The sequence below is a fragment of the Falco cherrug genome, chromosome 9, assembly GCF_023634085.1.
Source record: "Falco cherrug isolate bFalChe1 chromosome 9, bFalChe1.pri, whole genome shotgun sequence".
Lineage (NCBI taxonomy): Eukaryota > Metazoa > Chordata > Aves > Falconiformes > Falconidae > Falco > Falco cherrug.
In genome coordinates this window covers 24,450,387-24,593,291 of record NC_073705.1, presented here as the reverse complement: position 1 = coordinate 24,593,291, position 142,905 = coordinate 24,450,387, and the positions used below count along the sequence as shown (strand labels likewise).

The 142,905-nt window shown below is 44.1% G+C and overlaps 2 protein-coding genes and 3 long non-coding RNA genes across 19 annotated transcripts in view; 4 read left to right on the top strand and 1 right to left on the bottom strand.

Moving 5' to 3' along the window:
- MXI1 (MAX interactor 1, dimerization protein) overlaps positions 1–38,386 on the top strand; it is a 57,377-nt gene extending 18,991 nt beyond the window's left edge. For both annotated transcript variants that reach the window (XM_055719725.1, XM_005443887.3), the window contains exons 3-6: positions 8,678–8,707; positions 33,680–33,794; positions 34,984–35,155; positions 36,498–38,386. In XM_055719725.1, coding sequence (XP_055575700.1) covers positions 8,678–8,707; positions 33,680–33,794; positions 34,984–35,155; positions 36,498–36,661 — 481 coding nt within the window. In that variant the 3' untranslated portion in view covers positions 36,662–38,386. The remainder of the gene's footprint in view (positions 1–8,677; positions 8,708–33,679; positions 33,795–34,983; positions 35,156–36,497) is intronic.
- Positions 575–5,092, top strand: LOC129736757 (uncharacterized). The gene is made up of 2 exons (XR_008733775.1): positions 575–3,893; positions 4,713–5,092. It is a non-coding gene; the product is annotated as an uncharacterized LOC129736757 (long non-coding RNA).
- A 7,287-nt stretch (positions 38,387–45,673) lies between the features above and the next one.
- Positions 45,674–56,406, bottom strand: SMNDC1 (survival motor neuron domain containing 1). Of its 2 annotated transcripts, none has more exons than XM_055719726.1 (6): positions 56,269–56,406; positions 55,491–55,610; positions 51,445–51,587; positions 49,471–49,632; positions 48,206–48,359; positions 45,674–47,472 (listed from the first exon to the last, which is right to left on the bottom strand). In XM_055719726.1, the coding sequence occupies exons 2-6, from the start codon at positions 55,608–55,610 to the stop codon at positions 47,335–47,337; spliced, it is 717 nt and encodes a 238-aa protein (XP_055575701.1). In that variant the 5' UTR covers positions 56,269–56,406; the 3' UTR covers positions 45,674–47,334. The 2 variants fall into 2 exon arrangements, with proteins under 2 accessions (XP_055575701.1, XP_005443943.1); XM_005443886.4 differs by lacking the exon at positions 56,269–56,406 and adding an exon at positions 55,789–55,994.
- LOC106631476 (uncharacterized) lies at positions 49,569–50,487 on the top strand. The gene is made up of 2 exons (XR_001335183.3): positions 49,569–49,659; positions 50,317–50,487. It is a non-coding gene; the product is annotated as an uncharacterized LOC106631476 (long non-coding RNA).
- Positions 56,407–81,747: 25,341 nt separating the features above from the next.
- On the top strand, positions 81,748–132,148 carry LOC114017175 (uncharacterized). Of its 13 annotated transcripts, none has more exons than XR_008733973.1 (7): positions 81,748–82,012; positions 96,208–96,320; positions 115,295–115,398; positions 116,356–116,451; positions 123,503–123,677; positions 127,901–128,255; positions 131,437–132,148. It is a non-coding gene; the product is annotated as an uncharacterized LOC114017175 (long non-coding RNA). The 13 variants fall into 13 exon arrangements; XR_008733972.1 differs by having other exon boundaries at positions 116,353–116,451; XR_008733975.1 differs by lacking the exon at positions 96,208–96,320 and having other exon boundaries at positions 81,751–82,012.
- Positions 132,149–142,905: the final 10,757 nt, after the last annotated feature.

The window sequence follows — 142,905 nt, the reverse complement described above, 5'->3', positions numbered from 1 at the left end:
TTAGTTGCTACTGCTTGTGAGCCAGAAATGTACGAACAGAAGAAATCGGAGTTCTTCCATTTTTCACAGATCTCCCAGGTGCTAGATGAGTGTGTCCCTGTTCACAAAATAAAACCCAAGACAATTGGACATCTGGGTTCTTTTCCTGATGTTCTTTCAGCCCGTGTAAGTCTTTGTGCCTCAGTTTCCCTAATACAGTGTGTTGCTAACAGTAGTGTTAATGTATTTTCCTGCTTTCAAGTATATTTCCCCTCCCTTTATCTCCAGGCACAGTATTGCAGCAATATAGTTGTAACATGAGAGATAACTAACAAGTCTAAATAGAAGTGAAGAAAGTCTGGGCTGGCCCACAGCCATACAAATGCCATCAGTTTCTTTTTAAACAAAGTGGGTTTCAGTCAGGTGGTGTTTACTCAAAAAGCCTCATTTTCTCCAGTGCATATGAAGGCAGTTTCTTCAGGTCAGAAGATGTGTGTTGCAGAGAAGTACGTGTTCCCCAAGCAGACTGCTGCTCTGCAGATGACATTGCTAAGGCTATTTCTGGATATGACCATCTTCCTTGAAAGGGTAATGTTATGTGTGGGAAGAAGCATGGTATAGGGCAAAGGGCTGGCATGCTGAGCCCTTGGATCATTTCTTGAGTCTGCTGCCGAAAGGCTGCAAGATCTGGGCATGTCAGATGACCTACATGGGTCCTACCATCTGTACATTACATGGTTCTCACCATCTGTACATTGGGGTAATGTGCATGCTTTTCTAATCCTGTTTTCAGGAAGCAGAATCGGTGTTTTGGAGCTTGTGGCAGTTTTAAAGATGATGAGACTTAGGATCCTACGTTTTCTAGGCAGATTTGAAAATTGCCTTCTCTGTCTTTATTGTCTTCCTGTGAGTCACTGCAGTCTCTCTGCTGTGCAGGTACCAGCAACTATGATACTGGTTATTGGTGTGGCCTTGGAAGAGACTGAGTCCCTGACCATGCAGTGAGACTCATGGAGCATGCTGGAAGTCAGTGGGGCAGGGACTGCACAGAGCTTTCTGCAGTGTCAGGCGTTACCCTGCTCTGTCATATGCCTGAATATTCTACAGTGAAAATTCCATTAGCGGAGATATTAAGGTGATAGCAGGGGATGAATGAAGTTTGTGCCTCATTTTACTTAATTCATTTTGCTTCGAATGATCTGCTTATGATGCTCATGTAGGCAGGTTGTCCTTCCCAAGTAGCACTTGGGAGAGACCTGGGGAATATTGCATACCTGACATTAGTGTGAGGAAGTGTCTGTATTTTGCTGTCCTCATTCTGTGCCATGCTCTTCTCTGTTCATGGGGGAGCTTGGAGGGTGCCATGGTGAAGCTACCTGACATTTCTCCTCACCAGGTCATGGAAAACATGGTTTTGTCAATGCATTAAAAAAAAAAAAAAAAAGTGTCAAGAATCTATCTACGAGAAGCTCAAACTCCCTTGCGTCACAGATCATAGACAGGAATCTTGCCTTGGTTGAGGCAAATAATATACTCTTTCCTGACATGTGAGAATCTGCCTGAATTCAGCCAAATTCTAAATAATTATAGAAGATAGCAGCTGCTGCATGTCCGAGGGAGGTGGGCTAGGGTTTCTCTATTGAAGTGGCTAAGATACCTCCCAAAATGTACATACGTTGGCCTTTGTGTTTGATCTGTGTGGACGAGCACCTTCTGATGTGGTTAACTGTGGGCTGTGAAGGGAAGGAGGTGGTTTCTGAGGGACCTTTGCTCACTTGTCACAGAAGTAGAAGGCAGACGAATGGAGCAGTGAGTAGCATATTGGAGAACTCACTTCACTCCTAGCCCCTGTCAGCAGCCCTGTGTACATTCAGCAAGTCGCTTTCAGCCTGGCTTGTCATAGGAGATCCCCAAATATCTATTCCTCATATTGTGATTATTTTTTTTTCCAAGAGATGAGCCTGGGATCTGAGCTGCAGAAGTGCTGATGATGCACAGGGTGCCAGTGGGAGTTGTGCTTTGAACATGTAAAGTGGCCCAGAAAACCAGGCCCTTGGGGGTCCTAACAGAGGCACTCAGAGGTACAAGAAGCTGCAACTCTTGATTTCCATGTTTCTTAGCTTCCAGTTTGGAAAGCAAGGATGCTTGACAATAAATGTGCTTGTGAACTGCCTAGCCACTGCTCTCTGTGAGCCTGTCGAAGAGCCTGTATGGAAACCACCAGCTCTGTATTCCGAGCAGGGCTTGGCTTGAGGCCACACGTTGAACAATGAGGAGAAAACAAAATATTGAATAGCTGCTTGTTCAGCAAACCCAGTTCCTCTTGGCCGTGCAGGGCCCTGCGTGAGGGAGTATATGAGGTGGGGCAGTTTTCCCTTAGCGCTGGGGTCTAGGACCAGCCTCTATACGTAGGGTCTCAGGTGGTACAGGGGGAAGCCCACACCAGCACACTTGCTCTCAGCCTGTACGGTGGAGAGCAGAGCCAGCTGGGGACTTCTTTGCTATCCCCAGGTTGCAGTTCCTTCCCCACCTGAGGGGTATACCAGCTGCATCTATCAGATGAGTTTTATCAGTAAATTAATACTACTTTGCTCTTGGCTGCTGTTTTAGATTCTTCTCTGGCACCTCATACAGTGGTGTCTGAGAGTAGGGTTGGCCCACTTGGCAGACAGTGGGCAAGATATGAGGACTGGTTTAGGTTTGGGCTGTTGTTGGTTGGTTGTCTTTTTCCACTTTCCCACTTGCAGCTTACAATGATTATGTCATTTTTTCTGTCTTTCACCCAAGAATCATGTGGCACAAATGTCCTTGTTAGATGTCTTTCTGGGATGTCTGAGAAGAGCAACCCACTGAGACAAGCCTTATTCCTGGTGTTCAGGGAACCCAAGTTAAGTACCCTGCTCTGGCACAGGCTTTTTGTGTGATCTTGCGAAAATAACTTAGAATTTCTCTGTGTTGGTGTTGCCCCCTGCCCTGCATAAAAAGTCTTAGGGAAGAGTTAATTCCTAAAGTGTTGCAAACAGAAATAATGATTATGAGGAGCAGGTACGAAACTGAAAGGGGCTGTGTAAATGCTGTAGGTGGCTTTGAAGACGTCTACTTCTTCAGTGGATGTGTGCAGTGTATCTTTTAAAGTTGTTTTTGACTGAGTTTTGCAGGAGGCTTTCAGGATGCTGTGTAGAAACCCCCCAGGGGTAGGTAACTTTCTGCAGCTGTGAACTGCATGAAGGAGCTCTGTTCCCCTCATTAAAAAAAAAAAAAACCAACCAAAAAAACCCCAGACTACGGCCATTTCGTCTTTCCCAAAGATGAAACACAAACAGATGCCAGTATGGCTGTGTCCACTTCTCTGTTGAAGGTGGAGAATGTGAACTTTGGAAAAGGTCTGGATTATCCTGGGAAACCAGCTTTGGCCAGAGCCTTGGGAGGAATTGATACCATGTCCATCTAAGAACAACAGAAAAACTAGCCAGAGCTTGGGGCCAGGTTAATCTGTTGCATCTCTGTTGACATCAATGAGAAGGTAGAACAGTCTGTTCTGTCTCCCCACTTCAGTTCCTCATGGAGAAGCATTTATTCTGGATCTTGGGGCCAGACAGTGTAGGGGAGATCATGGAATAGTAATGACTACGATAACTTTTGTGTCTAGTATCACTTGGAAGGAAACCTTTTGTTAGATCAGCTGATATGCAAGGCTGAGGTGAGGCTCTTGTTAGACTTGAGGCTGGTACTTGCAAAGGGCATAGGAACGGCAGCAGAAGAACTTCTGCTCCAGCTATGCAATCTCCTTTTCAGCTGCATCCTGCTCCTCACTGCAGGAGCTCTTGGCAATGTTGAGTACCATAAGCTGCTGTACTGCTATGGCCTCTGTGCAGCCCTCTGAAAGCCAGGCTCCTAGGCCTCCCAGAGACCAGGTGGGTTCACAACTCCTTTAGAAACTCAGCCCTTGAGCATCTCCATCTGGGCAGAAAGATTTGACTCTTGCATAGCTATCATTTGTCTTGCCATTGGGCTGAAAGCCTCATACGGTGCTACTGGTAGAGCTTCTCCATAGGCTTCCCAGACTATGGCTTGTGCAGTTGGTTTCATAGACTACTTAGGGTGTTGATCTACTGCTACTTGAAAACCTGGCAGAACACTGGGGCTCTTCAGCCAGTAAGTTTTGTTTTGTGGACAAAGGTGGATTTAAAATTGAAAAAAGCTTCCTTTTCATTTGTTTTGTTTTGTGGGTCGTCTCTTTCCAATGGGAGTGATTTCTGAGGAAGAACTTGCATAAAAGAGCAAGCAGTAATGTAGTTCACTGGTTCCAGGAGGGTTGATTGATCTTGGCTTGGGGAATGGAAGAAGGCGTTTCCTGCAGGGGAATTTGGTGGCCAAGTGAATGGGTGTCAACAGAGCCGGAAGGTGGGAATGGTCTGTAAAATGAAGAAGAATGAGATTGTATGTGGTATCATAATGCTTAAGCAGCAGAGGGGGCTGAACCTGAGTCAAGTAAGACAGAAAGCAGTTGACTTGGGTCTGTGGCTGGATGTTCTCGCTGTTTTGCTATACTTGATACAGGTAACTGCGCATTAGTTTGCACAAGCTAATGGAATATTTCTTTTTTGAGTAATCTCTTGTTAAAGCAGAGTGGGGTGAGTGAATTTGGAGGAGAAATACTGGCTCTGTGTTTGCATCTAAGACATATATTGGAAGAAGTAATTTTTATTTCCCCTGTCCCCTTTACCTGGCAGTTTATGGCCAGCAGCATCACCTGACCCACCAGTATTTCTGTTGTGATGGAGATGGAGCTCTTGGCGTCCTGGGCTCCTCTGGAGTCAGGAACTGGTGCCAGATACAGACAGGAGGGTGACCAGCTACAAGGAGATGAGAGGCTCACTGGATCTAAATGCCATCTTGTATCACACAGGACAAGGACTCCGATTGCTGTGTTTTCCCAATAGAAAATAGTTACCTCACTAAACAGTCAAACCAAAATGCAGATATGCTGCAAATGCATTTGTTTGACTATTTATCAATATTAAATGTGTAAACCAGAAAGGTCAGTAGTGTTTAATGTCATGTGGCAACTTTGTGATTTTTAATTACAATAAAAAACCCAATGACAAATGAATTCAGTGCTCTTTAGAGCTTGTTCCTTCCTGATGCAGTTTGTTTTGTTGGCTTACCTGTGCTCAAGCAAAGTTTGGCTGCCTCTGCCATGGTAGGAGAGATTTTATTTAAATAAATGGGATGAAGTGACAAATTAGTTACAATGTCTCAGTCTCTGGGGGAATTTGGTGTAGCTTAATGCTTCAGCAACATCTTGTTACAGTGTTGGATGGCAAGGTTGCAGGGAGAAAAACAGTAACTGGCACAAAAAGGTTGTTGCATCTGACCTTAAAGCGACTGACAATTGCTACTTCCCTGTTCCTTCCTATTTTGTATGCAGTTTCAGGTATCTGGGGTAAAGAGTGATAAACTTCAGTTTCTTCTTTTTCAGTTTTTTGTTGTTTAAAATCTTGATGGGGACTGCTCTGCTGTTTTTGTTGTTTGCTTGGCTCTTTTATGTTAAGCTTCTAAAAATTTCTTGATCTTTTCCCAAGCTGTTCTCAAAATGTAGTCAGCAGGCTCCTCCTCCTAAAATCTAAAAACCCAGATTTTAGGAGTAGTTATCAGTTTGGGTGTGTTACATTTATTGTTAAAGAACTGACTGCTATAGAAACCTTATTTTTTAAATGAGAACCCTGCAGATGGCTTGTGCTTGAGCTCCTTTTAAATTGAAGCTGAGGTTTTGAGCAGTGCTTGGGTTTTTGTTTTCTTTTCTGAACATGTCTATACCTGTGTGGCTGTCATTTCAGCTTTACAGACGGGGACAAGGTCCTGCTTGCCCTGTCTGCCTGACAGTGGGGATGTGAGTTCCTCTGGTTTGTGGTCCGTGCTCAGCAGTAGCGTCCTGATTTCACTGGTCGACACAGGCTGTGACTATCAACAGCAGCAAAGCAACATCACACTGAATGCACCGATCCTTACTGTTGTAAAAGCAGAGTATTACAAGTAACCCTGAAATGTTCCCTTACTGCTGCAATAGTTACAGCTGTGGTGTTCATCCTGTACCCATAAAAAGCTGGTGATGGCGTACAAGGATGGAGCTTTGATTTCAGTCTGGTGATTCTCTCTAGGTTTTCACTTGATGATAAGACCAGCTCAGTTAAAGAGGTCCAGTTACATTTGTTTCTGTACCTGTTTAAAAGATTGTATTTTTTTTCCTGAATGTAGTATCAATAGAGGTTCCTGTACTTTTTTCCACTTCACTGACAGCATTGTCCTTGTTTAACTCCAAATAAATCTTAGTAACGTGTGCAACACAAAGACAAGGGGAGAAAATTAATCTCTAGATCAGGAGCTACAGAAAATGAAATGAATTATGAACAGAAGAGGGAGGGGATTTTTTCTGTATCTGTTGTCCAAGCAAAGGGAAACTGGCACAGAAAATGAGTTTGTGAATGGTGGTAGTGGTGCTCAGGTTTTGTTCCTATATTTAGATGAAAGCAAAAATAAAAACTTTTCCAAATATCCCCAGTAAGATTAAGAAAAGCATAGGTGGTAGGTAAGAGAAATAACATCCCCACAGGATTCATTCAGCATTTCTGAGATTCTTTCCTTTGCCTTCAGCTTCGGGGGGGGAGGGGGGGCAGCAGCATTGGGGTTTGTTTTTTTCCTTCCCACAGATATAGTTAAAAGTCACAGCGTAAATTTCCTGACTTGGTGAAAAGCCTGTGACCCCTCTCAGTTGTCTTGTTCATCAGAAGGCAGATAGGTAATAAAGAGTCTCCTGTGTGAGAGGAGTAGGGAGAACCTGCTGTTTTAATTTTGTGCACAGCAGTGGGCCAAACTTTGTTCTTTCATTGCTGGCCTTTATAATTGGCTCGATATAATACAGCAATTCAAGCCATTGCATATGTCTGGCTTTATAACTGCTAATGTCATAGCCAAGAAGAGTGCAAAGTCTCCTGCAGAAACATACAGTAAATAAGAACAATAAGTATGTTCCAAAGAACATACGGGCAGTAGCTTTAAAGGGCCTCAGCTCAGCCCTGTTGGGTTAATTTGCATCCAGGTTGCCTGGACAAATGGATTTTGTTGATTTAGACTCCATGGGGAACGTGGGTTTGATTTGGAGATTTTTCTGGACTACATGTTATGTTCATGTGTCTGATTCCTGGGAACCAGAATTAAGACATCCTCGCTTATCAGGAGGGAAGGATTTACTTTGGGAGTTTGCTCAGCTTTAGGAGTTTGGCCATAGTGTGCTTTGGCTGTAGAGTATCCCATATCCTCCTGCACAGGGTACCTTGCACAGACGTACGGTAACATTTTGTTTTTCCTCTGGCCACCCACAGCTCTCAGCCATGGCTAGCTAAGACTCATTTACCTTGTTTTTTGCAGACATCTGTGGTTTATTCGTCATCTTCAATGAGGTTCTAACACCTGTTAAGCGCTCCTCCTCCCTTTTTTTGGAGAAGCGTTTAATTATGACAGGGTTTCCCTTGGAGCACATCCTCCATTCAGTTCCCTAATTGTAGAATTCTCTGTGGGATTCTCCAGATGGGGGATAGAGGATAATCTTCTCAGAGCTCCGGAAGAAATGTGATGCCAAATTACAGAAAATAGATCCTTTTTATTAAGCTCTTGGGCTCCTTTTACTCTTATTTTAAGGTGACCTTCTGTTAAAGAGAAATGTTGGATAAATAGCTATCCTTTTTAAATAATCCTCAACAACCTTACCTGGGTTACTAATAACATCGTTAGACTAGAAATTCTGAAAGGATTTAAGCTTTTTTTGCCACTTGTGCTGTCATCACAGAGGCAAGGAGAATGAACTTGCCTGTTTCCCTTTTGTTTCTAGTTAGTCTCATTTTCAAGCTGCGAGCTCTGAATGAGGGAGTGCTGGCAGTGTGCTCGGTGTGGTGGGCAGGTATAAAGACAAAGCTCCATCCTTTGTCAAGTGGTCACAGTGCCACTTTATGGGTCACTTGCTTTGCTGCAAGCTGGTGCTGTGGTGATGCTGTTTCAGTCCCTGAGGGTTTTCTGGCATCCTGGAAGTGCCACCAATGTTTGCAAACATGGCAGTACTGGCCATCCTGTTTTGTGCCCAAGTGCTAGGCATATCTGGTTCTACTAAGTCTGTTAAATCTAGCACATGACCGCTGAAAGGCTTCAGGGGTTGTCCTTACAGAGCCAGTTCTTCTGGAAGGTTCCTGTGGATTTGAGGTGCATAAATTAATACTCCATGAGCTCCTGTGTTAGCAGATGATACCAATATTTTTACAGGGTGAACGGAGAAACCAAAGCACAAAGAAACCTAACTGCAGTCCTGTAATGGGTTGGTAGCAGGGCCAGAAGTAGTCTGGAAATGGCTGACTCTGGTCTCTTGTAGTCATTGCCTCTCCTCGGGATTTTTTGTGTGTTGAAGTTTCTAGGAAACTTTTTCTGTAGCACTAGTAAGCGTACCAGCTTTGCACATAGCAGGTAAATAACGGAGGGGAGGAATTGCTATTCAGCAGGGAGGCTGAAGTTATAGCTATAGAGTTTAATGTATGTTGTTGGTCGTCTTTATGCTGTGATACACAGCTGGAGCTGTGTACAGCTTGCAGCAATTGAACTTTGGTGCTGAAAGGTCAAAGGTGGCTAATCCAAATTTTTGTTTATCTTCCAGGTCTACGCACAATGAACTAGAAAAGAACCGGTAAGTAGCTAATGAGCTGAATTCTAAGAAATGCAAGCCTAGTGAGTGTAATGTGCTTTAACCTTACACATGCAGGTGCCGTTTGATCAGCTTAGAGAGCTGTGAAAGACCACACTGCATCACGTAGTTCTATAAGTTCGGGGGGGGGCGGGGGGGGGGGGGGGGGGAAGACACAAAAAGATCTGGAAAAGAAGCTTTGTTTTTGGTTGGGTTTTTTTCTCTCTCTGAAAAGGCAAGAAGTGACCCAGTTTTGGACTAATCTGTATGCGGAGTAAATACTGTTCTTCTCCTGACACAGTGAAATCTGATTGGGGCACTTTCCATACATGAGGTTGCTACGGGATCAGGTTTCTTGGGCCCTGGGTAATACGTGTTACCATGATCCAAAGGGCAGAGCCCTGTGCTGTACACCCTCTCCCTCCCACCCCGCTGCTGGGCTCTGATAGTCTGCAGCACAGAAGAAAATGCCATTGTCTAGAGGCTCAGAGGTCTGGCTAGCAGCGCTCCTGTGGAGACTGTCTTCTAACCTGTTTTAGGATTGTGCCTGTTTATCCTTGAATCTGAAGTTTTAGCAAGCCTTGCAGTTTTGTTGCTTGGCTAGCTCTTCTATATGACTCAACCCTTTTGTAACAGGAGTTAAAGTAAGATAAATACCATTGAGACAGGGGAGCTAGTTCACACACAGATCAGATTATCACCTTCCATTCAGGATGCTGTAGTTAAGTTTATAATGAAAACCCTGACACAACCTTATCTTGGCTCTTCTGTGGGATTTTAGGGGGGCTGGGGTTGGTGGTGTCTGTGTATTTTGTAGCTGATGGAACAAAGGCAGTGCTCTGGCCAGCTACTCCTATGAAGAAACCCCCAGGATGGGAAAACTGAGTTTTCAAATCAAATAGTTTGATCACCTCCTCTTAGCAGCCATCATTTAACAAGGAAGGACTACAAGGATGGCCAAAGATACAAGGAGGCTTCAAGCCAAGTGTGTATTACCATTCAGGCAAGATCTTCCCATGTAGCTTCAAGGGAATCAGAGCAGAGTACCTCATGCATCACGTTGCCCCCAAGTTTCCCCCATACCTGCCTCCCCCTGGCAGCAGCAGTGCTGGGAAGCAGCTTTGCCTTTGCATGGTGTGGGTGTTTTCTTCGAGGCTGTGCTTTTACCTCCTGGTAGCTTTGAGGATCTACAGAGTTGTCATGGTTGTGTCTTTCTGGGGTGATGCAGGGACATTTTTTTTATTTGGGTTATGTTGCTCCCTGAGTCTCAACCTTTCCAGTCCCAGGTTGAGCTGTGTTGAAAAGTTTTGGCTCCTGGGTTTTCCAGTGCGCTCTACAGTTTTATTTACTAATGAGGGAAAGAAAATGCAGTGCTTGGGACTGATCCAGAACGGATGGTGCTTTTTTCTCCATGACAACAGTAAACCATCACTAATTTTCAATGTGCTTGTTTGCATATCTAATTGTTACTGCAAACACTGCTTGCCCTCAGTACAGCCTTAAAGCAGAGCTGTCTCCATCTTTCCCTGTACCAACTGGTCTTCTCACGTTGGCCAGGTTTGCATGGATATGTGACCATCTTTTTCTACCCTCAGGCTTGTGGAGCAGGCAGTAAAGTTTCAAACTCTCTGTGGGTGAGATCTCAGCAGCTAGCGTTACATACTTATTGTCCAGCTAAGGACTGGCAAGTATTGATGGGTTTAGGATATGCCTGATACTGGCTATTTGTGTGAGTCGAGGAAGCTTCTGCCCTGATTCCCTGTCTTTAACTGAGGGCAGTAATGCTACCTTGGGTGGGGATATCGTGAGGATTGACTAGCCCTTTGAGATATGTACACATTACTAGTGAGAGGAGCATTGCTACCTGTGCTTCCCCTTACGCCACCTTCTTCTGAATGTTGACAAGCCGTTTGCTTGCTACAGAATTTGTCTTTGCATTCCCAGTTGATGTGATAGCTCACTCATCCTCTCCTTCCATCTCATTTATTCTCCCTAGTCCCTACCTGCTCCAGATTGGAGACTCCTAACCATCAGCCTTCTCAGCAAGGTCTTTCCTCCAGGGCTTCCCATTCTGAGGCACTGTATTCCAGGTCTGAGTCTCAGACATGGTTTTACAAGCCCTTGGTTTTCATCCTTCTGGGAAGGGCACACACTGGATGACATTGGGTGGTCTGTACAGAAAAAAATGCTTTATCTGGGATCTTTGATAGGGAGCCTGCTGCTTCTGGTTTGGGATTGTTTGTGTCTTAATGCAGGTACTATGGCCTGATCAGCTATGCACATCTGCAGACCCAGCTAGACCCTGTAGTGACTATGCTAGGTTTGCAGTGTTTGTTACCGACGATTTGGACAGTGAGTTTCATACCAGAAGCATTTATTTTCAAACTCCACAGCAGTGTTTTCTGAGTGAAGGGGATTGCTTCCCAGTTAGATTTTCACCATGTTTTATTTGCTGTGTCGTTAAGGTTGTCAGTGTCTCCAGACTTAACTGTTGCAAAGATAAAAGCCGTGATACTAATAGCTTTGTGGCTGGCAGGTGCTCATTTTCCCTATTATTTGAGATTATTCCTTTTGCATCTCACTGTTATCTCCATTATTGACATACAGTATAATTTTCAAAATTGTCCACTATTAGGTCTCTGACTCTGGGTTTTCCGTTCTCGTCTGTGAACAGCAGCCGCCTTATGTTCAGTTAAATTTTGTTTTAACCCATTCAACAATTACACAGTTTCTTTCAAGCAGTAGCAAGAGAATACTTGAAAACCAAAATGTTCTTCTCCTCCTTTTTGAATATGCAATTTAACTTGAACTAAATATTGCGGAGCTGATGATGTTTCAAAGTATCAAGATTAAGAATCTTGTACCCCTTTGATGTAAAAAAGTAACTAAAAATACATTGAAAAAAATTAAAACAATGTTTTAAGCTCCACTCCTTTATTTAGTCTTGAAATATTTCATGAACACTCCAGTGGTTCTGCTAAGGAGCAGTTTGATTTGGTACCAAATATTAGCTGTAATATTTAAGTGACTTTCTGCTTTGATTTGTTTGGGGTTTTTTAATCTGAAAAGATTGCAGTGACATTTATATAAGGGGCTTTGTTTGATTTATAAAAGATTAAAGTTAATTTATAGTTATTATCTGTCACTAATCCTCATGTTGGAAAATTGTTTGTGTTTTTTATTTAATGGGTATGTGTTTCAGTTTATCTCTGCCCAGAATGAGTCATAGCTTGCATTTAAACAAGAAACCAGTATTCTGCTTCTCATCTGCTGCAAGGTGTAACTAAACCAGAACTTTTTAGTCTTTTAACACACCTACCAAAAAACTTAAGCAACACCCCATCATTTTTTAAAAGAAAACATGATAAAGTGACTGAAAAGTGGCTGAAAGATGAACTTTGCTAGCGTAATATTTTCCTCAAAAAAGGATAATAAATAAAATTCAGGCTGAAGTTAAGAGATGTGTGATATACGGATATCAGAATTAACTGTTGTCTGTGAACGTTTTGGACACATACCAGTTTTGGAAGGATGTCGTCAGTGTGGTATTAAGAGAAGGTACACAGCACTGAGATAACTTTCCTGCTGCTCTGTGAAGTGGCAGTTCTGTTAGGCCAATATGGTGGTGGTGTCTGTCAGAAAAGTTGTATCTCCTGATAGAACACGATAGATGTTTGTAAAGCTGTTGATGAGGTTAAAAAATATATGGTTTTCTGTATATCCTAGATTGATCCATTTGGTTTTGGTGATGATTGCATTGTAATACAGCAGAAGGAAGACAAAGCTGAATAAATGGGTAAAGAATGAGTTATTAGGGCAGATTTTTCTTATGGTAACAATAATTTAGTTCAAAGAATAGATAGACTCAAGGAGGGAAAGAGACCGTGGGAGGATCACTGAAATTAGAATTTTCTGAAGATCTGAAGATCTCACAGAATTTGTGGCTCTGCAAAAAAAAAAAATTGAAATGAAAATGGACGAAATCTAAAGGATACAAAACTCCTTCTAAACCAAGTTGCTAAAGAGTTGTGTTTAGTGTAAAAGCACAGAGTGGTGTAAGATCCTTTTTCTCTGATAACTTTTGAGATGATCAGAAGCAAAATGAAGAACAGATAGCAATGGTCAAGTACTGTGTTTTTCAGCCTTTCTGACTGTTACCAGGAATCCCCGTCTATCTCCTGTGATTCCCCACCCATTCTCTCTTTAACATGACTTTATTGCAATAGTGTTTCTCCAAAACAGTTTCTCACGAAGAGCTGTTATGCTAGGTTGCATATTTGAGGTAGCAGGTGAGATAAAGGAAAAACTCTACTGAACATTTAGGAGAAAACCATGACCTGGGTCAGCTTGCACTAAAACATGGGGCCTTTTGAGGCTCTGCAGCAATTGTACAGTTTGGTTCTGTTTCTTTAGAACAGAACTTTCTTTTGCAAAATGCAAGAGAAGAGGGAGGGGAAAGCAGTTAACAAAGGGCATTTAAATAGTGCAGACATGCTGTCTAGGCTGAGAAAGGTAGCGGGAAGGGAAATGAAGGTGTAGTGAATCCTTGCTACTCTGAATAGATCTGGATGATTGTGCTTTTTGTAGCGCTATGTGTACTTGCCAAGGCAATCTGGTCAGTGTTTGTCTTGAACCAACTAATCAATGTGGTGTTGAGTTCAGTGCTATTCATCAGGAGAGCTGGAACAAGAAACTATTCCAGTAAATTTCATTTGGTCTTTGGAGTAGGCTTTGTTTTCATGTTAACTTCATGTAGCAAACATTGACAGTACATATTGTTTTCCTCATTAATAAAACTTGGAACCTGTGATGTTCCCTGCAGCAGTCAGTGTCCATGTATCTTTCTTTGACACATCCAAAGGTCAGAGCATGCACTGATCCAACTTGCTCCTTGTGGGAATTGTAGCTAAACACTCCTTGTCTCCATGGCCAGTACAGAAAAAGAGCTGGAGGTAGCTAGCTGTCTTCAACTGTTGCTTGTATGACAGATGTCTCCATTTTCTGCTGGGTCTAACGATTTTCAGCAGGGCTGAAGCATGTTCCTCTGGTTTAGATCTGGATAACTTACTATGCTGCTGTGCCTGTTTTTGCTTAACGTGGAGAGAGTAAAGCCTGTAGTTTGTGCAGTAAAGCTCTCGGAGAGGTGTTCTTTCCGGATATGTTCAGGCTCAGTCATTGTCATTTAGTGTAAGTCTGCCTTTTGCTATATTGCACTTATTTCTTTGCATTGCTCTGGGAACTTGCCAGTCAGATGCCATAAAACTGGGATTGGTCTCTGGCTGACACCACCACACTTGTTCATGCGAAGTGCCTCCTCGTGCAGAAGTAGCGTTTCGATTCACTTACAACTGAAAGTCTACAAAGGCTTTGTTTCACGTTGGCTGGGCAGCAGAACATTTTGAACTCTGAGTAAAGCTGCTGAAAAGGGACAGTTAGTCTCCATGCCAAAATTCAAAGGAAACAAAATGATCCTCACTTTGTTGGGAGTTCTTTAGTACTGCTTGTATTGGAATTGATAGTTTCAATATGATAGTTGGTTTTTTATTCAAACTGATACAGTGAAGAATGAATGCCTGCCTGCCTTCTTTTCTGCTCCCAGATCTCTGCACCTCCCTTATGAATCCAATAGCAGTTGGAGAAAGAAGAAGAAAAAGAACAATACTACTGTTTTGGATAAACTGTCACAAAGCAAAATGTTTTTGTCTCAACAATGTTGCACAATAAAATCACTGTTATAAGGCAGTTTTCAGAAACAGATACTTATCACAAAGCCCTTCTCAACTTAAGATGTGTTTTAGGGACGCTGTCTGATGTGTTTTTCTCCCATAGTGTAGAAAACTGTCAGTGCAGGCCCTGACATAATGATCTGATGCTAAGAATCCTTTCATCGTCTTGCCTCCCAGAAGGAAAACTTTAGAGGAAACCCCCATCTTGGAAAGAAACACTCTGCAGTCAGGCCTCCCCACTTACTGGCTGAGTTCCTTTATTCAGCATCCTGTACTTAAGATTTCCAGAGCTATGAATAGAAGAGGTATCAAATGGTGTGTTACTGGTTATTTACTGCTTTCAGGGAGCCAGGAGGGGGTCTGGTAGCTGCTGTGGATGTGTAATGAAAGCAGTCCTATGTACTTAGATGGTATCTGATTTGGAGTGCATCAGTTGCCAGCTTTGGTTCTTGAATCTCTTCCTTGCATCCTCAGATTTCTACTTAGGTGTGTTACTGCAGTTTACTTTGAGGCTCAACCCTCTCAGGTTCTGTATATTTATGGCTGTCCTGAAAAAAAATAAAAGAATGGATAAATTCCCTCTGTAATCAGTGAGCTTGGACGAGGGAAGAATCTGGCCCCAAGTAGGAAGTCAAGCATTCAGCATTCCTGGCTCAGTTTTCAGTCATGTCAGGGCTCTGCCCTTGTCATATCTCTCCCAAATTCATTTCTGGAGACTTTGCGGGGGGTGAGGGGTTTGGCCCTTTCCCCCCCCCCCCCCTTTCCTGGGGTGCTGTTTGAAGTGCCGAGAGCCAGAAATTCTAATGCAATAACTTTTCTTGATCAAGTGATTTAACGTTGCTCATGGGCCTGAAAGCATTACTAGCTGAAAGCCACTTGGGGAGTTTCTGTCTTAGAGAAGATGAGGTAATGGGAATATAATTTTTGAGACAGATTACCTGTTAACTACAAGTTTCAAGACTTTTTACTCTTGGGGCAGAAGCTGGAGTTATATGTGCTGATCTAGATCTGGCGCATGCATTGGGGGTGCTATAGCAACATAGCCCATGCAGACCTGTGATAACCAGAGGAAATACAGCGTAGGATAGGAAATACAGGCAAGAAACTTCCTCCTTCTCCTTTCTGTATGTGGCCCATTTTTACTAGAGTATCACAACTTTGAGAACCTGGAACCTTATGATATGCCAAGGAGGGAGAATGGGAAGAGTGAAACACCCCTATTTAACAGCTGTGGAGCAGAAACATACATGGATCCAGTGCCTGGACTAATAGGCATGCGGAAACAAGTTTGCGTTGACCCACTCCTTTGCTTCATTGATCCACATCTCCAGCCAGTTGCTTGCTTTTTCTCTCCATCACAAAAGTTTTTCCCTGTCCCACCTGGGATTCCTTCAGAACTTGATGCTTACTCCTTGTGTCCCCTTTGACATCCTCCCTGTCAGTGTTGCCCAGGGCCAGGCTGTGCTGCATGACACTGTCTTGGCACTGTTGTACCTTTTCCCATTGGAGAAGAGAAAAAGGGCACAAAGTGAAGGTACCTTTGCTGCTGTGGGTGGCTGGTGGGGCTAGGCAGTGTGGCCTAGCCCCTTGTTTTGGGTGCTGTGGTGGGTAATGCAGGCATTCATAGCCTTGTCTGGAAAATGAAAGCAAAGGGCTTCATCTCACAGTTGCTGTGGTTGTTCCCTGACTGCAAATGGTGCTGATCACCCCAAGCAGTTTGCAAAGCTGTGGGCAAACAGACCAGGCAGGCTTCCTCCCAAGCAGTGCATGTGATAACCATAAAACAATTAAATGGGCAATGTGCAACCAAGGGGCAGGAATTCTCCACCCGTGAAACCAGGTAACGTGGACAGGGCTAAGTCAGGGCCATGGCAGAACATAGCAGTAGATGGTATCATATACCTGCTTCCCTTTCTGTGTGCCTTAGGAGTTTGAATTTGTGTAGAAATACAGATAATTTCTACCTAGCACTCTTGGTGTTTGCTCTTTGGTAAATCCTTACAGTGCCTCTGCAAAACTGGAGTATCCCCTTTTTTCAGAAGTGGCACTTGTGTCTATCAGAGGCAGGTTGAATCTCCTATAAAGGTTTTGAATTTGTTCAAGTCTGGAGGAATGCAGATGAATCCCTGGATCCCAGAGCAATGGGATGAGTCAGGTCTTCTGCCCGATGTTCCATTAAAAAAAAATAAGGGCTGTCTTTTGAAGGTATGTGTACACTGCTGCCTGAGCATCACTTTCCATTAGCTCTGTAATAAGATTTTCTGTCCCTCTTGCCTGTTAATTATTTATCTTTGAGAGTGCATTCATAAAGAAACATGACTTATTTAGGGGAAAAATGAAAAGCTTTTGCAAAGGATGGATGCTTTTTGCTCTGAATTTTTGCCCAGGAGTTTACTAAGTAGAGTACCTTAAGGCTCACGATGAAGAAGGGATTGCCATGCATGGCAAATGAGCATGTTCAGCCCACAGAAGGTGGGGCAGGAAAGGGGATGTAGCAGTTACACAGTGATCTTGTAACCGCCTGTGCAAGGGTTTCTGCCCAGAAAGGGCTGACGGAAAAAAGAAGGCATAACAAACTAATGCAAAAATGCTTACGCACTTGAAACCTCCAGTGAAAACAGGACATGAGCTTGAAATGCTGCGTTACTTTCATAGAAATAGACTTTTAATGGCATCAGTGGATTCACGCATGGTCCAGGCTGATAACAGTTTGTATGATAAGGGTGTGGTCTTTATCGTGGTAGGTAGTAAACAGCTGCACAAAACTTAGTCATGCTTATAAAGTCAAGTGCAGGCTGCTGTCTCAAGTTGACTGGTTGCTGAGCTAGAGTGGAATATCCAAAAGCATTTGAATGATTTAGAAGCACAGCTCCTAGTAACTCTCAGATGAATACTTGCTACTTGCTCTTTCACTTGGGCCGTTGTTGCTCCTCCCTGTGCTGTAGTTATGCCTAGGCATTTGGAGAGCGGTGCCAAGGGTTCCTGTACCAGACGACTTACTGTCCAGGACAGTGAACAACAAAAGGAGGACATTTGATAGACACCGCTCTTCATGCGAGTGAGTGTATTTGTTTGTAGAGAAAGGGCAAAGGCTGGCAAAGCCACACACCCATCAGAGGGCATATGTGGAAAGGAAAAGGAAAGTTGATGCCAGACTCAATTTTGCTGCTTATTTGTGTATGAGTAGATCTCCCTGTGAGCAGCCCAAGAGAGAAAAGGAACAGAAGAGGAGGGTTCAGAGGTGAGATCAGTCCTGAGGAGCTCACTGCTGCTGTCCCTAGCCTTGAAGAAGAGCCTGGTCAGCCGAGAGTGTCTCAGGACCCGAGAACAGGCCACAACCAGCATTTCCATCTGCTACTGCAGTGTGTTCCTCTTCTCTTTCCACTCAGAGCTGGATTGTGCAGGAGGGATCGCTCTGGCTCTCCCTGAAAGTGCTGAGTGATGTGTCCTCCAGTTGTCCTCTCAGGAGGGAGTTTCCAATGCTACTTAAAGGCACAACCTGTTGAACACTTGGGGTAATTCACTGTAATTCCACATGGGCAAAGTCCAGTCCTTAGATGGGAAGTGTTCTGCTCCTTCTGGAAACTCAGTGAAATTCTTCAAATGAGTTATTCTGAAAGGGGAGTTGTTGTAGCAAGTTTATTGTAGAAATCAGAAGCTGAAAAGAGGTTGCTTTGGATCTCTCATGTCTTTCATTCCCACCTATTTGGCCTTGTTCCCTGGGCTGGATTGAGTTGTGGGTTGCTCAGTCAGAATTTGCCCAGCTGTATGGGAATCTTCCATACAGCTTGGAAAATACCAGTCATTAGCTACACTTTGGTAACATCAAGGGGCCAAAGTGAGGTGAGTGCTCACGTTTGCTCAGATGCACAGAGTTATATGCAAGCACACACAAAGAGCTTGCAGTTAAAATCGACATGCCCCTCTCTTTTTTAACACGGGAAGACAGTCCCAGCTGTGTATACAGTTTGGTGCTTCCCTTTGATCTGTGTTTGTTTCCAGTGTTTCTCATCGACTGGATCCTGGTGCTTCTCAGAGCTGGCTGCTCTTTTCCATGTTTGCAGCTGCATAACTGCATACAGAGAAGCTTGCTGGGGTGATTGGGTTGTAACTGGTTTCAGCAGCTTGGGGTGGCAGTTACTCTTCCCTGCAAACCCCTCCTGTTGTTTGCTTTGCTCCTGTCCTTTTCTTGCCAACCCGCACAGCAGGGGATTGTCTCATTCTGCAAGTGGAAACTGTCTTGCAGATGCCTTAGGATCCTCCCTTTTACCTTGCCTACCTGCTCCCACATGTGTGTCATTAATTCCCCTTTCCACTGCATGCAGCAGCTACAGCTGCCACTCTGGAACAGATCTTTTGTTCTGTCACCAAGGCTGAAGCTCAGAGGGGCAAAATTCCCCCTTGCTTTCCAGAGGCTTGGCACTCTACCCCTGCAGCTGGCTCGGGCCCTGTGCCCTAAAGGTGGGCAAGAAACTGCACTCTCCAGACTGATGTGGAGTTCTGTGAAGCTGCTGAAGATGGGGCTGAGAGGGGCCTGCAGCACTCGTTTGGTCTGTCCCCTCGCCCCAAGGCAGGATAAGCAGTGCAACCTATTGCCCTGATTAGTTGTTGTTAACACTAGGAAGTTTTTCCTAATGTCTAACTAAGAAGAAAATTATGTCAGCATTGTTCTAGGGGAGGGAAAAAAAAGCTGTCCAAAGTCGAGTGCCTCTGTGTTTGTGAAGGGGAGAGTCCCAAATGCCGAATATAGTAATTGGCTTTCATAGCAAGAATCAGTCTGTTAGACCCTAGAAGTATGCTGAGAAATTCTGGCTGAGATAAGCAAATAAGGGGAAAAAAAATAAATTCATCTTTCTTTTTCCCAATGCATGTGTTTGCCACTTCACCTACCCACCAAAGCAACTTTGATGCCAAAAGAAGTGGGAAACCGGATGGGAACACTTCATCTCCAGTGGATATTCTACGTAATATGACCCTCTTAGGAAATGCGCAGAGCCTGTTCTCTGTGGCCTGACCTCTTTTAAACATTTCTTGGCTTGGAAAAGCAGCTTACAGGCTTGGTGTTCACTGGAAAAAGCACATATGGGGATGTGTTTCAGTGAAGGGATTGCAAAGGGGGAGAAGAAGAGGAATCTTACATCTGGTGTCGTATACTTTAGGAAAACATGCAAAGGCCCCCTGGAGTCATGAGTGTCTCTTGAGTTTCTTTGCATTGTGGTTTAGGGTTTTTTTTTAGTGATCTCTGAGAAAAATACACTTGATGGGGAAAGAGCAGAGTGGGAAGGGGGTTATAGTGTGGGTTGGGCACATTGTAAATGGGTAGCAGTAGTCAGAGTGGAAGGCTGTTATACAGAAGTAGGGGACTCCCATAAGCCCTCCAAGCTGGCTCTCAGGTCTGTGCAGACAATGCTGCCTTGTACTTCCCCTCAGCCATCCAGGGAAAGCAAATTGCGTTAGTTTCTTAAAGGCTTTTTTTTTTTTTAAGGAGCATTTGTTAAATAAATTTGATATTTAAAGTGAAAAATATTATTAATCTTGCCAGCTTTTGTAATCTCCACTGCAATTCTTGTGATTTTCTGTGATTCTCAAATCCCAGCACCTGGAGTTAAGCATTTTCTATCCCCCCTGTAAAACCAGTGTATGAGCCAGTGTAACGTATGTATTTAAAAAACAGAAAGAAGGGGAAGAATCCTATACAGGTGTTTATGTTTGCTTTTTAAAATCATGTGATGTCTGAGCGACTATGTGTATTTTTTTTTTAATGGCACCAAAATCACCATCTTTTGGATGCATGGGATTAAGAGTAGGACATCAGAAACTGAAGGTTTTAAAGAAATAAAAAGCTTTATGACTGCCTGGTTGCAAAGTCAACAATACAGCCTTCATCTTGGTTCTGACTAAACTCCTTTGAACTTTGCTGAGATTCCATCTTGGGAATTTCTTGGGACAGAGGTAAAAGGAGACCTCAGGTAGGTTTTGCTGCATATATGGGGGAGCAGTGAGGGGTTATTGATCCATTTTGAGAAATATGGTCATCTTGTACTCTGGGCATTGTTAACTAGCAGAGAAAGCTGAATGAATTAGCTTCCCAAAGTGTCCTGCTCTTTAGGCACTTAACATACCAGTGTCATTGCTGAGCTACATGAGCACCTGAAAACCAAGAGTGGATTTAGCTGTGCAGTACTCTGTGAAGGAATTAGGATTAGCTCCATTTTGTGGATAAGCGGTGCATGCTTCAGTTCCTCAAGGGATTTACCTGAGGTCATGCAAGCTGTCTGCAGACAGGTCTCCTGACTCTCACTTAAAGGTCTTGCCTGCTGCATAACCCTTTCTTGCTTGTGGCGTGAGTTGAAATGTCAGCTCCATTTGGTTGCTGCTTCGTCCTTCCTGAAAGCACATGCAAACTCTGCGAGCTCTTGGCTAGCACAACACTAGGAAAGTCAAGAGAACTGTGCTTCTGGTTTGCCATTTGTCTCTCATGATGAGCAAACCCACTGCAGCCTCTCCCCAGGTGAATGGTTTGCAGTGAAAGCTATCCTTTTTGTTGTTGTTTTTCTTGGGGTTTATTTATTGTTCTTTTTAACATCAGTGACTTTTGAAACCGACCAGGAGTGATCCTGCGATGGGATGCTGTATAGAAAATGCCTGGTAATGAAGCAGTAATTTATCTTGCCTAAATTAGTGAGGCCCTGTGAGTGACATGAGCACCACAAAATAACAGGGAAGGATGGGTGTGATTGTGTTTATAATGCAGTGCCACTGTAGGTACTTCTGTAAGCTTGTGTGATTATTTTCTTAATATTGTCCTGATAGTTCAGCCAATAGAAACCAAAAAAATGGAAACACCAAACCAGAGGACTAGGTGTTCCAGCTCCTCTCACTTTTTTTTTTTTTTAAATATTATTTTTCTTTCCAAAACAAACCATGAACCTTTCAGTGTCTGGTTTGTTCCCGGTGGGATCCTAACCCTTTTCCTGCTGGGAGAATACGGAGCTAGCGTAAGGCAGCTAATCCTTCCACAAATGCTAGTTTACTCAACTACAGCTGTTCTTGATTTGGGGAAATTAAAGTCATATCCGTTCCTGGCATTGCTGACCCAGGCAGGGGTTATAATGATCATCTCCAGCTGATCACAAGTTGACTAGGTAGAATGTCCTGTGCTTAATAGAATGGCTTTTTGAGCCCTGTTGGAAGCACTAGGAGTTTTGTAGTTGAGCCTAGAAAAGTCCAGCAATTTTCATATCTTATGGATACATTTTGTCTTGCTTCCTGCCCAAGGAAATGGTTTCCAAGCTTTTTCCTTGTTTGAGGTTTGAGCTGTCTTACATCTCTTGGCCTTCACACATGCCTGGAGAAGAGAAAGAAAATGCAAGGAAGGTGTCAAGGGTAGATAAAGGAGGGCAAGACAGGGAATTTGTTTTGGTGGTGGTGGTTTTTTTCTGCTGAAGTTTACATTGTTTTAATTTTCTAGGTGATAAACCCTGCTCCTTCTTGGGAGAACTGTATTGACAATGAGTTTGTATTAGCACATCACACCAGTTAAGCAGACGCAAGGTGTGTTTTCACATTCTGTGGTACTTCCTTTCAAAAAATCGTTTCTTTCCTGGTACCTCCCTATGTATGAAAACAGGTGACTCATCTGCTGTCAGTGCTGGGAGGTACGCTTCTCTGTTCAGGTTCCCCTGCTGAGTAACATGTATAGTTAACTTGAGTTAAAACTGTTTGTCACTTAAAGTTAGCTAACACCTAGACTTTGAAATACAGTATTACTGTTCTTTGTGTGCAAAAATCCGTATCCCATAGGAAAAATAGTGCTAGGATCTCTTAAGTTCTCCTTCCTAGTGCTTTTATCCAAAATTACATCTGATAGCGACCTTGGCTGACAAGTCCTTTTTCCTGGGAAGTTTGAGGTTAAATTTAAAATAATTTTACAAGGTGAAATTACATGCACTGCTTCCTCTGTTCCAGATGCATGCCCTCTATACCTGAAAGGTACAGTAGATATTTGATGACTCCTTAAATATTTCTGACAGTATGAAGAGGTATTAGATGAAGAGCACGTGCTTTCCTTCTGGCATAAAAGATTTTGTGTAAACAAGTATTCCAGATGGTCACATACTTAGAATATTTTTTCATTAGAAATTATGATTCTCTTCCATGAGGTGAGGAAACTGGAATATAGCTTTGGAAAAGAAATATATGGGGTGGAAAACTCTGTCCTAACTTAGTGAACAGTAAAAATATGTTTTAGTAGCTATAGCTTATCTGTATAATTTAAAAAATCATGTTAATGGCAAAAGTAACATGGTGCCAAATCAGAATGTATTCTTGGTATCGGCATATTCCCTGCTCATTATTTTGAAAACAGGAAATAAGTTTTCCCAAATAACAAGTTGGTAGCGTCCTTTACTCTTTTGCTGATGGACGAATGTTTAACGAAGCATGTGCTTGCTTCTTTTCACTGGTTAAGTGACATGACTAGTTTAAAACATGACTGTATTTAGTAGGCACGAAAGTCCAGGGTCTCTTTCAGTAGTATTATGAAGAAAGAGAGGCTCTGATTTGAGGTACTGCCTGTGCCTTCACTGCTATGACATGCTGTGGACCATGGGTAGCTTTTCTGCTGTAGCCAGGAGACCAGTCCAGGGGCACTCTCCAGATGCCTGGTGGGAAGTTGCCTGATACCTTGGGTTCTTCCAGTCTCAGTGCAGACAGGTGGCCTTCCAGGGCCTCTGCAGATCCGTGCTAATTCATCTGTTTCCTGGTGCGCACCACCTTTGATTTCTCCTGGAGAGACTGCAAGGACTCGGTGGTAGTAGATCTGAACTGGAGAGTTCTTCTCATTGCCTGGCAGTTTAGAGGCAGTTAAGGGTCATGGGGTGAGAGCATCCCTGCTTCTCAGTGTGTGACTGCAGAAGCCTTGCAGGAGCCTGAAATAGCTCCTCATTTCTTTTCAAAGGCATGGTGCTTAGCCAGGAAACCTCTGAACAGAATAATCAAGAATAGCTGGCGAGTTTGGAAAATCTTGGCTATCTTTGCCAGTGACCTAATTCTAACAGTAAAGCTGAAAATCCATAGGTCACAGCAAAGCAGGTTACTGCCTTTTCAGTGAGGCAGGTTTCTGATGAATGGCACAGCTGCTTTGCTGGTATGTTGGTGGTGTGGAGGAGGATGCTGCGCTGGTTGGAGCAGCGTCACCAGACTTTGCGGCTGTGAGCACACTGCACATCCCTAGAAGGATAATTATAATGGTATTAGTGAGAATGAGGGCACAGGACACCATTGGCTATTTAAAGAGCAGGTCTATTTTTAACCACCTTTTAACAAAGATGGAGTTTTTATTAGACTAGGCTAGTCGGGACTTTATAATTAACTGGCCTGGGTTGCACGTTGATGTTTACAACTTGCTTTACATGCTTCCTGATAGTCAAATGCAGGATTGTAACCCTATCTTACTGCCAGGGTAGCAAAACTGTGATACCTGAATGGTCAACAGTGAGCATGATTGAGAAGTTGGTGCCACATGATCTTGAGCAAGAGGCACCTGGATGTGACCATATTGGTGGCAACTAGGCTGTGTTTTAAAGTCAGAAGGAGAATGTGACGTACAGCATTTATGGCCTGTGATGGCTATAGGGTTTAGCATGCTGTTGTAAGCACAGCTCAGCCTAAAAGGAGTTTAGCTGGTAATATCGTGTACTGTGCTGCAGTAAAGTTCAGTTAATTACATTCACCAGGGATTAAAATGCTTCATGACTAATGGCCAAGATCAATAACAGTAGATCCTCAATATATAATTTTAGGGAGGATTAACTTTGATAAATAATATTAGACTCTGCTCCAGAGCATCTGTTGCTATTTGACATCTCTTAACAACTGTCCAAATTGCTTTCAAAGAAAGGCATAGAGGGGCTGGGAGAAGGGAAAAGAAACTGATGAGTGGGCACTGAGAGCTCAGTGCTAGATCTGGATGAAAATGAAGGGGTGAGAGAAAATGCCAGGCATTGATTGACTCCATTCCTCTGCTGGGCAGATGACCACCTATACTGCTCTCATCACCTTTTCATTGTGAAGTACAGGCTGTTATATTTGATCTTTTTCTACTGAGTTGAAGTAGTCTGTCTCATTGGTGCCTCTGAAGATCAAAGAGGTTAGGAAAGGATGCGCAGTGATGTTACCAAACAGCTGCAAGTTCATTCTGGAGGAGGCACCTTCCAAAATGGTATCATTTTTATTACTATGAGCATTAGTATTCAGATTTTTTTGCCATCCCTTTAAGCATCCTAGGTTTGGAAGTCATGGGATTACAAATGGTCTCTTTTTTTATTGTTATTATTTTATGCCTTTATATGAAGCTTCTGTATTCTAGCCCTCTAGTTCAAAGAGGAAAAACTTCAAGATATGCAACGAATAGGACCCAAAGGCCCAGAAGTTATTGTGTGAGTAAAAATAGCCCCAGATAGATCACTTCAGCTTCAGAATCATAATGTTGCTGTAGTCTATTCGTTTGGGATCTGCTTGATTTAGGATTTCTGAGTGCAGACACGGGATTCTGTTTAAACATCCGTGTGTTTGGCAACTGTATTCTTGTTCCAAGTTTCCAATCCAGTAGACTGTCAGAGAAGAGGACAGAAACAAAAACCTGGGCAGGCTGAAGGGTGACAGCTGGTGATAGCAAAGTTGAGCAAACAGTCCAGCCTTTGCAGTGCTGGTCAGAGAACAGAGTGAAAAGAAAGCTAATAGAGGCTCAGCGTGAGGTGAGAGCAATCCTACTGCCTGAAGTGCCTTCTGAGATGAGAGTAGGACCCTGAGTTCCAGAAGTGTCCTGTTTATAGCCATGTCTACAGTGCTGTGGCCTTGAATCCTAAAAGTAGAAGCTCTCTCATGTGTCCATATAACTCGAGGTGTTTGTAGGCCAACCCCTTCACCCTCTGAACAACATGGTTTACACTGAAGGTCTGCACAGTGTGAACAGACTGATCAGCCTTTGGGAGTTGCAGCTAGAAGTGTCTATTATCCCTCCATATTGCAGCCCAGGAGACTCCTGTGCTGCAGGAAAGCCAATCAGTCAGATCCCCCATATTACACTAAGGGATTTGAGGCTGGCCTGATTTCCCTTCCCTCCATCCTTCTCTTAGCCTTTTTTGATTTTGGAAATCCTTGAAGTAATTCATTTGCCTTCAAAATCTTAACAAAATAGGGAGAGCCCTCTCAATAATGTTCAGGTTTATACCTAGGAGGATCTCAGGAAAGGGAGAGACCTTGACAGTTGTGTGACATGGAGAGAGGTGGGGAGAGCATGTCTCTCCCCAGACTGCAGTAGTAGCCTAGAAAGACTCATGCTGGAATGGACCAGGGGTGGCAACAGACCACTTGGTGCAGGCTTTGTTGGTCTTGCAGCCTCTGTTTGCTAAGGGCCTGAAGCTCTTCCAGAGTTTAAATCAGTGACAAGTCTTCCTGTCTAGAAGAGTTGGAGGTAGAAATAATTTCTGTGTGCCTACAGGGGTTCATTTGGCCACGTGCTAGCTCTGTGGTAGAAGGCCATGCAGGGCTCAGGGACAGTCAGGGCAGGGTTTGTAGGGCAGCCTCTTTCAAAGTTTACGATGCAGATAGCGGGCAGTGTATTTTAACTTAAAAATCCTTGCTTTATGCTTACCTTAAGACTTGCAGCTTCTTTTGCAGTTGTGAAGGGGTTTTCCCACATATTTCAGTTGTTTGGTAAGACGCTTCCTTTCCCAGTGTACCTTGTCTTGGTTTTGTGACTGTGGTGGCCTTTGGACAAAACGCTGCTGTTACAGAGTGCATTGATACATTGCTGTTTGTATTTCCTGTCTGCTTATAGGCTTGAATCAGGATGCTGCTGTCCTGAGCACTGTGCTACCCGTTATCTCCCTGTTACGCAGCTTGTCACCAGGCAGGTGCATTGATATGTGACTTGGAAAAGCTGCATTGCCTTGGGTTTTTGCTCTTGTTACTATTATTGTTCTTACTATTGTTTAGTCATAGGTCTCTTAATTTGTGGTTTGTTTTCCATCTGCCCATGATTTGAGAATACAGTTGGGTGCATGTTCATTTTTAACTTTTACAGACAGATCTGATACAGTTAAGATCAGGCTGGAAATGTTGCCTATAGAACTCTTGTTCATTTAAATTCCTATTTATAATACATTGTCACATCTTTGTCTTGTTTGTCCTAAATTTTTGTTCGTTTATTTTAAACAGTAGAAAGGCTTAAAAAAATGTGATCTAAAGGCCTTTTTATCAATTACTTTTTCATGGTACGTTTTATTAGCATTTGGAATACAAATACTGCTACATGCCAGGGAGCCATCGGTAGAAATCAACTGGAAACAAAGAAGCAAATGAGCAAGTATCCCCTTCAACTGGGAGCAAATGCAGGAAAACAAACAATCGTGAGAAGAGACCTGATTTAAAATCAGAAAGCAAGGCTTGTTCTGAATGATTTCACAGCTCAGGTGGAGAATATTAACTTTTAACTGCGTATTTCTGAGCCAGATTTCCTTCTAAAACATGTGTCTCATCTCTGGTGTCCTGTGGAATTGGGGTGAGCAGGTGTGAGTGTGTTTATTGCAGGCTGGATAGATGCCACCGCAACTTTATTGTGCGTGGCTGGAGGGCTTGCAGCAATTGCATAACGCTCTGCAGCAAGGAAAGCACGGCTCGGCCCCCAGTCCCCAGCTGCCTCCCCATTCCTGATCCAGGTGCTTGGCAAAACCTCTTCCTTCACTGAAGGCGAGTGTTCAGCAAAGCGGGGGGCAGATACTGTTGCAGAGAGGACTGGGCTGGGGGTTAGAGATGAGAGCAAGGAAAAAACATCAAGTCTTACAATGGCTGTTAGAGATCAGCATGCCTCTGACCTGTGAATTGCTTTTAGAAGGAAACCATGTTGTCCCCCATTTTCCCTGCCCTGTGGCTTTTGCATGTGTTTCTCATTACTTTTATCTCAGAATCATTCTCGTCCAGTGAATTATTGATGTGGGGTCACTTGCGTTTCTCCAGGAATTGCTTTCTTTAACCAGTGATCCCTCCTGAATTTTTTAAGCAATCTATTAGCTCTGAAATCCAAACAAAAGTTGGCGGTTTCTGATTTCAGGGTTAAATTAGATTCAACTTTGAAAAGGTGTAGAGGGAAGAGGAGGAGGGCAGAGGGGAAGGATGATAATGTCATTTTCCATGTTAGGATCTTCCTTCTCCTGGTTCTTTTGATGCTTCATTTGGTTTGGTTCTGGTTTTTTAACATCTTCTGGAGATGAAGTGTTTGATTTGGCCTCAGTGGGGCTTAAGCATATTCCTAATGTTGAGCACATGCTTAAATCCACTGTTGAATTCAAGCCCTATAGACCTGCAGGCATCCTACAAAAATATCCAGGAAATGCTTTTCTTTTCCCTCAGATGCTCCCTGCTTTCAACATACAAAAATCAGAATTTGGCATTTTGAAATGCTGCTGGAGGCGAGTTGGTCATTTCCTGCTGGGAGGGAGGCTTGATCTTTTAAAGATGGGAAGAAAGTGTGTGTGTGTCTGTGTGTGTGTGTCTGTGGCATGTGTGTATTTTGCAGATGTTTGGGCCTTGATCGGCAGTGTCTGACTAGGGGGTAGTGCTGAATCTGTTAAACCTGCTGCTTCAGAGCTGAGCGTGCACGTATGTGTGACTGACTCCTCAGCAAAGTTTGTTTCTCAGTTTCCATTGCTTCTGCCCATGGAAAAAAACCCACAAGCCCAAAGGCTGTCCTAGCGACGAAGCTCTGCAGTCTCTCCAGGGATGTTTACATTCAGGGATGGCTCCTTGAGGGCTGTGCCCGCAGCCATTGCTGCAGCAGTCACAAGAGGAGGATGGACCCGAGCGGGGGGGGGAGTCGCCCACTCAGCACAGGTGCACACGGGTTTGGCTGAAGCCACCAGGGCCCAGGGAGGGAAACTGCTGGTGGCCTTGCAGCCCTGGGCTGGCCCTCGCAGGGGGCTCCACAGGTGCTGGAGGTAGGTTGGTTTCTGGCTGCTTTGTGACCAGCAGACACAAGGCTTGGAGCTGCCACCACAGGTCCCTCGGCTCTCTGGGGACTTCCCAGGCAGGGAGGAGGCTGGTGACTTTGTGCCCAGCTTGCTGTGGTGCAGAGTAGTGGGGTAGGTTGATTCCTACCCAAACCCCTCAAAAATGTCCTCAGAGGAGTGAGGGATGGAAATGGGGAAATTTTTTTTTGCACGCACACCTTTTTCTGCACTGCAGTTTTGATCTAGGCAAAACAGAGCCCAGTTCCTGCAGTGGGATTTCGGTGTGTGCTGTACAGTGAGACAGCTGAAGCTGTGAGCAAAAAGCACGCATAAATAAAGGCTTCCTCCCCATGCTTTATATAATCAGAGTGGATGATGTCATTGGGAGCTGGAGAGGAGAGCAGGCTGTGAAAGTACAGCCCTCTGCAGCCAGGCAGAGCCAAGTGCAAGGAGGGGCTGCACAGAGCAGGGGCCAGGCTCCTCTCTGATAGAGGCTCAGGACCAGAGGGCCAGGAGGCAGCTCGGAGGGCAAAAGTAGACAATCCAAATACAGTTAGAAGCTCTCGCACAGGCACAAAGGGAAAGGGGGTAGAACAGCATGTGCCTGGTGGGCAGCAGTGGGGCTGCCATTTTAGGGGCCAGCACCCCATTCTTCCACATGTAGCTACCTATAGCTTGTTGTGGATCATCTGGGAGGGCTATGGGGCTGCTGAGCTTACTCATCCCTCTTCTGCTTCACTCTGTGGCCCATCTGTGTAGGATCTGATGTACCTTTTCCCACAGTAGTTCCTGACAGAGTAGAGAGGGCATCCTTGCTCAGCTTGCCCCCCACATCCCAGAGGAATTTGCTTTCTAGGCTCCTCCTGGCCCTGCACAGGGGAGGAAGCAGAAGTGGCAGAGGGGCTCTGTCCTAGCCAGAATTGCCAAGTGGAACAAGATAAAAAGGTTGTCCTCAGCTCTTTGTGGTGCATCTCGGGTGCTTTGCTCCTTTTCTGGCCACCCTGATGCCCCTCATGGGGATCTCAAACATGAGTCGTCTTCCCCCCCATCAGGCTGAGCAGAAATGGGGCACCGGGCTGATCTCTTGGGGAAGAGCAGAGCCCTTTCCTTTCAAATCCTCCATGAATTCCTTCTTCAGCACGTCCAGCACCTACAGTGTGCTCAGGATGCTGCTGTGAGAGCCTGATTTTTTCCGGTGCCACAGGAAGGAGAAAGGGCTCCAGCTTCTCCCGTCTCCCTCGCAGCTAGTGTACGAAGGCTTTGGCCTTGGCTGAAACAGGAATTCTCCTTCTGTCATCCTCTGTCTTCCCCAGGATCAAGGCAGCGAGAGGCAGCAGCCCTTAGCGCCAAGCCCAAGTTGTTTCTCTGTTATATAACAATATGGGCATTTAGACTTGTTTTTCCAGATATTGGCAGATGCGTCAAATATTGGCATAATCCAGTGGTTTACATGGAAAGCCGTCTGGCTCTGTCTGGAGCCTGCACAATACTGGTATTTTCGTTGAATACAAGAGCCTGCAGCATTGTCGAAGCCACATTGCAACGGAGTCCAGGTAAACAAGCGGAAAAGACATTCGTTGCACGGCCTGACCTGTGGGATTACAGCTCCAGGACTTGATAAGGAAGATTAATATGTCTGTGATTGCTTTCTCTCTGGGATGGTCTGTCAGCTAAGTTTGCTGTGATACTTTTGAGCTCTGGAGTTTAATTGCTGGGTTTCAGACCTGCCTGCATGGTCTGTGGTTTAAGAACCCAGCGTGGTCTGCTCGGGCTCTTGGAAGTTGAGAGAGGTCAGGGTCTCTGACCGGGTTAGATTTTGAAGATAAAGAGGCAATGTACTGAACACTGCAGAGGGGAGAGAGAGCTGGGGAAACTGTATGTTTTTGTCTCTCTGAAGAAAAGCAACATGCTTATGTGCCAGGACAGTTTGCAGCCTTGGTTGCTCTTTGCTATCCCAGCTGTACTGGGCCAGGGAGCTCCCGAGTGGCTCCAGCAGTGTCATCCCCAGCAGCAGGAGGTGACTGCTGGGGCTGAAGGGCCTGGCTGTCACCCATCTGCACCAACGTGCACACCGAGGCTTGCCCGCTGCTGTATGCTAAGTAAAGCTCTGTGCATTTCCCTCAGTTAGGCTGTGGTTGGAGGTGCAAATGCATTTACGTTTGCAGTGGCGTCAAAACTCAGCGTAGCTCAGCTCTGACTGCAAAATAAGGGGAAAATCCAACGGCAGCAGGAAGTGATAGCTTTGGCCAAACCTCTTCCAAACCTGCCTCAGCTCAGCCACCACCACCTGCCCTTGCAGCATGCTCATTGCCTGAGCTGTGCTATGTGCCGTTGTGAGCTTATCAGCTCATGCTCACACCCTCTGTTACAGGCAGGTGTCCCCTCCTGATGCCTGGTGTGCTGGCAGAGGCCATCACCCCTACTGTGGGCCACAGCCTTTGGCCACTGTCCAGCAGAGCCACCGCTGGGAGTGGCTTCTCTGAAAACTGTCTGTGTGAGCCTGGGCTAATCTTCTGGGCTTCGAGAGCCAATGTGGGGGTCCAGAACAGGGTAATGTCCCCTTTGGGGCCACACGTGCTAAGAAACTGGAACTGCCAGCTTTTCCAGTGTCCTTATGAGAGCAGACCCTCTGACTGCTTTGTCCTCTCCCTGCCCTTGTCAGGGCCTGCAGAGCGCAGTAACCTTCTTCAGTCCACCGTGGTCCTGGGGCACAACAGGATGTGTTTCAGTGTCCAGAGTTTTACTACATGGCTGGATCTTTGCGTATAGCTTTCAGGTGCTTAACACAGTTGATCTCATTGAGTCTGCATGTAACCTAGCTTTTGATGTAGCAGATCAGTGCCGTTTTTTTAACCACTGTCTCAGCAGTCCAGCCAGTGCTCCGTGCTGCCCAAAGCTGATCGCTGGTTCCAGGAATTGCAGTTCCTGGTGCAGCACCTTCCCTGGTTCCTGGTAAAACCTCCAGTGCTAAGACTCAGCCCAAAGCTCAGGCAGTAGATGTGTTGTGCATTTTGCTGGGCGCTCAGGAGTGACCTGTGATATGTTTGACAGTGATTGGATGTTTATTCCCCAAACTTTTTGTTTTCTGTTGCACAAATAATTCTGTTTCCACCATGAGCTGGGAGCTGTGCTTGCCCAGCAGGGCAGAGAGGAGCCTGCAGTCCTTACCTGTAGCAGGTGCAATGAAGCAAGTCCCCTGTCAGGTGGAACTGGCCAGGCTCCTCAGCCCCCTGATCTGTGCATGCATCTTTAGCTCTGCTTGAGCTGCATTTTTAACATGGACTGATCCTGTGGGTGAAGCGTACGGCTGGTGCTCGTCCTCGTGCTGTAAAGAGACACATTCTGCTCTGTGCTGCAGCATGACGGCTGTGCTCTTGACAGCTCTGACTTGCTGAATTGCCCCTGTGGCCATTCAGGAAATGTGTGGTATGGCCAAAAATGGGCTCAAACCCCAGAATGTCTTAAACCACAAGGTCTTCCTCCTCCTCTTCCTTTCTCTAGCTGCAAGAAGTCAGTGTCCAGTCTGCTGTGGGATGGCATGAACTACAGTGCCAGCATGAACCAGCGATGCTTTTTCATTGCTAGCCCTACAGGTCATCATGGGATGTTGAGTAAACCCCTGTAGTGGGTGCACAGAACTCCTGTTGATCAATCTCTGTGTTGAAAACGGGCTTCCAGGCAGAAAAAGCCCCCATGTCAGCCATGTGGGTTTAATGGCAGCATGGTTTGCCCTAGAGCAAGCTGAGAAGTAAATGACGACATTGATGTGATTATTATTTGGATTATGATTTCCCTTTCCCCACCCCTCCAGTTGTTAATATTTAATGAAAAACATGTGTTTTTCAAGGGCCTTGCTGGTCATATGTGGTCCTGTGGCTGTTCTTGAGACAGAATGATGGACCCTTCATAAAGAGATTTATAATAGAAACAGTGAGGAGCTCACAGCTACAGCACTGCTAGTGAACATTCCCCTGTGCTGACAGTTCATCAGCAAAACCCCTGACCCTTCCACCCTTAATCATCCTTGCTTGTCACTGACATAATTGCCTGATTACAGACTCCTCTCCCCCACCCCTTTCAAACTGGGTGCAATAGTGAATTTGAAAAACAAATGGAAATGAACTGTCCGTGCTCTTTTTTTTTTTTCTTTTTTTTTCTCTTCACCCTCTTCCCCTGCATTGAGATGGATCAGGCTAAGATTCAGTTTCTTTATGCGTGAGCAGGGGCTGGGATAGGCTTTCAGGACTCTTTTGCACCACTGTTTCTTGCATGTGAATGGTGGAGCTGATGTCATTGTGTTATTGATTGGGATGACAAGTTTGGACATAAATCATTAATGTCTGGGAAAGAGAGAGGGAGGGGAAAAGGCAACCCACACTTGATAGTTTTCCATAAATCTGCTGTTCATTGCTGCATACGTGATACAGAGGAGGAGACAGTGGGAACAGTTTTCCTGTGCAGCCTGAGGTTGACATGCTTTTCCGCTGCTGCCTGAACCATTTTCCCCAGAACGTGTTTCCATATTCTGCAGAAAGTGGCTCATAATCATCACCAATACTGTTGTGCTTGAGCATGTCTTTGTAGATGTGAGCCAAGGTCAGAAGCCTGCCCAGGGAAGGTCTTGGGTTCTCTTGTTCCCGCAGACCTTGCACCCCCAGCAGCATTTCAGACCTGGGCCCAGGAAGGAGTAAAAGTGCAATGCTTGGTAACTACCATCCCTCTAGCTCCTTTAACTGCCAGCAGCGATTGTTTGGATGTTTTGGGCTGACTGCTTTTCTCACTGGTCATCTTAATTTTGTGCAAAAAGGCGGTGCTTAGATCAGTTCATAGCAAATGTCCCCAAGCCAGCAACACACAAGTGTGCAGGGGGTAGCAGTCATACAAAACTCAGCAAAACCGACAGTAAATAGCTGAGAGAGAGAGGAGACCCACGAGATACTTGTACCGTTTGCCTGTGTGCCTTGCCTCTGCACAAAGTTCATCCTGATGAGTCAGATTATCAGTTCAGACAGCAAGAAAATAAACAGTGTCTGTCAGAGGTTAGCAATAATGCAAGTATTGGTGAGCAGCTGTTTGCAATGTAAATAGTTTAGTGCCAGTCTGTTCTGGTACCTGTGGGGAATTTTGTGATGTGTGGAAAGAGGGAAACATGAAAGCTGCCTTGTAGGGGGGAAGTAGAGAAGGAAATGACATTCCCTTTCTGAAAGATTAGCTCTGATCCTCCTTTTCTCCTCTTGCAGCCGAGCTCACCTCCGCCTGTGTCTAGAACGCTTAAAAGTTCTGATACCTCTAGGACCAGACTGCACCAGGCACACAACGCTTGGGCTGCTCAACAAAGCCAAAGCACATATCAAGGTAAGATGCTTTTCCCTGCTGCTTTCAGTCTGGGCTGTTGGGAAGTCGGTCGCTCACTCTTGCTGCCTAGAGGTAACTCTGTTGAAGGAGACTAACACCCTTTTTTTTATTTAAAAAAAAAAAAAAAAAAAAAAGGCGAGCAAGCCTTGCCCCCTTGGTTAATCATTTATCATCGCTATAAGGCACATTGTTAGAAGAGTCCATAATGAAGTCTGTTAACTACGGAAATGATTGATCTAGGGAGCAGGGGTCTTGTTCTCTGTTGTGGTAGTTTGTTGACAGCTGCGTCTCTCTAAAGAAAAACATACCTACTATTGAATGACTGCATTTTGATGGGAAATGCAGCTTTTTTTTCTGGTGTGCTAGTTAGTTTCCACTGCTGAAGCATTAGCACAAACCACAAAAGTGTGAGACGGAGTTTGTTTGCTGGGGTTTCATGTATGAACCTGCCAGCGCTCTTCTAGATTAACTTTTGGCAAAGTGAAGCATGAAAAGAAAATGCAGCATTGTCCCTATCTGGAAGAGGCTGAAATACTTTGTTGCAGGTCAGGATAGCGGGAGGGAGGATGGGTGGTGAAGGAGAAAAAGCACTGCCAAAGGGACAGAGTTAGCCTGAAATGACTCCTTATGCAATGTGCTTGTCGTAGGAAACAAAGAACAGTGCCCTGGTAGATTTCCCAGCTGTGATCAAAGAAATCTGTAGTAGGTTATGTAAATTGCTTGCTGAATAGAAAACTGTTTCTGAGAAATCCTACTAAACCATGCAGCAAGGAACACAGAACTCCCAGGGCACGTTTTTATGTTACAGTGGATCATAACAAACCCTGAAATGGTTTGGTTAAGGGAATTGAGGCCCCTTCGTGGACTGATTCGGTAATGCAAGTGGCCGAACCCGCGTGGAATGACCCACAAAATGCTACAATACAAATCATTTCCCCAGGAGATGCTCTGTCCTCAGAGACTTTTTATACTAATGTGTATGATTTATCAGGACTTTAGAGATGGAAAAGACATGAGGACATGACATTGTTCTTGGAGACTGCAAGGCAGCTTGGTTCAGGGCTCTTTTGCAGCTTAAATTGTTCTGGGACTTGGGAAGGTCTGCACAAAGCAGGTGGATGGGCAGTGGAAGTGGGACGGAAGGAGAAAAGGATGAAACTAATTCTTGAGTCATATTTGACCATGTCAGAAACTTGAAGAGGCTGACAGGAGAAGCCAACACCAGCTTGAGAACCTGGAACGAGAACAAAGATTCCTAAAGAGAAGACTGGAACAGCTACAGGGTCCTCAGGAGATAGAGCGAATACGAATGGACAGCATTGGATCTACCATTTCCTCGGATCACTCAGACTCGGAGCGAGGTGAGTGTCACTGAACTAGCACTGAATCCCCAGGACTATTCATCCATTTTTTGTCCCTCAGTTACCCCCTTCTTATGGCCTTTGGTATTTAGGCTACAGATTTTTGCTCACACACAGGCATATATATGCACGCACACAGACACAGATATTTATATACAAAGAGTTTTGTATTTTGCATGAGTTCTCATTAAGTCTGGAAGGAGTGTTGTTATTGTCAACTTGAGCTGATTTCTGTGGCATTTAAAGTGACCTGTTTCTCTGAAAAGTTCTCTAAAATGCCAGAGCATTAGTTAATAAAGATAATGTGATGACAAGATGATAGCTAAATACCTGACGGTAAAGTTGAGATACCCATTGTGCTCTTTGGTCTACTGAATCTCTCAGCAACACAGAGGAAAATCTAAGAAGACATTAGTGGTACTGGAATGGATATTGCAAAGCAGCATCCAGCTTCTGATTCTGTATTTGGGCCACAGTATAACCAAGGTACCAAGCAAACTGCCTCTTAAAATGCCCAGAGTCATTCTATGCGTACCCACCTTTTTTTTTTTTTCTCTCCAATCTTTCCATAAAGTTCATCTCCTCTGGATAGAGATGATCTGAATGGTTAACTGAATTCAGATAACTTTCTTTTTTTAAGTACCTGTGCTGTGGAGAGATGTTTAGGCACAGTAGATGGTTTGATATTTACTGACAGACCCCAAAATGCTGTACAGTTTGGGTGTGTGTCTGTAGTTTAGGAATTTTCCAGGATATTTTTTTTTTTTTAAATTCTATGGGAACGAAGATATCTGGTTAACTAGATCTCTGCTTTCTAGGTCTTTCTTAAAAATAAGATTTATCTTCGGAAGTCCACGGAGCATCTTTGAGAGTAATCGAGTAATCCAGATTCCCATGGTAATGCATATGTAATGCATACCTATATAAGTGATCCGGTTTCATCAATGTAATATCAAGCAAGTAGCATGTTTCAGGGTAACTTATGCTCAGTTTTCTCTGTTGCCCTCTGTTTTATCTGTTCGGTTTTGTTTTCAAAACTGGGGTAGTAGAGCTCCAAAGAAGGATGCAGTGGAACAAGTTCAGTGTGTGGGCTGGCCAACCTATGCTGTTAGTGTGGCCTGCATGCTGGAGGAGTCAGACCCTTTTGCCAAGTCCCTAAGCAACACTCCAAGCTGGCATCTAGTCTTTATAGCCCATCCTGTTCCAGGAGAACACTGAAAGCCTTCCTGCCAGACTGCTGCTTCATCTGTGACTGGGGGAGTCCCAGCAGCTCACTGGCTTGAAGGGAACAGCTGGGTCTGTGGTGCTAACCTGTGTGCATTTCTGTCATTTTCCTTTTTAGAAGAGATTGAAGTGGACGTTGAAAGCACAGAGTTCTCCCATGGAGAAGTGGACAATATCAGCACAACCAGCATCAGTGACATTGATGATCACAGCAGCTTGCAGAGTATTGGGAGTGACGAGGGTTACTCCAGCGCCAGTGTCAAGCTCTCGTTTGCTTCCTAGAACCAAGTGAGACAACAGTGCAGGGCGAATGATTTCACTGGGGTGATCAAACTGGGTCCTAGATGCCAGTATCCTCTTTCAGAAATGATATATTGACAGCTAGTCCTGGAGAGACCTGTATATAAAGCTTTTTGGGTAAAGGAAGCCTCCACAGAAACCCACATGTGTTCATTTGGTCATGTTACCAATCCCAATTCCTGCTGGCAAAAAGTTAGACCAAATACTAGTCCCTTTGAAGTCAGTGAAATCCATTTGTTTCTGTGGGACCTGGATCTAGACCTTAGTGATGAAACACTTTGTTTTGAATTTATTTGTTTGAAAGAGGATACTAGAAACTCATCCCTCTCTTTCTGTCATGAGATCTGAGAAATGTCAGAATTTCCTATATTGCATTCAGGTTGAACAACCTATTTTAGGCCCTTCTGAAGAGCTTCTGTGGTCCTAAAAGGACCATGTCCTACAGTTTATCACAATCCAATGCTGTCATAATGTACTAGGAAATCTAAGAAGGCTTACGTAGCCTAAGAATAACGATGTTGATAATGATTAAGGTCTCATTCTGTGCCCAGAGAGAGAGAGCGGGGCAGCAAAGGAGAGATGTTCAGGGAAGAACACCATTCAGCTCAGCTTTCTGTTGGACATCATTTAAAAAGCAAGTACCTCTGATGCGTGGCTAAAGCAAGAGGTACACACTTGTAATCTACCAGCACATCATGGGCTGTGTCACGCCTCGGGCGGTGACACTGACAGCAGATCTTCCTGTAGATGCGTGCTCATATGCACACACACAACCAGCTGAGGACAGAAAGAAACCAGCACATATGAGAGGTGATATGCCAGAAAGTCATGCCCAGATACTGAGCCACTATGACCTTTTTATTTGAAGAGATTTTTTGATAAACATTTGTAAATGTGTTGGGAGGGAAAACACCCCAAGTCTGATGCGTCTTTTTAGAGCTTGTCCATACAAAACCTTAGATGTCTTTTATATGAATTTATGCCATGAAAGGATCTCCGTTTTGATGAAGCACTTGACCCAATGAAATGCAAAGATGCTTTTTGCCATGCACACAATGGATGAAGGCTGTGCTAGCTGGAAGAGGCCAGGTTCGGTGGGGGTTTCTTCGGTTTTCTTTTTAGAATCATTCCCTTTGACTTTTGAAGTTCCAGTCCAGTAGTTAACCTAGTTAAGCTCAGCACGTCTCTCATGTTAATGTAACATTTTGACTGCACGTCCTGTTCCCAAGGGCCTTGCCACCTTATCTTTGCAGGTGCTGTTAAGAGCTATTATAGCAAATGTTTTCTAATTTTCTCAAGAGATGAGCATTCTAACCTGCACTTTGAGGGCTTTGCTTTTTTTATTTTTGTCTTTTTAATGGCCAGGATTATTTTGTTTTCCAAGTTTTAAAAACCTTAATAGAGTCCTCACCTATGGCATTGTTTGAAACTTTGTATATCCTTAAGTAATTTAACTACCCCTCATTACTAAGAAAAAAAAAAGGAAAAAATGCTTTATAAAATTCATAACTTATTGCTGATTTGAATGGGTTGTTAATTTCAGTCCTTTAGATTTTATTTTATTGTTTTAGGTAAGGTTGGGCAAAAAGAGGTAAAATAAAAAAAATAAAGACAACCATATTTAGCAGTGCAGTGGAATTGTGTTTAAATGTTAGCATATGGTCCCCATTAAAGTAGCACTTTAACGCCATTAAACATTTCTGTATCTGAAATGAGTCGTGTTCTTCCATCTTGGTCATTTGTATCACTTTAGCTGAACTGTTCTTCTTGTGCCCTTCGATCCTGTGATGAGAAGATCCCGAGCAAGTCTGCTGTAGACTTTTGCGTTACAATAAGTTGCCTGTGTTTAAATATCGTTTCCCCCACTCTCCCCAAAATGTGTCATCCCCTGTAAGAGGCACAACACACATGCTTGAGTAGAGAAATTATGTTTCTGTGGCTGTAATGAACAATTTCTGTGTGTTTTGGGTTTTTTAAATTAATTTGCTTACTAAGTCTGGATCAGGTTGCTGTTGGTAAATCTGTTTTCACTTGTGTGTATGTAATCCAGTGGCTCGGAACATCTGTTTTGCTTCCTTCTGGGAGATGACCTGGCAGGAGCAGGAGTCTGCCACAGACTGAATTGGGCTCTAGGTTAACAAATGGAACTCAAGAGTTTTCAAAGAAGAAATGCTGTTTCAATTTATGTGTGAGGTCCGTGTAATCTCTGGATGACACAAGGTTTGGGACAGTCTTCTGAGTGGTAGAAAGTGGGAAACTTTAGATCTAGCAAGACCTTATTTATTTATTCATTATTATTCTCCTTGAAAGTGTTGACCACAGATAGCACTGGTACTGAGCAGTGGGATACTAGTGGGGTTTATTTATTTATGACCCTTTTTCTGTCACTGTCCTAGCATCTCCTCCTTCCTGCTATTCCTGTTTGTTTTAAATGGCCACTTGGGAAAGAAATATCACAGCTGAGGAATACTGAAGTTCAAGGGGAGCATGGGGGATGGCTTTGCTTTCCTAGTCAGTATAAAATAGTGACATGTCTATGGTTGGAATAAACGTGTCTGAAATGTTTGTTTGTACACTCCAGGGCCAGTTTGGTATCTCCTGCCTTTTTCTAGCATTGTGGACTTGAAGGGGTCTTGATACCAAGTGCAAATACAATGTGGGAAGTGAAGCAGGAGATGAGCAGCCACTTGCCTGACCACTCAGTGCAGTGGTCCAGCCAGGAAGATGACCAGCGATGAAACAAAATTAAGAGGCTTTATAATAACAGCTGAAGACATGGGGTTGGTGTTCTGGTGCTGGGGTGTTCTTTGTGGCAGGTCTTAGCAGATTTCAGCTAGAGTTTGGATAGTTTCTTACATGACAGAAACATTTCTCTGGCTTTTTGAGGTTGTTCTGCACTGTTCTATTACTGCATTGTGGACTCTGGCCTTTTCTACGTGCTTGCACCTCGCACAGTCTGTCACACACTCCTCACATCTCCCTTTGGCTGGTCTGGTCTGTTGCATCAAAATGTTCAAGGTGACTAACTTGCTCAGAGAAGATGCTGTAAATTACTTTTGGATGTTTGTACAGGCCAATTCATATGGTTATGCAGGACATCAGTTAGATGCTCATTAGTAGTCCTGTGTGCCAGATCTGCTTTATGGTTATGTTACTTTTCAAAGTACCATCAAAGTTTCTACTAGCCACCCTGAAATCTTGAAAAACAAAGTGAGTATCCAAAGGTGCAGCTCCAAACCCTTGAGGGTCAAGTCTTTCTTAACCCTTGGAACCTGAGATAGTCTCTCACACTACCGAACTCTAAGAGATCCAATAGAGCAAGTCAAATTTACTGGCTTTCCCCCAGAAAAGTGCTCACAGAAGCTGACTGTTTTGTCTATACTGCCCTTACAAAAAAAGTTACTTTCATTCATCATAAGGATAAAGATGCTGAAACCACGCTGCTGCTTGGCTTCCCAACTCTAGTGTTTTTTAATGCACAGCTGTGTGGGATTTGTGCTGCTGCCCAGGCCTCGTTTTACTTCTCTGCAAGTAGAGAGTAAAGTGAAAAATTAACTCCCAGTCTTCTCCTCTATGGCCCTAGGTTCTGCCCATCACATTAACTCTAGTTTCATCCAGAATGATAACTTATTCTTGCCACATAGTAATTTGAGCACAGAATAGCGTGGAATCATGTTTTCCTTTCATCGTTGCAAAGTTATGTGAGGGGTTTTTTTCATGGTTTGCTTTATGGGTGCCATTGTGGTTTTGCTTTATTTTTTGTTTGTAGAGTAACACGAGTCCTATATCTATTTTCTGCTTAATTTTACAAGAATACAGTGACTTTTCTTGTACAAACAGAATTGGATGTACTTTCCTTAGGCATCTTGCCCACACAGTAGAGAGACATGCATGCACAGTTCTTTCATAAGCTCATTCTGTCAAGCCCTCCCTCTGTAACTTAGGTCCCTGGTGGGCCCTTTTGCTATGGACAAACCCATTCAGAAGAACACCTAGCATTTTCCTTCTTTTGACACAAGCATATTACAGTATGTCATCTCATGTCTGGCGACAAGGTGGAGGTGACTATCTGGCTGCATTTGTCATGTTATCCTGTGGTGCATTGTCACTTCAAGGTCACTGTAATGTCTGTTCCATTAGGGGCATGGCAGTGACAAAGGTGGTCTCAAGAAGTCTGTCTGTCTCAACAAGTCTGTAGGTCAATAGAAAAGGGGTTAGCTATACAGACCTATCATTTTCTGGGTCTTGTGGTTGTGTTTTCCTTTTGTTTGTTTGCTACCATCTGTTTCTGGCCTGTAAGCTCCAGCCTCCTGCTTTTCTGCTCTTTGTTCTCTTGTACTTGCTGCTTCGTTTGTAGTCTGTGTTTCTGTGTTGCCCTGTTGAGATGGATGAAATGTTTGGCTTCAGTGGAAATGGGATCTGTCATGTGCACTAAATGGAGATGGCTGTTATTTTTTTGTTTGTTTGTTTTGTTTTGTTTCTCCCCCAGGATCATAAACTTTTCTTGTTGCACGTTTTCTGGCGCAAGCCATGCGTCATTGGAAAGAGAAGCTGGGGTCACTTCCTGGAAGAGAATGTTAAAAACCAGGACTTCATTCTGAGGTTAGGGAGGTGATAACAATGAAAGAGGAGTCTGTAAATAACAGAGTGAAGTCTGATGTTTTTTCCTGAAGCTTTGTCCTGTGGACAGATACTCCGGTGAGTGATAAATTCTGTGACCTGATGGTGACTGAAACTCCTCTGCATCTGTGATACAGTCTCTGAATTGTCCTGTGGGACCCTCGGGGAAGAGGAGTATGTCCTTCTTCCTCTCTGTTCACCAGTCTGCACAAAATACCTAGAAAATACTAATGTGCTGTCAAATTTGCTTGAAATTGGCCAGTAGATCTGAGTGATGTTTGGGAGGATGAACACAGCAGAGGAGAGTGGTTGTCTGTGTACACAATGTTTTCCTTTGGAGCGACCTGTTACAGAAAGGCAGGTTGTTTAACTGGGTAATACATCAGCACTGACCCCAGCTTCTCTGCTCATTTCCTCCTGAAAAGAGGACTCATCCCTTTAATTATTAGGCAGAAGCAGAATTAAGGGGTCTCTGGGTATTGGTGCTATGGCTGTTGTGCTAAATATGTAGTATTCAGGGTTTCTGTTCGGGCTGTTGCTGTGTTTGACTAAAACTAGAATTGTCTCACAAGGAGGGAGGCTTGTGTTGAGGGCCCTTATAATGTCAAGGGTCAGGAATTGCTGAGCTGCCTCGGGGAAGGGTAGTTATATCCTACGAGGTGTGCGCTTGCACGGAGCTGACGGAGCTGAACAGTTGAGTCGCTGTGTGCCACTGGCCTGATGTCCACTGGCCAAAGGTGTGAAATGTCATTTTCTTTTGGCAAGATCTTCAATGTTGACCATGCTGTAAGGGCTATGGGTAATAGTTTAACTTACTTTTACCACACTGGAAAAAAAATCAGCCTTTTAGTTTGTAGTACCCCGCTGAGGCCCAGAGCAAGCTGGTGGGGTGAGCTGGTTAGTTTGGCCTTTAACAAGTCATTCCACATCTTTCCTTGTAGTCTGCTGTGCTACAGTCATGCACTGAAGTTTTATTGTGAGATAGCATTTAATCAGAGGGGACAAAGTGCTGCAGAGGACTAATGTTGGTCTTCAGCAAGTCAAGGAAAGGCAGGCTGCTTCCGTGTGTTCCCGGGGAGCGCAGCGTGGCCCCAGCCAGTGCTTTTGAGGCTGCGAAACACATTCACGCACTGGAAGTGCGGTGATTCAGAGAAATTGGGCAAAGAGGAATAATGAGTAAGTGGCTCTAAGTACCAGTAACGATGCTAACCTCACCTCAGGGGATGCTCCCAGGTGGGGATTTTCTGCAGTAAGGTCCTCTGGGATGTTTAGTCATACAGATGGCTGTATGGGGCTGGAGGACACTGGCATTTCTTGTTGCCTTCCAGCAAGCAATAGCTCTAGCATGCCTCCTCCACAATGTGATAGTTACAGGGGTGGTTTGAGAGACGGCAGAATTAGCGTTCATCTGTTCTTACCTCCCTCCACTCCCTGTGATTTCCACTGAAGGAAATGCTAGTGAGCCAGAAAGCCACGCTGTGCATGTGCAATCAGCTTTGGGCCAAACTCACCCCTTCCATAAGGTCTCATCAAGGTCATGAATGTTGCAGCAGGGCTGTGTTTCAGCAAGGATTAATACTCATCTTGAGGGACACTGCAGCAAAGCAGGATAGAACATGAAGGAATTTAAAACATTTTATGGTGGGCTTAACGTTATGAGAATGTACACGGCCCTAGTTCATAATTTGACTTGGGCTATCAGTACTCTAGCTACTGCTCAGTTTAGCTAAAGCTGGGAAATTCTTTCCATTTAATCAGTTTTCAAAAATGCTTGTCTCAAAACAATTCATTGTTTTGGATCTCCTCCTGGAAGGCTTGATGGGGAAGTACAAAAGCTTTTTACTTTCCTGGAGTGGTGGACAACTGTACAAAATAGCACTCGTTGCCCTGAGGAATACCAGCTTCAGCAGGTCAGCTAAAAATGTAAAGCTAGACTTAGCATCGCTTGTGTTCCTCACAGAGAATGTCTCTTTGGGAAGTAACACCACCTTTCAGCCTAGGTGAGAGAGATTTTCCGTCAGCATCCATCATGGGAAAGCTTTGCACATCCATACAGACCAAGGAATTGTTGCAAGGTGACTTCAGCACAGAAAGGTCATTGCTTTACGAAAGGTAAAAATGTGCTTCTGTGTAGCAGAGCCTTCAGCTCAAAGGCCATAGTCTTGACATGTCAGTGAAATTGCTTAATCAGGTCGTACGTTAACAGGTTGCTAGCCATGGGTATGTGGCACGGATGTTTACCATAGTCCTGATGACCCTCCTTATTTTGCAATCTAAGTGAAGCATTTTACAGCATAGACAAAGATTGGACAAACTGCAAAGCAGAGGAGCACCAGCTGCAAGGTAGCCATCCTTCTCTGGGGCCTGGCCCAAGAACATTTTCCATCATTTCACGCGTAGTCTAACCGTTGCAAGACATGCAAGTGGTGGCTGTTTCACAAAACGCTGCCACAGAGCTGATTCGGGCAAGTGGGACAGCGATGGGAAGTACAGAATTTTGCTATCGTTTCTGATTTCTAAACATCTGTGTTGAATTGCAGTCTTCTAAGTTAAAGTCCTTTTTTTGTACTTACAAACCTCTGAGACCAAGCACCTACAGAAATAAGCAACACACCACTCTCACTCTGGCATAAGGGAAAGCAAAAGACAAATGGATTGCCGCAACCATCAAAACTTACTCTTCTAAATACTTAAACTGACTGAAGCGGTCCCGGATTTTTGAGTCAGATTTGTGCTGGTTTAATTTCCGCAATAGATCACACTTTGTAGTTTGAGGCTGTACTAGGTAAACATTTCCTGTAGTAACTTAGTTTCAAGAGGAAATATGTAGCCCATGCTGGTCATTTTGCATCGTGAGGATACTGTTCTCTGAGAAGTATCTTTTCCCCAATGGCTCTAGCTGAGTAGTTTTGCACTCCTTTACACGTAACTGTCATTTCAGTATTTCTGCTTTACAGTAGGATTTGCTAGCACTGGGGCAGGTACTTACTCTGCCTGCTGAGAGGCCCAGAAGTGAATGGAGAGCATGAGTGTTGAAAAACCAGGTTTCTTGTTTAGATCAGCTAATAAAACTGGAAAATAAATTATGAAAAAACCTCAACAAACTAGTGCCGAAACAGCCATGCACATTTCAGGTCACTTCAGCATTTGCAAATTTTGTCTGTTTTGCAAATTACCAGCATTGCTTTGCTCGTGATTTATTTTTTCCCATGTGAATAGAAGTCCAATGTGAATAAAGTCCAAAACACTTTATGAAGGCAGTGCCCCAAAGCCAGACTGCACATGAACTGGCCCCATCCTGCAGATGAGGAAACAGGATTTTAAAAAAAAAAAAACCACCACCACAAGGAAGTGCCACAAGGAATGGTTGTGTGGCCAAGATTGAAGTATTGGTGGTTGGGGTTTTTTTTATTTATACAAGCTGTCTTTGAAATGCTGTCTCTTCCATAGATCAGACCACCCCAGCCACAGTGGTATTGCAGGGTCCCTGTGCATTCCAGGTAAGGCATTTAAGGACAAAGGGTATAAAAACTAACAGTCAGTATTTCTTTGCAGTGCCCAATGGAAGAGTTACCACAAAATTCATTAGCCAGCCCGTGTTTTAAGAGAGGTGAACAGTAAGTTCGTCAAAGGAAATATACTGGTTTTGCTAAATCTTTTTGGAAAGGCTCAGCAAAAAGAAGTCCATGAGACCAACTAGTTTTAACTTGGGCTGGACTGGACATTATCATGAGGGAGGCTCCCGCACCTGTTGCATTCTGGTGACTCACCGTACCTTAAGTTCTCTTCAGGACTAGTGAACAAGGAATCCATCAAACAGATGAGCACACATAGTATGTATCAGGTATGGATTAATTGTCTTTCTCCAAAGACTTTTGTTTTTTCAAAAAGAACAGGTGTTGTTAAGGAAGAGCTCATGGCTTCCTGGAAACTCCAGTTCTGTGTGTTTTCAAGAAGTCTGAACTTTTTTCTGGATAGTGAAAGGGATACACTACAGCTGTATCACAGCAGCGATACAGTGGAAGAGAAGTGACCTTCCTTAATGAGTTAGCTGTCCACCTAGCAGGACTACTACCTGGTTAACATCACGGCTGAGATGTGTCTCTGTAGGGTACAGTCCACACTACAAACACCCTTTCTGAAAAGCAGTGGTCAGATTATTTTAAGTTACAAGCTTTTCTACAGAAAAGAAAATGTAACCCCTTTCCTGCTACTAGTGAAGTTTAGGAATTGGGCAACATTACTTCATCTTGCAGGAAGTGTGAAGTGCTCCTGATTCGCTTTTGCCGTGCAGCAGATTGTATACTTAGTGCTTTCCTGATCGTTTGCTGTTCCCCCCCCACCACCACATACACTTACACTTTGTCAAATATATCCAGCAGATTTTAAACACTTTATTTAATAAAAGTTAAACATACAAAACTGAAATTAACACACTTTGTATTCATAAAAATCACCTTCTCCCATTATAGGGAGAACTTTTTTCTATGTATGGATTCTAAACTACCAGTTGTAGAGTTTAGCTTGAGTTGTGACTCAGGTAACTGATGGACATTTCCACCAATCAGTGCATCAACAATTGCTGACGTGACCTGATCTAGTTAACAAATTACAAAATGAGCTACATTAACATAATATACAGGGAAATAATGGTCAGGGTTAATGGACAAGAAACACCCTTTAATTATTTAAGGAGGGAAATAGCTGATGTACTCTTGTCCATTAACTCAGCCCTAGATTTTACAAAAATAATATCTACATTGTATACAGGGCTACCCATTAACTTTTTTAAACACGTTACGGGTTCAGAGATGGCACCACTACCGTAAGTGAGAGACAAGTAACAGAGGAAAGCAAATCACATAAAATACAAGAAAAGCGAGAGCTTTTACACATGGTTTCCTGAATAAAATTGAAGGGGTTCAGCAGCACTGTAATACAGCTGAAGATACAATGAACACTGGAGCCAGTCAATTACTTAAGGACAAAGACTTCAGACTAACCTTTACTCACTCACAACTAAGTGGGATCTAGGCATTTGTATCTGCTGTGCTGCAGTTCTACTTGACAGGATGGAAGAGGCCCAGACACCAGCTGTTACTGCATATTCCAGGTCTGTGACCGTACCAAACCTACAAGATCTACAAGTGGGGAAATGATGGCTCCTTTCCAAAGCACAACCATTTATGTTCTCCAACTCTCTGATCCTTCGGGAGGGGTGGATATTCTTAAGTACAGTTCTCTACTTCGGAACTGGGAGTCTAGATACCTTGTCCTATGACTGGTTACATTTCAATAACCTTTCAATAAGTTCCTATTTAAACTTTATTTAAAAAAAAACAACAAAAACTCCAAAACCAGGATCTCCTCTGCTTAACTTCTAGCACAGGAAATTCAGACAGGAATTCAAGTCAGATTTATTGTTCCTAGCACATGAATCATTAGTAATAAAGATCCTATTGGCCCTGTTCTGCTCTCATTTACAGCTGTACAAATCTATCTTCAGTGGGTTTGTAAGGGAGTCATTGCAACTTCCTTAGCAATTCCATGTGACATATGAGCTACGATGGCATCTAGCTCTCTCTCCCAGAGCTGCAGCAGCTCTGTAATGCTGAGCTTGTCACCAAGACAGCAGGCAGCACTGTGACTACAGAAACGAGGGAGGCTGTTACAGTGCCAGTTTTATACCACCACTTTTCTTAAGGAAAAAACAAAACAAAAAAAAAACCCTTCACTGCTAATATGAATGGAAGGTCAAAGCTGCAGATAACTGCTGCTTTCAGAATAACAGGCAACAGCAGTTCATGAAAGCATTTACCTGCAGAATGTATTTTAATGCAACTACAAAAAGTTTAACGATGGGGGGGTCAAATCAGTAGCTGGAGATTTAAGGCTTGTATCAGCTGAAGCCAAAGTGATGGTGACAAAATGGACTACTCACTATGTGCCAACAAATAATTTACTTTTAGAAAAATATAATGATAAAAAGATAAGTGTAAAGCCCTGCAGAGATGAAGTTCCACCTTTTTCCCCCGTTACTGAGGCATCAAATGCCTGACATTATATTTAGAGGTATCTTGATACTGTGTCATAGGTTTGTCTGCAATTCCGCATGTTCCAACTCCAACCTTGCCAGTTACACTCTCAGGGGAAGCAAAAATACTCCTTTTTACCTGCAAATGAAACAGAAAACACCATTTCTGAGTAACTACTAACTGGCTCTTAAAAAAACAAGCAATCATTATCATTTGAAGGGCTTCAGTAGTCTCAGCTTCTTACTCTATAGATGGGCACACTTTCTAAAGGCTAGCCCATCCGTGGCGTGTTATCAGCAAGTGAGACAACAGAGCTGGGAACTTCCTGGCATCTAAGTACTGCATGTCATCATGGTACTCAGGTCCTTGGGTCAGGCCAATAATGAATAAAATTCTTTCATAAGTTGATCTCTAACAATTGTTCATAAGGAAGACTGAAGTTTTACCACTATGTCTGGCAGCTGTCAAGCCACGATAAAAATGAAATAAGGCTTTAAAATGTCCTTGCTACCCTTCTGCATTATGCTTACTATTCCAGGACAATTACTTGGCACCCTGTCTGCCAGGTCACAAACACAAGTCAGGCTTGGAGGTTTAGACAGACCCTCAGGTTCTAAGCTCCAACAAACACCACCTGGCAGCTGACAGTGAGCCCAGCTCTCCAAGCTAAGTGCAAGCTCAGTCTCTTAAAAGAGCACTCCTCCAAAGTCACCCAGTACAAAACCAGGCCTTTTAAGTTTACAGAATACCAAACTGCACACTTCAGAAGCCCAAGGATGAACCCCCTTTAAAAACCACTTCCTCCTCTCTCCCGAAGTACTGCATAGAAGTCTACACCCTGTTATTCACATACTGACAAAACCAAACCAACCTGGCCTTTTTTGTTCTTAGAATAGGCTCTGTTGTTAAACTGTTGCCACTTGACTTTCTGGTCCTCTCGTTCCTGTTCAAGTTCTTTAATTCTCTGAGCTTTTTTCAAAGCTTTCTTCTTTTTATACTCTCGTTGCTGGGCTATCATCTCTTTTCTGGAGAGAAGGAAAAGAGACATTTTATACTTGTGCCTTTTCCTGTAAGAAACTAAATCCCCTGTAAGACAGACATGCACAGAAGTTTTCCAAAAGTAAATGACAGAAAACAAAGCTTGTAAATATTCTCCACTTCTAGAAAAAAAGAGCAAACTAGTCTTTCCATGCATAAGCACTATCTTGCTTATTTATATATTTGAACATAAGAACAACCACCACTGCTACCCGATTAAGACCATGCCAAATGCAACAACCCATGGGACTACATGCAATTCCCTTCTGAAACTGAAAGTGTACCTATCAGCACTTCTACACTGCAGAAACATCTAGGGTTTAGAAAATTTAAAATTGCCCATTAGAGAGAAAAGCCCAAACTTTTTTGGAGGTCTGCAGGGCTCTCATGCTACCAAGCATTGGATAGGGATGGAAGGAAAAGAACAAAGATAAGTTACTTCGGTAAAGATAAGGAAGGTTCAAGCAGTCGACCCAAGCCACAATGCTGCATCCCTCACAACGATCTCTTAAGGAAGGAATCCTTGCCTACAACAAACTCCAAAACTGTACCACCTTCTCCCCACCCCCCATTAAAATGTTTTCAGTCTATAAAAATACCCTTCTGTATTAGACACAGCAGGATATTGAGTAAAGCATATCTCCCCTGCGATGGGGTCAACACAGCTATCCTAACACAGGGATGGGGCAGAAGCAGAAGTCTTTCTTCTTACACCAGATCATAGTTTGCCAGATCACAGATCCTCCACTAGATCTGTCCTGAAACCTGTAGGCTCTCTGCTGTCAACGAAAAAGTACTAACTTTTTTTAATCTACCTCTTACATACTTGATATCTTGAAATGGCATCACCTGAGTAAACCCAAAGCCTATGATGTTATCTTGCCAGGATACATAACACACATGATACCAGCCACAATGATCTACCAAAAATTACATGCTAGATTGATTTAAGATCCTTTTTCAAGCAAATATTTGAACGTGTTAAAGAGATGTAAAATCTCAAAAAAAGATGTTCTATTTCATTAACCTATTTTTATACCTGGGAGAGGAAAAAAACACCCCCCAAAGCGTTCAGACTTCTGCCTGTGTATTACTTACTTGGACATGGGTTTGTTGCCACTGTCCTCTTTTGCTTTTCTTCCCTCTTCCACAGGCTTGAGGTTGAACAGAGGCGTAACTTCAGCATTGCCATATCCAGCAAATGTGACCGCAGCTGTTCCATTCTCCTCATCTATTTCTTCAATCTCAGCTTCATAACACCTGTAAAGATATCATGGCTGTAAGCATGTGAGTAAAGCTTTAATACTCAGCCCTTCAACACCTAAACTGTCAGCCAGCTAATGGCATTAAGTAAAATATTTTCAAATACCGGCCTTCAGGGACGATACACAAATCAAACCAAAAGATCATTTTCTTAAGGTCAAAAGGGACACCTGTACAAAGTCTGGAATCTGCTGTATTTGACCTCTAGCATCAAGAAGCAATAGCGTCACAATTACCAAGACTAATGATTAACGCTGGGGCAAATCTAATCAGCTATCCTCATTTGGTTCTAGTTCTGTCAGGTCATGAGACTGAAAAAAAAACCACCCACACCAACAAAATACTGTATTCACTGAGGAGTTTCAGAAAATGTCACCTCACAAGAGCAAAGCTTTAGTTCCATTTTTCTCCATATGAAAAAGAATTAAGAAAACCCAAAGCTTTCAAAGTATTCTCTCTTCAACACTTGCAAAATTAAAAGCTTTCTTAGTAATTTAAAATAACAGTTCTGGAATTTTAGCAGAAATTTTGGTCAAACTGACCTCGTAATGGGAAAGAGTAAGAGACAAGAGTCTAAATTTGGAGCAAAAGGATACATCTAAAGCAAATAGAGGAATAAGATGAGATGTTTCATAGACAATGCTTCAGTTAACACTAAATCAATTTCTTGTGCAATTTCAGTGGGCTAACATCATCTTGAGTTGAGCTAGATGAAAATACGTGGAAACCCAAACTGCATGAGGTAAAAAGTATTAATCTCTGGCTAGCTCTTCATGTGACACTGGGCAGTTAAGGAATGTTGCAAAAGAAGCAGGGGCGTAAAAAAAAAAAAAAAAAGCACAATACAATTAAGTCCAATAAGATCCACTTCAGTGGACATTCTTCCCCAAGCCCTGATCCTCTAACCCAGTGATCAGAGCAAGAAGGACCCAGCGGTGACCTAAGACAGTAAGATTCAATTTTTCTTACACAAAAGCATTTTAGTCATTAATAATCTGTGACAGAGAAACTGCTCACTTTTAGGTTTGTTTTCTACCCAAGACATCAACAGCTATACCAGTATCTCTCTATGTGGTTACTATATTGTTAATAGAACCACATTTGCTGAACAACAGAGCTCGTCTCAAAGTGGCAATGATTGGCATATTAGTCCTGCGTAAATAGTAATTTTTAAAAAGCTGCAACAGTTATATGTTTTGCAGTATGGAAAGGAATTTTAGAATGTTTATTTCAAGTATTATGAAATCAGAATGAACTGCTTGGGTTCCCAGAGCTTCCCAGGCTAATGTAACAGGGTCCAATCCAAAAGGTTGATTTGTTCTATCATTACATTACATGGCTAGTTATTTCATAGCCAAACCCAGCATTTCCAGTTAAAACTGATTTCCGGTTAGAGGCACAAATGGAGATACAGCAAGGATTCTTCTTAATAGTAATCAATTACATATGCATGAATGCAATGACAAATTATGAATTACACATCCTGAAACCTTTACAAAAAGACCGCCCTGACAGATCAGTTCATGAAAGTCTGCCATTTTTTACATTAACAAATAGTAATTTACCAAAGCTACCCTACTTTTATAAAGTTAGTGACAAATAAGGCATTTCTAAAAAAGGACTCCACATCTTTTTTCTTTTTATCTAAAATACTGATCTTTAATACAGACAGTACAAGAATACCTAATATCAGATTTATTTCCTAATTTATTTTTTGTTTTAGACACCCTAGTGGCAGTTCAAACTGAATGAAAGTCTCTTACCATTGAACTATTTCATGTAACTGTTAGAGAAGTTTTCTACACTTACTGTCCATCCTCACTCCATATTGCCATACACCTATCCCCAACCTTCCAGGAGTGACTGGGCAGAGCAGAAGCAGAACTGTCAGAACTTGCAAGAGTTTCCGAAGGTTGCGTTGAAAGGAGATCTTTGGTTAATTCTATGACTTCCTATAAAAAGACAAAAAACCCACAAAGAACAATTATTCAAACTCTGTTACCATGCATATTTTTACCCCAAGCTCACTAGTTTCATTATTTTTTTTTTTAAGTTATCAAGTTACTATATTAAATTCATAGCTGATATAGAGTGGACTAAATTTGGTTTTTTTAATCATTTAACTAAACTTACTCATTGCCAACGTAGATAAAAAGATGTACGGTCCTCACTGTATCGCAGTATTGTTGATTCCCCCCTCAAATTTTCAAAATGCAGCCTATTCTTATTATAGCATTTTTTTCCTAGATTAATTGTTTATCTATAGACACAAAGGTACAGCTAGACCGTCTCAATAAAAAACAAAGGAAAAATCAACGGTGTGACTACACATGGCTACATGTGATGTTGGCTGTTGACCGCAAACCACACATGTGGCAGCAGAGCAAGTATTCAGCAGGACAGTGCTCTGAAGGCAAAATGTGAAAGAACACAACACTTCTCTGCGTAGCTGGCTGTTCCTTCTATTCTTTCCCCTTTGGGAATGGCTGGCTATATTATATATAGTAATCTTTCAAACACACAACTACAAGTATGACTGCAGCATTTCTAAGTGATAAAACATTTTTTCAGTTTACTCAAAAGCATGTGGATTGGCTGAACTGAAGCACCCAGAGCCAGGGTGGAAAGTACCTTGCAAGACTGCCACTTTGTATAGCCCTCTCATTTACAGAGAGCATTCAGGTGCATGCTAAAGAAATTGAGTTCCTTAAGTCATTTTGATGTAAGCATTTGTTTTTCTCTACATTCCCTGACCTTAACATTTCGGGTCAGGCCTTCCCTTGCTAGTCCTACAAGACAAGTAACAAAGTAACAAATTTTTCCATTTCCTTTAAGTATTACCCATTCACAGACAGAAGCATGCAAAAGCCCCTCCCCAACATCCTGTCAATATTATTTTCTTATTCTGTACAATCAAGACCACTGGTTTTCACTAGTGTTAAAAGTCAAAGGAGCCAGCACCTAAGAGGCCATTTAAAATTTCTGTATAAGGCAAAGCAACTCTGCAATCCTTGAAGAAAAATTCTTCAGTTCTTTGAGTATCTCAGCATGAACCATTGTCACTCTACTAAGTAACAGTGAATATTTATATTAGGGGAGGGTTACAGACAATGTTCAGCTGAGGCTCGGTGGAGCCTGAACTTTCCTCCCAGCTTCACATCCTAGTTCAGCTATGGGTGTATACAACGACTAGCTTCGGAAAACAGTAAAGCAGTAAAAAAATAAAAAGCTTTACAGTAAAGCAGCTGTTCTTCATTCCTCAAGAACCTAAAGGATCATAAGCAGTTCAAGAATAAGAAGTTAATACAATATAAACTTGCATGCATTTTTATCTGATAAACTATACAACTGGCATGAATGGCCTAACAGTTTCTGTTGCAGCTCTTAATTTCCAACACTTTCCTAACCAAAGTTCTGCTCTTTGTTAACTAGCAGCTCCTCTAAAACAAGTGCAACTGTAAGCGCAATCACTAGCGACTGTAAGCACAGAAACATGCCTACAGTTACTTCTACTAATTTGGTCTCCAATTTCCATAACACTACAGCTAAACCAGAACAGATTTTAGTTATCAAGTTACCTAATTTGAGAGCTCTGCGCAGAACACAGAGCATTAGCCTGATTTTTCCTCCCAGATGGAAAATCCCACACTATTCCTCAACACATAAATAGCTGTATTCCACAAATCCAAGAGGCATTGTGGTTTGAAATATGTATCTTATCTCAGCAGATCAAATACATCACACCAGGCACAAGCTACCTTAAAGTGAGCGTTTCAGTTACGCAGACTACTAGTTATATGAAACTATTGACTTATTCTTGCCAAATTCACAGATGTCTTATTGTAGAACTCAAATGTGAACAAATTCAGACAAGTCTACCAAGGATTCTTTGAATTTGATGAAGTCACTTACACACCAGGCTACACAATAGCAAACTTTTGGCAAAAATCTTCATCTGATATCCATCTATCATAGTGCTAAGCACACAAGACAGAAACATTTTTATTACAACCCACGAGATAGTTCTAAAGTCTTTAACAGACTGGCTCATTCAAAGAAAATTTCTGAGCACAACTTAGACTACCACAGCAGCTCAGTACAGCCAAATGGGTTCAACAATATGGCTCGCTGCCACATCCCTGTGACACGAAGGTGTGACCTGCAGAGAATACTAGTTAGAGTTTGCCAAGATTTTTCCTGACCAGCTGGTCTTTACAAAGCCAGACAGAGCTCTACACTCCAGAACACAATGCCCACAGTTATTATCTCCAATTACAAAAGATGACAGCTGCCATCAATTCTTGATACAAAAGGTAAGTTTGGTTCTTGGGTGCACAGACACTGTCCTAGAAGTGCTTCAGTGAAACAAAAAGTGAAAAGCTAAGTACTTAAAAAAATTTCTTCTAATATTTATTTCAATCTTATTACTCAAGAATAAGCCAAGTGTATGAAATGCACCAGTGCATCACTATTTAAGACAGAAAAAAAAAATGTTTCAATTACACAGTAACAATCTTTTTGAATAGACAAAAAGCTGCTGAGTTGGAACACTGAAGCATCAAACCCATTTTTACAATAGTTTGGTTGGCATATATTAAGTCTGCAAAACATTATGTCATTTTCAAGTTGGAACATATGGATAGCAAACCTTTTGGGGACGAAAGTGTAAAGATCTTCCCCATTCTGTGCAGAAAGCTTTTATTAAAAAGTTTGCAAGTTGTCCTTTCACATCAATGATCTCTGCATATCAAAGCCGAGGTCGTGTTGGTATCGGAAATATCATCCCATATGGGTTTTGCTGTGCATTTTAAAAATATAAAAATATACACATGCTTTTAACAGTGTACAACAAAGGACATTAAGATGATCTATAAAGTGCCTTGTGGGCACAAAGCCGTTGTAATTTAAAAAGAATTCTAAAGATCACCGATTTGAGGCACTACTCATTTTGGTTGAAGCATCATTTTTATTGCTGTTACTTCCACAGATTAGTGGTTACTGAATCTTGTACCGGGTAGTTTTACATATTTTTAGACCTGATGGCTAAAGCAATCCACAACAGAAATGAAGCAGCATCTTGCACTCTCATGACAAATTTTAACAGTACTGCTAGGTTTTTTTATATGCCAATGTGTCTTCATATGCACAAGAATCTAAAAGACCACTTATTGACTTAAAATTAGGCTGGTGGCCTTCCTGTCACTGAACAAGACGCTAAGACCCAGACAAGTTTCTTAGCTCTTAAGAACATGATATGCTCTCAGATGTTTGAAAAACTACAGGTGGCAAACAAAGAATACTACTCTTTTCCTTTCTCATATAAAAACCTTAACACAATCAAGGCTTAGATACACATGGAATACAAACTATAGTCTGAAGCTTTTATCATTGCAAATGCATGTCATGAATAAACAGATTCTGGATCAAATGATTTGATATCTCAAAAACAAGCAGAAAGGCACCATGTTAAGCCCAACCATCAGGCTTCAGCATAATAAAAGCAGCAAAAAATGATGACTTTCTGATAAATGCTTAAAAAGAAAATAAAGAGAGACAGTAAAGACAGCACTGGCATATCTTTCATCACTCTAAAAATCTAAATAAATCTAAAGTTGAAGATTTTGCTATATAAATTAATACATCTTTTATACTAATCTACAAGACAGGTTTAAAACAGGCCACGCTGGTTTTTTTTTCAAACCAACCCTACCATAATTGTATCAAAAGTATGCAAAAAGAAAGTAACAAACCCACTAAGTATATACTTTTGCTGCAACGCAAATATTTGGGAAATATTAAATACTTCCTAACAACCCTAAAGTTTCAGCTACTCATACCCTCAAGTTCTCTCTCACCTGTAAGTCTTTCTTCAGTTTTAGTAAATCTTCATTCTCTGCATTCCCAGATAAGGCAGCCTCAACTTGCTGAAGCTGAGCTTTGTAGCTAGCTAACTGCTTAGCGAGGTCTTCTGACATCTGCAAGAAACAAACACATACAAAATGCATCAAAAATAAGCTCGCTGATTTTTAATGACCTCTCGTGGTGCAAGTAAAGTGAAACCGATAAACAGCAAGACAAGCTATTACCAAAATATTAAAAACACAACTCGCTAAACTTCAGTAACGGGCTGTTTGGCCACAGAGAGCCACTTACCTCGATTTCTGCACCGTTCGGCTACTCCCAAGCTACTTCTACAAGCGAAAGCTGGAACACGTGCCTGCCTGCGCGCACAGGGAGAACGCACCGCAGGTAACCCGCGGGGTCTCCAGCCAGCCCCGAGATTACCTGCACCCCGCAAAGCGCCCGCGCACCGCGGCCTGCCCCCGCCGCCCGCCCCAGCCGTTCGCGCTTACGGCAGAGAAACCCTCGGCGGCACTAGGCACCGGCCCCTCCCGGGGTGACGCCAGGCGCCACCCGGCCGGCACGGAGCGGCCCAGGGCCCACCCGCCCCTCAGGAGAGGGCTCGGGGCGCGGCTGGGAGCCGGGCCCCGGGCGAGGGCCCGCGCCGGCGGCCAGGCCCAGGCTCAGGCCTCAGCCTCGGCCTAGGCCAGGGCTGCCTCCGAGCGGAGCGGAGCGGGCCGGGCCGGGCCGGGCCGTGGAGCGCGGGCGCGGCGAGCAACCGCCGGTTCTCACCTCGGCGGGCGTGCAGGGCCCGGGCCGGGGGCGAGCGGGGGAGGGGGGGGGGGGACGCGCCTCCGCTCTGGGTCCCGTCGGGCCGCGGCCGCTTCCGTCTCCTTCGCCGCAGCCGGGGGGAGGGGCGGGGCCGGCGCTCGCGAGAGCGCCCCGCCGGTCACGTGCTGCCAGCGCGCGGCGCTGGTCGGCCCCAGCAACGCGCCCGCCGCCTCGCGTCACGTGCCGGGGGGAGCGGCCGTCGTCGGGGTGGGCGCGGGGGCCGGGGCAGGGGCCTGGCGCTGAGCCTGGGCCTGGGCCTGGGGCTGCGGCTGGGGCTGGGCCTGCGCGGCCCGCGGTCGCCGGGCCTCGGACCCGACGGTTCCCACCTCCCGCTGCGAGCCCCGTGAGAGGAGAGCGCCGCGGCGCCGCCTCAGGCCGGCGGCCCGGGGTTCCCTGCAGCGAGACCCGGGGAGGCTGGCCCGGCCCGGCCTTGCCCGCGGCTGCCCCGACAGGGTGGGCAGCGGCAGAGGCTGCAGCCGGTGTGGAGGTCTCCCTCCCAGGCGCAGGGCGCCCCGCGCTGTGCCCAGCGCTGCCATGTCCCGTCCCTGGTGCCTGGGTGCTGGGTGCCGCGGGGGAGCTCGGGGGGACCGCGGCTGCGGGCGCCCGGTAGGTGCACTTGCTCCTGTCTCCTGTTCTGGGCGACACCAGACATCTTCTGGAACTGAGCCAGGCAAGGCTCGCTGCTAGCCGGGGTGGAAGAGAGCAAGTTGTGATACTTGGGCCTACAGCAGGAGAGGAAAGAGGGTCGGAAAGCTCAGTGGCTTTTTCAAGCCTGTCACAAGAAGAAAAAACCACTTCCTGGTGGAACTCCAGTAATAAATTTGGCCTGGAGCCTTGTGAGCCAGGCAAATTAAGCAGGCACCCAAAATATTCCTTAAGGTTTCCAGGAGGATTGGTGTCTGCCGCAGACATCCCGTCCCTTGGCGTTAGCACGCAGCGCCTCGCAGGAGGGTGGCCTCGCTCTGACACTTTGGGTTTGTTGATGTATTAAGGGGGCAATAATACATCTGCCCTGTTCTGGGACACCTGGTTTGTCCCCTCAGATGATATCCTGACTGAAGATAAAACACGTTTCTGTTTCTTGGTGTATGAGCTGATAATTCAAATACAGAAATTAGTGGATGCTGTTCACAGACTGGTTGATGAGACCAAGTGTAACAATGGAGATAATAACAGTAACATTTTTATTATTTTTATTAATAATCTAGAAATAGATGCAGAAAACATTTTCTGATAATGCTTTCTGGACAGCTCAGCGACTGTTGAAAAGATGCACAAATTTAGTAATACAGAGCAATCCTAATGGTTTTGTGAACGCACCTATGAGTTAAATGCACATTAGTACAACCAACTTCAGCTTTGCATCTCAGAACAAGAAATGTAGGCCATATCTGCAGGACTGAAGTGACAGAGAAGGACTGAGGAGGCATGCAATGTCTAGCTATCTCCAAAAGCAAGAACAGCAAGAAGGAGAGTATTTCAGGGGTTGCGTCAGTAGGAGCAAGCACAAGGAGATATTTTACTTCTATAAAAGTGTGCTTGAAGGATTGTGTGAGTTAAAGCAGGCAGAAAGAAGGTCATGATCTGAGGAGGACCTTGGAACTGAGGCAGCTGGAACCCAATAGATGAAGCAACTGGGACAGGGCCAGGTGACGGTTTCGCAGAATTGACTTCTAAAGAAACTTGTAAATACTTCGGACATCGACTAATGATTTGGTACATGTATATAAGCTGTGCTGCGTCACTTTGTTCTCTGCCACTCACTGAGGTGGTGGCCCAGCTCTGCGTTGTGATTAAACAAGCATAGTGGTACCCACATTTGTGTGAATTTCTCCTTTACAATCATACGTGATACACAGAATTATAGTGTAGTTTATTGCCAAATGAAGACATGTAAATTTAAGACATTACTTGGGCACAAATGCTGTAGAATTTGTTTCCCTAACTCAGTAACAGCAAGAACAGGCAACTCGGTGAGCTTTTACCTAAGCCAAACTGTTGCCATTAGCATTGAGGCTTTCAGCTGTGATTCCTAGTGGGAAGCAGTCTGGTCCACGTGACTGTACTTGGGGAACAACTAGGGGAAAGTGGTGTAACTGGAGACTTTCTCGCTGCGCTGGTGCTGCGGGGCAGCAGTTAGTGTAGCAGGAGCGGTGACCCTCTGTGGTGAATGGCACAGCTTGTTGGACAGGGTTTCCGGTAATGAGTACAGCCGGGCATGCCTCGGGGCTTGTGAAGGGGCTCCCTGTCTGTAAGGCGGTTGGAAGGGACGCTGGCTCATCCTGCAGCCGTGCTTGCCTTGTCCAGGAGGTGGTGGTGGTGCTGCACAAGATGTCTGTATCAGTAGCCACGTTTTAACTAGCAACGCAGGAAACTTACTTTGTGGTAGATCCACAACTATGCCTCTTTTTTTACGGTCGGCTGCGTTATTTTTATAGCTAGAGTTAATGGGAACGTATATCTGAAGCTATTTTTGAAGACAGCTGGGACTATAGAGTCTCTTGAAACATGTATGATTTATGATGAGTAAGTACACTTAAATCAGCGATATGCTGCGTTTCTTAATGTTAAATCCTGAAGCAGCTAAGGGGCAGAAATCGGAGTGCTCAGCAGCAACTGATGCTATAAAGGCGTTATTATATCTAAATGGTTTAAATGTCCCTGTTTTTCAGCTTTGGATGGATGGATTGTTGTGTTCAGCACACACACCTGGTCACTAGCAAACATTTGGCTTCTGCAAGCAAAAGAGTCTGTCCTCATGACAGAAATTGCCATCCCAGTCTAGGCCAAATGGAGACACTGGATTTTTTGAGGCTTTTCTGGTAGGGTGCCTGCCTGGCAGGCATTGCCCTGTTGGTAGGGCAGTATGTCAGACTTGGAAGTCATTGGTGTATTCATTTGGATCAAAGATCAAACCACCAAGAAAATACTGTATTACTGCTTCAGTTTTGAGGGTTGTTTTCCTGAAGATGGTGGGGTTTTTTACTTTCAGTTGACCTGTGCCTCTAAGCAAAACTGGCTTTATATTTAAAATTTATTTACCATTTGTCATCATGTTCAGAGCTCCCAACTTCATCCATATTTGCGATTATGTGGTATTTCCCATTATGAGGCATTTTTAGGTTGTTGCTCCTGCAAAATTTATTTCTATAGGCTGATTTTTTTTCTGCACTGTCTGTTTGGCTTTGGCTGGACTTTGGAAAGCCTCAGCAATCTGGCACATAAAATCAGGTTATAGATATAAATGCTGATTGACCAGGCACATGATTAAAATACACAGCTGTTCTGTTGAGAGGTTCAAGTGCCTGTTTGTTTTAAAGCACAGGCACAAAACTTCTTAGGGGAGTTGTTGTTTTAAGGCTTCACTGTTTGCTGTTCTGCTCCCCTGATTTTGCCCTAATTGTAATGTTTTGACATACCAGAAGTCTGTGTGGAAGTGAAGTCAGTTAGGTCAGCATGTGCACGTTTCTGAATGTAATTTAACTCTCTACAGCTCTGGTAGTCAGTATGGATTGTGGTACTAAGCAAAGAAACTGAGAGCTCAAACCAAAGAGCTCAAAGATCAAACCATCAAGTGGATTGTGGTACTAAGCAAAGAAACTGAGAGCTCAAACATGGTCTGTGCTCTGAATGATCACGGTAATTATGCCCAATGTGTGCAAAAGGCACCTTGACTAAAACTGAGGAGGAAAAGTGAACCAGAACTGGATGAGGAATAAGAGCCAGGCTGGGGCAGCACGGAGATAAGGAGAAAAGGTCAGAACTAGGGAGAATGGACTGAAAGCTTGCGTTCATTAGGACGTCATCCACTTCAGAAGGGTCTGAGGCTCTTGGATTTCCATTGCCCTGCAACTGACAGCTTGTGAGAGGTGACAAAACGCCGACTTATGTGGGAAATGACAACCTGCCAGTGTGATCATTTACTTTTATTGGCACAAGCAGCAGGTCCGTTTGATGGGTCTTAATCAGGCCTACACAACATACAGTTTGTCAGATGGTATTTTCACCTTAATGTGAGTCTTCATTTGAGAGCAATATGCCAAGTCAAGGTGTGACTTCTTTCTCTGAGGTGTTCTGCCATCTGCGTCAGGGAGCATGTCAGTGCTGGGGGCCTGGGGACTTCAGAAGGTGGCAGCTAGAGATGCTGGTTCTTCTTCTTGGGATGCCGGGAAGTCTGTTGTTGAGACTCCTTAGGTGCAGAAGGGGTTTGAAGGGCAGGAAAGTAGAGAGGATGAGAGGAGTTTGGAAAGGAGGGAGCAAGGGCCATGGCAGAGGGCAGAGGAGCCTGGGAGCACTAGGAAAGGAGCTTAATGCAGCGAGCCAGCAGTGTGGGAGGCTGGGGAAGCAGGAACTTGAGGTTAATATGGGAACAGCGTGGGGGTATTCTGTGTCTGTGTGTGGGGAGGGATCTGGGAAGTAAGGAACAAGGAGGACTGCTGTGATGGATTGTGGGGTTGCTGTGGGGGAGAGGAGACCTAAGTCCTGCGGAAGTGAGGGTAGACAGAAGGGAGGGTATTGCGTGCAAAAGGAGAGGGAAACTTGTGTCATGAGTACATTGAAGGAGGAGGGGGATATTAGGTGCAGCTGACAGCAGTGATGCCTGTGTACGTTTCCCTTGGGACCGGGTTTCTGCCAGCCACGTGCCACACGCTGGCTGGGGTTTGTGGCAGCCAGTTAGCAGTCACCCACAAAGAGCTGGGTGGCCGCTCTGCTGTGCCCCGCAGCTGCAGCTTGGTGCTGGCCGTCAGTCTTGGTGGTCCACCCACATGGGAGCTGCACGCTCCTGGTCTAAGCACTATTCAGAACACAGGATTTACAGTAATCAAGGATGTGTAGTTAAAAACAGGCTGTTGTTTGTAGGTCCTGTATCTCTGTCTGCTGAATTTTAAGGGAAAGTGAGCTGAAAGAAGAGGAACAGAACTTTGCAAGAACACCCCTATAAGGATCCGGATTTACTCTCCTGTGTAGTAGTATCTAGACAGTGTGAGTGAGGTAGACCTGTGTATGGAATAAAAGAAAGCTCAGAGTGTGAACTTAAGAGCTAATTGCCCTGTGGGACTTGTCATTGAAAACTGACCAAAGAAGCTCTGATTCAGCTGGAGATGATTTTGCTTCCAGTGGGCATTGGTTAGATTGCTTTTAGGAACTGTCATACATTCCTAGGTTTTGAAAAATCATAGCATCTTGGCTTGGGACAGCTGCTACTCCTGATCAGTGTTCCTTAGGCCATATGAGTGGTTTTTGGGGGGTTGGTCAAAAATAGAAAGAAGCGATTTGAGACAGTGGCACTTATTTGTAAAGAGGGTTCTGATTATTTGCTTCCTCTTCTGAAGTTAACAACATCAGAACTTTAATTAGTCACTCGGACACCTGTGGACCTCAGTATCTCAGTTTCTTTGCTGTCTCGGAGAACAAGGGATAATAAAGCTACCTTATGTTGTAGTAGAAATGAATACTTTAAAAATGCCGTGACAGAGTATTGATTAATATCAGATGAAAGCCAGTACGAAAATTAAGAATTCTTTCTTTAAAACATAATTTGAGGAGTCCATGGCAAATAGCGAGTTCTGCTGTTGCAGAACCAGATTGTGAATGTCTGGCATCAGAGCAGTATCGAGGACTCTCTGACTTCATTGTGCCATGTCCTACGAACCTAGAAGTTGCCCACAGTTAACATTTTTAATGCTGAACTATGATAAGGTTATTTTTGCTAACTGCACTGTACATGAACCTTTAAAAACATTAACCATGCTATAGTAGCTGCAGAATTCACATGCATCAATATGCTTTCTTTACCAATATAAACATGTACAGTTTGCATAAAATGCAAAATATGTGCATCGCTTCCAAACTTTTCCATCCTTCATTGTACTGACAGACTTTTAGGCACATTTTCCTTAAGTGAGAGAATTTCTGGAGTATACACGTAGCGGTGAGAGATGGCAACCACCCATCCTGTTGCGTGAATGAACTTGTTAAATGTTCCCTTCTACATCATGTTAGTCACTACTTGAGCAGTGAGTCTGCTTTCACGTGGTTTAGCATCCTGTTCCTGGTAATCAGAGTACTGTCTGAACCAATTCTTAGAGAAACTGAAAGTCCTTCTACAGATGTTTCCTCTGAAAATGAAACTGAAATGTCTCTTACAGTAATTGCCTTGCATGTCATTGCAGCTGTCTCCAGATGAAGTCAGTTTGGATCCTTGGCCAGCAAATGGCACTTTGCAGAGGCTACTAATAAAAGAAGAGTGTATCAGATGGACAGTGTGAACTCTCTTTACCAATGTTTCTATTTATCTGTCACTTGAAGGAAAAAAATGTGGAGCTACTGCTTGATATTTCTTTAAATGCTAAATTGCATATAAAAAAATGTGATATCCATCTTAATGTGTTGGGGAAACCAAGATTACAGGTTGCCAAGGGTATAGTAAGATATAGGAGGTTTGGAAGTCTAATTGTATGATTCTTATTCATGCAGAGGTATCAACACCATGTTTGGGCTCTGGGACAATTTTTACTCATTGTGTATCTGCTCAAAATCTGTGGAGGTTTTTGGTTGGGTGGGGTTTTTATTTTTTCTCTGAAGTTTTTTAGCAATTTCATCTTACTCTTCTTAAGTGGAGTGCTATCTACATCCTTCTCTTACAAAGGAGAAAAGGTGTAGTTGATACATTGTGCTGTTTCATATGCTGGAGGTTTTTTGCATGAGGATTTTGATTCCCCATGCTATACTTCCTTTGTGAGAAGGTTTCAGTTCTTCAGTGTAGTTACAGATCCAAAGTCTTTCCAAAGCTTTAGAGCTGCAGGAGTGTTTGGAACTTAGCTTGATACTGTGTTGATGGAGGGTTAGGTTATGGATTCTGGTTGGGTCCCCTGAAATTATGGGGATGTTTGTCCTCATCTTGGTCACCTATTCACATAATTTGGTGATAGAATAAAATATGCTGTTCAGTGGCCTTCAACCCTGTGCTGTTACCAGTGGGGAGAGCTTAAAACAAAAAGCAACCGATGTAAGTGGGAGCAAGATGATATTTACTGTCAATGACCATTGTGATGGGTATTAGTTGAAATTATTGCAGTATCATTTGAATTAGGCACCTAACCCTATAAGCTCACTAATTACTGAGATGCAGCCTGCTTTCCTCTTGAGTTTTTCGTGTCATGCCGTGTTGGTAATATACTGAACTTTTCCAGGAGAGGTGTGGGCAAGAGCATGTGTAGACAAACCACCTGTTCTTCCTGTGTTCGGTGGGAGGACTTGATGTGTAGTTTTTAATTTAATATGGGAAGGCACGGTATTTTACAGCATAAGTAGGGATGGACAGCTAATTGGCTAAAGTGTAGCTGAGAGCTGAGCCTTCTGAGTTTGAAGTCTCCATGGGTTTTTATGTTTACTTTTTTTTAAGCATCAGCCTCAAAATCTCCTTGGGATTTGCCAGTCAAGCAAATAAACGTGAAAAGCTAAATATGAATCCAAACTGCTGCAAGCAGCGCTGATCCACAGACTTTATCTAGAGCCACAAAGAGATGTCTTAGATGTCTAACTTTTTTCCCTTTTTCTAGCCTCCCTCCCACACCTAACAAAACTATTTAGCATTGAAATGTTGGAGGGTCACATACCTGAAGTGGCAGTGGGCTTGTTTAAACATCATTTTCTGGTATTAGTTTTGTAGATCCAGATATGACTAATAAGGAAGCTTCTTCATTCAGTGTTTGTGGATGACCAATTTTTACTTGTATGAGGAACAAAGCTGGTATGAGGAGGTCATGTAACCCAGGGAGCAATTCAATCCCCGGAGTGAGTCATGACACTGATATCTTAAACCACAGGGAGAAAACATAGTAGCAAAACTCAAATATAGCGTTTTTTTCTTCTGCCTTTTTTTGGAAATATTTCCAAGCAGGCTTGTTTCACTAACACTCATGGTGTTAATATTTCTAGATTTAGGGCATTCATTTGGGCTCTCCACCTCCCTTTTATTGTAATAGAATGAAGATGGTAACTGCCTGATAAATCAGAATAGCAAGCATAGGAAATACTATTTGCATTTCTAGATGAGTTTTCATAGTACATTTCTGCTTTTTTCAGTCACTTTGGGGATTTGAATATACACTGCAGCAGTGGAGAAGGTAGAGGTTCTTGTGGTGTTGAATTATGGGTTTTTTCCAGAGATGATGTTTCCTTTGGCGCCAGAGAGCAGGCACAACATAGCACAATTATTATATCGAATTATCACGCATCTGAAACTCATATTGGTAATGTTAGCAGGTCTAAAGGCAGTAAATGCACCCCTGGCTCTGATGTACATAGGCAGGCCCATTCTGTAGCACAGGCTTCTCCACAGCAGAGTTGCTGTGTGCGTGCAGAGTAGTTTGCTCCACACTGTTCTCCCAGGATCACTGCTGAAATTGGAAGGGCAGGATATTTGCAGTTGACAAAGCTTTTAGTGGCGTCTTCAATTAAGTCAGTAGATCTTTCCTAATTCCATTTCCCACTGCACTAAAAACTCCCTACCAGTAGATGATGATGCTTTTCAAACCATGAAACGATCTTAAAAATTTAATCTGGATAATATGTAAAACCAGTAACAGAATCAAAGTTCAATAAAATATAGACATGATTTCAGACTAATGTAAAACAAGGCCAAATTAGGCTGTGATATAATTTTAAGGCTAACCTTGAGGGAGCTGTTCTCAGGGACTGTGGTACAGAGTGGTTGAAATATTGGATCATCTACATTAATCCTTTTTTTTAGTGAAACCTACTGGCTTCTAGTCCTTCTAGACTTCTTTGGAGCATCTGTATAGATCTGAGCAGGGAAACACTATTGTTTTTGAAATTCTAAATCACTGGATAAGTCTTTGTGGACTAGTCCAATCATCAGTTGTATTAATATAAGTGATTTTAGTACAGAGTGTTCAGTAGATATTGATTCACTTCTCTTTTGGAGCTGGTCAAGCTTTCAGGTAGTATGCTTGCATTTACAAGATACTAAGGGATTCTGTGTCTCTAGTAAGACCAGTTAAGAACCTTCTACAGCAATTTGTTGATTGGAGAAATCGTTGAAAGTGAGGAGGAAAATTTTGTTGTAAGTAGATGTCAGTATCCTTAACACAGAAACAGGAAGGGAGGAAGGAGAATATAGAATAATTGAAGGAAGGAAATTAGGCGTGGTTTAACCTACAGATGAGAGTTAACAGTTTGAGTTCTGCTGCAGGAAGAAAAGCAAAATTGAGTCAATGTATAGTATATACCACATGGACATGCTAAACTAAATGAAGTGGATATTCACAAGAAACACAATAGTCTTGTGGAACTGTTTGTTTTCATTAGGCAAATTGGCTTTTCTATTTGCCTTCCAAGCTGTAAACAACACAAGCCAGAATAGAGCACCTAAGTGCCGTCATTTACACTTCACTATCTGCTTCACCATGATTTGCTTTTGTGGAAAAATTTATTTAATGGAGGTTGTAAGTTTGTTTAGGGGCTGTTCTATTAACAACATACCATTTAAGTGCACTTTGAATAATTTTTACTTTACAATTTTCTGGTTTCGAATGTTTTTCGATTAAGTCTATACTTCTATCTGAGGTAACTTCAAGTGGTTCACTTGGCTGAGGACAGGTCCCTTGGGCAGAAAGGGAGCTGCTCATTGAGAAAGCAGCATCGTTCTCACAGGTAGCGTAAACATATGGGCACCAGTGGAAGGGCTCTCCATGTCTAAACAGTGCCATGTTTAAGGTGTATGTGAAAGCTGGATGTAAAGTGCAGTAAAGCTGGGTACCTTCAGGTTTCAAAGGCTAGCTGCGCACCTGAGCCATTGAGGAATCCTGTGTTTCTGGTGCCATGCTGTTGCTTGCATGGTCAGGTTTGATGATCTCCTGCTTCATGCAAGCCTCTCAAAACAGAGGCCACACAGCTAACTCATGCATGCACCCGCGTTCAGACTGCTCAAACTTGTGAGGAAAGGTAGCTGAGATCAGATGCCTGGTGGTTTTTTGGTGATCCAACACAGGCAGTTACTGAAACCTCTCGTGGAAGAGGTTTGCTAGATCAGATCTTCCAAACAGAGGATTTTTAGGGATTACATGGAGAAGGTGACTTAAAATCTGGAGGCTTGTGGTATTATTGATAGGGATTTTATTCTGTCAGGGATTTGCAGTTTAACCCTGGGCAAAGTTACTTACCTCTTGTCCTTGCTGCCCATCTGCAGGCTGGGAATACAACAGGGTAGAAGCCAACACGCACAGAAGTGCTGCCGGACAGTCAGACTTCTCCACTGGAGCATATAATGAAAGGAGGGTGCTTGGTCGCTCGTCTAAGTCATTTAGTTTAGCCATTGCTGCTTAAAATAGTATCAAGTCAGCATGACGCATGCTCTGGTCCGTTGTGGCCCACTTAACATATGTTGATGTACAAGCTGTGAGCCTCTTCCCTAAGGTGCCGGCGGGCATCGTCTGCCTTCTGTGCCGTCACAGCCTGGCCCTCGTGTTGTGCAGGTGGAGTGTGCGGTGACAGGGAGGAGATAACAGCGCCAGGAGCTTCTGAAGCACACAGCTTCAGGGAGTTTCAGCTTACGGAAGAAATTAACGTACATCAGGTAAATCTGAAGCTGTAAATGAAACCTTGAGACACTCGTACAGCCATGACTAATCCTGCATGTGCTGTAACTCAGCTAGTGAAGCATTTATCAGAAAAAGTCCAAGAGCACTCACTTATAAACCAATAAATAAAAAATCTTGGTTTTGCAGTCAACAGAATCATTGAATCTAGTTCCATCACCTGTTCCTTACCCCTTCAAAAATAAGCCACGCAAATGTTCATAGCTGTGCAAGAGAGGGAACATCATTTATAGTAAAAATGACCCCAAATTATTTTGTAAAAATGTGCTTTTGGTCTGCTTTGTGGATCAGGTTTATATCATTGGTAAGGCGTATATGTTGACTGAAGGTAGTTATAAGAGAGTTTTTGATAGACTTGGTAACAGAACTTAAAATGAGTACATTATTCACAGTTTCATTACCCCATAATAAAAAAACCCTGCAAAATTCTAGGCTGAATCCAAACTTGACATCTGATTTTTTCTAAAACATGAACCAAGGCATTCAGATCCTATCGCAAATTTCTGCAAGGCTATTAGATTTATTATGCTTTTCCCTATTTTATTATGTCATTTTTTAATTGGTCTTAGAAAATAACATTTATAAGACAAAAATGAGTTAGTAAAAAAGTTTTTACAAAAATCATGGTTTCAGGGTGGTTTTGTTGGCTATTTGGCTGACTCAACCCCTAAAATAACAAGTGCAAATTCTCTTTCTCCCTCCTTCCAGCACAGGTTGTGGCATTTACTATAAATTAGTACTTAAGGCTGCATCTTTACTTTGGGGTTGTTTTGTGGTTTATCAACTGCACCTGTCCAAGGGTCTTTGTGCGCAAAATGTAGCAACTTCTGCTTCAGATGAACATACAGGGAGAATTGCTGTCAGTGCAGGAGCTCTGATCTAAAATTATGATGCTTTTTTACAACTTTTAAAAGACTAAAATATGGGATTGTGACCTCTCATGTCAACTGATACTGCCAAACTGGTTTTGTGTATTACTTCGTATCCTGCTGGAGTTCAGCACCTTTTCTTCATATTCATTATTTCATGACAAGCTTTTCTCTTTAAATACAATCAATGTCTCCAGCAATTGAGCATGTTTAATGTTTTAGCTTATAAGTTTTGTTCTCTATCCTGTGACTGGCTTTGAGGAGTCTGTTTAATAGAACTTTTAAACCAAATATGGCCCAAATATCCCATTGTCTTGCTGTTTCTTGCTGTTTTAAATCAGGAATAGACATATATCAGCTGAGTCCAAAGGTTGTGTTTGGCCTTTGATGACTGCTCTAAAACCAGCATCTCACATGTTCTGTATTTTTCCTGATTTTTTAGTTATGGGTAATGTGAATGGATAGAAATAACTTCATTTTATACAGTGATAAAATTTGTTGCTGTGAAAATGTAATTACTTCAAGATGTCTCAGTTGTGCTTCTCACTTTTGCTGGAGACACTGAATTAAGCTATTGGGTGGAGTGTGATTAGTTGATCATGGAAAATGAAATGCCTCAGGGTATCTGTTCATTATTTAGACTATTTATCCTTAGGTCATCTGGATGATTCCAGCTGGAACACATAGTAGGTAAAATTTTACAATGGGAGGCTTTTGCTGCACCTGAAACAGGTACAGATCCCAGCCTGCATCTTAGTGGACAGGAACGTGTGTGTACAAACTGCATCAGTTTTGATGGACCACCTTACAGGCAACAATAGTTTGGGGGCCAAAGCACTGGCAGATTGAGTTACACCAAGGCTGTTCTTAATGTGATACATGGGTATAATACATTCCTGTGCGCTTCCTTGTAACGACCAGCCTGAAATCAGCCTAGTTCTGTCTAGCAAAACTACTCAAGCTCTTAGCTGAGATGATGCAGAATTGTTTTTGGTCTAGATTTGTGTTGTCAGTTAAGTGCCTGCATGCTTGGCATGAGAATACCCTGGCAAATTAGAAATACACCTGCAAATACATTTTAAAGATGCTGAAACATCCCACTGTGCAAAGCTGACACATATTCAGTCAATTTAGCACGTTTCAAAGCCAACAAAATGTAATTGCAGGTTCTTTCTTCTTTTTGAGGTGTTCCTGCCAAGGAACCCAGCTGGGTGGGTTTTGGAAGATGGGACTTTGACACCTTAGGGTCCTATCTAGAGTCTGCCAGTCATGCAAACACCTTGCTTGTCAGTTCTTCTGCCCCCAGCCCTCAACAGCAGTTGCTGTGTTCACACCTATCCACTTTTCAGCTATGGTTTGTTATAGGACAGGTAAGCTGGCAGATTGGCTCAAAGTAAAATTCCTTTGGCTAGTGAAGAGAGATTAGCGGATACTTGAAAATTAAATGTTTTATTAGCTTGAGAAGAAGAAAATGTCCTGGTTTTTTCCTTTAGAACGTCACATCATTCTTGCTGTTTACTTTTTGAATAGTGTCATATGCGGTGGCATCTGCCAAGTACCGAACAGGCATTGAGTTATTTGTGTCGTCATTCTCTATGGAATAAATGGAAGGGGCTTGAGTGAGAGCATGCAAGACAGTCTTCATACAGCAGCCTGTCACTTTGTAAAGCAGCTGTGAATTTAATGGGAGTATAAATGAAAAGCAGCTGATAATTAGACTGCTGGGTGTTTTAGCATTATTGCTAATTTCTAAAAATCAATTAGGTAATCAAGAGAGTGCTGTTGAGAAGCATATATTTTTATTTTTTAAAATTTTAAGTAGGTTTCCAGCTGGGTGACATGGTAAGTTACAGCTCCTGGTAGGAATTGGGTACCAGAAGGGACTCAAGGATCCCACTGAGCTGAAAAGAAGGGGAATGTGATGGGCAAGATGGTATAGTGAAGCATGATGTTTATTTGTAATAAAGGGACTGTGGAGCTTGGTTAAGTCTTTTTTTAAAAAAAAACACCTCTACATAGTGTTAGAGGAGCTTCTCTACCAGCTGGCAGGTACAAATGTCTAGATGCAGATTTCCACCATCAACAGACCTTATAGTGATTTAAGCTGTCTTAGATTTAGGGAAAGAACCTCAGTCCTTATTAAGAAGTCTCATGCTAGCTAAAGAGAAGATCAGAGTTCCAGGAATGAGTGGGGCTTCAAACAAGCACAAAGAGGAATGAGCAGAACTTAGGGACTGGAAGATCTTCTTGCACAGGGGAGGAGCTGGGGCTTTTGAAATTCCTGTCTGATCTACCTCTTTGATGGTTGTATTATTATTTTAGAACACTTACCAGAGTATACAAGTGTATGAAAGGGAACAGATAAGGAATACAGCTTTTCTTCTGTTTCTGCAGTTACAGGCATACTAGGTACAGCATTTATCAGTGACTTGGGCTTAAAAGTTGTAACACACCATGACAGAAGGCATGATGAAGTCTATTTTTTTTAATGTGTGAGTAATTACTCAACTATCAAAACTCCTCTGTGCAATCTAGAAGAGATGAGACCTCAGTATAAATCAAATGTAAGACATATCTATATGTGAGTTGAAAACTTCACATCAAAGAGGGTCTGAACTCGACGACAAATTAGCAGTTATTTATACTCTGCTCGTTTTACATTGGTATGTGAATTTCCTGAAATTCAGTTTTGAATTTGATTCACATTTGATTTACATGCTTGTATTTACATGCTTAAATTGCATATCTGCATGTTAGTAATCAAAGTGAGCACTCAAGAAAACATGAGCCCCTTCAGCTCCAAAGGCACCCCTTTGTAGTCAGGGAGTTCAGCCTCCTGCAAACACCGTGCTGAGTTTTCCTTTTGCTTCCCCCCGCAAATCCAGTCATGCAATACTTACATGATTTATTACTCTGATATTACTGATGTGATTTATATACCTTTTATAATGGGCATGAGAGCGCTATGAAACTTGATTTCTGTGGCAATCCAGTCTTATTTGTGCTTGAATATGAGTTGTTGCGCAGTGCTAGTTTTTCTCAGCCTTCCCTATTTGTCCAGGCAGCCTTTGCTGTCTTTCCCCGACTGCTCTCTGGACTGCAGAAGAGCATTCCAGATCATGCTCTGCTTCCCATAACCTCTCTCCAAATCCCTTAGCCTTTTCTACAGTGTTTGCAATTATATGCTAACAATGAGTTGCATGGGAAAATAGTTCTGCATTACAGCTGAATAGTGTGCCAGGTCAGCAAGTTTGTGCACGGCTGCCTGCATATCCTTCCTGTGCCAACACAACAGTCGTTCTTTTTCTAGACTGTGAGATACAGAGGTGGCTAAGTGCACTTACTGCTGTGGGGTTTTGATTAGGGGAGGGAGATAGCAGGTTGCTGCTGCAAAATTGAAATTGTTTCAGGGGAACAGGAGCCTTAATGGTGAGAAAGAATTTCCTGCCTCTTGCAGAGTGCTTGGGAGGAGCAATCCCTCATTATCTCTGGTGCTTGTTTTGCTGTTTGGGATGCAGCAATAGCATCTTAAAGTGCCAGATCAGGGACACTGCTTCTATAGCGTTGCCTGAGATGAAAGAAAGCGTGTAAAAATGGCGATTAATTCTTTGAGATTTGCCCTGCTTCAGCTGTGAATGTACGGAGATGCGTACAGGCATCTCTCTAATGATAGATCTGACTTGGCATGTGAATGTGGCACTGAGTGACAGCTTTATACCAAGCACTGTCCAGATGGCGAGCTCTTGTAAAGCTTTGCTGTTGTTCCTCTCAAACCTAGTTATTAGGATCTTTTGTATCCTCACATGATCAGGCATGAGAGCAAGTGCTGACTGGCAGCAAGGTGAGGGGCAGAAGAAGTGGAGAGGTTCCACAAGTGGAAGAGGCTGATTCTTACTGTCTTTCTCAGGTATCTACCAGTTGTCGCTGTCAAAAGCAGGATCTGGTGTATTTGATCTTGGCCTGTTGTGGCTGAAACAGAGATGCTGGCAGGAAGAGAGGCATCTCATCATCACATCGTGTGTGGGAGAAAAGGAGAGAGTGGTGCGGTGGCAGAGCGCTATAGATAGGCAAAATGCAGATCATGGTGAGAAGTGGGAAGAAAGAGGAGAGGCATTAAAGGAGTAATACAGAGGTTAGGAGAAGAATGAAGGGACAATGAGGCCAAGGAAGTGACAAATCTATCCAAAGCTCGTTCTGTCAGCAGCCTGTTATGGCCGGATAGTAGCAGCATATCCATTTGGAGCTGAGTATTGCCTCAGTCATTGTTTTCATAATCCTCTTTCTACTCTAATACTGCAAATTATGCAAATGTGGCAGGTGCATGCTGGGTGCAGGATGCTATGCAGAATCACTTATGAGCATGCAAGGCTAATAGGCAGCCTTCGGCCGAAGCGCAGCTCTTGCATGTGACTCAGAGCACTGGCTGTGACTGTAAAACCCAGTAGAGTCTGGAACTTGCCAGACTCTTGCTGTTTCTCCAATACTTACCTAACAGTTAAAGTTATCTAGTAGGTTTTCGGCACTCCAGAATCGATATGGAAATGTGCCCAGCTGAAGAGCCAAGGCCTTGTTTTCCTTTAATCATCTTTCAGATCTCATGCTGCTTGGCTTGATGTGGCAGGGAAGAGTGCTAGTGCTGGTGCGGGGATGGAGATCCAGGAGGATAACACCTTCGGCCTGTCATGGATTCTCTTTGGCAAGTCATGACAACTTGTTCAGCTAGTTGTACAGTGGGATCATCCTTTACTGTAGTGGTTTCCTTTCTATCAATGGTTAATTATTATCCCTAAGAGCATAACAAAACCATAACACCTCAGATGTTACTTGCTGGTAGCATGACAGATGCTGTTACTGTTGTGGTAATCAGCATGACATGTAGGGGTGGCGCTAGCTCACTAAAATTAGAAAGAACTGAAGGCTCAGCCTAAAGTACAAACATTGCTATTATGTGACTTGCTTGGTTTTGGCTTTTAGCTAACAATTGTCCCATCAGAGTAAGGATAATGCACAGCAGATGAAAAGCAGTGATTTTAGTGAACTCTCCACGCAGGTGACTCATGTGGTGTTCTATTTGCTTTTTTCTTGGTTTAATTTACTGTAAAAAAACAGCTGCTATCCCAAAACACACGCCAAGGAAAGAAACGTGGAAATGCAATGGTACAAAAATCTTCCTTTTGGATTGTTTCAAAATGTTTCCTCACAGACAGGTGTTCCTGCTGCTTTGGTTTAAAGAGTTGACTTTACCTCCAAACTGATTCACTCTCACCTATGATGAGAGGCATTCAGCTCCTCCATTTTTTTCTGTTTCTCTGTTCTTAGTGAGTAACTCCAGTGTTTCTTTGGTTAATTAAAGTTTACTGCAGGAGGAGCAGGAGTGGGTTGAGAGCACTGATGAAGAGATGACTAACAAAGTAATCGGCATGTGATTAAAGTGTGGGCTGGCAGGCACAGATTAGCCCTCCCTGGACTCTGCTTTTATCTTAGCTCCATGTTTTGAAATAATTCTGTGTAATAATATATAGAATTTCTATCCCATCTAGCTTATCACATTAGAGCAAACTAGACGAAATGACTCAATTTCGAAAGGCTCTGATTCAGCTTGGGCTGCAGCAAGTCATTGCAAATGTGAAGTTAGGTGACTGACTCCTCTTTTGTTTCTTTCAAATTCTTGCCCTGTGGGAAGTATAAGGGGGAGAGAATTGGTCAGAGTGGAAAATTAAGGTGGCATTACAAAGCCTCGTGAGCTGCATCAGTGACGATCACATCGCAGAACTCTGCGAACTGGCAGCCGCTGAAGAGTGGGGAGGATGCGGAGGGCTGACTGATGGATAAATCACAAAGAGAAAAATAAAACTTTTCCCAGAGGGAGAGCCGCCACATACACTTGTGCAGAGTTGATTGTTTGCTCCCTGTGGTGGTGTTTACAGTTTTTTAATTTAAAAAAAAATACGGGGTTTTTTTGTTTGTTTCTTTTCAAATGAAAAATCTTGTGGGTTACTGACACCTACCTGATGCAAGCGACAGAAAGACCTGCTTTGAACACACCATATTAACACTTCCTCTTGCTACTCATATCCTTTTCCCCCTCTATAATTCTAATATCCCATGAGTCTAATACTGAGGCATTAGCTTAGCTGCTATGCAGTTAACAAAGTAGTGATTTGAGGGAAGCACAGACATGCAGAGAGAATGGTGCAATGTCTGCTCCCCCCCCTAAATTCCTCCGACTGTTGTTGTGGCCACAGTGAGGACAGTGTTTGGAAACTAGAAGAGTGAGCATACAAGCTGAAGGTAATTGAGGATATGGCAGGGAAGGAAAGAGGAATCCGGTGGAAAGGTGATGTCCGTGGCACACCAATGACACAGAGGCTTCTTCAGCAGTGACTGCCATAAAGTGCAGTGCTGAGGTACTCACCCCATCGGAGAGCACAAACTGCATCATCTAAGTTGCCCGAGCAGCTGCTGCTGGCAGCACTCGTGATGAAATATAGAAGTGGTGATCAAGAAAGGGAACTTAAATCACTGCATAAATTATTCGTGGATTATCTATGGAAACTTAGAATAAGGGAATAGAAAGAAGAAAAAAAGAAGGGGGGAGGAAAAAAAAAAAAAAAGGAACCCCCAGGTTCCTGGAGAGTTCAGTAAATTTTTAGGATGTCATTTTTCTCTGAGCATAGCTCACTGTAGCCCAGTACTGCCTGCTCTCAGTACCGCCTGCTCTCAGGAGCTTTTTGTCAGAAGGCTCAAAGTTGCCACTTTCAGCTGCCAGGGTCGTTGGGGAACAATCAGGAGACTGTCAGTGCACTGCTGTCGTACTTGATGGTAGTAAAATAACTCAAATAATTCCTATCAAGGAGTGGATATTACTTCTGAATAACTCATTTGTAATTGCTGCTTAAGACAGCTGTGACAATCTGTGTTTCTTTGTTGAGTGAATGTGTATCAAACTAGTCTTAACAAATCAGTAATTTTTTCTTCTTGCAGAGTAGAAGGTTTACCTCTTTGATTTTAAAATGTTCTTTTTTAAAGGAGTTAATTTGTCATGTACTTGAGGTTGTCAATTGAATGTTTGTTTTAGAAGAATTTACAAGTTAAAATAGTGTCTTAATCAGGTTTCTTGGCACAGCACTTAATGATGCTCTCTTTAAAGCCAAAACAAAAAACCCACGGATGCATTTTTTATAGTGTGAAATGAAGGCGAGATTAGATGCTTCATGCCATAATGAAGCATGGGTAAGCTTGCACGTTAGCTGAACAGTATCTACAGTTTGCTAAGTTAGTTGTTGTATCTATACAGAAAAACAAAGTCTCAAAAATACAAGGTCTGCAGAAGTCATTCTTGAGACAGACATGATCCTTGAGATGCATCAAGCAGCTACCAACAATTTTACCAGTGTTGTGTTCAATTCAGCATGAAGCCCTTGAAACTGGTGCAGCTGCAACCCGAGCCTCCCCTTTCTCCTGTTTCAATTCTTGTTTATTTAAATATGGAACTTAAGGGAAACGACTAGAGAAACTAGGTATTAAGCACTGTGCTAAGAGGTGCTCTCCTCTTAGAATTGTAGAGTCATAGAATGGTTCGGGTTGTTAACCCCATATCTTTATCTTGATAGAAATTGGAGCCTGAACGTGAACAACAGACTAGGATGGGAGGGTGTTCGAACTGGCTCCGTCTTCCTTTGTTCTTGACCAGGCATGGGGAGGGAGCAACACTAGGGTTTAGAGATTTAAAGGTAACTTGAGGGGCAATGGCATGTTATGGGCTGTTGTTTGTAAGTCTGGAAAAGGCTCTCTAAACGCCTGTGAAATCAGTTAGACTGTCTGAATTGGTTGGTTGGTGGGTTGTTTTTTTTCCCTAAGCTGATTTCAAGACCATTAGTGGCAGTCATATTTTGATCTGGAAGCCAGATGAGAGGTTGAAAAAAAAGAAAAAAGATGGTGAGGGAGGACATACTGCCTAACGCAGAGTTTGAATTGCAGCTTAAACTATTCTGAAGATTAGCTTTTTTAAAAAAAAACAACCAAAATCAAACAACTTCCTTGCTAAAACAGATCATTTGGCTGTGGTTTTGCTTTTTACAGCAATGCTGAGGTCATGTTAACCAGCTTTCATGCCAGGTTCCCCATGATGCTAGCACAGCAAAAAATACCTTTTTTTTTTGCATCTGGATCAGTTGTCCGGTCTGGTTGCCAGTGTGGGTGTCCAAATAGCCGTGCCAGCTCTGGTGGGAACAATGTGGGATGCGAACTGCTACTGAGGAAGTTCTTGGGGAACCACATTCACAGTAATTTTTGAACCAGTAACTCAGTACTGTAACAATCCTGGGTCTGGCCATCCTGATGAGTGACTAATTGGCCTCCTTGGAACAAGGAAGAGAAGCAGTTCCTGGCACGTGGTTACCAACTGGCAGCTTGAGATAGATAGGAGATGTGAGTTCCTTCTTTGTCTGTGTTTTTGTATGGCATCAGAGCATCAAACTGCTAAGTAAAACTAGTGTGGCAGACACTGACTTACAGACAAAACTTCCCTCCTTTGTATCTGGCCTGACAGAAGATTCCTGTGGTCTTTGGAAATTGCACGATCACTAGGGGCTTAACAGGTAGCTACATTCAGTTCTATTTTATTCTCCCAACGTAATGTTCTGTTGCAATATTTTGTATTTCTTCAATCCTAGCTCTAAAATGGATGCTGCTTTGCTTAATGGCAAAGCACATGAAACCATCTATTTATATATGCAGCTGTCTTCAAAGGTGTCGGTTCTGGTTGTCATTTTGAATGCTGGTGTAATGTATGGCAGCTTGGAAACCTGTTGGTCTCTGTGTGTTATGTTATGCTGTAGTAAAATCTCATTGGGAGAGAACTGGAGGTATCACCAATGAGATCACCAAGGGAGACAATGAAACTGCTCATAAGGACAAATTAAAAGAGCTGAAAGTTGTTTTCAGGCTTCCCCTTTACTTGTCCTGAGTGAGGGGAGAGGGGAGGAAGGACCTGCTTTTTTTGCAGATGGTAGAATGATTCACCAGTTAATGGGATCTTAATGCCTGGCAAGAAAAGATGTCATTAGCTGTGCTGAATCTCTGTGGTGCGCACATTCGGTCCAGCACAGAGCATGCTTCTGTGCACTTGTTCAGCCTGCTGCTCACTCGCCGAGTTCCTCTCTAACTCCTCTGCTTGTGCACGTCAAAGGTTGCTTTTGATAAGCTCTGATTTATGGGCAAGTGACTTTTTAATGGAAAAGTGCTCTCATCTGCTAGCATGACAAAGAGCTACTCTTTGGTTATTAATAGTGGGTTAAGAGACAAACTGCTGGTTAATCAGCGGTGAGATACGCAATTGGTTGCATTTTTTCATTTAAATCCTCTTCATTTGAAATACACATAAGATGACATATCATGGCAACTACTGTGGTCAGAACTTCTTGAAGTGAGTTACAAAATACTGTTTTTATTAGTACCTTCAATATTCATTAGCCTTTCACAGCTAACTTTCAGGCTTCAGTAGTTCCAGGAGCACTTGCGCAATGGGGATTATTTCTTAATCTTTCAATCTGAAACTGGTGTGCAGTGTTCAGGCATCACAGTACTTTAACAGAAGCTTTTTCCCATGACCACAGTTCACGGGATAGGCTTCTACTTTACTCACGGGAAGTTGCACAAAGGGGTAAAAAAGGTTTTGAACTTTAAATGAATCAGCCTGTCACAGAAGGTAATATTTGTTTTCAGGCTGAGGTTTAGTTATTGTCCAAGAATATAATTTGATTTCTATGTTACGACACCTAGACTACACCATTTTAAAGCTGTTGATATTTCTGAGAGGAGAAATATGTTGTGGGGGGAGGGGGAGAAGAAAGGAAGACTGTTTCTGGTTTTAATAGAGAAAAGATTAAGTTCTTCAGCTGGAGAACCTCAGTATGTCTGCGTCAGTCAGCTGAGTGACTCTGTGTTGTGATGCTAATGCAGGTCTGACTCTGGATTGGAAGCCTAATTTTAGAGAAGAAAGAAAAACTCAACATAGTTTAGCTTGAGAGAAGTGAGTCATTTTTGTTTTCTTACGCATAGCCAAATTTAAAATCTTTTCTCCTTCTCCATTATATTTCCTTCCTTTTCTCCTGCTCTTGCACGTTGGTTCTGACAAGCTACCTCAGAAATAACTGTTCCTCTCTTTTTCATCATAAAGAGTTGTGTTTTTTTCTGAAAATCTGAGGATTTATCTGCACAATATTCCATGGTAATTTAATGTTTAATAATAATTTCATATTTGAGAGAAATTGTACCTTCTTCAGTTTAACTTCATTTATTCGGAAGGCAAATCTTTGAAGAAGGTAAATCACAGCAGTCCTGCATTTATTCTGGATTAAGTTTGAACACCAAATTGTTCAAAGATTATTATTATCTTTAAGCCTCACCTATTTTAATCTAAATAAACTTTCAGTGCTAGGTAGGTCCTTCCTTTCTTCTGCATTGTTTTAAATGATGAGAGCAAAGATGTGACTAATTACCTTCGTTGTGGAATTATACAGAACTAAAATTTGCTTTCTTTGGCCAGCCACCTTACCTGCTTGGTGTGTGCATTATATCAGGAAAATCAGTGTGATTCATAATGGGGGAGAACATAAAGTGATAGAAATGTAACAGGTGTTGAACAATACTCATTTGTAAGGTGCTGCTGCTTTTTTCAAAGTCAAAGGGTTTTTAACTGCTGTTTGACTTCTAGCTGTCTGCTACTAGTGATAATGTGTTTGAAGACCATGTTATGTGTCCCATAGGGGAAATCTGCTGACAAGTTTTCCCTGAGATTTGGATTTGCCACTGTAATTCATTTGCTCTTATGCAGTTGGTATACAGCAGGCAACGTTATGCTGGCAAGGGACATGCTTTTTTGCAAGAGATCCTCTGTACTAAAAACCCCAATGCTGTTACATTGCAGGCTCATGCTGCAGTGTACTGCTAGTAGCAGCCCCTGAAAACATCTCTACCCAGATGCCACAGACATGCACAGTTGCCAGCTGTCTAGCACAGTTAAAGCTAGAAAGAGATTTCGCTAATACTGTTGTTCAATGATCTGTGGTAAATACTTATTTAATTCTGTTCTGGAAAATGTCTGCTCAAAAGTGGAAGGAAGTGAAACCTTTGGGTTAAATAAAAATAGGTCCAGTAAATTATCTTCCAGGAAAGCACCTCTATGCCATCTAGGCTATGAGGCTGACAGAGATAACATGGCATAACTGACAGCATCATTGACCTACTATGCTCAACGGGGGAGTGCCTTATTAAGGAATAACGTTAAAATATTTCCCTTGTATTTCTTTTCCCGGATTGTACTAACAAGATTACAAAAAGAACTTGTCAGCAAATCAGTTACTTTTTGTACAGCACTACTCTTTATTACTTCATAACAAAAAAATCTTTTTACAAACACCATCAAATTCTTACAAGACTGTAGAGATACATCACTTTGCACACAATTTAATGGACCCAAGCAGGGAGTAACAGATTTGAAGTAGCTGGAAGTGGGAAGGAGGTTTCTAGGTCTTGACTTTTGGAATAAGCTGCCTGTACCAGCAGTACGCCTGGAATGTGCCTGGAATGGTCCTGGCTTGCCAGCACAGGCTTTCTCTTGACTCACTTTATCCTCTGACAACAAGTGAAAGGGACCAGAAATACAAATGCTGGCTTAGCAAAATGAGGAGAAGTTAGCACATGCCCAGAGGAGACATCAGCCTGGGATATGGGCTTGGAGCCCTGGCCAGAGATGTCAGTCTGAAGTCAGACATCAGTCCTTTTCCTGTCCTGGTTTTGGCTGAGAGAACTGGTCACCAGTCTGGTGCCTTCTGAGACCAGCTGTGCAAAGCTGAGCACAAGCTGTGGCCAGATCTTTCTGCAACACACCACTGTGTGATTTCTTTGTTCCTGGCATTCTCAGTTACCTTTCTAAACTGTGATGATTTGAGGGGAGGTGGGGGAAAGAATGTGGGTTTGCTGCAGTGCAGTGTACTATATATGTTGTTATATGCAATAAAATAAAAAAAAGGGGGGGGGGGGGACAGGAAACAAAAAGAAAATCAACTCGCCCAACATTGGAATGTGAGCAATTCTCTCCTATTACCCAGGAGTCGAGTCGTCACCTCAGGAGCTAGCTATGTGTAATGCACCAGTCATAAAGCAGTGGGAGTATGTTAAAAATCAAGGAATGGAGTGGAAGGGGGGCTGGGAGGTAGTCTTGGAAATGAGTAGTTCTCTCCCACTCGGCAAGCCAGTTCCATTATCTGAATTAGTGTAAAAATACCCACCCACCCCAAGGAATGCACTAAGTCGCTCCTTCCATGCCAGATATCTCTGATTGAGAGTAATTGCTTGCTTTTGACAGAGCCCAGAGTGGATCTCTACGGAGTGCTTGAGTAGGAGGTGAAAAATCAGTAGCTAATGTGATGGCTTCTGTTTTTGTTTTATTTATTCTGTAACTGTTTTTCAAGCCCAAACAGCAGCCTGCCAGGAAAGGTGTCTCTGCTTGGAATTCATTATAGTTATTATCAGCAGCACCATGCCTCTGGCTAATTACACTTGGTTTGTGAGTGACAGCCTTTGATTGGGCAGTATTGCTTCCCCCTCCTGGGAAAGAGGATACTTCTCAGGTCACAGATTAAGTCATTGCTAGGTGATAATTTCATGGTATGTTATGGCGGCACATGCTTGAACTAAAAGACTGCCACCACTTAACTCTCTCAAGCTACCTTTTTCACACATCTGCTGGAAATAGACAGGGCTTAGATCTTGCATCTGACTATGCCAGTTTATAGCAGCGTGAAGATATAATTTTTTGCCACTTCAAGCTCACCTCTAACAGGAGCTGGGTATGGACTTCAATGACTTGATGCAATGATGTCCAAGCTGTCCAGTTGGATGCAGGGACAATGGAGGCAGATTTATGTTTGGGAGCTTCAAGATGAGGCATTCCAGAGAGTAGCTTCTTTGGAAAATCTATGGGCTTTGGGTACCATTTCAAGAAGCTTAAGGGCTCTTAAAAAAAGCCGCTGCTGTCAGTAATAAAGCATTGTCCTTTGTCATTCAGTCTGCTGGGCAACGTTTCTGACAAGTATTGCTGCAGACCCTACACCACCTTTGACAATGAGTGCGGAGCATCATTCAAAGACCCATCTGCTCATTCATTAGTAGGTTTTGGTGCCCTGGTCTTAGCTGAGGCCAGTGCTTTGGAAATGACTTGAGGAATGCGCAATTCCCGTAGTGTTTTGTGTTTGCTATTTGAACTGAGCTGCTTAACGAATGTGTGCAGCATTCTGCTGACAGGTTTTAACTACCATCAGCAACCCTTAATGAACACAGTGTCCTTCTGCTTGCCCTGGCATTTATCATAGCTCTCATTTTGCGCTGCTGCTAATGTGGAACAATGTTGTGGATAGCCTGCTATCAGTATTACTCTGTTAGCTCTGAAAGCCTTTCTTGGCTGTGCAGAATGGTGGGGCTCGCCACACTCATTGCAACACTTGACATGAAAGTGTTTTTTATTAATCTGGTTTGAAATGCATCAGCTCTTGTTCTGATCTGAAATTCTTTCTTCCCTTTGCTTAGGAGAAACCTAACACAGCTTAAATAACTAAGCAACTGACACGTCTTGTAAGGAAGTAAGAAAATACTGCTATTTAGAAACAACTCTAAAATTTCCACCTAAAGTCATAGCCCCGTGCGTGTAAGGCTCACAACAGTTATCAGTGGTGTAATGGTCAAAGCAGCAGTGGCTGGGTTGTCCTTGCATTCCTCAAATGAAACAGGGAATGGGATCTGAGCAATGATGAGAAGTATTAGCAGTATACATCCTGCAAAACAGAGACTTCCCTGAACTGCTGTGGGGAAGTGCCTCAACTTTGGCATTTAGGAAGGGTTGAGTTTCTCCAGTAGAGGGGAGGTGATGCCCTGAGGTCAGCTGTGTCTCTTCAGCAGCTCAATCACTCCTAAACTTCCTCTTCTGGGTATCTCATTTGTCAGATACAGACCAGCTGTTCTGAAAAGTCAAAGGAGAGTCAAATCTTTCTTCCTGGAGGGTATATGAGTTAGGGGGAGGCTAGAGAGGAAGGAAGACAGGGGAAACAACTGGTCTACTTCATTGCTTTTCTTTATTTCTGTTTTCAATAGGGCTATAAATGTCACTTTCCTCCTAATGTATCTGGAGGTTGAAGCATTCCTGCTACTGGGAAGGTTCGTATGGCTCTAGCAGTATTGTAAGTTTTCTTTGTGCTGTTCTTTATCACCCTTCTTGAAGGAAGTATCTAAGGGCAGGATAGGTAGGAGTGTGTATCCTTTCATATTAGAAAGCTTTTTTTTGAATATCTCTTGGTTTTGGGTTTTTTTGTTTGTTTTGGTTCTTATAAAGATAATTTAAAATAATTCAATGGCCTTTATCAAGCCTGTAATAGGCAAATTCTGCCTCATATAGAGTTTTAATTTTCTTTTTTCCTCACCAGTTGTACCTCCTTAGCTTGTAGTCTTAAAAAAAATGAATGGGTGCATTCTTTTCTGCCTTTCCTAGAATGTTCCTCAGGTTGATGTATATTGTGTAGGAGGAAAATTGGCTTTGTGTTTGCCCTTGGACTGCTTTGTAAGTAAACCAGGGAGTTCAGCTCATAGAGATGTCAGGTTTGGTTCCTTTTGCTTGCATATAATTCATTTAGCTTTCTTTATAGAAATACTTATGAAGCTTTAATTAAATTTCTCTTGTGTCATTTGAAGTACTCTAGTGAGCAGAGCCCTGAATGAAAGGTTTTAAACAGCTGAGGTAAATGATATTACACATGCATAGAAAAGCACTTGCAAAATGCACTGTGAAACTCTGAACTCTGCTTCCCATACGCACCTACATGTAATGCATCGCGCATTGTCTTCCTGCTGAACTCTGGTGGACTGGAGCAGAACTCTTCTAGCGGCAGAGAAAGGGGAGTTTTCTGGCTCTGTCAGGTGCCAGCTCATCTTAAGGCTTTGTCTACTTCAACTTATTTGTTGTAGGAGAATCTCTGATTTCTTTTCAGCTTCAGCATGACAGATAGCAGAGCTTGCCACCAGCTCACAGACACAATATAAATAGGTGAGAGATAGGAAACTAAAATGCCTGTAGGCAACAGAGGTAAAAACCAGTTGAAGCAATATAGGCTTCACAGCCTTTTGCTTCCTGCGTTTCTAATGGACATCGTTGGCTATAGAAAGTGATGCCTTGTCTGCGAGGCTGGTACCTCCATTTGACACTCTCTTCACTTGAGAATTTTTTTTTTTTAAAAGTAAAATCCTGTATGAAGGCCCAATGAAAACTTTGGAACTAATTGTGGCAGAATGGTACAACCCACATTGTACCCCATTGTGTGCATTGACCCTATCTTTGCAACAGCACACCTGAGTATGAGGGCTGTCTGAGATCTGGCATAAATTTTATGGCTTGAACTCAAATACTCGATATAGTATTTATAATATACCACTGAAATATAGTGGTAGCTATACCTACAGAACATGCGGACAGCTTGCACGTTAGAGATTTTGTTGTAGACTAATGCTCCACTATCTGAGCATACTCGCACACACACTGGTGAATGACATTCCTCTACAGCGTCTCTTTTATCAGAGGCATGATCTATAGCTCTTAGGCACCCACAGTCACAGAGGAAGCTGGGAACAGAATCTGAGTCTCAGTTGACATAACCACAGAACCATCCTTCCTCCCATGCACTGAGTGGGTTTGGGAAAGCGTAGCAGGGGGTTGACCTACCTGTTTCTCCTGAAAATCAGTATTTCATTTTTCACCAGAAGGTCAGAGATGGGGTAAAAGAAGTTTAAAAAATATAACTGAAATCTATCAATATGAAAATTATGAAGTCAGTTTTGCAAAGATGCTTTACTCTCTTGGTGACCTGAATTTCCTCTGTAAATTCATCTGTCTTGTAAATGGGAAAACTCCAGGCCTGTGATAGAAATTTTCTGCTTACATCTCATCTGCATATAACCTGTTGTTCCTTGAAAAGGAAAAATGTGATGTTGTATCTTTCTAATACAGGTGTCAGAATTCAGTATCTTTCCTTCAGGACTGCCTTCTGCTTGGAGATGCCGCTTTTCTGTCCTGTCAGACCACTGTTTCTTTTTCACCAAAACTTTCTGTTGTTCGTTATAACTGTATCTCTGCAAAAATTCTAATTTATATGTATATTCAGTATCTTAATGTATTTGATAATTATGCACGTGTTCAATGTCAACCATCTTTTCTATCTGTCTCTGCTTGACCGACAGCTTTGTAAAAATAACTGGGCTACTTCGATAAGGTCAGAGCAATTGAGTAATACTTGCTATATCCTGTTAATCTGCATAATTTCATCACTGCTTTATAATCTTCCCTATGTGATGGGGGGCGGGGGGAGAGAATTTCGCTAACAACAGTAATCTATTGATAGGACTTGGACTATGGTCTATTTTTTAAGAACTTAAACCAAGCATTTAGTGAAATTCAAGGAGAATTTGGGTTCCAGAATGACTTTTAATATTGTCAAGATTTAATTTGCTCAGATGTGATTTCTGATAGAAAAACTGTTCTTTGTGCAAATGAGTATTTGTTTGAATTTCTTTTAAAACTGAGAATAAACTGGTGAATACTCTGAAAGCATGGGGGAAAACAGAGAAACAGGGTTCAGCTGAGCCACTCAGAAGGTGGCATAGTACTGTGCCTGGGTTTAGCAGACATGAGTTACCCCAGGTGTCTTTAGGCAAGTTATCTGATCCCTCAGTGGTTCAGTCTGCTCCATGGTGGGAATATAGCTGCTGCATACCTCAGCAGTACTTGTGGTAATAAATACCTGTAAAGACTGTGAGGTGACAGAGCTGGGTTAGTGTTGCACAAATGCTCTTACAAGTAGAAATGAGGACACGGTGATAGTGTTCAGTTTTCAGCAGCAGATTTTTTTTTCCTCTTTCCCACTGGCTCCAATGCCAGCACAAGCAGAGACGGAAAAATTTCTCAGAAGTGCCAGCAGAGCATTAGGAACTGAGCAGCAAGCAGGCTAGCTGGATATCAGTCATGTCAACCGAAGTCTGAGTGAGTGACACCCGTGGTATTATCAAGGGCAGTGGTTTGGGTTGTCGGTTTGTTGGGGTTTTTTCTCCCTAAGGTATAGTTTCAGTTTTTAATGGTGACCTTCAGTGCAAATTAAAAATGAGTCTATGCCTTTTCCCTTTGCTTTTTGCCTCCAGTGAACATCTACAGCAAGATCGGAGACCTGGTTTGACGCTGGTCACTGGTCTCTTAAGTTTCTCTGCCAGTGCTCAGTGTAATCGGCAAGCTGTTTCTCCTGGGAGTCTTGATTCTGACATAATGGAATAAGTCCCTTTGCTGTCCTTTTGCTGTCTTTTTTTTTTTTTTCTGTCCCTTTGCTTTCTAAATCTTTACTGGTGCAATGATTTCTGCAAGTTGTGGTGACAGGAGACTGGTGACAAAGGTTCTCATGTTTCTGGCCCTGCAGCAGAGTACTGGGCACCCCATGTCACCAGGTTCTAATAAAGGCAGGCCGCAGGCCACAACCAGTAGTAGAAACCCTTATGAATTGAATCAAGCAGCAATTTGGAGTTGTGTTGCATGGCTCCTGCAGCTACCTGGGAGATGGATGTACTCTGTAGCGTGTAGAATGGCTAAAGAACAGCCTCGCCTAGGGAAGGGAATACAGGAGTTGCTGCTGGAGGGATGCTTGAGAGGTTTTGGAGCAGAATCATGTCTAGCAGGGTTCTTCTGCCTTCAGCATCACAGCCCACACCAGCTATGTAGTATCACACAGTAAAGTGCTGCCATCATGTCGCTGTAACTTCCTTATCTGGAGCTCCAGGAAGGAAAAAAAGACACTCTTCAGTATACCTTTTCTGGTCTTTATCTATCTTATATTTAGCAAAGAATATTACAGTGTTCCTTCTTTGTCTAATGTCTTTGCAGGCTTTCTGCAAAGTCTCACCGTTTCCTTTCATCTCACCATCATCTTTCTTGTGTTTTAACTGCATATCAAAAATAGCAGTGTTAGGAGTGAAATTGTCATGAAAGCTTCACTGAAATAACTGTAATTTGTTACTGTAAACAGATGATCTGTATGTCTTCAATTACATTTCAGGCAAGCAGTCTGAAAATGCAAATCTGCAGTTTGGTGCAGCATGGGCTGTGATGAGGAGGGAGAGATGCGTAGGAGGGCTTTTTACTACTGCTTGATTTCACGCTGCTGATGGTAATTAGCAGAGGAAGGTATAGTTCATTAAAATGCACGTTGTAGCAAAAGTATCAACTAGGGATAGTTCAGTGGCTGGCCGAAGAGAGGTTTACAAAATGCATAATCTTGAGCTGCGCAGCCCTCGGGTTCAAATCTAGCCCAGGGTGTTTGCTGGGTACTGTTGGATTTCATATTAGGGTAGCAATGAGACACCCTATCCAGGATGAGGACACAAGGTGTTAAACACAACAAGAATGTAGTCTAACAGTATTCATGTTCTAAAATGTTTGCAATCTTAATATTTTATTAAAAAAAAAAAAACAAACAAAACCCCCAGGACCAATAACAACACACACCACCACCACCCAGGTTTTGATACCTAAATACTGGGTTTGGCTTCATGAAGCTGGTCTCCCTTAGACTTCCCCATGTTCCTGCAGTTCCTCTGTGCAGCTCAGAGGATGCTTCCTGGGATTCTCATATTCCTCATGTAATTAACCGATATCCTTACAGCATGCCAGGTCTGCAAAGTAAACTGCCCTTTTCTCTTGGCAGTGATTCTCATGGCTGGTGGCTTGTACCTACCCTCTGACTTTTTCTGCACTTTCTCAGTAGCTCCGTTCAGCATTAGCTGGGCTGACTTGAAAGGCTATGGTTGTTCTCATCACCTTAAATCAGGTCCCCAGGCATCAATGCCAAGCACTGTGATCAGGTCAACAGGTTAGCTGCATGGCATTTAATTAACTGACAGTCTTGCCTTTGGCAGCTGTGATCAGTGGTCTGGAGTGACAAAAGCCCTGAGCTTTTCGAAGTACATGTGGCACAATTTCAGCAGAAGAATAAAACATTGCAAGAGAAAAGCTTTACCAGAAGAGAAACTAGAAAGTGGTTTCAGCTCCTGTGTGTCTGGGACCTCTGGTTCTCCTGTGTATGTTTCAGTCCCTTCAGCCTCTATGCTCTTATCTGTTCCAAGTTTTTGTTCCAGATTATTTTCTGCTAGGGATCTTCTCAGACTGTAGAAGGTGGGAGCTGTTCACCTTCATTTCTTATTATACCAGTAAATGTAAGGACTATCTTTAGACTATTCCCCCCCTTTACCCCACTAGTTCAGCAAATCCCTAAAACAGGGAAGCAGTCCAATAATAATGGGACAAACAGATGGAGAAACAGCATCCATGATACCTACAGTAGTATAGTATCTCTTGTCTCTTCCTCTTGTCTGGAATCTACTGTGTCTGGTAGATGCTGTTAAAGACGGGATGCTCAAGTCAATGTATTTCGGGTCTAATTCAAAATACAGGAATTTCCCTGTGCATTTCTTTTGTTATTTTTAGTTTTTTATTCTTTGTTTTATGGGTTTGTTTCATCCATCGTACATCAAAAGAAAAGAACATACAATTCAAGGCAGGTTCAGTAATGAAAATACGTCAGTATCGAATCCAAACAATATTGTAAAGCTCAAACTGAGGCTTCTCCATATGGTATGTTGATATTGCCAGCCAAAAACACAACATGCAACTTCCAGAGCTGGGTTCAGTGAACTTTAAAATCTGTGCAAAAATAACTGGTGACAGCTTTCCTCAATGCAAAACCCTTTCTACTTTCTCCCAGAAAGAGCTGTTCCCCTGCCGGTTTTCAGCACCTCCTCCTCCCCGTCTGCTTGTTCCTTCCTCCCTCTGTTCTGCTTTTTCCCACGTTTGTATCAATATCCTCCATCCCCAGTTCTTGTGACAGAGAGAGGATGCATCAGAGCTCTCTGCCCATCTTGCTTTCCAGAGACATTACATCACCTGCTGCTAAGCAAGGCTGATTCCCTACAGCTTTCCCTTACCCAAACATGGTCTATCTTGGATCAGTCCAGTTGTCTGGGTGTATGAATTGGTACTGCTGACCAGTATCCAAAGGCTGCTGGTTCCCTTGCCCTCAAATTTCCAAAACAGCAAGCAGGTCCCCAGACATGGAGCAGAACACAAATGTGTGGCTGAAATATCAACTCAGGTCAAGCTGAGGAAAGTAGGCTTGTGGTGGTGCTCGCCAACCATGCCCTGGGTGAGACAGGAGGTCAGAAACATCCCCCATCACAGACCTGCTCTCACAGGGGTCTGCAGCCCATGTGAGGGTGGACTGGCCATTGCCACTCTTCCTCTCCACTGTTGTCCCTAGCTTTGGGAGGCTGCCGCTGCTGCAGTTCACGGGAAAAGCCAGGGATTTATCTTCCCAGAGTTGTAAGCCAGCAAGAAGTGGGGGTGATGTCTTCAGGCTTGCTTTGTTGGTCACCACGACTTTATTTGATTTGTATCAGGAATTCTTCCAATGTTATATCTGTGGGTATGATATCCAGGATATCTTTCACAGATAGGATATCCAGGAGAACTGTGAAAGACCTCTTAATCAGAAGCGTTGGTGGGAGCAACATACCTCCTTGCTGAGTTATGATCAGAGCACGAAGTACTTGTCGCACTGAAGCGGGAAACTGCTGAGCTAGCAGCAGTGCTAATAGCTGCGTACTTCGCTGCTGATGGCAGTGAGGTGAGGCCATAAGGTGATTGCAGGACAATAGTAGGTAACAACATGAAATGTTGGTTTCCTGTTGGTATTTCCTGGGCAGGCTATCTGTCCTCAGGTTGCTGTTGTCAATGATCTGATTCGTCTCTTCTGTGCCCTTAAATAATGCCTTTTTATCACATCCTACTCTCTCACTACTCATTTCAGGTCTGTTAAGTACCACCTGCTATCTACTCATCTCTCATGTAAAGAAACTCTTTGTGTTAGTGCCTTGCTGTTCCTTGAGGCAGAACCTATTGAGTGAGTCTGGCTTCTGGCAGCAGCCACTCCAACGTGGGTATTCATGAGATTTCTGCCAAAAACCATGAAACCACCAAGGACAGTGACTGGCCTGGGTAGGTTCAGTCAAACATCTCACTGTAGCTATTTGTTGTGTTCTTTGATTAGGTCAATTACCCCTAAAGCCTCCAGCTCTGAGGGATGACATCCACGCTGGGTGATGCTGTCCCAGGAGGGCTTGAAGGCCAGAAGTGTGTGTGTGGGTCATACATTTGCACCCAGTCAATGTGCAGCATCTGTACCAGTGTGGCTGCACCTGTCCCTGTGGGCACATCTGCAGGGTGTGCGCCTTCTGATAACAAGTGCAGTTAAATGGGAATACAGGTCCTTACATATAAACACCTTTTTAAAGCTGATGTTTTATAGACATTTTATAGAGAAATGGCTCAGCTTTAACCGCTAAAGCTTCACAAATACAAAAATGTGAGTAGAACAGCACTGAGTGGGAATTGAGTGAATTAACAAATGGTGATTAAGGATATCCAGCTAAAGATAAGCTGATATTTTTGGGGAAGGGTGGTGTCCTCTGGTTTTGTTGGGGTTCTGATGAAAAGTGTGTGTTATTGTGGAGCAACCCAGCTGATGTGATGTCAGTATGGAAGCCCTTTATTTTCTGTCACTTCTCTCTTTCAAACCATATCTGTCCATCGGTGTGGAAGGGAAAACACATCATAATGCTATAAGGCATGAATTAGAAATGATGGGACAGATAATAGTAGGTGTCACAGAGCTGAGTCAAGGCTGAAAGAGGTGGATAAACAATATAAACACCAGAAGATGTTCCCAACAGCTATTGCCAAAAAAGACATATTTTTACACTGCAGAAAGAGTCAGAAGTATCAGGGGTGGGGAAGCAGGTTGAGATGAAACCTCAAAAGAGACATGTAAAGCCCAGGGCAAGTCAGGTTGTTAAAGGCATGTGTGATAACTTTAATTTAACTAAAAAGCAAGAAGTAGAAAGACACTGTTATCTTGAGTTAAAAAAATCACTTCATAAAGAGAGAAAAATGAGGTTTGCTCATTGCAAAATCTGATATTTTCTGCATCTCAACGGATATTGTAGACCCCATTTATATAAAAGTAAAAAAGTAGTGGTATCACACTTACGTTAATTACTTTCTAATTTTATGGACATTTCATTAGAGTATTTCTGTGGAAGAATTAATCCATTTTAAATAGATGTCTACTGTTTCTTTACCAAGATACTAATGCAATGGCACTGCGGTTCCTATGGAATCTGTGGAAACTTGATTGTAATTTTACCCCTTATTGTTATTAATTGCTTTGTTTGGGGTAATCATAGCTAGGTTTTTGTGCAGGAGTTTGTGAACATTCCTGTAGTTTTGAGGTACATCTTAGTGGTAGTGCTAAACAAGTTGTTTGTGGGTTGTTTTTTTTTTCTTTCTTTCCATCCTTCCTGTCTTTCCTTTGTTTCTTTCTTTCAGGGAGACAGTATCATTATGACACTAAGATGGAAGGAATTAGCAATTCCTCATCAAAAGGGCTACTAAGAAAATTGGAGTAATTTAAAACAGAAATCTATCATAACTGGTGTTCTTCGGTTGCATCACATGGTATAAAGCACCCAAGGATGCCAAGGAGCCAAGAAAGAAATGGAGAGTCATGGCACTGGGTGACCTGTGTCAGAGGCAGGGGATCATTTTCCTTCTGGTGCCCCAAAATATGGATGGCTTTATGGGTACAAATGAAGAGGGCTTTTTAGACTATCATATTTTAACAGCAATATTCAAAATAGGGGTCAGGGAAAGAAGTGAAAGGAAGGGAAGGTCTCAGCTCTGACCTTGTTCTGGGAAGAGAGCAGATTCAGGTTTAGAATAAAGAGAAGAAAATGAAGGTTGTAACTAATAAGCGTTGCCTAGCTCGCTGAGTCAGCTGTGGGGTTTCTCCACCGGACAGTGGCCATGCCTATGCCACCAGCATGGGAAAGGCCCTGGTTAGGACCGAGGTCCTCTCTTCCCCTCTCTCTCAGCTTACTGGCACTGCTGGAACCTTTCCAAAACAAAGGCCAGCTTTCAAGTTACTGGACTAAGGGATTCACATAATTTGCTTCTAAGGCCTTTTCTGGTTTTGAATACCACATTTTTCCCCACCTGTGCCCTCCTCTAGAAAAAAGAAAATGGGGAAGGAAAAGAGTTAGTGGTATGAATTTCATTGCAATGTACTTGGTTTAATATCTCTCAAGCTTTTCAGTCATGTCACCTTGCTTCATTCTATGTTAGCCTCTGTCAGGTTAGTTAGTAGTGTAACAAAAAAGTCTGTGAAAGGATGCTAAGCGGAGCTGACCTGATGGAAATGTGAACCTGTTGCTGCGTACCCATCACTCACTAGGTTTACGGCAAAGACTGCAAATACATCCCATCTGCAGAGTTTTGTGTGGCCATTTTTTAGAGTTGAGCCTCAAATTATCTTCTTGGACCACAAAAGGTTCTGGACAAGAGTGGGTTCAGGGATGATTGGACTCCAGGACCATCATCCCAAGGGAGCGTGTACGCTCAGCCTCAGCTCCTTGAAGGCTATTCTTGCCCAGAAATTTTTGATAGCTGGTGTAGGCCAACGACAGTTAATAGAAGATTACAGGCTGAATTGATTGAATCCACTTGTCATCTTCATGATTTTAAGAAATGAGTGTTGTCAAATTCATATCATCATTAATAGAGCTTCCCCTGACTGGCTTACTGTCCATTCAGGAAGCCTTACATTTTATCTAAGGTGTTTGTGTTGTAGCCGCACAGTTTAAAGCAATTTTGTGTATATTGACCATTCAGAGATAGATCTGCAAGCAGATAGGGAAGCCTAAAGAAGATGAAATACCCAATGAATTTCTCTTCATACATTCTACAGTGTTGGTTTTTTATAGCCCCATTGTGTCTGAAGCAACAAGTCTTTATTCACTTTTGGTTTTTTTTTTTTTATAGGATGCTCTGGGTCTTCTTCTTCCCATGGTCATTCATAGAAAACACCCTCTTGCTGTGATCCCCTCATTAAATAATAAGTGAAAAGTCAATGGTGAAATGAGCCATGAAAACCGAAACTCTGATCTTAGTTTGGAAGCAGTGTCTCTAGGTCAGGTATATAAACACAGCAGCAGCAGAAGCTATCACTTGAACCTTTTTCTGATAAATGCATCTGGGAAGTCTTTCTCAGTGGTGTCATCTGTTGAGGATTTAGGCATGTAATTATTGTTATGTTGGGTGTCTGTTGTAGAAGCAAATCCTTTATGAATCACTAAGAAAACAAGAGTTTGGTTTGTCACCTGCAACTTTCACTCTATCATTTAGGAATGTTTATAGGGAATGTATTTCCTGTGCAATGCAATGGCCCTTGAGCAGCGTGCCGGGCTCTTCTGGTGCCAAGCTGGAAATGTAAAATGTTCCTCTTCTGCCCTGAGCAAAAAAGATTAACAAAATACCTAAAAGTTGATCATGGCAAGATAGAAGCAGTTTTGTGACAACCAATGTTGACAAAAGACAACACAAATTGATTTAGGAGAATTAAAAACCTGGGCAGAAGTTAACATTGAGGTTTGGGTTGGGCAGACTTCTAGAATCTGGGAAGAACATAGCCCAAAACCGTTGTGAAAAAGAGAAATCTAGGAAATGGTAGTTGCTAAAGAAAGACAAGGGACAGGGAGAGTAAGCTGGCAATGGTAAGCAAAAGCAGAAAATGTCAAATTGGAAAGTGTTTGTAAGAACGATAGGTCTGGGTCTTGAGGGGGAGAAACAGTTGAGTCTAGGCCTGGCTAACACACGGTCACTACCTTCCTTAGCTGGCACCTGAGGCAATCCAGAGGGATTTACGTTCAATGCAAAACATGACGCTGCTTTAATCATCAACAGTAAGCTGAGTCTTAGAAGAGTAAACCAGCCTGTAGAGAGTTTCCTCGTGTGTAGGGAGACTACTACCTGTGCCTAGACTAGTTCCTTTATAGCTGGCTACAGAAAATAAAAGAAGCACGGAGAGTTTGTTCTTACTTCTTTGAAACTTACTTATTTAAGCAAGGATGATGGCAACATATCTTAACGTCATCTGTAGTTATTTTTTAATAGACAGTAATTTTTGGTTTTGTCAAAAGCTAGGTACTTAGGTTTTTTGACTTGTGTTTGGGTTCTTTAGGTTTGGGGGGTTTTGAGGGGAGGAAGACAGGTCATCATATTTCCTTGCCCTTTCCAACCTTTCACTGATGTTATAGGCCTGTGCGTGGGAAGCAGTTTCCAATTTTGTTCCTGCAATGGGCTGTAATCGCAGTGAATGCCCTCTGGAGATCAGGCTACCTGGTGCTCTCTGCACATTAGGCAGATAATTGACAATTATCATTTGTGACTTTATATATGCAAAAGAACATAGCTGCAATGAGGATTTCTGGACCCCTTGGAAAAATGTGACTCAAATTGCTAGCATTTGTATTTCTTGTTCATAAAGTGTATTTGAAGTGAATGTGAAGTCAGGAATTACGATCTAAAATTAGCTCATTGGGCCAGTTAAACTTGTTGGTCCCTTGCAGAATGACTAAATGTACTCTCCAGGAGGAGAGAGGAAATTGCGTCTTGCTGAGGACAAGAAAGAAGTGGCCCTGAAGGTTTTTTTTGAGAGGCACAATCAAGAACAGCTTCAGGGAACGGTAATGAATAAAGAGCACTTCGCACAATTATAGCTGCCCCTGCCTCATGCTGGGGACGTTGTGATCACTGCAGTGGCATCCTTTTGTTCAGGAGAGGCTCCTTCCACCACCCTGCACAGCCCCAGTCACCTTCTGATGTCTTGATTTCATCTGTGTGGATTTCCTGCACTGCAACGCCCACACAGATGAGTAGCATGTGGAGTCATTTCACCTCAAGCTGCGTGGTAGAAAAAGCTTCCTCTTGCGTGTGTGTGTCTCTCCTGTGTTTGGTGCTGCGTTGTAGGTTTATCCTGGAAATTTACCTTGGCTCTCAATCCTGTAACCCCTTAGACAAGGAGTCCTTGTGCCAGTGCGCATGTGCTTCCAGCGTGTATTTTCTTGTCCATCTGGTGAGGCAGATTAGTGCCCAGGCTGCTTTTGAAGCTGAACTCTGACCTGCCCACTTTCCAATAAGGATGTAGATTAAGTTGGAGGAAGGGAGCTCAGCTGTGGTGAAGTTCCAGCACAGTCCTACTAGTTATCAGGCATGGGTTTTCCTCAGGCAGCTCTCTTCTTTCTAAGCAAGCATTTTATCCAGGAGGATTTTGAGGACTTTGGATATTTGGGATGTCTCACATCTGCAAGTGTGGAGCATCGGAAGGTCCTGTGCTCTGGGTGAACTGTAACTATAGGGTATGTAAAATAGAGTTGACACAATCATGGACATATCAGACTACCCCCTCCCATATGTGTTAGCCATTGCACACATCTGTTTCTCTGTGAGATACTCCAGGCAGAGGTGGAAGTTCTTAAGCCTAAAAGGAGCTCTTTCGGTGTGCCCGTGAGAGCCAAGCCTTTCAGTAGGTCCTGGCTTAACTTCTTCAGCAAAAAGTGTGGGTGCCTCAAGTCTGTGTTCATATGGTTGTGAAGCTGGAGACACCAGGAATGCCTGGACAACCTCTGCCCAGACAGACTGTCCCGAGTGAAAAGCTTCCACTGGAAAGCCTCCCATATTTCTGTACCTGTTTCAGCACCTTTCAGGACACCAGGAGAAGTTTTCACAGAAGCATCAGACCTCACACAGCCGATGGCACATCCAGAACAACCCATGCATGTCATGTCCAGGTCTCTTGCCCTGGTGTAAAGTAACTGTCCAAGCTCCTCTTCAGTCTTCCAAAAATTTTGTGACAGCACTGTACCCAGTCTCACAGGACAGATGTTCTGGGAATTATTGTAAAAAAAAAGGCTGGGAAACAAAGAACAAGGCTCTTGTAATCTTCTTCAAAGAATGCAAAGAAAATCTTTATCTTCAATAAATGACATTCCTGCTTTTTCCTCAGTCTTTGTTTGACAAATAGTTTTCTATTTACAGCCAGTGCATTTTAATGCCTTCTCCCCCCCATCCTACTGGGTTCCTATTTTCTCCTTCTGACAATGTTACCATATGGTTCTATTATTCAGAGATTCCTAAACATGTATTGCAACAGTCCTGAAAAATAATTAGGTGCTGCTGTGGTGTAAAAACACATCTGTGATCAATGGCTCCCTCTGGAAATTATGGGACAAAATGTCCCCAAGACATTTTTCTATCTTTCTACTTTCTCCCTGCCCTTTTCTGTCCCTCCATGCCCACCCCCCCACCCCAATCCTTATAAAGGGAAGGAAGCCTGTGTGAACAGGTATTTTTATTTTCTTTCTTAAAAGCAATGTAGAGTGTGATTGGTAGATTTTTCTGAGCTGCAGCTAGAGGAAGAAATGTCTGGGGAGGAAAAAGGTGTATATTTAGACTCTATAGATTGAGAATAGTACTTAATTCTGTGGTGATAACCAATGATTTACACCCTTTAATCCAAAAGTCCTTCTGTGCCCTGTGGGGAATACAACATATGTCCAGCAAATTGGTAACCATATGCTTCAGCAAACATGCAGTCCCTTAGTCCTTCCTCTGCTCCATTCCATTGATAGTTCCCTGCTAAAGCAGTCTGGTCTCACAATTTACTCTGCCTTCATTGAAGGTTTTGTCAAGGGAAGGGTTATTTTTGGATTCCTTCTAATATTGCACGTTCTGTGTTTATGAAAGGTTTCAGGCAGTTGTTTTTGCTGGAGGATTTCACAAGTGAATCGATGAGTAAAAGTTTTCTCAGCTCCTGATGGAAGAGGCAGGCATATCTCCCACACAACTTTTTCTCCCAAGAGTGTATTGGGAAAATAAATTAAAATCAGCGTTATCAAGAACAAGTTTCACAGAGGCTTTTCAAAATCATTTTGCTCCTAAACCCTCTGTTTTACCCTACCATGATAGCCCTCTGGTACTGCTGCTGAAACTGCACAGGTACAGTATTTGTCATGACAGGAGGCTTCTTTGTCTCCTTGGCACATCATGAAAAAGAAAGGAAAAGGACACACCGATACATGTTTTTCTGTCCTTGTGGCCACCTTTAAACGGAGATGCTGTAACAGAGCAGGAGCACTGGCTGGAAGGTAAAACTAGATTGTGCAAAGGGGCACCGAGTATGTTAGCCTGCTGCTGCCCTGCTCCAGCAGGAAAGATTATCCCAGATAAGCAACAGCAGGGTAATGTTCAACAAATTAGCTTGACTGATGAACCTTGAACTCTTGTCAGTATTAATGCCTGCGAAGTTAAGCAGACCCAGGCTTTATTATGAGGACTTTTCCTCAGAGGCCAACGCAATATAACCTATTTTTTCTTGCAGATGCCATGTAGGAGGGGCTCTGGGTCTTGTCTGAAGATCCCAACAGGCTTTTACAGATAGATTTTTTTTTTTTTCCTAACCTGAATAAGCCAGTGCATTGACAGTAACTGGAGGTGAGTGGGTTTGGTGGTGCTGTGGGTTGGGGTTTCCTCTGCTAAGCTTTTCGCATAAGGACAATCTTTGCTCTGTGTTTGCACCATGTTGAGGAGTGTGGAGCAGCTCAGCCCATGACCAGTGTTTCTAGACACTGCTGCAACGGTGGTAATCCAGGCAAGCCCTGGACAGTCTTGATTACTCACCTGACAGCATGGTATCTGACAGTTCATATGCCTTCTCCACACTTAGACACTTGTTTCCTCCCAATGCATACCTTCAGCCTCTCCCAAACTCAGACTCAGAAAACCAGTGTGCTGTCAGTGCCTGTCAGTCCTCTGTCAAAGGCTGCTTCTGAGTGAGCACAGTGTTATTAAGGTTTACCAGCCTGCTCATCCTCTCAGCAGCCAGGTGCTACTTGGTCATTTCTTGGAGCTTTTCTCAGTGGGAGGTAAAATAAAAAGTAATCTTCCAGACTGCGGTGGCAGCGGAGTCAGCCTGGTGCCACACAAGGGCCCCACCATAAAGTAAGATTCATGGATTGTAGTTGATGGCTGGGTTGTCCCAGAAGTGCAGAGCCAGGTGTGCCATGGGGGCAGCCTGCCTTCCTGGGTTTGAAAGGTGAGAAGGCCGTCTTCTGTTCACCTGGCCTTCTGACGAAGCCCCTTTAGTACAGCCTGTATCACAGCTGGGTACAGCAATCAAAGGAAGGAGGCACGGGGAGTCACTGCGGTGCCACCAGCCAGAGATGATGGAAGAACCTGGGGTGGTGGCTGCCAGCTGCTGGGCCTGGCAGTCTGGGAGACCCAAGGGGACGCCAATGGGGAGCTAAAGCCTGGAACTGCGCTTTGCTTTAGTGCAGTTTAATGTGCTGAGGAATCGTTTCACAGTTAAAGTCTTGAAGCAATTTGTGAAGCGATATGTGGGAGCAAATTACACACACTCCTCTGACTCCTCTGTTGAGTTCCTCGCTCATCCATTCATTAATGGGCATTTCTTTCAGCCGTAGAGAAAAGCAGTTGCTAAAAAGGGAAAACACACCTTAAATATTTGCTGATATGTATTTGAAAACCATCTGGAATGAGTGGAGTAATTGGTGTCAGATGTGAACTCTCCTGGGATGTTAATGAAGGGATGGGAAATGTTGGTGATCTGGTTTTACGGCTTGTCTGTGGGGTCCCAGTGCTTCCGAGGTACAAGAACAAAGATCAGCCTTTTCTTTGAGCTCCAGCATCTGTTGGAGGGGCCTTAGAGATACAGTTCCCATAAGGAAGAGAGTACTTGTACTGTCACAATATCTAATTTTCTTCCCCTTCTATTCCTAATTTGGCACGGTGCTTGCCTGTCTCCTTCCCCAGGGTACTTGCTTGGTTTCAGTTGCCTAAAGGGTAGACTGGGAGAAAATCAAGGTTTTTATTCTTGCCTCTGCCAGAATATTCTTGTAACCTTGGGCAAACAGGTTTCTATGCAAGACTGAAATAATTTTATACAATGCAGGCAGTTGTTCTCTATTTCAGAGCAGTATGGGGAAGTTTGTTGGGTTCACATTTGTAAGATTCAGACCTGAGCTGAATTTGCCTAGACTGGTTAGGGGAATCTGAGGTTGAGACTTGAGTTCAATCTGTTCAGTTCATTTCTGAGTTCTTCTGGGGGTGCCTGTTCACATTGAATAATCTTCCCAGTAGATAGGCTAAAATATAAAATATCTATGTTTATTCTGGAGGAGTAACACCAATTTATATATATATATATTTATATATATACTTCAGTGGAAAAGCTATTTTTGTTGCAGCAAAGGCTAAAAAAGAGAATATTCCTGGAAAGAGCTGTGCTGTGTTCATTGAATATTACTGTGTGTCTTTGCTTCTCATCTGCTAGCTAGAAAGGGGCACCAAACAAAAGCCTTTTTGTCATGAAAATCACCCACCAAACTCTGCCAACTGTCACTCAGAGAAACAATAAGTTTGAGAGCCAGATGTACCTCCCACCAAAAATGTATGTGAGCTTGAGTTAAAGGATGGAGAAAGAAATTTGCTCTCATAATACTCCACCAAAACAGTGCAAAAGCAGCTCTGCCAGCACTGCTCCTCTGTGCTATCAAGGGAGTTGATGGGACCATCTGGCTTTCTCTGGGTTCAAGTTTTCATGGGCACAGTTCCCATCAACACCACAAAACGGAAATAATTTGTTCCCAGACCTGATTGCAACACAAGTTGTAATTGTGTCCTTGACTGTTACAGTCTAGATTGGGCCATAGGCTAATTTAGGATGAACCAAGAATATAGATGGGAACAAATATGACAGAGGAATGTCATAGGTTGAAACTAAATTTGGCCATAGCTCATAAATGAAAAATTGAAATCGCAAGTCCCCAGACAGGCACAAAGGGGTTTATGATGCTGTTCTTGTTCACATGATGTAGTCTCAAGGTTTAATGCCACCAGGAGTACCTTTCTCTTTCCAGATGTCAGCTGGTACTTTTAGGGGCCAAGGAGTCACTGATGACACTGCATCCCTACACACATATCAGCACACCAGCTTCAAATGTGGGAGCTGAAATGACAGCAAGTGCACTGGATTGATTTGAAGGTGCAGTTGAAAGGGACCATCCAAGAAAGCAGCTGGTTGCTTTAGGTGTATCCTGCAATCATAGAAGTAGTATAATTTGATGCTGATGCGGCAGCCATTTGAGACAGATTTCAGGCTATTCAAATCAGTTATTTGCTCAACAAGCCCAAAATTACAGTGCCATGTGCTTGGTTTGCCTGAATGGACAGGCAAAGGGAGTAACCACCTTTACACACACTGACAGCTACCACACCAGAGCAGGTTTAACAGTGTAGAGCATCAACAGAGGCATCTCCAGTGGCTTTTCAGCATTTACTGGAACAGTGGTAACTTCGAAGCAAGAAAAATATTTCACAATAGAAGAAATTCCCTTTTACCCCTAGGTAAATATGTACACCATAAATAATGCTGTAGGTATTGTGTAATGCTGGGGTATTTTTGTCTCTGGTGGGTGGCATACATTTAGCTCAGGATTCATGCTGTCCAGTAATTTCCAAATACTTTGTTTGGCTTGTCAAATCACAGGTCTCCCTGGGGGGAGGGTACTTCTCTGACCCAGCCTAGTGTCCTGTTGTAGGTGGCAGGGAGATGTGGTACTAGCGTAACTATGCTGATTAGGTGAGTGGGTTGCTTCTGTTTCGTTTTTAAGTAGGAGGGCTGCAAAGCTTCTTGTGACTATACTGCTGTTCTAGTAAGAGGAATTTTTTCTATAACACAATGCTTATTCCCTTCCGCCTCTGCAAACTGTGCCTCTCTGCTGGGTACAGGTGAGACTCCTCCAGTGGTGCTGGGCAGCTGATTAATGCAAAGTATTATCTCCCTGTGTAGGGGTGCCCTGGGTATGTTTTAGGATTCTTAACCATCACAGCATTCAGTTGTACTCTTAACCATACATAGCCAGGGAAGAGTTGCTGATAACATCCCTTTCTCAAGGATTACATTTAGAAGCCGTGTATGTGGGCTGCAGCTTTGACTGCATCATCTTATTCGTTCCATTACCCATAGATATCAGATATATTCAAATCCTCTCCTACTTTCCAAAAAAAAACGTTGATCAAAACAGTTCTCTGAGTCTGAGCTGGCCATTGCCCAAAAATATTATATAAGAGCTGTAGGGCTACTGACAAAAACTGCAGAGCATCTCCATCGAGTCCATAACAAGCTACAGACTTATATTTCCTCCTTTTCTCTCTCTGTAACTCCTCTTTGATTTCTTGATTTTCCCCCACGATGGAGCAATAATATACTACTCTTTACAAAGCCAAAACACTGCTTGTGTTCGACTAGCACAGAAAGCTGCAAACCAGGCTTTCAAAAGGTAATAATGCTTTAGTGCAGCTACATACACAACAAAAATTGTTTGAGGGAAGCAAGATGCCAGAATTAGAAATTCAGTGCTGGAAAACAGCATGCATTTCTTGTTGCTGTGATGTTATTATATAGAAAAAGCTGCTGCCAGGCCAAGTCTTCTGTATCTCTCTTTGCTAAACAGAGAGAATCTGCCCAAATATCAGCCCTTCTCTGCATCAGCTCAGTGACTTTCTTAGTAACTTCCAAATAACTGGCTCTAACAGACTTGCTCTGACATAGCCTACTTGTGAGTAAGTGCCTCCTAAATAAACTTCTACCAGATTCATTGGGTGACACCAAATCACTCCTTCATTTACCATGTTGCTACCTCAAGTGATGATTTGGGGAGGTCGGTAAGACCAGGGGAGATTTCCTGGCTCTCTAGGTGTTGCAGACCAGATTGACTCAATGTTCCTGGCAAAATCAGCGTACAGTACTTCTCTTCCATGGCAAGAACTTTGATCACTTTCAGAAGCAACCCCATTTGTGATCCCGTTATCTGGTTTATAACACAGAAGTGATCCACTACCGTTCAGCCTCAAAACATGCTTTTAGAGAGAATTTTGTCTTGCTTATCTTTGTGCTACGCTCAATGACTTCTGACTTCATTGGTTTTGATTTATTTTTTTTAAAGTACATCCTTGTTTTCATTTAGAAAATCCAGATATGAGGAGTCCAGACTTACCGTGGTTAATGCAGGCACAGGTGATGCAGGAGTGACACAGACAAATCTGCAATTCAGCTGTTGCCACCTTTGTGCCTGCTGAAGCAGCTGTATGAAAGTTCATGTAACACTGGGGAGGAAGGAAGGAAGGTTTGTTCTCAGCATTTAGATCTGAAAAACTGGAAATACTGGGTCCTGTCAGTGGTTTCCTCACCAAGTTCTGGCCTGGAGACAGGCCTGGACTAAAGCTTTGAGCCTTTTGCTTTTCCACTGCTTGAGAAAGCACAGATTCCAAATTGCACTAAAATCCTTTCAAATGAAAATGCAAAAAAATCTACAAATCAAAAGGCCAAATTCTTAAATGTGTGATGGGTTATAATGCAAGTAAGTAATATCACGCCATTGTTTTTTGCCAGTCCAGTGAGTCTTCTGGATGGGGTGAACCGGACAACGGGTGAAAGTTGAACTGTTACCTTGTCTCTCTAGAGAGAGGTTTGGCAAAAGCAGTCTCATCCCCATGCTGCAGTGAGGAAATTGTGGCCCTAGGGACAAGCAAAGCTGGCCGTTTCAAGTCACTCTCCCATGACTTGGCGGTTGGGAGCTGCATTTCCACACTGCCAGGAACCGCCTGTGCCCTTTGTACTGGCTGGCGTCTGTGCTGGAGGCTTGGGGGGAAATGTCTGAATGGCGAAGTCTCTGCTGGGAGACATCGTTCCATCAGGGTTGAGGTATCTGCTAAAAGAACACCCCACGTTCAGCTGGTACTTGTGTTGCTGGACAGGGAACCCCATAAGTAGAAGACATCAGGCTCAAGCCTCTAAACTGAGTGCTTACGGTGTTTCTTTATGATTTCAAAATGCAGGAGGAAGTAGCTGTTGTGTTTCCTTTGCAGATTTCCCTTCTAAAGAGGATGAACTGCTCATTTGGGAAGCAAATACATGTCTCGTTTCAACTTGTAGCTTTAAGCTACAGTCTTCTGTGGCCAGTTTCTGGTGACCGGTGAACCAAGGCGGACCAACTTGAGGCTGGTAATTCTTTTCAGAAGTACAGAACACTCACGAGATTATTTGACATTGCTCAGATGAGTGGAATAAGGGTACCACTCCCACCTTCTCCAAAATTAGGCATTCACAAATCCATAATCTCAGAAACTCATTCCTAGGATCGTCAGAGCTTCACATCAGCCCAGCTTTATAGAACTGCCTGCACTGACATCCACCATAGTGTTTGCTATAAAGGAAAAATCTGCTGTCACAGAACTTCTTCCACTAAAATTTAATGGTCTTTACCCACGTGAGGCTAGAAGGAATTGTGTAGTGTACTGATTTGCTTATTTTTTATGTATATTTGTATTTATATATATGTGTGTATATATATAATATTAACCCCCCAGTAATATTGACTTGGTTAATTTTTTAAAGTAAACCATTCCACTTTGGAATTTTTTCTCAATTTGTATCAACGCTGGGGATCCTCAGTGCACACAAAGCAGGTTGGTTTGCAATTCATGAAGCAAATATCTATTTTGATTATTCTGTGTGATGGATGCAGAATGAACTTTCAGTAAAGAAGGTCAGCCTTCAGACTTGTCACCTTACAGGCGGTACTATTATGTTCCTACTGCAGTTCAGTTTCTGGTTTCCTCTGTCATCTTCTAATGTTTCACATGAAAGTTCACCTCTGAGTTAAGCATACTCAGTGGGACACGGGGCATGTACTCTACCTAGCTGTTACGAATTACGTGATTTCTCTAGAGTGCTAGGTGCATGGATTTATGCTTCAGGTTTGCACTGTGGCTGAAAGAAGCAGTCCTGTCCTCCCCTGAACATCTGGCTGCAGCTTCCTGCCACTTCCCTTGTTGGTGCTGGCACTTGGGATGGGGAGAAGGATTAGCTCCTACCTGTCCGAAGACTTTTCAGGATTTTGGTTTTGATCCAGATCAGCCGGCCAGTCTGGCAATGCACCTGACGCTGTGATGACCAGTGCCCACATGGGAGAGCTGGTGGCAATGTACGGCAAGGAGGAAGCGGACTCAGACTGGCTTTAGCTGATCACAAAACCAGATCCTTTAATGAAAGCTACTGGTCCGTGTTAGCACTGGTTCTCCTTCTATGCATGTCACAGCCGTCCTACCTCCAAGTGCTGGCTGGGTTTCATGCTTGGAGTTGTTTGCAAAGTCTTCCCTCTCACTAAGGTCCTGCTTTGGTGTAGGTCAAGCCACGTTATGGAGCTGAACAAAGACTCTAGTCTTCATCTGATTAGATCTATCTGGGGATTTACACTGCACCCTCACCCTAAGGTTTCACTTCTTGCTTCTCATTCAAAGGAACTACGAAACTCAAAACAAAAGTTAGTCAAAGCCACGACAGCTCCCCTGTTAGCTTTTTTCTTTTGGGAGCAGAGGCATATGAAACGCAACCTCCAGGTATCACTAAACTTATTGGCCGACTTAATTCAAGAGGCCTTTGGCAGCCGTGCCGAGGCAAGGTGTACGTCAGGAGCAGAGCTGGCAGTGCGACCTTGGGTGAAGGGTTTGGTGGGGAGAGGTTTGTGCTTTTAGGGACGACGCCTGCGCTGGTTTTCGCGCTCCGGGTGCTGCTGTGTGTTTCTCAGGCAGGCTGGCTAGGTGGCCCTGGGACATCCCTGGGTCCCGAGGGGAGTGGGGCTGCTTGAGAGTCAGGTCGAAGGATTGTTTTAGGGGGAAGGAAGGAAAAAGAACAGCTGACACTGCTTTTCAGTGCAGACGTGACTTCAGAGCTGCAGGGAGAATCTCTGCCATCTGCTGTATCCTCGAAGCACTTGGACCTGGGATGAGGCACCTGTGGCGTTCATGATCATTCAAGGTGTCTGCTGAGCTTGGGTAGGGGTCTGTTAGCATGGCTGTACAGGATGTCCCTTACAGGGTCACCTGATGGGGAATGGCTCTGCTTCTCTTCTTCATGAAAAATGCCAATGAAAGTGAGCAATGTGTCTTTAGGGCGACTGCTGTTTTCTTTGAAGAACCAGGAGGCATGATTTAGTGGAATTGGTAGACTTACCTCACTCCTGACACCCAGGGTGTCTCATAAGCAATGTCTGAACTCTATGATGTTTGCGGACTGATAACTGAGATCAGAAATATTTCTTCTGTGGTTGCTTTTATGAGGAGAGCACTTTTAAGGTTTTCTTACCACCTGGCGGTATGCAAAGCTGTAGTAAGTGTGTAAAGAAGACTCTTCACCTCTATTCTGAGAGTGTCAAATGATTGTTTTAAAATATGTACGTGTATTTTGTGACCTTTGATTGCCTGATGAAAGTCCCAATGCCATCTGGCAGTGGAACTCCAGCACAGGTTATCTACACTGGCCTCAGCCACACAGTGAGGCCCCCATGTAGTTTCTGAGTGCTCCAGCTGCTCTTCTCCATCAGACAGCTTCATGTGAGGCAACATGCTCCATTCAGGATTTTATAAAACCATGCAAAATGTGAGATGGTCTCTAAAGAAGGGTCTTTGCAAGGTGTCTCAGTGTCTTTGCTTGTCACCAGTGATCCCTTCTGGATGCTCTTTCCTGACATGATGCTTGTGCCCAGATACAGATGTGCTGGTTGCACAGCACCACATTGTGAAAGGAATTTGCTTCCTCCCTGAGAGCTGGGTGATGTCTGTAGCCTGCTGTGTGGCTCTCTGGTGATACATCTCTCTCCTGAAGAGTTTGAACTGGTAAATTCACAACATTTTCTTCAAAGTGACTCTGACTAGTATTATTTTGTAGGCTTTTGCCCACTGTGTCCTGCCCCACTGTTTTCCAGCAGCTGTGGGCAGACAGCAGAGCTGCTTCAAACTCCCTCCACCAGAAGCTCTTCCTTATACCTATCTGACATCACCAAGTTCCTGTGGGCAGACACAGCTCTGGGCACTGTTTAGATCAACATCTGAAGAACTCCGAGGCTTGGGCAGCTGCTTGTCTCTGTTAGAAAGCTGACCGAGGGAGGAAGAGGAACAGAAGGCAGTCAATGAGCAGAACTGACTCTGGCCTGGCAGCTCTGCTTGCTTTCAAAAATACCAGAGAGTCTCTAGGGCAAAAGGCAGAATTTCTTTCATTGCTGTTAATAGTCACTAGAGGATTTGCTCAGGACTTGAAGGCCTGCAGCAGTTAACTGTCCATGTCCTAATGCTGGACTCCTAAGAGCACTTTCTAGCACCTGCATCTCTTAGGAGCTGTGTGTCTTCAAAGGCTGAGTAAGTCAGACAGGAGAATAGCTACTTGGGCATGACTAGGAATGGCATGAAAAGCTTAGCAAAAGGAAATGGCATTCCTCGTGGGATATCTGAGGCAGCGTTGCGAAGGAAGTGGTTGAAACCCATAAAACCTGTGTCACTGCAGGCTGGGTTGAGCAAAGCGCTGAGGCAGGGAATGCTCATGGGCTGCTCACAGGACGACCTTCAGGATTACAGTGTCCAAGTCCAGTGGCTGGGATCTTCCTTTTCAGAAGAAAACCGAGTGGAAAGTCCTGCAGCTGAGCAGTCCCATGAAATCCCCACCTTTTCAGTGGCCTAGCGAGACTGGCAAGCGGGGACATTCTTCAGAGTTTGGGTAGAGCTGAAGCCTATCACTAGGTGACCCTTCTGGACCCGTCAGCAGGAATTTCTGCTGCCTCTGCCTCAGTTCAACCCACTCCCACACAGAAGGGTTAGGGTCAATTGTTAACCTCTGCTGGCCCGCACTCCTCCAGGAGGCTGAGAGGCACAGGCTGCTTTGTGTACGAAATTCCCAGTCTCTGAGGGAAAGGCACTGCCCAGACCAACCATTGCAGCTCTCCCACCCCCAGTTATCCCACAGCTTCGTTCCCACGTTGTAGCAGTGAAGAGGAAACAGTGAGCTAGACCAAAGGCATTGCTGTTACTTAGTCACTTCAGCCACCAACCTCCTCCTTCCAGACTTTTGTGGAAAGGTGGATTTTTCTGTAAGTCTCAGCTTTTTGATTCTAGCCTGGCAGATAGGGAAGCACGTGGGCTGTGGGACCTGTCTTTTGGGTGGGTGTGCTCTTTCATCTGTGGGTCAGTTGTTGCTTCTAAAATCAGTGCACACAATGAACCAGACAAGGTGGTTTTTTTCCTTAGGGAAGGGAAGTTTACCAGAATAATTATACTTTATGTTACACCCATATTTCCAGCCTATATGAACATTCTTATTTCGAAAGAAGTGTGTCCAAACAGAGCGTGTTCTTAGCAGTATGATTATGCTAGTAAATTTTGAGTGGAGAGCAGCCTTCAGACACAGGTGTTATTTTATAGGGTTAAAAGTATTGTTACAGACAACCATGACCTTCTGATTGCTAGCAGTCTTCTGTTGACTTATGCTGTAACTTACTTTCACAATTTCATTTTTTCAAACTCTTTCAGAATCATCTTTAATTATTTCAGGACCTGAGATCCGTTTTCTCTGCCTCTCCCTCACATCTGAAATGCATAGTTTTCTTTTACAGGCTGAATTTGATGACAGTCGCAAGTGCAGTGTGAAAACCTGGCAGTTCTGAAAAGCAAGTGCAGAATTTCATTACACACAAGCCCCTTCAGACAGGGTTTGTACAACATGTGGATCTCCCCACAAGCCCGGCAGCAGTACACTTAACAATTTAGGCTCAGCATTGTTGTCAATATCTTTTGCAGATGGCAACAGCTTGTGCCATGTGAGAGGGAAGGGAAATTTCCTAGCAGAATACCCTTATGTACAAGCTTAATAGAGACACCTTTAGGAGGACTCCGTCATTAATTAGAATCACAATTCCCCCCAGGATATTGATGCAGGCTGTGCTTGCAATGTATGCAAAACCATGACTCTCAGAAATATGTTTGGCAGAGCAAACAAGAGACATACAGCATCCTGAAAACCTCCACCTGAGGAAAAGTCGGTGTTGGTTTCCTTGAAGTGCTTATGAACATCAGCAGCCAGCAGCCAGGAAACCTTAGAAAGGGAAGAGCAATAATGTAACAGATCATTATCTGTGTTCCATTATGGACATAAAGCCCGTTTAGCTGGGCAGCACACGCACGAATTAGTACCTAGCGGCCCCAGTCAAGAGTATGTCTGCACAGTCACGTTCCCTCGCCAAGGCTTAAGAGATGGTCCTTGCTAATGCATCTAAATGGCTTTGGAGCCCAGCAGGCCCCAGCTCTCCAGCCAGGCTGAGCTGTCTGCACCTGACCATGGAGGTGCTCCCTCTGATATGGGACAGGTGGTGCTGGCATCTGTGTGCAGGCGCAGGCTGCGATGGCTGCAACCCGAAAAGACCAGCGAAGGATCTTTTTTCTTTTTGAGAGGCTTGCGTGTTGCCTCGCAGTTGTCTCATTTCTCATCCATCCCCCTCAGTGAATGTGCAGCCCTGGGCTGCACGTCCAACTGGTTCCCAGTATTGTGCCCATGCAACTGTATCATCCTTGGTATATTTTTAGTGAGGGGAGAGGCAGCTCATAGCAAACCTGTAGCGTTAGTTGTCTGCTGCTAAAAATCTTGTGAAACAGAGATCTAAAAAAAGGTTCAGTTACCAGCTTGTTTACATTTTTTCCAGCTATGTTCACTGGCCCCAAGGAAAGTGTGTTGCTTCTCTCCAAAATCTGGCTTCCCAAAGGGCAAAAGAAGAGCTCCACTCCTCTAGATGGCATCCACCAAAGCATACATCAAAGAAAGGAGCTTTTTAAGGGAGCCAGTACGAAACACTGAGCATAATTATTTAAATCTTACCCCATTCTGTGGCTCCTGTGGCCTGGGAGGAGGCTGCTGGGCTTCATGATGCTTGAAGGTCCGTGCTGGTGCCTTTTCTTTTGAAGGCTGAACAAGAAGCATTTCTTCCCAGCAGAGCCAGAAGTGACTCCAGTAAGCAGCTGTTGCACACTGGGCTCTTCTCAAGAGGGGAGATGCCTTTCTAGAGCTCTGCCTCATCTGCCCAAGGGTTCTCCTAACCATCAGACTAGAGTCTGCTTTGTGGAAGAAGGAGGTGTGTGAGAGGTGCTCTTGATCCATCTTGTTGGAAGTGTGTCACACTGCATAAACTAATTCACTGCTGAGCCAGAGATGGGCTTCTGCAGCCCGGTGGCTCAGAGGCTTATGTGAGGGACAGAGGTGCTGGTTTCACTGATTGCTACAGGCCCTTAGACAGGGCTGGGAGGACTGGTGGGGCTGGAAAAAAAAGAAAAAGATTTTAACCCAAGTCCATATTGCAAATCCTGGGATTCTTGTATTTGGCTCAGTTGTGTCTCTGCAAATGTAGAGATGGGCTCAAAACGAAAGACAAGAAGAGTTGTGAGGGGAGCCCAACACCTCAACAATGGAAAATGACAATAAACAATAGTTATTTCTTCCCTGTTACAGGTTTTGCAGGATGTCCTAATTACCTTGACATTATTAGTACGGAAGTTGTGCTCTATCCACCCACTAAGTACAGGAAACATGCCCAGTGCGTAATTCTATCCCTCAACTTGCATGCCTCTGATGGGCTGGAGTCTGAAAGGAAACTGAATAGCCTGGAAAGGTTAACCAGAGACAGAAAGAAATTAACCCTTTCATTTTCACTCACTGCCCATTATTTTTGGAAAGTAGAGTTGGTGGGTGGAGCATGGGGTGGTGCCATAGAGAGGTTGTTTACTTCCAGGCTTAGAGAAGTCTGGGAGCATTAGACCCGATGGTTTCAAGCAATCACAAGGATGCTGTTGTGCAGCTTACATCCTTCAGATATACCCAGTAAGCATGTGGAAATTTATTACGGGCAAATAATAGGAGCAAAGAGTTTGTAAGCTAATACATGACATATAACACATTAAAGAGGAAGAGCTACAGAAGAGGGGGCCATGTCATACAGCTTCAAGCTTGTCTCTATTTCCTAAATATGTAAATTTGCAAGAAATTTTAACTCAGAAGAGGCCTTGCCATTGTGGGCTGATTGTTTCCTCTCTATGCCCTGACTGGAGTGGGTGTTCAGCAGAGCAGCAGCTTGTGGAGCGGGGATGCTCTTCAGGCTATGCTGAAGGGATATGCACAAACCCAGCCGGGGTTCAGTGTGTGAGATACGCAGGGGTATTTGCACATTGAAAGGGTGGTGGAGTCTGTAGAGCTGGTCAAAGAGCAAACACAGATGGAGAAGGGAATATGGAGTGGCACAGTTCAAGAAGAGATTACTTGTATAGGTGTGGGTGTGATGTCTGAGTTTGGGAAAAAGAAGCAATAGGAACATATTCGGCAAGGCAAGGGAGGCCACAGACAGTCAAAAGCAAGAAGACGAAGTTAAACACAAAGGTTGAGAGCACTTGTGTGCATTTCAAATGCTGCTCTAATTTGTATCTATAGGACAACAAGGATTAAATGGAGATAATCCCTTTGCAATGGTTTAATCAGTATAGGTGAGTCAGTTCGCATCAGGATTGTATAAGTGTCGAAATAATTGTTTAAGTAAGTCATAGCAAAGGGATGGGAAGAAGTACTCAAGAGCGGAGCAAGATACACTCAGAAATGTTTATTCTTTGTTACAGCCATTTGGCAAGAGATAAAGACCAAGTCAGAATAATGTTGCACTGTCTTATTTGCACACAAAGTACATGCACACAAGAGTCTCTGCACAGTAAGAAAAGAATTGGCCACGTTTCTACTAACAGAGTGAAAAAGAGCTTTGCTTTTCACTGTGCATCCATCCTTTATCATCTGTGAAGGAATAGACAGTTTTATAAATTCGGTGTAAATGAAGCGTCTTCTAAAAAGGTGTTGCAGTGCTTTGAAGCTGTCCATCCCTGAGAGGTCTGCAGGGGCAGGGGTGCTTTTCATGTTTCATTCTGAGGAGTGCCGTAGAAGGTACCTGCTACACAGGAGGCTTGACTTTTGCTGTCATTTGTTCTGTGTGTTTCCCGTTCAGATATAAAAGTCATTCTGCTTGAAATTACCCATCTGGTCTTTGTGATTCAGGACAAAGCCACAAAAAAATCAAGACAGATTCTCCTGCCCTCCCTATTCAATACTGTGTACTTGAAAATTAAAGTCAGCACTGCAAGCAGATTTTTACTTGCACTTAAACACTTCCCTGAAATGTTTGTTGTAGCAAAGTAAGAAGTGAGGGAGGAGGAAAATGCAAATGCCCCAAAGCAGTATGAATCCTTAGAACTTCAGGTCTGAAGAAGTTACATTTGAGGCTTAGAGCTTTTCTCAGGAGCAATTTCACAAAACTAGACATTAGGTTTACGCGAAATGCTCACTTTGAAACCACGACTTGGATGACTTCTGGTGTTATGCTTTGTGGGTGGCTTCTTTGTTTATTTGTTTCTTAAGAAAAACATAGAAATTTCTCTTCATCCCACTTGAAAAGTCTCATGTTGGAAAACTCAGAACTTGATAGAAAAAAGTAACATTTATGAGCTTCTTGAATTCCCTCTGTTATGTTTTCTGTACCTCTGCTGATAATGCAAGTAAGGATGCTTAGAAAAGGGGAAGAAGGGGACAACTTGGTTATATCCTTCTCCAACTTTTAAAAATCTCATCCTGTGTGTTGTTTCGAGAAACCTGCAGACTAAGCACCTCCAGATGATTCAACTGACAAATTTATTTCTGTTTCCAAACTTGTTACTAAGGAAAGAAAAATGCAGTTTTCTGCTTGCAATTTTTTTTTAAGGACAACTGACTTATGCATTTCATAACATTTTTATTTTCATTTGGGATTAATTGCTTCTGTCATCAGGTGGTCAGCAGAACCAGAATAACAGGCTCCTTTCTGCCAGTTCCTTTTGCTAATTTGACAGAAAGAGCTGCTGGGACTGTGTCCTGGAGAAGCACAGGTCACGTTTGTTTTCATGCCTCTCCCTTCCAGCAACATGGGAATCATAGGAACGAGTGCTGAGGAAGTGGTGTGAGGAGGTGACACAGTGGCTTTTTGATGGCATTGTGTGAGTGCCCTGGGATCATCCTCTAATTGATACCTCTGGGCTGGCGAGGATGATGGGATGCAGGAACAGGAGCACGAAGGAGGAATGCAGGAGGTTTTGAAGGCTGATAATGCTTCTGAGAAGCCTGGAGAGCAGGCCTAGTAAGTTTCAACCAGAGACCAGGGAAATAATATTTTAAAGCCAAGCAAACAACGAACTGACCCAGGAAGGATAATTAGCAAAACTGAACAAGAGCAAGGTGCGCTGAGGCCCAGCTCATACTATGTTTTAAGAGAGACTGGCTTAAACTTCTCTTTTTCAATGTGTGTTTTTGTTCTCTGCTCTTGGCCCTCTTTATTGTGGGGCCTCTTATTGATGCTAGATCTGAACACAATTTAGTTAGGACATTTTAGCACAGACCAAATGAAATTTCCCAATTCCCAAATAAGCATTGCTGTAACATTTACAGCATCAAAGTAAATTGTTACTTTATTTGAGCTTCCTCTGTGTTTCCCTGGAACCCAGCAAGGGGAAGGAGCTTTTTTATGCTGTGGGGATGACAAAAAAAAGAAAAAAGTTAACTTTCCAGTAAAGCCACAGAGTGTCAAATCAGTCCAATTTGTTATTAGTCACCTCAGGACCAGATCAGCCAGTAGCTGTTTTGGGAATCCATGAGGGATTTTTTCCAGCTCACTCTCCCCTGTGGTGGTTAAGTCACAGCTTGCTCGTGGCCAGCTGATGGCTGGACACAGCCTGGGCTCCGTTCTGGCTTCTCAAAGCCTGACACGTAAACAAGAACTACGAAGTTTCATTAACTCCTTACCAAAACTATATCTTCCCATCCCTTTTCATAGCTGCCAAGCACTTGACAAGATTGGGAAAAACCAAACCAAGCCTTGAGATACGTGTTGGTTTATTTACTAGCAATTTACTTCCTAGGAAGAAGCACTTACAGGCATGCAGAGAGGGCATGCTGCTTCTCCTGCGTTGGGGGCGGGGTGGGGGGAAGCGGATTCCCCATCACTGATTTTCTCTTTCTCACTGCAAAGTCCTGCCTTATGTCATGGCCTCACCCTGCGGACCTCTGAAGGACCAGATCCTGCAAACGGTGGAGAATCCCATTAAATCAATATGTGTAAAAGCCTGGCCCTGGCTATCATGCAGAGTTGGGGGCAGAGGGTGGCATGTGACAGTGAGAAAACTGTTTTCTCTCTCTCTGTCCGCTGGAGGCTGGACCACAGAGCATCAGGTTGGTCTGCATTGCAGCCCAGCAGCTGATGGGTGCATGGGGCTGCACTGTTTTGGGCTGATTTGGGTTAAACTGAGCAGTGTAGAAACAAAAGCCATTGCGTCCCAGCAGACTGCAATCCCTCACCTGACGTATCCCCTCCCTTGTGATGAACACTCCGTACCCACCCCACTGCAGCCAGGCTGTCACCTTGGCCAGCCTGCCCACTTATGTCCTTCACCTTGCTGATAGTGGAGCTAACTATGTGCTCCTAATATTCTCATATTCCTGCCTCCTCCCCTAACAGCTTTTCCTTTGTCGTCATCGTTTTCCCCACTCACTCTTCACCCTAGTCCCAGCCCTCTGTTTACCAATATTCTGCTATTATTAGGTGGCCCAGAAGTGCACACATGATATAGCACTGGTACCATGAGAGCTACAGGGCACATTTTTCTGTATTATTGACATGCTTCCCCTCTCTGCTATGAAAACATACTAAACCATCACCTTCCCATTCTCTGGTGCTTCCAACCTGTAATGCTGACAGGGCAGAAAAATTGTCTTTCACCCCGCTTTTGACCAGTACCCTTTTCTCTGCCATTAGGAGAGATGGTGCTGGCTTAACAGGGAGGGTGATGGAAGCAGAAGTGGATTCTCACACCTGATTTACGTCCTCTGTGGTGGACAGACTCAGAGCAGGCTGATCTGCCTTCTCAGTACAGTGGTCCCAAAGCAGACAACTAGAAATAATTGTGTTTGTGCTTGCATAGCATGTTGCACTGGCTGCCCTAAAGGTGGTCTAATCCTGTAGGGCTCAGGAGTGTGGAGGACAGTTGAGAAGCCTTGATTGGATTGTCACAGAGGTAGAGGTATTTTCAGTAATAGTAGTACTTTTTTTTTTTTTTTTTAGTAAAAGCCTAACATAACCAGCTTTCTTACTAGTGGTATTAAGGACAGCTGAGATCAGAATAATTATTTTTAAGTAGATGGTCACTTTTATGTCTGAGCATGGTTCCCTCACCACTTGTGTTTCACCCACTCTACTGAATTTTGCTCTTGACTTCTCACACAGTTTGGGCTAGCGGTGCTGGGACTGTTGTTTAGGCAGGTTAATTGCTAAAATCTCCCCTTGCAGCCTTATCTAGCTGGGAGGGTTACTCTCATGCATAAGCTTGGCCACTGGAAGCGGGGCTGGAGGCTGAGGCTTCGGTGCCTGTGCAGGCATCACCAACCTGGTTGTTTTTTCATATGCCTTTCTGATCCTATTCTATTCCAAACTATGCCTATAGGAAAGTATTTGCACTTGGGGCTTTCCTCAGTTAGGGGTGTTTCACAGAGCTGGTCATACCTTTTCTTCAATTTAAAAGCAGAAAATAGCTTTTCAGTTGAAAAGTCCTTGGATGTAGCTCCAGGAAGAGGCTTGACAGAGCTTCGCAGACTTTATAGTACGTTTCTCAGCAAGATGTAAATCTTTCTTTCTTGTTGCTGTTAGACTCCTGCCATAACCACACAGGCAGTTGCCTCTGGTGTAGGACTGTTCTGCCCCATGCCAGCACTAGTCCTGGTGCAGCCCTGTGGCCGTGGACACACAGGGTACTGCTGAAGGAAGGAGCCAGGCAGACACTCCCTGTCTTGCTTCAGCTTGGACATCTGCAGTTTCAAGCAGCCGTTCCCTCAACGTAGCCCGAAGGTCTCACTCTTGCCATGGTGCAAGGCATTTTAGTGGCTACCCATCACCAGAGAGAAAATCTTATTTCCCCCACAATCCTGCTCCTTGCCACCTTCTCCCACCATTTACAACGGCTCTGGTGCTCCTTGAATGCTTTGGATGAGTAGGTTAAATTTGCTATGCTAGAAATGATCTGCTCATCTCTTTTATATTTTTCTGTATTCTTTGTTTCACATTTTTCTGAGCTGGGTGTCTCAGGGGGCTAGCAAGCTGGTTCAGCTGGAGCATATGGCTGGGCACTGCAGCTGCAGGATGTGGCAGAGAGGAGCAGGAACCTTTCAGTCTGGGCTCGCCCCATGTTGTGGGGCCCCACGTGATGCTCATCCCCATGCCTCTCCCTAGCTGGGTGGGTGGCAGTCTCTGTGCTGCTACAGCTGTGAGGCTGTGGGTCCCTGCGGGAGCCAAGCAACAACTGGTTCAGGTAGGTAGCCCACCAGGGTTTAGTTATGCTTTGCAGATCCTCTCTTTGACAGCAAGGAGCGAGTATATAGTGTGTGCTGCTGTCTGCTCCACCAAGTCTGTGGTCTGTGGCCCCCCGAGAGCTCGTGGACAGATACTGGCCAGTGCTCTGCTCCCCATAGGCCTGTTAACACAGTGCTGGTCACGGTGAATAGGCACTGGCTGTGATACTGATACCCTTCCTGTAGACCTCTAAGTCTCATAGTGACCCAAATTAACATCACTTTTCTCAGATGCATGTGTCTCACTCATCTCATCTTCTCTCTTATGTCCATCCCTGCAGCCTTCTGGGCACATGTGGCTTCTGCAGCCCTTTGGCCCTGTTCTTTGGTCGTGGTGTGGGCTCAGGATGTGGTGCAACTCTGCAGCACTCTGTTCGGAATCCTCCAAACCATGCATGACAGGAATGGAAAGCTGTCACTTGATCACTGGTTGCAGGAACAGTCTCACCAAGCCAGCTGACTGTGCAGCTGGAAGAGGTTAAAAATTAACCCTGCAATAATACATGTGGGTAATTTACTTTCTGCTGGTTTTGTAAGTAGTGCCAGTGTCATTCAAAGCAACCTAAAGCGGTGCAGGGCAGGGGGTACAGGGAACAGGGTGGGTATAGGCAGGAACTGGAAATATTTGTGGTTTATTATATCAAACAATGTAGAAAGCCTTTGATTTTTGTCAAGGGGGAGATACTTTGCACATGTTCCTCTGTATAGCTCTGTTGAGGAGGGTTTATATATGTTTTCCTCCATTACACCAAAGATACAGTTATCTGCTTCGTTTGCAGTGCCAAGAATGTCAAGCCTTCTCTTCACCATTTATGCACTGATCTTCCACAAAGGACACAGACATGAGGAGAGGGCTCTTTTGAACATCTCTGCCACGCAGAGACCAGGTGACTTCTGCTTAACTTAGTGAGGTGCTAGCAAAACTATCAGAGATTTTACACAAAAATCAGTTCCCCTACCAAGCTTTGTTTTCACTGCATAGTTGACCCAGCCCAATTACAAGCACAGATCTGCCTGTACTCCTATGACCTTGCTGATGCTGTGCTAATCTGTGTGTATCTGGTCACCAAGCCAGACTTTTCTGGTGTTTAAAGGCTGTACGATTTTTTTGCAGCCCCTTGGCTGCCATAGGAGAGCTAAAGAACATGCACTGGAGAACCACCACAATTCAAGTGATTTTTATTTCATTTTCCTGTCTGCAGTCACAGTGCAAAACAGGTAAGGTCCAGTCCCAGGTTCTGCCCTCTACAGCCAGCCAGGTAAGCTGGTCTGGACTGGGAGCACACCCTGGTCCAGTCAGAGGTTTGTCCTCTGTGTATTACAAGAGCCACTGATTTTAATTTGGATCAGAATATGAGTTAACTGTACAGTGGAGAAATACCCCCAGAGCAGCTTCTCAGGATGTTGTCATAACTCTTCAGTTGTGGAAAAACAGGGTGATAAGACCTGAATTTCTAGTGTTAATATTGGAGAGGAAAGGTATTGCAGGTTGGGTTTTTTTAATTCTTCAAAAAGAAGTCACCTTTGAAGGTCACCTTTTAAGAATTCCTTAGCTGTTCCTGGCCAGACAGTATGTGAGAAGCAATGTGGTTTTCTCTGAAAACAGCTCTGTAGAAAGTGAGCACTTTGACTTCACATAAAAAAAAAAAAAAAAGAAAGGAAGAAAGGAAAAAAAGGAGAAAAAGAAAAAAAAAAGCAAAAAAGAAATACAAGTCCCTGTGCTAAAAGGTCTGACTATTCTAGACCAAGCACAAAATCTATTACAGATGTATTAATTGCCTGTACTCTTTATGTAGTCACACATTACACCTGCTGTTTCCCGTAAGAGTCTAACACCAGTAGTGTTTTCCATCCCAAACTGGATATGATGCTGAAATACCACACAGAAAAGGAATTTGCGAGGAACAAGCCTGAGCTGTGTTAAACCAATGACTTAACATAACATAAAAAGAAAAAAGCCACCCAGGAAAACCAGATGATGAAATTTGCCACCACTCAATTAAAAAGTCATCCTTTCCTGTTGTTCAGTGAGCCCTGGGCTTTCCAAGTTCACTAGTCTTTCCTGGGATGAGTGACTCATAAACCTGATAGGAAAAGGCACCTGTTTTTAGCCAGAGGTTAAAGCAGCTCTCCAGTTACCAGAGTAAACAAAGGATTTATTTCTGTCCTTAGCAGTTGCCCTGCGAAGTCCAGGAGCACAGGAAGGCTGGCAGGAGCAATTACGTTCGAGCCAAGTTTGCTGAAGTCAGTAGAAGGTCTGTGAAGTCCATGGTAAGATGCTTGTAGATGCCAGTGGGATTTGGCCGGTGCCTTTTGAAACAAAACGGGAGAGAAAAGTTGGTGCAGTGATTGTGCTGCCTGCTGAGCTCCAAGGAGCTGGAAGGTGTCTGTCATAGCGTGGGACATGTTCTGTTCTCTGGCCCAGAGATGTCCATCTGTACTGTTGGTAAAAGAGCAGCTGTCAGTCACAGAGATGTGATGGGTATATATGCATTCAAGACTATGACGCTGACCAGAGACCACAGTAATGGCAACCACAAAAGTGGCTAAAATATTTGGAAATGAGAGTGTTGGATGTGTTGGTATCATGGAAGCTGAGAGGTTCAATTAGCTGGGAGTCACTTATTAATCCCAACATGAGAAATGGGATGTGTTTGATCTCCACTGTGGAGTGCTGAAAAGTGCAAACACAACATCGGCTTATTTCAGGTCAGCATTCAAGACAGTATAAAGACAAGATGGATTTTATCTTTTATTTAACTGGATTTAATTACATGCATGAGCTTCAAAGTGCCTAAGGCCTAATGGATGGTGACCTAAGGTCTGATTGAAAAAGCAGCAACAACCTAAACCTTAAGCTTGTTTGTTGGGCCATATGGCATGCCTGGACTGTGTGATGTTTCAGGAGGGATGTTAGGAGTAAAGCACCAAGCACATCCAAAGCATTTGCCAAGATTTCCAGCTTCACTCAGAAGAATCCGAACACCGACCTCTCCTGCCCTCTGTACCAGCGTGACTCAGGAGCTTGGCTGGGACAGATAGGAGACAGTGTTTCCAACCACACCTCCCTGAAAAGTCTCTAGTGCCCTCAGATAGAGCATGCTGACACTTGGAGAGGAAAAGGAACACTTGAATATTCATTTTGGAAGATCCACGTGGCTAGGAAATTCCAAATTACCAAATTTAAGGAAAAGAGGCAATCATCAAAGACTCGTTATCTTCATTTGATTTTGTTTTAATTAGTGTTACCATGTCAGATACTGTGACAGTCATTTATTTGCATTTCTGGCTGTGCTTGGTTTCAGAGAAAGCTATTCTTGTGTCTGGAAAAAGTACAAAGTCTCTCTCCCTCAGATAGCACAACGTGGTTCCAAATACAGTCTTGGAGAGCTACCGTGAAAAAAACAGAAATTATCATAAAAAATCTGCTCATGGAACTAAGACCTGCCGAGACATGGCTAAACGTAACTGCTCGTGGCAAATGTTTATGGGAAAACTGGGAGCTTTAAATTGCTTAATTATTGGATAAGCAGAAATGCTCAGAAAGGAAAAGGATACAACTTTTGCATGTCTCTGCTTTAAATGACTGCAGCATGGTTCTGTCCATCGCAGGAAGTCTGTGCCATGTTGATTCACAGCCTGATCTAGCTTAGATGAAAAAGATTGGTGTAACAAATCACCAGCTGGAATGTTTTGAATTTCCAGTGCCTGTGCAGTGCTTGGCATCCTCACAGAGCAGCCACCCCAGGTGCTTCCACTTTGAAGATGATCAGCTCCAGACCCTCACTTTCATCTTGGTCACATATCCAATTGAAAGGACCTTGACGTAACCATGTCTGTTTCACATTTAAAGAGAACTGCTTAAAAGCTGTTTAAATAATTTGTGCCTGCATTTAAGAATCTCAAAGCTTTGGCCATATCAATTCTTGAAGCAACCTCATGAGGTGGGTCTTCTCCTTATTTATGTAGGAGTTCAATGAGGCATGGAGTGAATGTTTTGCTTTGTGTCAGTTCTGTGTCAGGTAAAGAATACCAGCCCTTAGCAGCTGCCATGAATCGCCTCAGCGGGCTGACTGACATCCACCCGCTTTGTCTCTGAACCACACAGCTCAGAAATGTCATATTGGCATCCTCAAGACATCACCCCTCCTTGCCAGCTGGGTGCTCCCCAGACACAGTGTGGTGAGGAACCTGATGGGCTGCGCTGGCTCTGCGCTCAGTGGGGTGAGCAGTTGGCTCCTGGGTGCAGCAGGGGACCCAGATGTGTCTATGGCATAGTCCTAGGGTTCCTCCAACACATGCTCATTTTCTGGCAAGGAGAAGACCCAGAAACATATTTAGATTAATATCCAAGGTCTCAGCCTCTCCCACAGCTCCTTCAGAATGTATTTTTGTTGTGTGCTGGGCTGAGCTTCCAGCTGACGGCTTTTCCTTCTGCATCCCCCAGTCTTGGAAGTCCCACATCAAACTTCTCCCTGGGAAAGCTGGTAATTCATGACACCAAGGCAGGGAGTCCCTGCTGCTGGAGCCTCTCTCTGCTACCTGGCATCCCAGGCTGCGTGCAGTATCACCCATACCCTTGGTCTGCCTTCACTGCCTGAGCTGGCTCACCATGCGATTAGGCAATGACCAGCGCTGACACAAGGAACGGGGCAGGAGACCCTGACCAAGGAGAAGGGAGGCCTCAGCCTGGTCCTGTTGAAGATGTCATGAAACTACCCCCAAAGACTGATCCTCCGTAATGAGTGATCCAGCGTGGGAGTTCCACCGGGAACACTAACACAATGAGTTAGTTTTGATTTTCTACTATGGCCTGTCTCTCTCAAGTGCTCCTTTTACATATGGATCATCCGTGGACCCCACGAGCTCTCTGGCAGCCTCCCGCTTTTGCTGTGCTAGGAAAAGTCTTATCATTACGTTTTACACATTTAGCAAGTTGCTTTTCATTTTCTTGTACTTTATTGTAGTTTCACATCCACTTTGTCAGACTTTATGTTCTTTTCCATCTTTCTTTACTCCCTATTTTTTTAAGAATTTTTACATCTCAGAAGTGTTACATGGTTTAATCATGTTGGCTTACTTTTTCTTTTCCTTTGAATATTTTCTCTTTGATGCTGAGCCTGCTGTAGAGTGTCTTTAAACAATCTTATATCATCAACAAGTGCTTTACTGGTTTTAGCTGCTGATTTCAAGAAATTTCCTCACTTTTATGTGATTCTCCTTTTTAAAGGTAAACATTTAATTTGGTACATTCAATCTATGTAGATCTTCTGAGAACTTGAGTCACTTAATTGTCTTTCCCTCCCTGGCATGAACTGTTATGACATTTATACTGTTTAAACCTGGTATAATAGTATTTTACTAATTGGTTCTTTCTAGAAAGTTTCCCAGATACGTGTGTTGTCAATATCCCTATTTGCAGCCAGACATTCTAGTTCATCTTCCTTCATTTTCAGATCGCTGCCATTTGTACAGAGAGGGTTTTAAATGTGGTTGTGGGCTAGCTACCACTTATCTTCATTGCCTTCTGTCCTATCCTTTTTCTTAACAGAGAGATCTGACAGCTTCATCCAAACTGTGTGTTCTTCCATACCTCTCCCTTACCCTTAGTCTTTAATTTAAAACTCTCCTGCAACTCTAACTCCATTAAGTCCCAGCTCCTTTCTGTCTTGTTTACATAGATATCATTTTTTCTACATAGGCACCGCTTTTCCAAATAGCTTTCCCCTTTTCTAATAAGCCAGCAATGTCTGTAACAATAGCCTTGCAAGCTTCAAACATTTATTTTGCATACATAGAACTATTTAATATCACTTATCGTTCATCTTCAGGGTTTGAAGTACTCTCTCTTGCCTTCCCACTTGTGCTCTTCCCTTTGCCACATTTAATAGCACCATCAGTCATGCTGGAAAGTTACACCCAACCAATATTAGGAAATGCTCCCTGCTGCCTCATAAATCCCTGGTGCCACCAGTAACAGCAGAGGAGGAGGAGGAGGAGGAGGAGGAGGAGGAGGAGGAGGAGGAGGAGGAGAAGGAGAAGGAGGCATTCCAAGCATATGGACTGTCAGGCAAGTGAGATGAAGCCAGGTAGGTCACACACACTGCTTATCACAGTCACAGTCGCTCATGGTGAAATCTTGCCCACTCAGCATTGGCTGGTAATGTTGGCATTTGGCATTCCGTTGGGAATTTTGTGCCCCTTGGAGATTTCAGCCGCACGCTGCATTTTGACAGTCCCTCTGAGGCAGCTGAGCAGCCCCCTCCCTCTGCCCAAGCTGTGCTTTCCTTCCCGTCCCTCCTTGGTGCAGGCACAGTCATCCGACTCCTGAACAGCAAAGAACAAGGTATCGCATCGGCCTTACTGTGTTGTTAGACGACCCCTCTTCCATGCCGAGTGTGAGACAGGGTCTTCAGTCGACACAGGCTTTGTATTTAGTGCTTGCCTGTCCTTCAGTCAGTTTCCCATCGTAATACAGAGGGACTGATCGTACTGGGGTACGCTGTCTCAGTGAACAAGACGAGCGCAGGCTGAGGGACAGGGACGTGGTAGACACACAAGGAGAATGAATGTGGCATCTCTCCTGTTTCCCCTGCCCGGTGCTCCCCAAAGCTCGTGCTGCATCTTGCTGCCGTGCCAGGCTCCCTCTGATCCGTGACCACAACTCTGTGCATCAGACGTCACTCCAGAGCCGCACAGCTCTTTCCCAGGAGATAAGTGAGGGGGGGGATTGCCTGCACAACAGCTCTCCTGAGCTTTCCCATGCTGGGAGGGAGGGAGGGAGGAGATCCGGCTTCCTCCCTGTCCGAGCGCCAGCCCCGTGGGCCTGCCATGGCACTGCTGGGAACATCCAGGGGCATTATGCAATTTGCAGAGGCGTTTTTTTTATGCAGCCTGGCAAGGCAGCGTCTGATAATGGCTCTCCTTTTGTTTGTAGCACACAATCGAGCTCATGATCTTCTCTCCAGTACGGGCAGCCCACGGTGTTGTGTCCTGTACTGCTGCAATGAGGAGAGCTGGGCTGTGCACAGGACAGGGAGCCCTGCAGCGCTTGCATGGGTGAATCACCTACCCTGAGTGCTAGTTAGGCACAAATCATTAATGGTCTAAAAGAGCTGGAACAGGCTAGCTTGGCTTCGGTGGGAGTGCAGATTGTGTCTTTTTCAGGAGGCATGGGAACCCTTCTTAAATCTGTTTTTAAACTTCTCGACTTTGGCTTCTGAGTAATGCCACTGATTTCATTTTCCAAAGGTCACAGGACAATTATCTTCTGCCATCTCCAAAAGGCATGACAAATGTTCCTCTAACAAAGTAACGAATTGTTCAACACAATGCACTTAGCAATTACCTTGCCATAGAGGTATTTACAGCAGGTACGGGAAGATAAACCAGTTTGTTTCCTATTGTTTTTCAAAGGGGGGAGAAAAAAAGGGAAAGGCTGTAGCCATTTTGTGATGAGTTTGAGGGATAAATACGATTTGATGTCTTTACTGAATGCTTTCATGGGTCTTAAAAGATATTTTAGTAGACTTAAGTCTATTTATAGACTATGCCTTTTAGAGATTGGAAAACATATTCACTGCTGTATTCTGTGTACCTATTTACATTGCATCCAAAGTTAAAGCTGTCCATAACATTAATTCAGTACCTTCTCTGAATGCTCCTTCCCATGTAGTCTTTATTAACAGGATCCTGTGCTATTTTCCCCAGTATCATTCTGCCTCCTGCATGATGCTTTTTCACATTTTGCACTCAGATTGCCTTCTAACACGGTGGGCGAAGGAGTCAGCCATGCAAGAAATTAGAAGCAAAGACTACAGCGTGTTACTGGATGCAAATCTGTTACCAGCACAAGACTAGGTCCATTTGGCAGGAGGGAAACCAACCCTGTACCAGCAGCAGAGTGCTTGTTGGCCTGTGGGTGAGCAACGCGGGGTCACTGCAAATCCGGTTAGACAAGTGTGCGCCTGCCTCCCTGCCCTCTTCCACTTGGCAGCCTTTTCTTTGCATTTTTGTCTGAGAGGCTGTTACGGGAGTGTACAATGGAAACCAAACTGCCTCCCTAGCCCTCAAGCTGGTCCCAGGACATCCTGGTGCACCTGCATTGGCTGGGCGAGGTGAAGGAGAGGTCGCATCACTCCAGCATGTTGGTAAGTGGAGTCCAGTGCCATCAGCCAGATATTTTTCAGCACCATGAAATAAAAACGAGGAAGACAGCCAGACTGGATGTAAAGGCTGTGGCTATGTAATGGGCAGGTGATCGTATCCGCTCCTGCTGCAGAAGAGGAGGCAGTGTAACAGCTCTCTGGAGTGAACATCCCAGGAAAGCACCTATTTTCTTGGGGCTGGGTGCCCCAGGACATAGCCCCAGACCTAAGACAGCACATCCATGCAGGATTTCCAGCTTCCGTTTGAAAGTCTGGGTGCTCCTGCTGTGCAAAAATCCCCACTCTGAACTTTCTTTGGTTCACACACAACCAGAAAGAGGGAAAATGTTGTAGTTAAAGCGTCGAGAAATGGGTGCAAAGGAGGAAGGGTCTGTGGCTCTGCCACCGAGTTCTTGCGCAATCTTGTGCAAATAATTTCTCATCTCTGTGCATCTATTTCCAATCTGTGAGGTGAGGATAGCAATACTTCATCTCATCTATGCACTGTTGTCCTAAATTATAAAATCTTCCAAGGAAAAAATGCCTGTTCCCAGGTTAATACACAGAGTACAGCCCCATAGGACACTTTTTCTCCTACCTGTTTCCTCATGTTGTGTCTGGGCTTTGCAATGACTGTCATGTAGGGAAAACTGTGACATCTCTGTGTTACGTGCATTTGTGTCCAGCCTCGAAACGTTATTTCATTCCCCGAGGTGTGTGCTGTTATCAGGCGAATGAAATGTCCCAGGCCCCTGGTAATTATTCATTAGGTAAGATTTAATGTGTGTGTGCATGCAGGGCTGGCAGCTACAAGTGGATCTCACAGGAGTGGACTGGGAGCCAAGCTTATGTCAGTTTTAGGGTAGGGATGGATGAGTAAGTGGAGTAAAAATAACAAAGTGGTAAGATCAGTAGCAGTTTGCCCAAAACTTAACCCAAAACCTTTTCTTTTCATCCCGAGGCCAAACTTACAGTTACCCTCAGAAATATAAGACTTGGGGTAAATTTGCACCCACATCTAGAGCAAATCACAGTTCTGCACTGAGGCAAAGCAATGTTTGGGACCCAAATCCAGCTGCCAACTGTGAATGTTCATTCTATTCGTACTTCCCTAGCTCTGAAAAATGTTGTAACTTCTTGTGTTTCTTATACGCTTGTTCTGTGTTTGTTACCAGGATTACTGTTTTCCTGTTCAGAAGACTGCCTCTGCAATATTTCCTGGCCGAGTAAGGGTGGAAGCCTTGGTCGCACCAGTTTTGACCAGAGTGCATCTGGAAGTCCAGGTGAATATAGGCACAAGCTAAGGAACAGCACGCAAACACATGGTGGACATTATACCAAAGAAATCAAGTGAGTGGAAAGTTATTATTTGGCTGACAGTTAAGAGTGGGAGATTGATGAGACACATAGATCTCAGACAAGCCCCTGTTCCTCTGGGATTTGAGGTCTAAGACTGGACTGGTTGATGTCCAGCTGTCCTAAGCTGGTTGATGTGAGAATGTGACGCTGGTGGGATAGGCTGGACTTTGAGGATCATTTAAAATTATTCTGATACGGTACAGGTGCAGGAGAAAACTGCTTTGGAGTTGTGGGGAGCAAACCTTTTTTTGGAGTGGTGGGATATAACAAAGGGGAAGAGCCCTGGTGACATTACAGTTCTTGGAGGCTCTGGAAATTCTGCCTGTTTGGCTTTTCTTGGTTTCCACCACCTTCTGTTCTCTCTGTCTGTGTTGTTCACCCACATAATTACATAAGATATCACCAGCTAAAACTGCATTTGCCTCCTTAATAGATGGCTCATTATCTAGGGAGGGAAACAGAAAGGGCAAAAGCTTTTATGTGCCAACAGCACTGCTGAGATGTTCGTGTGCGTTGCAGGAAAAGAAAAGGGTGTAACCTGTCTGTCCTAATTTATAGCCAGATGGGCTGAAAGAGTCAAGGTGTAACGAAGGTCAGCGTGGCTGGGAATGGGGTGGAGGCAGTGGAAGGTTACTCTCTTGACATAAAAGCAATTCTCCAACAAAGACCCTCTCTCATGCAGCAGAATGGAGTGAGGCAGTTCTGTCTATATATAAAAGTACTCCCACAGCTTTGATCTTTTTTCTGGAAGTGTAGGCTTGCAAAGAGGGTCTGGCCTCATCTGGGATGATGTATTGGGCCATGTGGTGCTGGCCTTGGAAAGCAGCATAGGGAAGCCTGCTGTTCTCTTTATTGCATCGTTCTGGAAAAGTCTCCTAATATTCTGGTTACTGCAGTAATGGCAACACACTGCTGCAATGCCCAAGTACCCTGCCTGCTCAGAAACGCCATGACATCACTCCTTCTCATAACGATGGGCTTTTGTCCAGTTTTGGCCAGGATATTTAGCTATGAGTGAAAATGAAAAAGCAAATGAGAGAGAACAGGTCTCCTACCAAAGCTCCATCTCCAAGGACCTTAAAATGTGGAAGTATACAACCATACTAGCTTGAAAGCAGCCCTTTAGCCTTGCGTACTCTTCAGTGTCGGGTATATTCCATTCCAATCGGTATATTGTGGCAAGCAACTGTAGACAGGTATTTGTTTTATTGATGTTTAAAATAAACACTTGTTTTGAACTCAGGACAGAGCTGTATAGTCGCCAGGTATCAGGTCTGCTTTCAGCAGAGCTTGTGGCCGATACGAACTGATCTAACCCTATGGTGGTGGGTTTCGTGCTGCTGCCTATGCTGGCAAGAGACCAAAATGCTGCTGTGGGCTCCCCCAGCCATACAAATCCATGAAGTTTTGCAGCTGAAGTTTCACTTCATTTCACTGTCTGACTCAGAACCTTCTTACTTGATTTTCTTTTATTTCCTCTATGCATTTCCCGCACAGAAAGTCTAAGATTCCAAGTTGCATTTTGAGAAAGTTTAAAAATTAACTTCTCTATTTATGTGATATCACCCTGGGTTTTGGTAATAAAATGTGCCGGGGGCGGGGGGAGAGGGAAAGAAGACTTCTCAGTAGGGGGTAAGTGCTGATGACTTTAACAAAGTCACGGTGTAATATGCTGTTCTGCTGACTTCTGCCTTCTTTAATTACCTTCTGAATCCCCAGAAGCTGAACCGTGCCTCACCAGCTCATTATGTCCCCTGGGTTTGCTCTCCCCAACAAATTGGTGCTTTCCCTGCAGCCTCTGGAGGCTTTTTTTGCTGCTTTGATACATCAGATGTGTTTGTTTTGCACATTGATGTTTGTGTTTTCCGCACTGCTTGTGTTTTCCAATTCCTTGGAGCAGTGAGGATGCTGCTGAACTGTCAGAACTGCAGTAGGATGCTGACTTGAGGTTACTGTCAATGGCTTCATTATGTTAACAAGGGATATTTTAAGAAATACAAAAGATGTGGCATTTACATTCTTGGGAGAGGGAGGGGGGAGAGGGAGAATGTGTGTGTGGATGAATGGGCTTACACTGCAGGTCCTCCCCACTGTTCAGTTAAAAATGACTGGCTGGCTCTCTGCACGTAGTTTGCTAGCCAGAGCAACGATGGCTTCTGTTGTGTATTTCTGGGCCGCTTGCAGTGTACTTGGCTCATGCAAGCACGTAAGGCAATGAGACCCTTCCTCCTGAGGAGCTCCTCATATCTGTCCTGGGGCATCTGGGTACCTGAAATGGGCACAGCCTTAACAGACACAGCAACGGGACATGCAGCATCACAGCAACTGCATGTGGATGTAAGTCAGGGTTGCTGTGGTCTTGCTCCCTCCTTCGAGCCAACACTAGCATTAGTGTGGCTGGAAAGCGAGTCAGTTTGGGAAACAGCTGGGAAAGAGGTAATGCTATGAGGAAAAGGTGATTAATTCCCTATACGCTTGCCTTCTGGAGGAAGGGAGGAACACGGCTAGGTGTGGCCAGGGCTAAGGAAAAGATGGCACCCATGTCTCCTCTGCTCGGATGGGCTCTCACCCTCCAGATATTCTTGAGGGAGAAGATCAGAGAGGAGGATATTGCCTGCAAATCTTCTGTCTTAAATGGGATGGAGACCTGTGCACAGCCCACACCTCTGAATCGAAGGGAGCAAGTTCATTCCCTTCCTCCCTGTTGTCAGGCTGTTAGGAGATAGTTGGCATATCCCTTATCAAAGGAAATGTGATCCTTTCCTTAAGCCTGTCTGCTCGGTGGTGTTGTGTAAACACAGATCAGTAAGGTGACAAAAATCCTAGCCTATTGCCAATATTCAGCAGCAAATTAAGCGCCCTTAAGCTTCACATATTATAATTTCATGCATTTACAATTAAAGACTTAGATAAGATTAATTACTTTCAAGGTGACTCTTCACAATTGTCTCCTTATAATGGAGTTTGTAACCAGTCTAGTGCAGCTTTGTCACTAGGAGAAATCCCAGACAATTTAACAGTTGGATACAAAAGGTTTCTTTAACAGGCCTTGTGCTTCTCTTACACTTCCCTTAAGAGGAAAATAACTCCCTAGCAAAGAGCACATGCAGCATCAATAGCAAACTTCATAGAGAACTGTTTACAGCTGGGGTTTTAACTTTATTTTTGTTGCTCCACAAGTGTAAATAAGTATTTTAGGCACCCTGTTCTTCCAAAGCCCCTGAGTAGATGAAATGTAGCAATATTACAACAGAAAAGAGCCATACATGCTGGATGGAGTGACCAGATTCTAGTACCTATCTTTGACAGCTTTTCTCCATACAAAATGCTGAGAGAAGGGGGAGGAAAGGAGACTCTAAATTCTAGCACAAAATGTCATCTGCATATTTATTTGTTACTCTGCCTTATGCCCAGCTGAAAGGGACCAAATGGGTCCAGCAAAAGTGCTGGCCCCTCAGCTGATGGAGGGACTGCAAAGCAAAACCCAGCACTTGGCAAGGAACAGGATACAGAGTTGAGTGGGATTTCCCTGGAGGAGATGCCACTGCCTGAGAAAGAGCCCTGTGACTGCTGCTCAGGCAAAGCACTGATGTTAGCAGGAGAAGTGGGCAGGCTCTCTGGTCTGCTAGCACTTGGATACCTCAACCGCAGCTCGACCAGAATGGCTACAGGAATTTTATGCTTGTGTCTGGCCTTACAATATACGGACCAGGAAGCATTATCTTTAGAGGTACATGCTGATTTATCCCACATGGGACAACCATTTCTGGTTTTCTTTCCCAAGGCAGCATGCAGGGAAACTGATTAGTACTCACAGTAACACTGCTCACTGTGCTTGGGAGTTAAAGCACAAGCAATAAAAAGCCCTTAGCTACACCCTCCAAAAACAACAACAAAAAGCTGAGATTTCAGGGTGCGTTGTTTTTGATGGGTGACCTGGCTCTAAATTTTGAGGCTTCCTAGTCCCCACATTTTTTAGTCCTATGAACTAGAAACCCGTGCTTTTACTTTTGGTATTAACTCTTGAGGGTCTTAGGTATTGCTATGACTCCCGAGAAAATGGGCTTCCTGGAAAATACATCACAAGATCTTTAGTAGAAGCCTTGTTTAAGCTACTGAATTGTAATGCAAAAAACCACAGGAGTTAGGTGGGAAAAGTGCAACTCCCCCGCAATCCTTTCCCATTTTCTAACAAGCTCTCGTTTGCTCCCTAGTTACAAGATCACGAAGCAGTTGTCTTCTCATTTCTGAAATATCAGCAAACCCTCCTCCGCAAAACTGAAAATGTTTTGAATAATAAAATGAAAGGTGAGATTTTTCAGGCTTGGCTGGGGGAACAGCATGAGTCCTCCCCACTACGATGAAGAGGGACTGGATCTCTGCATCACCTGGGCAGCGCCACTGGGGACATCATAGCTGGGACTCTTCAGATCGTCACATGCCAATAAGTGACAGCAGTGGAGGACTTCTGTGAATGCTGGCCATGCATAGATAGAGAAGGATCTGTTTCAAAAACAAAAAGTTCCTGAGCTGGTCTTCTGCGGGTGTCTGATGGCAGCTTGTTCAAATGTAAGTCGACCCCCTTAGTTAACAGGTCTACCTGAGCGGCAGCGGTAGGACTGATCCCCATAACAGGACTTTGTAACGAACGCATTGGTAGCATCATTTCACTGCAGGTTTTATTACATGCGAGTACTTACACCACAGTGACTTCCCATCGCATGAGGTGTTTGTCTTCTGAGGATTAGCACAGCGCTGTGCCATGAAGTCTGGTATAGCTGAGTAAGTGGTTTAGTGTAATCCTCCTGAGAAGGATTGCTGTCCTGAACGGATTCCTGGGAAGGCTCTGTGCTTGTACCAAGCTTTTAGATGACTTTCAGTCAGGTTTTTGAGGGGGGGTGTTGGAGTTTCTGCAGCTTTTCTGCGATGCAGTCTGTCTCCAAGACATCTGGGCAGTGGCTGCGTCAGCAAAGACCGTCACAGAGCTTAAAGACAGTTGGTATTGTTGTGTGAAGAAGACCTCAGTGAGTCATCAGATGATCTAAGTATGACACTGACAGGTGGGCACCCCAGCACAGAATTCAGACAGGATCATGCCTGAACACTTGCGTTTGCTGTTGATGTCTGGTGTATATATAGATGCTGATTCTCAACATACTCTTGTTTTGCATTAAGGCACCTTCAGAACAGCAAATCATGTTCAGCACCACTCCAGGCATGCTCTGCAGCAGCAGGGTGAAGAGTGCTGTTGCTGCAGTGCCCAGGCACTTGGAAACCTGTTTCCCAGTGTTTAGAATAAAGCGCAAACAGGAGCTCCTCAAAGTCACAGCAATGTGCATCCTATATCCTCTCTTCTTATTTTGTTATTAGCCACTTGGTGAAATTTTCTGGTCTGACTCATGTAGGAAATTTGGTCCCAGTTCACACTTCTCAAATGCAGAAAGATACCTTTGAAGTAAAGTTACTAAACAAAGTTTTCCAACAGGAAAAGAAAGAAAGCGGTACCACTCTTGTCTTAAAGTGACATTTCTGGACTAAGGTCATACACAATGACAAAACAGAAATTATGGAAGCTGCAACAGAAGCCCTGACAGCTAGGGAGATTTTAAGTAGTCCAGATATAAAGCGTATCCTTGGGGCCCTGGCAAGGATGCAGACTTCTCTCCCACACAACCTTTTGAAAAGCCAAGTACTGGAATTTTAAAAGGCAAAAATATTACAGCAACAGCAACAATAAACACAAAAATCAGATGTTAAATGATTGCTAATTATCTTATCAATGTGTTGTAAAATTGGGAGGGAGAGGAAGGAGAAAGAAGTACTCAACATTCTTTAGGTTTATCTTTTAATTATTCAGTAATTATCAATGGAACTAAAGCGCACTTAACACCAGGGTTTCGCAGAGGGGTTTCAGCTTCATAATGGAGAAAGCATTGTGGTGTTTGGGGGAGGAGGGCAAATGGACCCCTGTAGTGCAGAAGAAGCCAAAGTAAGAATCAACTACCAAGATCTGTGGAAAAATAGGGCTTTCACCTGGACAGCTAATTTTAGCCTTTTTTTCAGAAACCAAATGCCTGGAGGCACCTACAGCAGATTGAAATGTGCATCAGTGGGCATCCCAGCGTGGTACCCCCAGGGTGGTCCCATGCCCAGGCCTTCCTGCTAGCAGTGCTCCAGTGCAGGTATGTGCCACGTGCTCTGCTGGGGCAAGCAGAGATACGACAACCAGGTGAATGTGTTGTAAAGGCTGAGTACATTTAGCTCTCCAGTTCAGAAATAACGCAGAGAGATGATCAGACGATTAGGAGACGTAATTGCTCTGGCAACCGAGCTGGGCCACAGGGTATCTGTGGGCACCAGAGCAGGGAAATCGGGGCAGTTGGTGCTTCCTCTGTGCAAAACAGCCAGGGCACAAATGCCAGCTGTGTGTGCAGTACTACTTCACCGCTGGAGCAAGCTGTGAAGAGCACTGGGCCTGGTCAGTTATTGAACTGTCAGTCTGAACTTTATCCTTGACCTTTCTGAAAAACTGTATGTTACTGTTGCATTGGGAACTGTGGAAAATGTAGGTCCTCTTTTCTCCCAGCATTGCAAGTCTCCCTGTAGATAATTTTGTCAAATTATTTAACCCCACTCTCAAACATTAAGGTTTTCAGGCATTTTCGCCATTGACTCTGATCTTTCACAGAAGTGACTTAGAAGTGAAAAAGGGGTCTGTTTTGGTGAAAATTTGGAGGTTGGCAAAGGTCCCTAGGGTCAAATAGCGACAGAATCACTGACTTACCAGGAGAGCCACATGCAGCACCTAAATGCACACATTTAGGAATAATTTAAGCAGGCTTTTAGGAATCAGGTTGCTTTGCTGTGTCTGTGCTCTTCTAGGTCTGGCTGGTTTTATTCTGTTGTTAAAAAACAAACACACCTTATTTACTGCAGAACATGCAGCCTTGTTTGGAATTATTACAGCTGGTGCTGTGTCCAGCTGCTGTTTCCACTGTTTTCCTTTGGAGATGAAGCTGGTTTGAGAGGGTCCCCCCACCCTGAGCCCTGCTCTCATCCTGCCCACCCGCTGCGTGCTGTCCCCCTGCCCCACACAGGGCAGCCATGGGTGGCCTGTGCTGTGAACCCAACCACTGAAATCACTGGAGGGTTCTTTTAGGACGTTACGAAGAGTGGTTTAACCTGGGTTCACAGAGTGTCTCAGTGAGAGAAAGAACCTAGCAAGTCAAAACAGATCATTTGCTGCTGGATTAATGAGCTGAAACAGGTCTTAGGAGCCCCAAAGCCAGCACAAAGGATGGATGGGAACTTCTCCCAGGAGCAGCGATAGGGAGAGGGATGAGCAGGGGTGGGAAGGGGAAGAGCATTTCCCACTTTTGGTCGCAGCAGCTCCACCATGGCATGTCATTTCACCCTCTGTTGTGCCATTGGGGTTGAACATAGCCCTGCTAAAAAAACCTAGGCTTTGGTTTGGGTTTGGATGGAATTTTGTGTGTGCAAACCCAGATCAGCTTCAGGGCAAGACCCCACCACCGCTTGCAGCTGCCCCAGCAAAGTGCTTTGGGGATGGGGAACCAAAGGGGGAGGCAGTGTGCTGGCAAGGGGGGTGCTGAGCTGCCAGGAAAGGCAGGCGGATTCCTCAGCCCCCCCATCAGTCAGTGGTATCATACAGACCACTTTCCTGCCACAGAAGCGTGCAGCCTTCCTTGCCCCTCTCTCACGGGGGCTGTATGTGGTTTCCCTCCACCAGCCGCAGGGTCTGACGCAGTGGGTGCATCCTCCTGGACCAGTCCCAGCCGTGCTGCCTTGGCCACGCTGCTGCCTTGACCACGCTGCGGGATGCTGCGGGATGCGGGATGCTGCGGGATGCTGCGGGATGCGGGATGCTGTGGTCGGGAGCCTTCTGCACACGCCTGGCTGGCGGATCTCCCCTGCCATCGCCGTGACAAAGACGACGTAGGTGCTGATGTGAGCCGGGCTGCAAAACCCAGCGTGGGACTTCCTCTGGAAAGTGGAGGCACTCGCCTCCTCCTCCACCTCCGGTGACAAGTGACAAGTGCGGTGACCTGAGCCAGGCCTCCTCCCCGCCCGCAGGAAGGGGGGCTGACCTTTGGGGCCGGTGGCAGGGTCTCCTTCAGCCGATTAAGCTGAGACTTTCTGGAGGTTGTGCTTTAGTCAGTCTCAAGCTGTGAGGCTTGAGAGGAAACACTGGGTGACAGATTAAAGCTGACACCATGCAGGAGGTCAGACTAAGTGATCCGGCAGTCTGCTGGCCTTCAGCTCTGATGTGGGAGCCAGTTCTGTTTGCATTTCACTGCTGGCTGCCGTAATGAATTGTCCCCAAAGCCTTCCTATTGCAGCCCTTACTGCAACCCAGGCCGTGACGGAGCTGAACTTGGAAGAGATTTGGCCCTGCTTGTACTGTGGCTTACTATGCTATTAAAAGTAGTTTTAATTACTAATTTGTGATTCTTGTTACTGCTACCAGTGCCTGGTCCTGGACACATCAATGCAATATCTGAGCGTGTGTAGCTTGGCTTCGTGCCTGTCAGAGGGCAGAGTCCTTTTCACACCACTTGATAGCTTGGGAAATGTAGGCACAGACAGACCCTTTTAGAAATAAGTTGGCCATTAACTAGAGCCCTGGGTTTAGATCCTTACTTGACCAGAGACATGCTTTGTCACATCACTTACATGTGTGTGTTTGGTTTTTAATCTGGTCTGAAGTGACTACATATGGTTTCAGGTACCAAACTCTGAGTTAATCTAAGGACCTAGGATCCCAGACAGTTTTTAGTGGTACATGGGCACTTTGGACAAAGCATCAGATACCTTTTCGCGCTCTTAGGGGAAAAAATTGAGGTCAGGAGCCAAACTTTCTTGGGAAATTTGTGGCCCAAGCAGAATAGAGGACCCAGGTTTCCTGAGTTCCTACCATTTAACCTTTCTTCCACACCCCCAAGCCTGTCTGAGAGCACATGCTTGGAAGGATTCCTGTTTAGATACGGTACAGACCTTTATTCTGCTCTCCTTGCAAGTGTAAACTTTTAGCAGGTCATATGTATTTGGCAGGAAGGTCATGTCATTTAAGATACCCACTTTGTGTACATAGAAAAACATCAGGACCAAGACTGATCGTGTGGGTATGGGGAGAGAGATCCCATCTGTGCAGTGGAGCAGGAGCTCAATTTTGGGTGTGATTTACCCCACCGGCTGGTCTGGGTAATTATATAACATATCAAGCCAAATAATCCCTCTTTGTGATATGTAAATTAATTTACAACCATCTCTTAAGGCAAAGAAAATATATGCTGTGTGTCCTCCTTTAACTGTACTTCTTTTAAGAACGTGATCAGCAATCATTAATTAGCTGGGTAGCTTAACAGCCTTAGAGGAGGCTGTGGCTGTTTTCCTTCTCCCCAGACCATGCCTCCCACTCCTGGGAACTGCTGAGCTCTCGTATCGGGATGAGACAAGAAGATAAGGTGAAAAAGCGAGGTCAACCAAGCTCTGCTTCCCCACAAACAGACATCTTGAGTTATGATGTAACTCCCACAAAAACCCCCACAAAAGCCCAGGGAAGGGAGGACTCCATGAGAGAGGGGCAACAGGTGGAGGAAACGTGAAACACATCCCAGGAAATCCATTATGGACAAGTATTAGCACTTCATCTGCAGCACATGACACTGTATCACTGTTCCAGCTGCTGAGGCTTTGAACTGTCTTGTGAAACTAGTTTGAAACCCTGGTGGAGGATTTAGCTCCTAAAGCTCCCCAACCTGTTTTGGCAGGGGCTCGTGGGCAGTTAACCATTACTGGCAGGACAAGGCTGATGACCTAATGCCTGTGCTGGTGCGAAGGAGACAGGCTCAGGTGGTGATTTAAGCCTCTTTTTAGGAACCATTAGCAAGGGGCAGCCTGTTTGCTTTTTTCCCTGTAAAATACTAAGCAAAGATGCAAACCAACAGGCATATACACACATGGGTGATCGACTTGTTTGGTTCTTGGTGCCTTATCCCAGCACCTGCTTGCGTAGCTGTGACACCAGAGGCACCTTTGGGCTCTCACACACTGTGAAGACATGTCATGTATTGTGTGGCATCTCCGAGAATCCCCATGCTAAGCAGAGAAAATGCAAAGTTAGAGAGTAGGTGGTGTTGGAAATGAAGAGGCTGAGGGGAAGGGGAAGGGGAAGGAGAAAGGGAAGGGGAAGGGAAGAGCTTTTAGATGCCATTCAAGATAAGATGGCTGGGTAGGGACACCATGGGAGTATTTCAGAGGAAAGAGAGCAGAGCTGGTGAGAGACCAGTAACGCTGTGACAGGAAGATGTTTGTGAGCTTGGGGAAGGAAGTGTCAGGGGTGCAAGGTCTTGAGCCCAGTGCTTTTCCTTTGTGGAAGAGTTTCCCTTCCTTATTGGTACAACACCCTCCCTCCCACCCCGTCCCCACACTTCAGGCAGTGCCTGTGCAACTGGGTGACCTTTGCAGGGAGAATTATAGATGGTTTCATCTGATATGTGCAAAGCAAGAGCAAGGCATGTCCTAAAGGTAAGGAGCTGGCTGGCCACATCGGGGTTTGACATCTCCCACGAATCCAAACGCTTCTGGTTGAAATGAAATGGAGCTCACATGGGAGGATCGCTGCGAGAGAGGGGACTGAGGAAGCTACCAGCGTCCTGCTCTGGGAGGGAAGGGTCTGGGTAAGCCCATGAGTGTCGAGTGTGGATAGTTAACAGAGCACTGTGATGCTCTGTACCACCTGCCATGAAGGCAGAAAACCCCAGAGGATTGTCAGCTGCCAGGAGACGCACTCACAGTAATGCTGGAGGCAGCCAGCCTGTGAACAAAATCTCCAGCTAATCATCCTCCACTGACAGAACTCAGTATGCATATTGTTGGGGGATTCCTGTTTTCATAGATAATCTCAGCTGCTTACTCACATTTGATTTCCTGGGCTGAGGTGCCACTTGATTTCCTACAATATGTGCCCGACTATATTCTGCAGGTAGCTATTCTTGATGTGTTTTGCTCCCTTGGTTTCTTCTGATGAGATGGTTTAGAGTAGGGATAAAGAGAAACCAGATTCCATTCCATTGACATCTGCTTTTGTTTTAACCAGCAATAAATTTAATTGCAATCTAATTTAAATCTCCTTTTCATGGAAAAAAAAAATTAAAGATTGGGAGAATTAAGTATTTTTTTAAATAAACTGGAAATATGAAGAGAGCGCTCTCTCACAGTAAAAATACATCAATGCAGGAAAAGCATTTTAAAGTTAAAAGAAAATGAATCTAAATGAGATTGTTAAAACTTAACACTTAAACTTCCTTCACTGATACTGACATAGTTGGGGGGAGGGGGGATTTATTTTTTTCCCCACAAAAAGCAACTTGGCGGGTTTCAAAGTGAGTGTTCTCCCTCATTCAAGAAAGTCAGGAAGGGGTGAGAGGGGTCAAAAGACCTTGGATCAGCAGCAGTTTCATTCTAGTTTCACTGTTGGGCCCTGTATCCATCCGTACCCTGGACTGAACCAAAACCCCCGTTTTTTGTAGTGAAGATTCTTGTTGGAGGCAGATTAGGATTTATCCTTCCCAGCAGGAACATATTCCAAAATTACATTGAAACCTGAGGAGAGGAAACAATCTCTGGTTTCGGCAACGGTCTGCCTTTGCAGGGCAGTGAGAAGAGGTAATGAGCAAAGGCACTCAGCCAAGGCTCTGAAATGGGCATGTGTAGGTGAGAGAAGGGCCCCTTTGTGTCTCAGATGGACTTGAGCTCCTCTGAAAATTTGTTTGCATCCTTCAGTGGGAGCTGCCACCTGCCAAAGTCATTGGAAAGCCATCCAAAGTTGCCAAAACTACATTTTCACGTCTTTAATAGAAGTGACTACTTTTCACATATGCTGATTTTTCATGATGAACAAAGCCATGGACTGACATCACCTGTGTTTCTGTAGTGGTGGTGGGGGTCCTTACATCAGCAAGTTTGCTGCAGGAATGAGCAGGGCATGAGCAGTGGGGTCTAGGGGACAAATAGCTGCCAGGGTTTACCATGCCCTCTTTGATACAAGTTGCCTTGTCAGTGTCTGTGTGATGGAGACGCAGGGTGGGTGGCTAGGCTTGAAGCCTAAGGAGACAGAACATCCAAAGGGCAATGGCTGGCTTACAAACAAGCCTCCAAATGCCTCCAAAGAGGGAACGTGTCCTCTTTCTCCATCTATCCCAGCAGGCCCCTTGCTCTAACAGCCCGATGCAGCAGTAGCTCAGCCAGAGCCACTCACCCCCAGAGAGGATCCATCCTCGGCTGCTCAGGATGCTTCCAGGTCTGTGCAGACAAGACACTGAGCAGTCTTGGTCCCCTCTGCAAGCTGTGCTCCAGAGGCAATAGGGGAATCATGACCTGTGCAGAGAACCAAGCAGTATAGCGCATGTGCCATGAGATGGAGGTCAGCGCTCGCTGCAGATTCGCAATATGGCATTCCCTGGGAGGGGAACAGCGCAGACAATGTGTCCATGCCTCATTTTCTGTGTTGTAACATCTGTGCCTGTTGCACCTTCACTCCCTTCATCCTTTTCCTCCCCATCCATAAAGTTCAAGCCTGTAAATGTGGGTGCCCCAACTTTGTCTACTGACACAACAGGATGAGCATGGGGAGCACAGTCAGGTCCTCCGTGCTAGCACAAGCAGAAGCCCCGTTCTTCTGGGTCTAGATGATTCAGCTGGTGGCGTGTCCCCCAGCCACGCAGAGCAGGAGAGCGAGCAGCTAGGTCAGTCTCTGGCAAACTGAGATTGACAGCATACTCGGCCTCCTCATAGCAATATTGGCAAGATAACATTTAGTTTAAGAACACGTCTGCCGTCTAAGTAACATCTGCTCAGGGCTAGTTTAATTTGTGTTGTAGCTGTGTGATTATTTAATGTGACTTAATGCTACAGCATTCACTGCACATGGGTATTGCCACAGCAACAGCCACAGCACATGCCGCATTTTCTGCCTTTTGAAAGGCAAAGCCTTGTCTCACAGAAGCTCAGACACGCTCTAGATGGTAGGAACCGCATCCTTTTGCACAACAGTTTAAAAATAACACTTGCATACGCACAGTGGGCTCAGCAACAAGACGTGCTCTCCCCTGTTACTGCAGTTTCCTGAGAGCACAGCCAGGTGTTTTTAGATCATGTTAGGGATGTCCCAGGGAAAGAAGCCATGGAAGGGATAGCAGCGGTGGGGCTGATCGTAGGAGGTGGAGAGAGAAATGACTAAGCAGTTATCAGTTTTAGGAGGTGGCTCCAGTATCAATTTATTATTGCATTTTCGATTGTTTGCAGATTTCTGTGTCATCATTCTGGTGCTGAGTGATTGTATCTCCACTCACTAAAAAAAGACGGCAAGAGGTTATGCTGATTTCAAACCTGACTCAATGTTTTTATGGCCTGACCAAAGTCAGAAGAAACAAAAGATGGTTACCTGCATCTGAATCATGTATTGCCATAGCTACAACAGGCAGGGCTCTTCTCTTGTGGGTGATGCTTGGGGCCATCTATAATTTCAGACATTGGTGACTTGATCTGACTCTTTCAGTCATAATGGTAGAAAATTGGTAGGTCTTTTTAGAGTTTGACCTTCGTGAGTGTCACTATCAGAGACCTCATTTGCAGTTGTCATAGACAAACGTTCTCGGTATTCAGTGGTGTATGTGGCAATACAGAATTTAGTGCACAGCCTTAGCAAAAACTGTTTGAGAAGCGTTGATCTATAGTGTATTCCCTCCTGCTTTGTGCACCTGGTGCAAGACAATACCAGCCATGGTCCTCCCTTGACTTCCTTGGGGGGCTTCTTCCACAGTCTGCCAGCTTTCAGAACACAGAAGGACAAAGAAGCATTTCTCCTGGTCCGTCTGTTTACCACCTTCTATATTTAAGTCCAGTTTTCTTGTAAGGGGACTGGCCAGGGCAATCCTGACTTGTAACACAACAGAAGGAGCCCTGGGAAGCCACTGTCACCTTGGGCCTGAGTCACTCCTGGAGCCATCTCTCCCCTTGCTGCTGAGATACACCACAGTTATGAAGGTTTTGGTGTGTCATTTGTTGACTTACAGCAGAACTGGTGAAGGTAAGGAGAATGCTCAGAGCAGCTACTGTACAAAGGGCCAGGTAGCTGAGGTCCAACCAGCTCAGATAGGGCTCCAGGGCCTGTCACGTCTGGGGTGGCACGGGGATGGCAATGAGGGAGCAGTCATTATACTAGGGACAATCAGATTAAAACACCAAGTAGCAGTTTGTAGAACAATAGAAGATGCTTTTTCACACTATTTGTCTTGCACACAGCGGTGAATGAAAAATCCGCTGAGAACTATTGAATACCGAGATAGTATCTTTGGTCCAGGAAGTCCCTGTTTTTTCTGGGGAAGTGTCACTACAGGCTTTCCTGGCATTTACGTGTTCCCTAGGCATCTGTTATGGGGCACTGTCAGACAGGATGCCTGGCTACATCGACTAGACAGGTTGGCTGCCCTAGGGGCAGCGGGTCCCCGACACAGGTACAACTCCCTGCTATAAAAATCACCGTGTTCCCATAGTTCATTTACAGTTCCCTGCCTGGGTGGAAGTTTTCAGTGCAGAATCTTGCTCGACAGTGGCAAGGAAGCCCATCTTCTCACTGAAATCTTCATGCCATTGCAGTGGGGTGGCTGGGGTTTGGCAAGAACTTGCTGGAGCACAGGGTGGACTATTTCTGCGTGACCCGGCCCTGAGTAGGTGCTAGCCAGCTAGCCTGGCCCCTAATGTGTGAATGGCGCAATGTTTTGCTAACATATCGCTTTTCATATGTTTCCATAGCCCTGGAGTCTTCAGACAATGTAAGAACATGCCCTGCCTCTTTTGTCAAGGGCTGCACAAGAGCCTCCAGGGCAGTGTTTGGAAATTTGCTAGATTTTCTAGCAAAATGTATAGGTTGCTCAAAACAGCAGCTTGTCACTTGCATCATCAGTGCACGTTACCAGTACGGATTGGTTTTTTGAATGAAAGAAGGAATTCAGAGGACATCCGACGGGTTATCTTAGATGTCCTCCAACTTTTCTGACCTTACATTGAGTGTACAGGAAGGGAGAGGAGGTGTAAGAGAAAGGGGTGTGCTGGGTTTTGATGGTTCTGTATATCAAACTTTTGTCTAAGACACGATGATACTTCTTAGCTGCTGCTGTCCATGTCTGGCCCTCTCGAAGTGCTGCTGGATCCACCTCCAGCCTTTCACCACCAATCTTCAGAGCCTGCTCTTTGGAAACTGCAGCCAAAGGGTTTTCTTGCTCAACAAGAAGAGATTTGCTTTTTCATTAAAGGAGCAGGTGTTTGTATGGGCAGGAGGTCGTGATAGCGCCACAGCTGTTAGGACTTCCCATGGGGACTTCTGTTCCTTGGTGAATCCTTGAAATTTGTGGTAGTACCTGTGGGCTAAGGACCATGAAGCCTTGGTGTCTCAATGCAGGAGGTGTAAAACAGCAGAGCTTGTGCAGAGATGCCGTGGAGCATTCTCACCTGCCCAGGGCTTCATTTCTCTGCCATGATCTCAGGCAAATCCTGACCAGCAGTACAGAAAACAACCAACTGCTTTAGGAATGTCTGCAGCCAACTCTCATTCTGGGGAGGAAGTATTTCTACTCCCTCCCATCATACAGGCATCAGAGGTGAGTTAACCTCAAACAAAATGAGTTATGCAGCCATAAAAACGTAAGCAATACGGTTTTCATTACAGGAGAATACTCTTCCCCAGGGAGCAACATTAGTGCTTTAAAGAACTGAGTACTCTTCTTGATGATATTTTGTTTTGATTTCTGCTCCAGGCTCTCAGAGCTGCTGCTCAGGGCTGTTGCTTACTTCACAAAAAATTTATTGCTGGAGCAGCAACAGGACAATAACTAATTCTGTAGGTAATCTAGAAATATTTTTCCTTTTACAAGACGACAAATTGTAATCAGAAAGACTTAGTCATTTGGGAAGCTGTGTGCCCTATGGTATAAACCCAGGCTCTCCCATCCCACCGTGGTTTTGGATTCAGAGGGAACAGTTTGGTGCACACAAACACAAATTTGGTGCCAGCACCACATTCCTTCTAACATGATCATTTCTCCTGGTCTTCTCTGACATCTCTGTTTTTCTCAGGCTCTCAAGGCTGAGTTGACACCCCCAGCCTCCCTCCCCAATCCTCTGCATTTTGGGACTCCTAAAATACGGGCTTTTGAAGAAGAAATGGGCTGCTCAACTGCCAACAGCAGCTTCTGGTATTGCCTGAGGAGCAGCAGCAGGGGAAGAGCCAGCACTGATGAACCACCACTGCTTTTTGCCCAGCACCTACACAAGGTCCTGCATACATTACTCTGCCCCTCAGAAAACCACAGTGGTGTCAGTAAAGCAGGGGATGTGTAAGACAGGTGACATGATAGCCTGTGAACCAAGGCAATATTCTGTTGCAAGTGACATCTGCTGACAGCCTTAACTGGCAACCAGGCTGCATCTCAGGTCATTTATATCTGATTTCCTGGCAAGGTTGAAAAGGTGAACTTTGTTGTCTTTAAAGTGAAAAGGGGTTTTATTTTTTTTTTTAATGTAATTTGAGGGGGGGGAAATAAGCTCTACATAGCCAGTGGAAAACCTGATTTAAATGTCAAAGCATCTACAAACATGAAGGGAACACCTAAAAGCCAAAACATGTGCTGAAGCTCTTTTTCCAGTACACTTGGCCATCAAACTGACCAGCATCAATTCATTGACATTCAGCATTTCCAGATATCTCTGAGCTGTTTACAAGTGCCCATGGATGTGTGTTTGGCTAGGGAATGGCAGCCAAGCCAGGGAAACTCTGATGAGTATGACCTGTTCCCTGCTCCTGCTCAGGGCTCCTTGTAAGAGAATCAGTCTTTAAAATGTTCCCTTTCTGAAAACAGAGGGGAGGGGGAGAGGGTTTGGGGCAGTGGATGGATGGGAATGCAGTTTTGGATGTTTCTATGGGGCATTGATTTGGCTTTTCACCATCACTGGTTGCAGAGAGCCATGGAGCAGGTGTCTGGGTGAGCTGAGCAGAGACGAGCTGATGGATCGTTACCGACAAATGCCCCACGTAAATGTGACAGCTGATCAGCACAGGGACGAGCGAGCCAAGGGGGGCTTTGTGTGAGGGGGGTGCTTTGGACACTCAAATGCTCCCTTCCTCGTAACTTCTGCAAGGGCCTGGGAAACAGGCAGAGTTAAGGTGAGTGTGGCACGGAGGGGTGGCAGAGGGGTGGGTTCGTGCTGGTGGTAACAGCATAACCCAGACTGGGGAGAGGGTTGTCCTGCTCCCTTAGCAAGCAGTGGGGCTGGCTCCTCTGCACAGCAAGCCATGGCAAGCTGTCCGGGCACATGCACTGCAGCAGGTCCTCTGCGGCCAGGCTGATCATACGTGGCTTCCCTGCACCCACAGGTACCCGCCTGGTACATCGCAACACGTCACAGCCCTGTCCCTTCAAAGCCCAGCTGGGTGGCTGTGGAGGGCAGAAAGGGTAGGTCTCCTTCCCCTTCCTCCCATAAGTCAAACACTTTCTGAACTGCCACAGCAACAGGAAACCTGGCTTTGTCTTTGCAAATACTGTTGTGCTAAGTGATGCCTCTGAGCCCTTCTGGCTCTCTGCTCCCCATGCCCCGAGCGCTCTGGGGTGGAAATGCAGGAGCAGTTCCCGCTGCAGCCATGAGCAGCCAAGTGAGATGTCAGCAAACTCCCCCTAATTATTTACGGAGGAAACAAGAGGCTCCTTAGGCCTCTACATGTAAGATGAACTTAAAGTCATTTAATATATGCCTGTTGCCATGTTTAATGCTGCTTTGTGAGAGACCTTATCTGCAGTGAAAATGGAAATGAGCGCTCAGCTCATCACAGCGGCTCCTGCGCAGAGTCAGCTCTCCTCCAGCACTGAGCAGGCAGGGCATGGCGAGGAGCCAAGCTGCTCTCCTGGCAGGATGGGGAGGGAGAGGAGGACTAGGTGAGCAAGGGATGAAGAAGGGCAGGCTCAGAGTCCTGCCAACACAGCAGCCATCAGTCTGGCTGGGATGGGGTTTGTGCTCCCCAAGAAGATTTTGGCCTGACTGCAGTTTGTTGCAGAAATGTGATGGATTTACCTTGTTGAGAAAAGAAACAGATTTACTCAGGTCCCTGCTGCCCCTGGCTCTCCCACTCTCAGTGACACTGGAAAAGACAAAGTGGTCAGTCACTGAAGAGGCTACCAAGTAATTTCAGTCTCTGGTGGATGGGCTGTTGGCTCTCCCAGAGCAAGAAAATATACAAAGCTGGTTGCAAATGATGCTGATGCTGCTGCCAGGGAGTGGGTCAGAGCCCACTGCTTTCATCACACCAGTCTTCTCTGTGACTCCTTCCCCTGCTGCTTTCTTTACCACATGGAACACAGACTGCTCAGGCTCGTTCTTGGGGTGCACCCCCACCCTCCCTCATCTCTGTCTCCCGCCTAGGATGCCAGGTCCTGCCTGCCTCAGCTGGCAATCCCATTACACGGTTGTTAACCCCTTAAACTAGAGTACATGACTTCTCTCCCAAGGTGCCTCTAACGCTCTACAACTAGCCTAGTGATTCTTAGTGCCCCTTGGTACTTCCTAAGGCACCTGTCTGTCTGTATCCATCTGTTGTCTTTTTGTCCTAAATTGTAAGCCTAGTGAGGCAGGGATTTCTGCCTGGAAAAAAGACCTGGAAAAAGTCTCCAGCTGGATTCAGGCCTTACATCTGGTAACAGGTGATACATATTTCAAGGCAGAAGAGCTGGTTGGCTTCTTGGGGAAGTCTCCTCCCTGCAGCAAAGGTTAAGTCCTCGTTACGTCACAGCAAATAATCAGACAAGTAAACGAATATGAAATTTCAGCCTCTAATCAGAGGATTTCCTGAGGGAAGATAGTCCTGATTGCCCCTGAGTAGAGGTTTTTCACCCTCCTTCCTAAAAAAAGAGACAAAAATATTGTCCTAAAGGTGGATGGGTTATACAACAATGACAAAAAAAAAATCTTGTGTGCCTGATTTCTCCCATGTATATGGAGCAAAACGGGGAATCCCTTTGAAAGAGCCTGGGTGAAGTGTACGCCATCGCTGTCAGAGGATCAGGGAATCACCTAAACTCAGAGCACAAAGCTCAGCTGGGCAGCGGATGCTTCACTCCCACCAGGTAAGAGCAAACCCAGCAGCGGGGCC

Excerpts from the sequence above, each read along its gene's own strand:
- SMNDC1 (XM_055719726.1), bottom strand. The coding sequence starts at position 55,610 with ATGTCAGAAGACCTCGCTAAGCAGTTAGCTAGCTACAAAGCTCAGCTT. Across the intron at positions 48,360-49,470 it reads GGCAACAAACCCATGTCCAA|AAAAGAGATGATAGCCCAGC; the intron begins GTAAGTAATACA and ends CCTTCTCTCCAG. Across the intron at positions 47,473-48,205 it reads CTAAGAACAAAAAAGGCCAG|GTAAAAAGGAGTATTTTTGC; the intron begins GTTGGTTTGGTT and ends TTTCATTTGCAG.